General features: G+C 35.7%; 3 protein-coding genes and 2 pseudogenes across 5 annotated transcripts; 2 read left to right on the top strand and 3 right to left on the bottom strand.

Annotated features, from left to right (window-relative positions):
• The first annotated feature begins 17,402 nt into the window (after positions 1–17,402).
• On the top strand, positions 17,403–49,307 carry Pcnx4 (pecanex 4). Of its 2 annotated transcripts, XM_076850409.1 has the most exons (12): positions 17,403–17,868; positions 22,141–22,229; positions 22,776–23,519; positions 29,419–29,598; positions 29,692–30,206; positions 30,529–30,629; positions 30,745–30,867; positions 34,841–35,204; positions 36,664–36,767; positions 40,091–41,130; positions 41,511–41,697; positions 48,031–49,307. In XM_076850409.1, the coding sequence occupies exons 3-12, from the start codon at positions 22,831–22,833 to the stop codon at positions 48,280–48,282; spliced, it is 3,555 nt and encodes a 1,184-aa protein (XP_076706524.1). In that variant the 5' UTR covers positions 17,403–17,868; positions 22,141–22,229; positions 22,776–22,830; the 3' UTR covers positions 48,283–49,307. The 2 variants fall into 2 exon arrangements, with proteins under 2 accessions (XP_076706524.1, XP_076706523.1); XM_076850408.1 differs by lacking the exon at positions 22,141–22,229.
• Positions 49,308–51,647: 2,340 nt separating this feature from the next.
• On the bottom strand, positions 51,648–70,041 carry LOC143395286 (dehydrogenase/reductase SDR family member 7-like). The gene is made up of 7 exons (XM_076850407.2): positions 69,827–70,041; positions 63,117–63,269; positions 60,878–60,984; positions 60,274–60,513; positions 57,520–57,642; positions 56,562–56,777; positions 51,648–51,913 (listed from the first exon to the last, which is right to left on the bottom strand). Exons 1-7 carry the CDS (start codon positions 69,957–69,959, stop codon positions 51,866–51,868), a joined length of 1,020 nt encoding a protein of 339 aa, XP_076706522.1. The 5' UTR covers positions 69,960–70,041; the 3' UTR covers positions 51,648–51,865.
• Positions 70,042–81,591: 11,550 nt separating this feature from the next.
• LOC143394654 (solute carrier family 25 member 32 pseudogene) lies at positions 81,592–82,821 on the top strand (annotated as a pseudogene).
• Positions 82,822–89,457: 6,636 nt separating this feature from the next.
• Positions 89,458–118,654, bottom strand: LOC143393851 (dehydrogenase/reductase SDR family member 7-like). 2 transcript variants are annotated; one of them, XM_077109023.1, is made up of 7 exons: positions 118,577–118,654; positions 100,677–100,829; positions 98,733–98,839; positions 98,017–98,256; positions 95,682–95,804; positions 94,463–94,678; positions 89,458–89,737 (listed from the first exon to the last, which is right to left on the bottom strand). In XM_077109023.1, exons 2-7 carry the CDS (start codon positions 100,810–100,812, stop codon positions 89,711–89,713), a joined length of 849 nt encoding a protein of 282 aa, XP_076965138.1. In that variant the 5' UTR covers positions 100,813–100,829; positions 118,577–118,654; the 3' UTR covers positions 89,458–89,710. The 2 variants fall into 2 exon arrangements, with proteins under 2 accessions (XP_076965138.1, XP_076704458.2); XM_076848343.2 differs by lacking the exon at positions 118,577–118,654 and adding an exon at positions 106,629–106,756.
• Positions 106,928–123,822, bottom strand: LOC143394653 (dehydrogenase/reductase SDR family member 7-like; annotated as a pseudogene).
• Between the last annotated feature and the right edge of the window lie 2,127 nt (positions 123,823–125,949).

Here is a 125,949-nt window from a genome sequence, read left to right as displayed (position 1 = left end):
TTTTAATAACAAAAGTATCTTTAAATATGTAAGTGGAAAAGTAAATATAATAAGTTTTCACTGGAGAAAAGTGTTATAGAAAAGTAGGAAGCAGAAAAAAATATACCACATACACTTAACATTTTTGCACATTTTTAACCATTTTTCCTATGTATTTTAAAATTATATTTGAGATTTTTCATTTGAATTGAAAATTAGTTCACATCGCAAAATTTCAAGATATTTTGTAGTTCTTATAAATTTTTAGTTACATCTGAATTGCTTCTTGAAAATAATTTTAATATATAATTTGATAGCAACACTAATAATAAACACATGATTTAGGCATTGGTAGGTATTACACCAAATATAACTATAGTCCCAACCTTTAAGAACCTTTTAATATAAATACACAATTAAGTACTTTCATATAAAAGTACTGAATGGGTGATTGTTTACATGATTTGGCATAGCAGTTTTGAATTTTTTCTGTTACAACAGCAGATGTTATTAACATGGTATACAACTCCCCTGGAAATACCTAGAATAGGCTAAGCTATTAGTATACACATTTCATAAGGCAAAGCTATTCAACAAAACAAATGAAAATGTTATTGAATGTAAGTGATTTTTATAGGAGTGATTTTTAGATCTGCTCTAAGTGATTTTAAATAAATAATTCACAAACTGAAATTTAAGTTATAGTTACAAATTATACCAAACAACTGATTGCAAAAGTGTTATAAATTTACAAACCACTAACCCACATTTTAAGTGACTAATATTATGAAATAAGTATGACATGTACTATCTTCACTTACATAGAAACTGTGACTATAGATACATATCACACCTAGTTCTACATTTTTTTCAATTCCAAATTCATTCTTTTTTTCCATTACAAGTTTATTGGCAATTAATTATTAATAATGTGCTGTTTAATCATTTATTGTAGACCCCTAATGTATGTAAAGACTGTCAACTATTCATTTTCTTCCAGGATTTAGATAAAATGTATAATTTCTGTACCTGCAATACAGCAAAAGTATTATTTTTTTGCTTCCAGCAAATGTCTTGATAGATTTATTTTGCTTGTAATCATATGCAGGATTTTATGATTTGTTTTCAATTTCCAATTCCACAAACAACCTGGCAAGCTAGAAATTAGGACACTTTATAGATTAGAAGCCTACCAAACTGAAATGAACATAGATAATGTCATACTGATCTTCTGATTTCTATACATGAAGATTTATTATAATTAATTGTTCAATAAGATCTTTATTGCTTACTCCTATTTTTATAGCCCTAGATTTTTCTATTGGCACAAAATTAACTATGTTGGTGAACATGTTTGTTCTAGAATTTAGACTATACACTGTTATCTATGAATTTACACTGCATGTATGTATTTATAGTCATTAATGACTAGTTTTAAAATAATCCTGCCATGTCTTTTTATCATATGTTATGAGAATGTTTAATATTTTTAAAAATTAGAGCTTAGTCACTTTCTAGGCTCTTGGTTTCAATTAAATGTTACTTATAAAGTAAATTATTTATAGTTCTTTATCAGTAGAAGCAAGTATTTATGGCCAAGTTCCATTAGTTATTAAATAAATCTAACCAAATCAATTTGTTTATGGACTAGAAATTGGTTGGTTTTTCTGATGCCATAACTTTTTATTCATTTTTCTACACTTCCCTACATTACTGAAATATTTTAAAAGAAAACCCTATACTAAATTACAATTTAAATTCATAGCTGCCTTTTAGTAATAGTTTAATAAGGAATACAATGAAATGTTATTAAAGTTTAATAAAAAATACTTTGTTTTTATCTTACAAAATATTAATTATACAATTATACCATTATTCTTTTGTGAATAAAAGTGTTTTGAAAACTACTCAAAGATATTTCTCAGTCTATGCATTTTTATCTTAAAATTTTGTTTTGGTGATGATTTTTCCTTATAATTCAGATAACATTAACAATTTAATAGAAAAAATGTGAACTAAAAAGAGAATAGCATATTCAAAGAAACTTAGAAGTACTTTTTAAATATTAATAACCTTAAGATAAATTATTTATCTTTTATATTTTATTAGGTCTTAACTATATGATATTTTAGGTAAATCAAAAAATCAATTCATCAACATTGCCATGTTCCACAGAAGATAGCAATGATTCTGAAATACTAACTTTAGATTCTTCTTTGTATTGTATCATTTAGGAATAAGAATCCATCAGGATAATATACTTTAGTGAGCTTTTTAAATGAATTACATTTATCATGCTTAACAGAAATAGACATAAATTGTCTTTCACATAGTATTCTAAGTTTTTTTCTGGCATTTAATTTTATAATTCTAATTTCTAAATGTTTAAACTATTTCATTCCAGCAGAGTTAAATATTATAGGCAGAAAAAATATTAATGATGTCCTTACTACTTTGCAAACCATAAAATAACAATTATATTCTAATTAGAAAAAAGTTATATTACTCATGACTTGTGTGTTTTATATCTTATTGTAAAATTAGGTTTTTCTTTTCTAGAGAATGTTTTTGATAATTTTAGTGGTTTGGCTCTACTATTTGTTTCGTCTTTAATTATAACCTAATGCTCCCTCTCCCCTCCTTCCTAGAATGATTTACAAGTATGTCTCCCAAAAAAGAACCAAAAACAAACTAATCTATTTGAAAATATATATCAATAACATTTTTAAGTTTCCAATTATTTCTTATTCCTTCCTATCAACTTGGCTTAAAACACATATTTACAAACACTGGTAGCCTACTTTTCTATAGCCTTTCATTTTTTATGAAGTGTTTTAAAAGACTTCAATCAACCTTAATGGTACAGTTTTAGTTAAGGAAATAGAATGAGGAGAAGTCAATTTAAGCTCCCAGATGAACAAGTGTCTTCAGAAAGAATAGGCATAAATGGGTTTAGAAACCAGGAGTACAGTAAAATGCAGTGAGCAGAGCACTCAGGGAAGCCAGATACAATGGAAAGAGTAAAATACTGCAGAGCTTTTTAAGCTGCATACAATTGCAACAATGGACTTGATCTAGCCATCTATGTTAAACTGTTAAAAGATAGGTGAAAAGCAAGCTGGAATTCTATATAAAAAGTGTTGAGGAACAGTAAATGAAAAGCTTTAAATCTAAAAAGAATGAATGCAGTCATTCAATAGGATGGAAATGAAGTCCAAATTGGCATATTTCCCTGGTTAATTTTCTGCGAGAAGGACTGTGTTCTATTTTAGGCATTAAGCCACTATTTGCAACAAAATATCCTAAAACTACCACCACTGGAGTTTTTAAACAACATTATATACATGCACATACATGTTCATTGACACATGCAAATAAAATTATAGCATATAGGTCGCATGTAAGTGTAACGTTAGTTTTATAGCCTCAACAAAAATTACACTATGTCAAACTTCTTACACTACAAAAAAAGACACAGAGGCACAAGTGTACAATTATAAAAATTCGAAATAGAAAACTAAATTGATAACATGTTGTGCATAGAATAGAGAATTATTAAATGGTTTAATTTTTAATTAATAAGTCATTCAGAAAATTTTGTAAATTTTTTTCTTAAATGTATTAATATATTTTCCTGATTTAATAAATAAAATTAATTCCATATCTTTTTAAAGGGGGCCATTAAACATAAACTCTAGAATTTGAAGCTGCTAAGTATTTAGGAAGATGAAAAAAATCATACTTCTACCTATCAATCATTAGCATTTTAGAGAAAGTAATTGCACGTCAAAATAATTGCTAAAAATTAGCAGAATATATCAGTTAGGGGTTTTGGTTATGGAAAAAAATTCCATAAAGGAAAGGGATTCAAATGTTAAGCCAACAGGAACATAGGTGTTTACTGTATCTGGAATTAAAAAAGGAGTTGCTTCATTAAAAAGTAAGAAAATATTAGTTTAGTGGACAATGAGAATTGTTCCTTTTTTCCTGCCTAGTTAATTTCCCTATCCCCTTTCTGTAAATTCCTTTGGAACACCCTGCCCCAATTTTATATGTTAACTACCAGTCATAGGAGTGGGTGGGTACACAGAGCCTGATACTAAGATATGGACATCTGGAGAGAGTTCTTTGGTTTATTTACTTCATTGCAATTGTTAACTGAGAGGATGAGAGTTTGAAGTCTGGCAGCCATATATTTGTCTGCCTCTAGAAGAGTCTACTTGAAGAATAAGACAATGCAAAGAGAAACTAAGTTTTACAGCAGTATTTGAGCCTCCAGATGGAGTCTTTCTTTAAGGTGTACCCTTGGACTTCCCAATTACATGAGCCAATGAATCCTTTGAGAGTGAATTTTTGTCACTTGAACCAAGTGTTCTGACTTCATGCAGTGCATAAACTTTAGGAGATTAAACTCAGTATCACTTCTATTTTGAGTCTCACAATTACTGATGAGAATGGAATAGTAAAGATATTTAGGCTATAGTTTGTAAACTAGATTATTCTTAAAAGAAATGCAACCTCTCAAGATCAAAGAGGGAAAGTTGTAAAGTTAACAATTCTTTGAGAATATTTTTTAAATATCAGAAGTAGGAATGTAAGACAAATATTGCACAGGAACTTCACGTTTTGACATAAGATTACCCAGTAGAGAAGAAATAACCAAATGTTTCATAATATGATTTTTTAAAATTTAAGACTAGAATCTGGCCTGCTTGTGGTAGTATAAAATCTAAATAATACTGTAATAAGTCAAGGTGTCAGTTCTATTCAGATCTGTTATCTGTTAAGGTTTGGATGTGAGGTGTCCCCCAAAAACTCATGTGTGAGACAATGCAAATTTTAGAGGAGACATGACTGGGTCATGAAAGACTTAACCCAAGCAGTTAATTAATCATCTGACAAGATGAACCTCAGTGGTAACTGAAAGTGGGTAGAGTGTGGCTGGAGGAAGTGAGTCATTGGGGTAGTGATTTGGGGGTATATAATTTTTATCTGGCAAGTAGAGTCTCTCTTTTTGTCTCCTGATCATATAAACTGATTTCCTCTGCCACTCTTCTGCCATCATATTCTGCCTTATCTAGAGCCCTATGGAATGGAACCAGCAGTCTATCAACTGGAACCTCTGAAATGATGAGCCCCAAATAAACTTTTCTCTTCTAAAATTGTTCTCATTGGGTCTTTTAGTCCCAGAAGCAAAAGAGCTGACTAAAATACTATCTGTATAACTTCTCTGACCCTCCAGTTGTTGTTGTTTTTTTAAATTGTAAAGCAAATATCTCATCTCTAAAATTATAATATTCAAAGTTCATTTTAGTCTGACAATTACATTTTTACTTCTCCTACCAACATGGGCTTAGAAAAAAGCATGATAAACAGAACAGATTTTAATCACAAATTTCAGTTTAACCAGACTATAATTTGGTGACATTTATCTTTAGAATTCGCTTTCAAATTGCTTTATGAATTCCATTTCTTCACTGCACTGTACTAATACAGCCCCCTAATCTAGCCCCTTTCAGCTTCTGAAATATAACTACTGCATCTTGACCACTTTAAAAAAAAGTTATTACAGTAAAATATACAGAACATAAAATTTTACCATTTTAACCTTTGAATTTTTGTTAATTATGGTCAAATGCACATAAAATTTATCATCTTAAACTATTTTTAATTGTACAGTTTGGTGGCATTAAGTATATTCACAATGCCATCTCCATAACTCTTTATCATCTTGCAAAATTCTGTTCCTATTAAAAAATAACTCCCTACTACTCCATCCTCAAATCCCTGGTAACTATCACTATATATATAGTCTTTATTTCACTACTCTAGGTACCTCATATAACTATAATCATACAATATTTGTATAGTAATTTTGTGAATGGTTTATTATATCTAGCATAAGGTTTTCAAAGTTAATCCATGTTGTACTATGTGTCACAATTTCCTTCCTCTTAAAGTATAATAATATTCCATCATATGTATATATACCACATTTGGTTTATTCATTCCTCTGTTCATAAATACTTATTTTACTTCTACCTTTTGGCTATTGTGAATAATGTTGCTATGAACATGGTGTACAAATATTTGTTTGAATCCTTCAGTTCTTTGGGGAGACACTTAGAAATGGAAGTGATGAATCATACATTAATCCTCATTAATTTTTTAAGGAGCCATCATATTATTTTCTATAACAACTTCACCATTTTATATTCCCACCAGCAATGCACAAAGCTTCCAATTCAGAACTGTTATGCATTAAAACATTTTATTGGTTATTTTTAAAAAATATATTTGGAAAATGGATATAAAGATTATCATCTAAAACACCACCATGCTAATATAGCTATCACTTTTTAAACTTTTAATTTCTCATTTGTATATTTTCATAGAATTAAAATACATTATACATTTTTTTCACATTACATATCTAAATATTTTCCATATTATTGCAAAGCTAACATAATTATCATTTTCATTTTTGTGTTATAGTTAATCAAAAGTAACAGTATAATTTTCTTAATCATTAAATCATGAAACACTCAAGTTCCTTCAAATTTCCTAGCATTAGATATACGTAATAAACACATATGTACATTAGTCCTTTTTCTTCCTTTGAGTACTTTCTAAGTATTAATCAGTTAAAGGGCATGCAAAGTTTTAGACACTTTCTAATAAATATCATTCAATTTATTTCTGAAGCGATCTTATAGATTTGTGTTACCCCAGCACTCTCACCAGAGGAGCCCACTATAGGAGCTACTGTTATTCCTCTATGTATCACTACTCCTCTAATTTTCTATCACCTAGTAAGCAAAACATAAATGACCGTTAATTGAAATGAACCAGGCATGACAGCACACGACTATAATCCCAGCAGCTCTGGAGGTTGAGGCAGGAGGATCACAAGTTCAAGAATAGCCTCAGCAACTTCACAAGGCCCTAAGCAACTTAACAAGACCCTAAGCAACTTAGTGAGACCCTGTATCTAAATAAAATATTAAAAAGGGTTGGAGGATGTGGCTCAGTGGTTAAGTGCCCCTAGGTTCACATCCTGGTACAAAGAAAAAATATAGAATCTTTATTTAGCACTTTCATATAAACAAAATAGTATCTGCCATGCTCAATTTATCATAACTGAAATTTTATATTTATTTTGTGATTTAATGTCTATCAAACCACAGGCTCTTTATGTTAAATGATTTTTTTTTCATTTCTGTAACTGCCAAACTGATAAGCAAAAATTTTGTATTTAATAGGCATCAATAAATATTTCAGGTTAAATTTATTAAACCATGTTTTTCGTTTGACCTAATGAGAATACTTTTAAACAATCATGATAAAAGTAAATTATATATGTATTAAAAATACATACAAGTATCCCCCTTTATGTTAAAGTAGAATAAAATTAGTATGTAAAAAGGAAGCCTTAAACTATCCTGATAGTCAATGTGTAGTACTCAATTTTTCAGATTGTAAATTATAATGGAAATGTTACTAGAACTGTCAAATTCTTCTCAAAGCAATCTTCAAGGCTAATCAACATAGACAATCACCCTTTTCATTTCTACAAGAAGAAAATTTTAAGCAATATCTTTTGATTGGGGTTGTCTTGAAAATTGCTTAGTTGGAGGCCTTATTTTAAAATGCAACAAGCCTGAAATATTAGATGTAATTTGCCATGCAGCCTCCAAAGAGTGAGGCATTTGGTACATTTTTCTTAATTGTTTCTGATTGCTGCCTGGGTGGCTCCAGCACTTCATCATCTTCAAAAATCACCTTCCAGGGCTTCAACATCTTTTGACCACTACTTTTAATCAAAAAGGGGCTAAAAATAAAATAATTTGATTATTACAAGGTAGAAACCTTTACAATACTCGCTTTAACATTTTTATTTAATTGACCTTAAGGAAAGAGCTTTCAGAAGGTAAATTGTTGGTACATAATGAAAACCGATTAAATTGACACATTACCTGATGTTAATATTGGCAGAATCACTGTCCCAAGAAAAGCGGTCAATGCTGAAGTTATCAGAGTTCAGTTTTCTAATGATAAACTTGTCTTTCTAATGATAAGGTCTGCTTGTGATAAATAAGTCTACTCTTAAATGTTTAAGTATGTTATTTAGAAAATTCAAGCAAATTTTTACTCGCAAAAAAGTTAAGTTTTAGAGCCTTTATATCTACCCATAGAATGATAAATTTTATTCAAAAATACAATAACAGAAATATAGAATTATAGGGAAATTTAAAGATGTAGCCCAGTTTCTTAATATTACTGAGGAAGACAGTGGGATCTGAAAAGTCTTAAGTGACTTGCCCAATGTCAAATTATCAAGTTCCTTGCAGATACTGAATTATAATTTATATATCATTAATACTAATTAAATGTTTTCTATACTCTATAAAAATCATAATCTTTCACAGTGAAAGTACCATTTTTTAAAATTACCATTATTATAGTCTGGAATAAGGTTCTAATGTTCCTTTCTCCATGGAAGAAATCAGTTATTGAATTCATACTTTGATATAAGGAAAATACTGATCTAGAGAATAGAGAACATGCAAAGAAGACAAAATATTTCAGAGTACTCTCAAGTAAGGATGTTTTTGTACCTGAATGAAAGAACCATTCTCTTTAGGAGGAGGCAGTAATGGATAGGGTATAGGTAATAATACCAAAAGGAAGGGAAAATCAGCTTAAGGCCCTCCTCATTATTGAAGATCGTTCACTGACTCATAAGGCAAATACTATTCATTCTGTACGTAAGGGGACAAAGGAATAAAAATTCTCTCCGAAAGAGTCCATATAATATTCAGGTTAGTGTTTTTAAGACATATTTTAAAGAATGTCTATACCTCCTTTTCTCAGTATAGACAAACAAAGGAAGACATTTCCTAAGAATAAATGTAACTTAGGTTTTCATAGCTGATTATTCTACTCTGGAGCGCATTTGAGCATACCGGTGATACAGATCAAGCATCCAAAGATACTGAATTGTGGAATTAAGAGTGTATACTTCTACACTTTTTGAAACACTCACAATAAAAAAATTGATATCCTATAGTACAGAGATGAATATTTGTTTGGTTCTATTACATGTATTAGGCAAGGCATCTATACATTGAGAAGAAACCTCACCTCTAAGATTTTATTTTCATTATTATGATCCCAGGAAAAAAAGTTCACGGGAAAAATCCATAGGCTAGTTTTACATAAAAGCCACAATAAAAATGATCATTGCTTCTTAATATATGATTATTTCTACAAGTAAATGCATTTTTCTTATACATGTTATTATTTACTGGTATATACTTTTTTTTTTTTTTACCAATGACAAAGTCTCAAGGAAAAAAAATTTCTAAGTAAAAACATGAATCCAATATCTGTCTTGAAATTCATAAATAATAGACTTTTTTTTAAAGTTCAGCGAGATTAATAATTATTCTAATGTTCATTTCTATACATTTGTTTTCCTTTAAACTAATTGCCTTAAAAAGCATCTCTGGTAAAATAAAATTTTTAAAAATATTGGCATAAATTTCATTAAAATGACTATATTTAAAATTATATTGCTAAAGACAAACCACATATGAAAATTTACTCCCATAAGTCGTTGCTAGCACAACAAAATAGAATTCCCATGTATTTTGTTTTGCATGTTATATATAATACACATTTTACATATGTACAAATATTTTACATATATGCATATCTGGATATATACACTAATGTATATTTTACATGAATTCCAAAAATCTGAACTTTGTATACAACATTGGAAAAAGATCTAATAATCTTGAGAATGCATACATAAATTCAGTACATGTTCTCATGCACTATAAAATGAACTATTTTTATAGAGTTCAAAGAATGACCTATTGATCTAATACTGCAGTAGTATAGAATCTAGGCAGTCTCTGCTTATCAGAGGCCCAAATTTACCAGTATGTCAAATAACTTGCAGTAATTTTAAACAATAACACTAATTATAGTATATCTCTTCCTATATACCATAAAGTATTTCTTTATTCAGGAAAATTAATATCTTCCAATTACTTTCTGTGTAAAAGTAATATGAAAACAAAAATCCACGATGTCAATTTTTTGGGGGGTATGGGGGAAGGTGTACTAGGGATTGAACCAGGGCACTTTACCACTGAGCTACATCCCCAACCCTTTTAACTTTTTTAGAGGTTCTAAGTTGCTTAGGAACACTCACAAAGTTGCTGAGTCTGGCTTTGAAGTTATAATCCTCCTGCCTCAGCCCCCAGAGTCGCTGGAATTACAGGTGTGTGCCACAGCACTGGCCACTGTTTTTTTATTGATTACACAATGGCTTAATGATTTAATAGTTTGGTGGGGTTTTCGAAAAAGGAATATTTTTTATTAATTTTTTGTTTGAAGTTTTTATGGCTTAAAGATTATAAAACTAATAAATTACCATGAATGATGGCACCTGACTGTAACCACAGCAAATCAACAGGGTGAGAGGCAGAAAGATCACAAGTGTAAGACTGCCTTGGCAAAATAAAAAGGGATGGAGATAGCACATATGAGTTCAATCCCCAATACTGCAAAAAAAATTAACAAATAAAATTTAAAAATAATAAATATTGTTTAAAAATTTATTAGCAGCACAAAAGAGTATAAGCAAAAAGTAAAAGTTGCTCTTCCCATAAAATTCCAGTTACTCTCCTGCGGTTAAGGGCTGTCATATTTTCTTCTGTAACCTTCTTAATAAGCATATAGAAAGCATATTCATATTTATAGTGATTTTTCATACAGATAAAATAATAGAGTACAAACTAATTTTTCATTTTTTAACTTAGTATAAGTTGGGCATCTTTGCATAAAAGATATATTCTTTTGGGGCCTAATTTAATTAACTTGTTCCCTACTAAAAGAATGTTGTTTTTTGCTTACAAATAGTCTAATTACATCTTTGTACAAATCTTGGCTCACTTAACACACTTAGAAATATACCTATAAAAATAGATAAAATTTCAATGTCAAAAGAAATTGCATTTTAAGCTTTGCTCAATTCCTCTAATCTACCATCCCATTAATATTGATTTTTGTCATTTATAATTTTTGTATAAATGTTATGTGCTAAATATGGTTCATTTGTTCTTCTAAAAAATATTTAATGTAACCTCTAGTTTCCATTCAACAATAATGAATCTGGAAATATTATATAAGGATATGTAAAGGCTTTCCTCCACCGTTAGGCAAATTGTACCTAACTCCCCGCCCCCATTCTTATGTAATTATAACTTTCCTGTTAACTTGTTTATTGCACTTCCTTATATATTCTTTCTCCAGACAAATGAAAAGAGAATGTTCACAGGATTCTAAATAAAACATTTATAAAGAGAGAATTTAGAAAGCAGATACTAGGAAAAGGGCATCTATTTTACATTATAATTCTAGCTTTAGATATCAATATTAATAACAAGGAATCATATTTCTTATAACACTGTCAGTAGGAGCAACTAATTGATGGTTCCAATCTTAGTATAAGATGCTGGGATGAAGACTTTGAAATCTGCTTTATTATCCCTCAATTACGTGTACCAAAATGAAGGGAAATCTATTTAATGCAGATGTGGGTATAAATTAATTTTGTAGAATCAAATTATACCTCTGGATATTTACAGAATTTTGATCTTCTACTGACATTACATTTACAAAGTTTTACAAAATGTAATAATTTAAAAATGAGATTTTATATTTTTACATATTCTGATTATCAGTCTACCAATAATCTATGTTCTTTTTATATACCTGTGATTTTTTCCCCCCAGTACTGGGGATTGAACCCAGGGGCACTCAACCACTGTGCCACATCCCCAGCCCTATTTTGTATTTTATTTAATGCCAGGGTCTCACTGAGTTTTGCTAAGTGCCTCCCTTTTGCTGATACTGGCTTTTGAATTCTTTGTGATCCTCTTGCCTTAGCCTCCTGAGCTATTGGGATTACAGGCATGAGCCACCATACCCAGCCTGTGTGTTTTTTTTTTTTTTTTTTGAACAACTGAATGAAACCAGTTTCCTGCTGTGATAATGTTCTAAAATAATATTAACACACCTAAAATTAAACATAGGTTATTGATATAAAATGATAGTGAACTTTAAGAGCTATCCAAGAAACCCAAGAATTCTTGATCATAACCCAAATCTGATACTATCCTTTCACCCTATACTTCCCATCAGGAATTACTGTGAATGTTTCAGAACTATAATTGTATCATACAATAAAGCTTAGCACCAGCAAATGGCAAAGCATGATTATATTTTCTTTGATCTAATTATATTTGTGGTATGAAATTTTCTGTATTAAAGGAAGTTTCATATGAAACTTTGTAATTAACTGTTGGTCACTCCTGTCTTTAATATCCTCAAAACTGAGTGTCACCGAATCTACATGCCTGTGAATATGCTCATACACTCTGAAATTTCTACCCACCACATGCTCATTCACACAGTCTTTTTAAAATATCCATATTATGGGGCTGGGGATGTGGCTCAGTGGAAGAGAGCTTGCCCTGTATATGCAAGGCTCTGGGTTTAATTCTCAGCCCTACCCTACACACACACACACACACACACACACACACACAATCACATCATTATCTGTGATATAAAACAATGAGATGAATTCTAGCAATTAATAAATTGATCATCTTATAGTTCCTTTCTTTTTCTCATAGTGGTTTTCTTCTTTGATTATCATCCCATAAGACCTAAACCCTGGCATTAAAATCTGATAACTTCACTACCCTTTTTTTTTTTCTTTCCCCTAAGTACTCTCTATATCTTTAGCTTTCTTCCAAGGTCCAATGTCTATATTTCTAACTGGATATATATACCTGAATAATCCACCACCCCCTCAAATACATCTCTCAGAATGGCTTCATTATCTCATTTCAAAACTATTCTTCCTCCTTTGCTTATTTAATTTAGGGTGCCACAAACTTTGTGGTCACTGGACTTCAAGGTTGGACTCATCTTCATCTTTTCTTCTTGGGTCTCCTCACACTCCTCTGTACCTTCTCCCATCCCCACCCAACTATTTACCAAATCCTAGCAATTCTGCTTCCTTGTCCTAGAAACTCATCTTTTTAATTCCCTGAGGTAATTTTGCCCATTTTTGTTGTTGTTATTGTTCTTGCTTCTTAACTTTATTTATTTTAAATTTCACCCTTATTTATCCATTATTCCTGATGCTGCAGGATGCATAAATTTTTCTGCCCTCTGGCCCATAATCTCTGGGCAATGGTGCAAAGTAAGAGCTTCATGGTAATTTGTGTTTACTTTTTAGCAAGAGGACCAACTTCAATATGAGCTTAAAACTGAATTGACATTATACCATTACACAAAAACATGTGTCATGATTATGCCTTGCTATACATTTTTTTTGATTGAAGTAGCACCTTTTTTATCATCTTTTCATTTCATATAAGCCAGCAAGATAACAGAAAATAGATGGAGAATTGTAAAGACATATAGATATGGGCTCAACTCCCACTTTCATCGTTTCACTTTTCTGAAGCTAAGGTTCCTTATATTTGAAATAAGAATAACAATAAACTATCTCATAAGGTTAAGATTAAATGAGGCACAAAAGAACCCAATTCTATGTATGCTCTAAATATATGTCAAGTGAGTTAATAAATGTCCCTCCATTTGGAATACCTGCTCTCTCACATCTTCATCTTCTGTTTGCCCTTTAAAACTAGATTGCAGCCATCCTTAATTTCACCAGAAAGTTTTGTGTCATATTTTCCTGCAACTTCCAGTGTTTCTTGGTTTATCTCACATTCTGCTACTGGTATCCTTATTCATTTCCCAAGTTATATTTTGGCAAACCTTGAGGAAATTTTTTATTTGACTTTGTTATCTGAAGTAATTAATATGGTTCCTGGTAAGGAGGAACTATAATTTCAGTAAATGTTGAATAAATACTTTATATGCAAATAATAACTAAAAGGGCTTCATACCATAAACCACCTTTAAAAGTGGTTTAAAGTATTGAAACATATTTGAAAAAACAAATATAAACAGCAAATATTTCAACAATAAAATGTTGATTCTGGTTCAGTAATACATAAAGTCCATAAGAAAGAAGGTATTATAAACAATCAGCTCATCCTTAATAAGCACTTAAACTGCTGGTTACTATGATAAGTGATCTGCAGTAATTTAATACAATCTACATAACTGTGAATTAAATTCTCATTTAGCTTTGTTTTATAATACATGGAAACTGAGGACCAGAGAAATCAGGTGAACCCCAAGATCACATAAATAATGGGCAGTGGTGTCAGGGTTTCAATCCATGATTCCTGACTCTAGAGCCTCTACTTTTAATGCTGCTATACTTGGATATCATAGCAATTAGCTAATGCTTCAAGGTTTAATTAATGTGGTACTGTGACTAATGATAAATAAGCTTGTCTCCCCCACAAAGAAGTAGCAACATTATGGATGGCCCAAGAGCACACTTTCTCATAATCTATCAAATTGTGAAGACACTGAACTATAACAGGTTCTATCTACAAACTGTGTCCAAATATCTGCATGTCGTTGATATTACATATGGTTTCCGTTTATATACTTTCCATATACTACTTTACCTTTAGAAAGAATTATATCCTTTTAAAAATGTCTTGACTCTCTTTTAATATTGTTCCCCACCACCACCACAGGGCCTGAAACCCTAAATGTTTAAGAACAAAGCCATCACTTCCATATAGCTAAGAAAACAAGACCACATTTATAGTTCACATTTATAGTTTTGAGATAAGGCCCAAATGAGACAATTCTTAAGCCATTTAGAAGTCTCATGTGTGCAGAAACAGTCGATCAATAACAGGAAAACATGGGTACCATGACAAAATCAAATTGACTTAAATGTTCCTTTACATGGGGCTCACTGATCTCAGCAGAGACCAATTATTATTACGGCTCTCAGGAGCCACCTTGAAGACTCCTAACTGGCAATGTGAAAGGTTTCCAGAACTTGGGAGGAAACCAAATTTCATGGAGAATATGGCAGTGGGCACTGGAAATATGTTTAAGTTTGTAGCAAGAATAAGGGTCCTTATGGCCATCCATAAAGATTCCTGGATCTAAAATGAAACTAATAAATCAGGTATGGCTTTAAGGGGGGAGGGGCACAAGAACTTTGCCAAGCTTTATTAATACACTCCCAAGTGAAATAAAACACCCTTATGCAGCTACAAATCTTAGTAACATGTTGCAACAATGTGCATTTTGGTTCCTTGTAATTAAGAAGGGAGCCACCAATTCACACCTGGGGGAAAAAAATGCAATAAATGAGCCATAGTAAATATATACAAAGTAAACCTTGGAGATACTGCAGATTTGGTTCCAGACCACCTCAATAAAGCCAGAATCAAAATAAAGTGAGATACAATTTATTCGGTTTCCCAATGCATATAAGTTTTGTTTACATTATACTGAGTCTATTTAGTCTAAAAAAATGTACATACCTTTAATAAGAATTGTTAAAAAATACTAATGATCATCTGAGCCTTCAGTGAATCATAATCTTTTTGCTGGTGGAGGGTCTTGCCTTTATGTTGATAGCTGCTGATTGATCAGGGTTCTAGTTACTGAAGGCTGGGACTACTGTGTTAATTTCTTAAAATTTAAGACAATTAAGTTTCCTGCATTGACTGACTCTTCCTTTCACAAAAGATTTCCCTGTAGCATGCAATGCTGTTTTGCCTGCAGCAGAATTTCAAAATTAGTCAATCCTCTCAAACCTTGCTGCTACTTTCTGAACTAAGTTTATGTAATATTCTTAATCCTTTGTTATCATTTTAACAATATTCATAGCATCTTTATCAGGAGTAGATTCCATCTTAAGAAGCCACTTTCTTTGTTCATTTTTAAGAGGTAACTCCTCATCGGTTTTATCATAGGATGATTACTGTAACTTAGTCATATCTTCAGGCTCCATTTCTACATTTAAAATCTGTTATCTAATGTAGCCACCTTCATCAATTATCTTAACTTGATCTTCTGGATAATTTGCTGCTGCTTCTACATTAGTCCTTGATGCTTGACCTTGCATTTTTATGCTATAGAAAGGATTTCTTTCCTTAAACTTCATGAACCAAACTTTGCTAGCTTCAGACTTTTCTTCTACAGTTTCTTCACCTCTCTCGGCCTTCACAAAAAAATTGGAAGAGATTTAGGGCCTTGTTCTGGATTAGGCTTTGGTTTAAAGGGAATGTTGAGGCTGGTTTGATCATCTATCAAGACTACTAAAACTTTCTCCGTTTCAGCAATAAGGCTGTTTTGCTTTTTTCTCATTTTTGTGTTCCTTGGATACCACTTCCTCCCCCCCTCCCCCGGCAGCCCCATACCGGGGATTGAACTCTGGGACACTCAACCACTGAGCCACATCCCCAGGCCTATTTTGTATTTTATATAGAGACAGGGTCTCATTGGGTTGCCTAGCGCCTTGCTTCTGAACTCGCAATGCTCCTGCCTCAGCCTCCCTAGTCGCAGGGATTACAGGTGTGCGCCACCCCGCCCGGCCTGGGGTACCACTTCTTAATTTCCCTCAAAAGCGTGTCCTTTGCATTCACAACCTAGCTGTTCTTCTCCAGAGGTCAAACGTTTGGCCAATCTCAGCTTCGGACATCCCTTCCTCACTAAGCGTAATCATTTCTAGCTTTTGTCTTCCTTTCACTTGAAGGAAGGATTGTCGGGTTATTAACTGCCTTAATTTCAACAATGTTGTATCTCAGGAAGTGGGGAAGCCCAAGCGGGAGCAAAATGGGAACAGCACCATGGGTGGAACAGCAGAAGACACAACATTAAGTTGGCTGTTTTATATAGGTATGTTTCATAATACCCCCAAAACAATTACAATGAGTATCAAAAAGTCATCATAACATATTTAAAAAATGAAAAAGCTTGAAACATCGTGAGAATTATCGAAATGTAACAAAGTAGTCACAAATGACGCCAACAGTATTGATCTCCGTAGCGTTGCCACAAACCTTCAATTTGTTTAAAAAAAAAAAAACACGAAAACAAAACCAAAAAACCAACAATATCTGCGAAGCAAAATAAAACGAAGTATGCCCGTTATGCAGCTCCAAATCTTCCAAACTGCACATGGTTCACGAAGAAGCACTGAAAGTCCTCATTACCGTGTAAGTGTTGGGTGGTGAAGGTCAAACAGCAGGTGCCATTAATGGAGGTCCTCCGACCTTGAAAGATTGGGGCCCTACTACATTTCTGAGTCAGGGGTCAGACAACCCCTCTCGACCTCAGATAACCAGGCGCTCCCAAAATGGCGTCCATCCAACCCTGGAGCCCGCCCTGCGGAAGAACGTCACGTCATCAGGACCTCGACGCTCTTGCGTGGGGGCGCGGTCCGGGTTAAAGTTCAGAGGTTGACCTCCAGCCCTCAAATCCCTAACGCAGACGTCCGGGTCCAGAGAGGGACCAGAGTACCAACGCCTCCCCACGAGTCCGAACCTGGCATACTAGGGCCCAGGCCTGGACCGAAGGAATCGCGTCTCTTCCCTTCGGTACCTCGCTCAGCCCGCCTCGGAAGCGAGCTCAGGCTGAGGAGAGCCGGCCCCGCCCGTGAGCGCGCGAGTGCGCGCACGCGTACTGCTCCGCTCGGGTGGCGCCCGCCAGAGTTGATGTTAGCCATGGAAACCGGGAGCGGCTGCGGAGGCCTCTCTGGGATCTTGTTGTGGGACCGCTGCAGCTTCTCTGCCTCCGCCTTCCGGCCGCAGCCAGCTTCCAGGTGGGAGTGCTCACCCAGGTTTACCAGCAGAAATGCAGATTCCAGGCTGCCTTCGCGCCGCCTCTTCCCTCAAGTGATTCGAGGTACGTTTGATCCCTGACCCACCTGGCGACTTCGCTGCCTTAGTTTCCAAGCCTGTGTACGGCCACTTGTCTTCCAGATTTTATTACACAAGAAACAGGTTTTTGTCCTTTGTCATAAAAGCTTCAAGTACGATTACTGAACCTTTTAACGATATTGTTTACTGTTTGGGACATTTATTGTCTAGTTCTGAGTTTCGTAAGTAGCTGCCTGTTATAACTGCTGTAAAAAATACAAAGTAGAGAACTATTTCTTTTTCCTTTGTAAGGACTTGAAATATAATTCACATCCCATACAATTCACCCACTTAAATTGTACATTCTTTAATATACTTACAGAATTGTGCAACCATTACTACAGTCAATTTTAGAACATTTTCCTCAACCCGGAAAGAAGCCTCGCATCTTTTACCAATCACCTACCTCCATTATCCTTACCCCCATGAGCCCAAGGCAACCACGAATCTATCTTTCTATCTCCAGATTTGCTTATTCTGAACATTTCACATAAATGGAATTTTACAGTATGTGGTCTTTTGTGACTGTCTTCTTTCACTTAGCATAATGCTTTCAATGTTGTAGCATGTATGAATACTTCATTCCTGTTTATAATCTAATATTTCATTGTGTAGCAGTACTTCATTTTTTATCCATTCACCTTTTGATGGACATTTTTTTATCCATTCACCTTTTGATGTTTGGGATAGGAATAGTACTGTTGCCTGGCCCTATTGTCCATTTTGGGGCTATTAAAAAATTTCTATTATGACTGTTCCCATGTAAATTTTTGTGTAGACATATGTTTTAATGTTTTCTTGAGTGTAATACTTGGAAGTGGAATATCTCAGTCATAACGGTGATTCTATGTTTAGTCTTTGTAGGAATTGCCAGGCTTTTTCTAAAGGGCTGTACCATGTGTTTGAGGGTTTTACTTTATCCATAACCTCACCAATACTTGTTATTGTCTTTTTTTTTTTTTTAATGTTAGCCAGTCAAGGGGATTTGAAATGATATATCATGATATTTTTGACTTGTATTTCCCTAATGATTAATATTATTGAGTTTCATTTCCTGGATTTATTGGTATTTCTGTATCATCTTTGGAGAGATATCTACTTAGATCCTGGTTTTTTGGTTGTTTTGTTTTGTTTGTTTGTTTGTTTGTTTGTTTTTGTTTTTGTTTTTTGTGCTGGGGATCAAACTCAGGGCCTCATGCATGCCATACAGGCATTCTACCACCACTGAACCATGACCCCAGTGGCCCTTTGTCCATTAAAAAAAAGGGGGGGGGGTGTTTTTTCACTTTATGAGAGTTCTTTATAGATACAAATCTCTCACCGTGTATGATTTGCAAAAAACTTCTGTAGATTGTTTTCGCCTTCTTGGTGATGAGAACCTTTTCTTTTAAATATTCTTCTACTTGTCTTATCAAAGTGCTTGGTCCCAAAGCCCTCATGCTAGCTTAGCTATCAAACGCTTTTCATTTTGACATTTTTATAGATTACTCTCAGATCCACCTTTCCTTGAAGAACCCATTGTAGCCTCAAAATAAAATTCTCTTTCATTTAGCAATAGCTTGGTATGATTTAAAACTCACTCTGCCACCAACTGATATTGTAACTTGGTTAAGTCACTTGCAATCACTGTTTCTCAATAGTCTTTCTGTAAAATTTATCTCTAGTAATTCATGTGGGTAGCCAATTTCACTCACAGGACTTTGAGAGAATCACTTGATTTTGAGAGAATGGCTTGTCAACTCAATTGAATTTATAGTGGGCAAGTTGTGTGAAGTGCAGGAAGGTTGTTTGGGATAGGAATAGTACTGTTGCCTGGCCCTATTGTACATTTATGATGTTTTGATGTGGTTTTCAGCTATTTCCTATTTTAGGTTTCCATGAGTCATGGAATTCTGTGAATTCATATCTTGGTGTACAACAGGAAAGGGAAAGCATAGAACCAACTAAAACTTTGTTCCATTTGTGAGGCATTCTTAATACCTGCAATCAACTATTGAACTATGTAGTCATGCTTCCTTTACAGTCATAGACCAATTCCTATGGACTAATAGAAAACTCTTAAATTCAAAGACCCTCCAAAGTTGTGACCCTTCAAGTTGTGAATTTTAACAAACCTCATAATCTACATCCCAAAAGACCTAATAAACTTATTCCTTCTTAAGACTTTTTTTTCAGGTGTTATGGTATATTTTCCTTTCATTAATGGGTGAAGGAGAGTACTTACCACACAATTTGCAAACCAGAGCATGAAATATATTTTTCATATTTGAGCATCAAATGTTTTTAAAAGACTCTTCAAAAAATCTATAAACTGGACATGGTAGCACATACCTATAATCCCAGCTACTTGGGAGGCTGAGGCAGGAGGATCACAAGTTGAGGCCAGCCTAATGAGTCAACTTAGTGAGATCCTGTCTCAAAAATAAAATTAAATTAAATTAAAAGGGCTAGGATGCAGCTCAGTGGTAGAATTTTTTTTAAAAAAAAAAAAAGAAAAAAAATTTCATCACATGGCATTCAGTTAAGATCACATAGATTATTTTCAGAATTATAATGGTAGCTATCTTTCTATCTCTGTATTCTTCATAATATCCTCAACAGTTAGTACTTGACTATTAAAAAAACCTACATTTGCATACTTTTTAGAACTGCCCTGGTAACAAGTGATTTTTATTCAGAGCAACTGAGAATTAAGTTATTTCAAATGCTTTTTAGTACTGAGGTGTAGGTCAGTTCATTTCTTCACACATGAAGTTTTCTGTTTTCAAAATTTTAGTAAATACAGTGATGCTTAGAACAGTAAAACTTCAGTATATTTCCTTTCAATTTTTGTAAAATAAATTTTAGAAGCATGGATGCCTTCATTTTCTTCATAGAATAATGATAGATTTTTTTAAGTTAACTTTGCTAAAATCAGACAATTGTTGATGCCATTTTTATCTCTTAAGCTTCTTTTTAACAGTTTTTGTTTTCCATGTCTTGAGCCATTTTTCACTTGAACATACTGGAGATAGAAGCCATATAAGTGCATCAGTTCATCTAGGATTCATCAGTCTATCCAAATTCATCTTCCTGTCTCACGGATCTTCCTTAGGAAAATGATATAAAAATATTGACCCTCATCCACATAAGTGTGACCTCACTTACTGTATGACTTGAACAAGACAGTGTTATCAGAATAAAGTATAAGGAGCCTGGCATCACTGCAAGAGATAAGCTTATACAGTGGAAAGGGAGGCAGTCTTTTCATTTTCTGTGCTTGAACTTGGGACAGTGAAGGTTATATGTGGTCCTGTGGTTCTGTTATTTTGTGAATCCTTGCAGGGCTGTCCTATGAGTGAAAGGTGTCATTTGTTCTGGGCGGAACCAAAAAACAGTGACTGGAAGATGTAAGATAGATGCTTACAGTTTTAAAAAACTTTCTAATAGTATAATAAAGATGTGGTTTTAAGGTATTAATTCTTAAACCTGACCCAAAGCCTTTAATGCCACCCTAAAGCTCTTTTCAGTCCCAATATTGGTTTTGGTGGAACTAGTGGAAAGACTATTTCAAACTGACTGAAAGAAAGCTAGTTTACGATGACTTTAATTTTTTCTTTCTTAGCCCTACATATGATTAACTGAGGTAATACTTTTCTAGTTGATCTTGTGTCAGACAGCTGTTTTTTTTTTTTTTTTTTTTAGAATAAGCAGCTGAGGGCTAGGGTTGTGGCTCAGTGGTAGAGCGCTCGCCTAGCACGTGTGAGGCACTGGGTTCGATCCTCAGCACCACGTAAAAATGAAATAAAGATATTGGGTGTCCACCTACAACTAACTAACTAACTAACTAAATAAATAAATAAAATAGAATAAGCAGCTGAGTAAGTTAAATTGAAGAGAACCCATGTTACTTAAAATTAGATTGTTCTGGCCCTTAATGAAAATAACCTACACTAAAGAATGTATGGGTCCTATTGTATTCCATGCTTTCCAGTTCTGATAGATTCTGGAAACTGACAACAGAACAACTAAAAAAGGAAGCACAGCTAATAAAAATAAGCATCCACTCTGGTACTTAAAGCCTTTTAATTTCCAGTTTATTGTTCTACCTACTACATATTGAGCTGCCAATGACCATATGGAGTTTTATTGAAATACTACTTACTTCAACAGGATTTAACTTTTTATATTGTTGGATAGCGCTAACTTTACCATAATTGTTAAGTGATATGATTAACAGGTTTTCTATTTTCAACTTCTATTTCCATTTCAATTCAAGGGAATTGTGGAGAATCTGTATTTTACTCAGGGCTGGAAAACTGTGACCTTCAGGCTAAATCTGGCCCATACCTCATCTGGATAAATATGGTAAAGCTTTATTGCAACAATCACTCTTATCCATTTATATATAGTGTTGTATACAGCTACTTTTTTTTGCTAGTGCAACAAAATAGAGTCATCGTAACAGAGATCTAATGGTCCTCAAAGCTTAAAATATTTGTCATCTGACCATTGAGAGAAAAAAATTGAACTACCCTTGTAATAAAAGAAAAAATTAAAAACAAAAACTCAGTGAAGTGACCAAAACTACTGGCAGACTTTTTTAACTTTTCTTTGACCTCAGAATCTTAAAAATATGAGTTCAGATCTAATTCTACATATTAAGTTCTTCATAAATTAATATAGAATATTGTTTTAAAAAGTTAAAAAATAACTTATCATATTTATTTTGTTTTTTTAAAAATCCAACAACTTTGTGCCAAGGATCAGGTAATAATAAAGAGCCTGAGAACTGAAGGTATAAATCCTGCTCTTAAAGGAATGAAGAATGTGAAATAGAAATATGGGGTGATTCCCACTGTAGGTTTTGAGTTTGGCACTTTCAAATAGTGGTTTTTTTTTTCTTTTTTGTAGATACTTCTGGTTACAGAAAAGGATGTGATTTTCAGAATAATCCTGCGTGAGAAGGATGAGTCCAGATGTGCCTCTGCTGAATGATTACAAACAGGACTTCTTTCTGAAGCGCTTTCCACAGACTGTTCTAGGAGGCCCTCGACTCAAATTAGGCTTTTGTGCCCCTCCTTACGTATATGTTAATCAAATTATCCTTTTTCTGATGCCATGGGTTTTGGGTGGAATAGGAACACTTTTGTACCAGCTGGGCATCCTGAAAGACTATTATACAGCATCACTTTCAGGTGGACTAATGCTTTTCACTGCATTTGTCATCCAGTTCACAAGTTTATATGCCCAAAACAAATCAGCAACAGTACAAAGAATGCTAACCACAGATATCTTAGCAGAGGAAGATGAGCATGAATTTACAAGCTGTGCTGGTGCTGAGACTGTCAAATTTCTAATTCCTGGAAAGAAATATATAGCCAATATAGTTTTTCATTCTGTTCTTGCTGGGCTAGTATGTGCTCTTGGAACATGGTATCTGCTTCCAAATAGAATAACCTTGCTGTATGGCAGTATAGGAGGCACTGCTCCTCTATTTGTCTTTGGATGGATAACACTCTGTATAGGAGAATACTCATTAATTGTGAACACAGCTACAGAGACTGCGACTTTCCAACCTCAGGATACTTATGAAATCACTCCTCTTATGAGACCCATTTATATTTTTTTCTTTGTTTCTGTGGATCTTGCACACAGGTAAAAAACCTACCAAATATTTTTTAACTTGCTTTGTTTTTATGTATACCTGATAAGAGAGCTTTTGCTAGTATTTAAAAAAAACTGAATCTGGATTAAAAATCATGCCCAAATCATTGGGTGATGGGTTGTTTTTATGATTAAACTTAGAAGTAATCAATGTAAACATTTATGCTAAAAAGTAATAATTAAATCATACTGAAAGGGGAAAATTCCTTTTTCAAGAAAAGTAAACTATTTTTCAATCCTGTATTTCATTTTAAAGAAAGACCATTGAGAATATATAAGATAACTGGGCCAAAACCTATGAAAACAATGGAACTTTCTTGTGGAGAATAAAGAATAATTTAAAAGTTATCTGTGTAAATATTACATACAGGTTGAGTGAATTCAAGATGACTAGAAAATTCTAATTTTGTTATATAGGAGGAATATTGGTTTATAAAATAATTTGTCATAGAAGAAAAATAAAAACATTTAAAATATAATTATTTACAAAATGTTTTGATAATAATAATAACTTTTGTTTACTTTCCTTTGTTAAACCTGACTTCTTTCTGTTTCTGTAGATTACAGATTTCTCTTTCCCAGGTTAGTGTACAGGCATATTATGGACTTAATGTTTGTATTCACTTAGAATTCACAAACAAACCCCAGTATGATATTATTTGGTGATACAGCCTTTAGGAGAGAATTAGGTCATGAAAGGGAGGCCCTGGCCTGATGGATGGGATTAGTATTCTTTTAAGAGACGTAGAAGAGTTTTATCTCTTTGTGTGAGAACAGTAAGGAGGGGGCTGACTATAAGCCAGGAAGAAAGCTCTCACCAGAATGCTACATAAAACTTTAATCATGGACTTACAGCATCCTGAAATGTGAGAAAATAAGTTTCTTATGTTTAAACTACTCAAGTCTGGCATTTCATTGTGGCAGCCTACCCTAAGATTTGGGTACTAAGAAGTGGCATGCTACTATAATAAATACCTGAAAAATGTAGAAGTGGCTTTGTCATTGGGTAATGGGTAGAGGCTGTAAGAGTTTGGCATGCATGCTAGAAATAGACATAACTCTGATAAGATTTCAAAATGGAAATAAGTAATATGTTATTTAAACTGGAAAAAAACAGTAATCCTTGTTTTTAAGTGTCATAGAACTTGATTGCACAGTGTTGTAGCATTTCAAGGATGAAATGGGATGTTTAGGTAAGGAGATTTCCAAGCAAAGTATTGAAGGAGCAGCTTGATTGCCTCTGACTGCTTATAGTAAAATGCAAAAGGAGACAGAATTGAAGAGGGAATTGTTAAGCAAAACAAGGAAACAGAACCTGAAAATTTGGGAAATTCTTAACCTATTCATATATTGGAAAACATGAGAAAGCATAATCTGTGGTTAGATTATTACTTAATAAAGAGTTTTTGAGCTTGAGTTGTAGCTCAGTGGTAGAGCGCCCACCTGGCACGTGTAAGGCACTAGTTTCAATCCTCAGCACCACACAAATACATAAATACGTGCATAAATAAATGTATTTTTTTAAGATTTTTATGGGGGCTGGGGCTATAGCTTAGTGGCAGAGCACTTGCCTACTATATGTAAGGCACTGGGTTTGAACCTTAGCACCATAAATAAAATAAAGACATTCTGTCCATGTAAAACTACAAAAAAAAAATTTTTTTTTTAAGAAGAGAGTTTATGAGATTACGTGAGTAGAAACACTGCCAGTTTGAACTAAAGGAAATCAAGAAAGAATGAAATGAAGGAAGCCTGTTAAACTTCTTGGATCTTACAAGACAGTGATAGAACTATTCAACTGCAGTCTGGGAGCAGTGACACATGCCTGTAATTCCCAGAAGCAGAAGCAGAAAAATCACAAGTTTTAAGGCCAGCTTCAGCAATTTGATGAAGTCCTCAGCAATGTGGTGAGAACCTGTCTAAAAATCAAAAAATATAAAGGGCTGGAGATATAGCTCAGTGGTAAAGCATCCTGAGTTTGATCCCCAGTACCAAAAGAAAAAAATGTGCATTGTTCTATAAGAAAAGGGAAAAATTACACCCAAAGTGATTCAGAGATCATTAAGGCCATACTTTCCTTTTTTCTTATTTCTTCCTTTTGGAGTGTAAGGAATGTTTTTCCTATTTCTGTCTTACCACTGTATTTTGGAAGTACAGTACTTGTGTAGATTTACAGGTGATTTAGATGATGTTTAGATGAGACTTTAGAGTTAATGCTGAGATAAGTTAAGACTTTGGGGGCCACTGGAACAGTATGAATGTATTTTGCATGTGAGAAGGTTATAAATTTGGGAGTGAGTACAAGGGACAGAGATAGAAAGATTGGGACCAAATTGTCTTCTCAAAATTCTTATGGTGAAGCTATCACCTTCAACTTGATGGTAATTGGAGATGGGGCCTTTGGGAATTAATTAGATCATGAAGGTGGAGTCCTAGTCTCATGGTATTAATTCCCTTTATAAGGAAAGACTCAAGAGAACTTGATCTCTCAGGCACCAGGAAAAGCACCCTCACCAGAATCTAACCCTGCTAACACTCTGATCTTAGACTTCCAGCCTCCAAAACTGAGAAAATTTATTTTCATGATGTTTAAACCACCCCCTCTATGGTACTTGTTAATGCGATCTAAGCAAAGACAAGACTTAAAAATATTTCTTTTTTATACTAAAACTGACCTTCTGTAGAGTCCATTTGCTATTCCATAATTCTGAATCTCTTCTAATTGTGCTGTGTTTATGGATCACAGGACAATAGTAATTCTTCATCTAACCAAATATATAAGAGAAGAGTTAACCAATAGGAAATTTATCTAAATGGACTTCTTAATATCATTTACTCACTGTGAGATAATTACAATTAAATGCTTAATTTTGAAGAGTTAGTAGTATTGTTTTGTGTGTATATGTGTGTGTATTTTTGTTTATGTGTTTTTGTTTTTTGTTTTTGGTACTAAGGATTTAACCCAGGGGTACTTTACCACTAAGCTATATCCTCATCCTTTTTATTTTTTATTTTAAGAGGATCTTATTAAGTTGTTGAGGGTCACCTCAAACTTGTGATTCTCCTGCCTTAGCCTCCAGAATTACTGGGACTACAGACATTTGCCACTATACCCAGTTTAGCAAAAGTATTGAGTATGTATATACATAGGACCTTCTGAGCAAGGGTACAGAATTTTTAAGTTTATAAGATTATGATGATGATCTTCAGAGTTCAGATTATTGAGTTACTATCTCACTAAGCTATTTCTGAAATCATTAATTACACACTGTTAAAGTATATCTAATTTTCTGTAAGAAATTACAGGTTGAATTTTTAATTTGGTTACCTTGACTTTCTGTGCTAATTTCTAAATCAAAGTGCATAAAAGGTTTTTATATACTGTTTTAATGTTTAAAGTTAGATAATTGAAAGGGGTTTTTGTTTTGGTTTTTTTTTTTTGATTGTTTTTTTTTACTATGACTTAAAGAAAAACAAAAACCAAGGGGAATCTCCATTACTATTTTTAAAGAAGGAAGTGGCTTATGCAAGGAAATTAACTCTCATTTCATTTTTAGAAAAATTTAACTTGTGATAACAAAATAATTAAAAATTGATGATCTTTATACAGTATATGGTATGATGATAAAGCTGGGACATGAAATGCATGCACTCTTAAAATCTGGACAGTTGTCGGAAATCTAATTATTTCTTAGTTCTGTTTTAGAAGATGTGAAAGAAAGCTGAAGAGTTGCACTTCTATAGTGTAATTTTTTTCTTTTCCCATTCTTTACCTAATACAGTTGTGTGATAATAATTTTAAATTACTGTGCATTTTTGTTTTATCAAATACAAACATTTAGGGCTGGAGTTGTGGCTCAGTGGTAGAGCACTTATCTAGCATGCGTAGGGCTCTGGATTCAATCCTCAGCATCACATAAAAATAAGATAAGGATATCATGTCCTCCTAAAACTAAAAAATGGATTTTTTTTTAAAACCAAACATTTACTTTATACTGCTTTAGCTCAGACTCTCAGGAATTATTTGAAAGAATGACCCACAGTTTGCATCCTCCTAGCCACTATTACAGAACACTTTTTGCATGGCATGTGGATCCTAGTGAATATTCAGAATTCAAAGTATTTTCATAGTTGTTAAGTTCAAAATAACAATTTTTTCTTAAGGGCTGAGTTTTGTTTTTTTTTTTTTTAACTCCAGAAAATTAGTGTTAGTTAACATCATCAGAAGCATTAGATTCAAACATTTTTTCTTGTAAAAGAATTAACTAGATTACCATTTTGAAGCTGAGTCTTATATAAAATAATATTTGTTTTCTTCAATTATGTATCCTTGTTCATAATATTCTTGTATACAAGTACTGTGTCATTGCACATTATTTAAGAATAAAAGATTTAAAGGTAGAATTTAATTTTGGTAAAAATATTTCCTGAGTGTACATTATTTATATATAAATTATCCTATCTTTGAGTGTGTTTGCAAGAATATTATTATCTTGGGAAAAATGTGCTGTACAGATCTGCATTTTTTCTTGACTTTCCTGTGGCTTATCTGTGGTTTGTTTTTTGTTGGTTGATTGTTCTCAGAATGAAATGAATTTTATTTTAAAATTATACTACAGGAAGTATTGTCACATTGTTAACATAGTGTTCATTCATTCTTTGCTTATAATAATTTGAAGGACATACATTGTGAGACAGTATATCAGATGGTGTAGGTCCTGGTATTTCTGTGAGCAAATATGTTATGCTGTTATTATGTCCATAGTTGCTCTACATTTGTTTCTTGGCTGTTAACATATACTTAAATAGTTACCTTTTGTATATATTTTCTCTCTCCTTAACTAGCAGCTGAAATATTCAAGTACAATTGTAAGTTTTGAACTATAGTTTTCTGTTTCTAAAGTCTTTAGTATTCCATAAATACCCTGACTTTGTTAGTATCCAGACACAGTGTTTAGTTAGCCTTATACCAGAAAATTAGCAGTATATTGATATTGTTTGTTTTTCCTATGCTTTAAATTTTTATTAAATTATTTGAAACAATTTAATAATATTTTATTTTCACTGGAAGTACTATACCAAGTATCAGTTTCTACTCTTAAGGTAGAGGCAGCCCATACTTTGTGACAAGATTATGTTGTATGATTTTATGTTCTCAAAGCCATTTTTTGAAAATAGAATGGTATCATAAATGCTAGTTACATTCCCAGGTTAACTCACAGAGATATAGTTGTGACCATGTTGCTGACTGTTGATATTAACTATACTGCAAGCTAGTAATATATGAATGTTAGTAAGGCTTTCACTTTCCCAAAGTTACCTGCAATTTTATATTAAACTCTGAAGAAATACTGATAAAATTTCAGCCAGAGTACGTTTAGATTTAGGAGAGGCAATTGTTTCTTCTGGCCTCAGTTTTAACTAATCTCTACATCAATTTTATTACTATTCAGTGATGACTTTTAATTTCTTCTTCCTTCCTTTGCTCATTTGAATCCACTTGTGGATTTCATCATATTTTTTAGCACTTCCTACATATGGTTTGTAACCCAAGGTTAATAGATTTTTGTCTTCCTACATATGGTTTGTAACCAAAGGTTAATAGATTTTTGTCTTCCTACCAAGTGTTAGCAAAGTCCATTTCTCTAACCTGCTGGAATAGCTGCAATATCATATTATATTCCCAGCACATACACAATTGAGTAGGGGTAGTTGCTGGTTTAGAGAAGGAGCAGTGTGTTTCAGGATGTTTGGGTCATTTGTTAATTGGGGACTGGGACCTTTCTCTAAGTGTTCTTTATGTGCGCAAGGGTGTGTGGTATTATGTTTCTAGAAAGATCCTCTGCTATATCTTATTTTGTATGATTTAAATGTTTTCTTTTTCTTGTAGATTTGTGGTAAATATGCCAGTTCTAGAACAAATGAATCAGATTTTACATATCTTGTTTATATTTTTACCCTTTCTGTGGGCACTTGGGACTCTGCCCCCACCTGATGCACTTTTCTTATGGGCAATGGAGCAGATTTTAGAGTTTGGCCTTGGAGGTTCATGCATGTCAACTCACCTACGGTAATTTTTTTTTTTTTTTATTGATGTTAAATGTAACTTCACTAAGAACATTTTTCTTTTCAAGTAAATCTGTTCTCGTTTTTCCCTCTGCAGGTTATTAGTAATGTTCATCATTTCTGCTGGAACGGCTATAATATCATATTATATTCCCAGCACTATCGGTGTTCTTCTTTTTATGACTGGATTTGGGTTATTACTGAGTCTTAACCTAAGTGACATGAGTTTTGTTTTCAAACACAGTATGATGAAACACAAAGTAGGAAACAAATCTGAAGCTTTACCCAGTGGTTCAGAAAAACTGTTTATGTGGAAGGAATGTGTTTTGTACATCATTGTACTAGTCTTGGCTCTCCTGGAAACTAGTTTGCTACATCAGTTTGCTGGTTTCTCACAGATTTCCAAAAGCAGTTCCCAGGATATTGTTGGCTATATCTTGATGATGTTACTCATAATAGTGTGGATACTTAAAGAAATTCAAAGCATCTATATCTTTGGAATTTTCCGAAATCCTTTTTATCCAAAGGATGTGCAGACTGTGACTGTATTCTTAGAGAAGCAAACAAAGCTCCTGAAGATTGGTGTTGTCAGACGGATATTGCTAACTCTAGGTAAGAGAATTTATCTACTAACCTTGTGTTCCAAACTATCTGTAGGAATTGTTCAGAAATATGATGGAATATTGTCAGACGGATATTGCTAACTCTAGGTAAGAGAATTTATCTACTAACCTTGTGTTCCAAACTATCTGTAGGAATTGTTCAGAAATATGATGGAATACCCATATTTGTGTATTACACCGTATGTGTTCTTTATGTTTTGCTTTTCGTTTGTTAGGGTTTTTATTAATTGCTTGAATGTACTTATAAAAATTCATATTTGCCAAAACAAAATTTGCCTTAATTATAAACTTCTCTTTTTGTTTTGTTTAAGTGTCACCTTTTGCTATGATAGCATTTCTTTCACTGGATAGTTCCTTACAAGAGCTCCACTCTTTCTCTGTCTCCATTGGATTCACAAGAGCTTTTAGAATGGTAATCCTAATATGTACTAAGTATTTTCCTTTTGCTAAACTCATGATTTTAGTTTAACAGTTTGCTTAAATTATCAGATTCTACCCAATAAAAGTAGATAATTTGTATACTACAGGTATGGCAGAATACGGAAAATGCTTTATTGGAGACAGCCATTGTGTCAGCAGTGCACTTGCTGATCTCTAGTTCAGATTTATGGTGGAATAGAAGCCTGAATACAGGAATCAGACTTTTATTGGTAAGTATATTTTTAACAGTTTTATTGAGATATATTTCACATATCATAAAATGTATCCACTTAAAGTTTACTGTTCAGTGGCATATATATATTTTTTTATTTTTAGTTGTTGATGGACCTTTATTTTATTTATTTATGTGGTACTGAGAATTAAACCCAGAGCCTCACACATGCTAGGCAATCACTTTCTCACTGAGCTACAACCCTAGCCTGTATGTTTAATTTTATAGTCATTACCACAATCTAAATTTTAGAACATTTCAACATCTCAAAAAGAAACTTCATGTACATTAATGATCATCATTGTCCATTACCATTCTCCATCCCACCACCTACACCCATTCCAGCCCCAGTGACCACTTACCTACCTTTTTTTTTTTTTTTTCTTTTTTCTTTTTTTCTTATGGTGCTAGAGAACAAACCCAGGGCCTTTTACATGGTAGTTAAATGCTCTACCACTGCAGTACATCTCCAGTTCTACTTATCTCTTTTTGTCTCTGTAGATTTGGCCCTTTGGGAATATTTCACCTGAATGAAATTATGGAATATGTAGTCATTTGCATCTGTTTCCTTTCATTTATATGTTCTCAAGGTACATTGATGTTATAGCATATATCACTATATAATTCTTTTTTATTGCCAATTAATACTATATTATATAGAAAGACTATGTTGGTTTGATTCATTGATAGAGTGGTGGATATTTAGGTTTCCACTCTTGACTATTAATTTTGCTACAAACATTTCTGTACATGTTTTAGTATCAACGTATATTTTTATTTACTTGGTTATGTATATCTGAGACTAGAATTTCTGATGATATTGTAATTCCAAATTTAACACTTCAAGGTACTACAAAATGATTTCCAAAGTGGTTATACCATGTTACATTCCCTTTAGCAATGTATGAAGATTCTAGTTTCTCTATAGCCTTACTAGCACTTGTTATTATCTAACTTTTTCATTACAGCCACACTCATATGTGCAAACTACCATATTGTAATTTTGATTTGCATTTGTCTGATCACTAAAAATGCATCTTTTCAGGTATTCACTGGTCATTTGTACATGTTTTTTGGAGAATTGTCTAAATCCTTTGTCAATTTTTATTTGGATTATCTTTTTATTGTTGAATTATAAGAGTTTTTCATGTATTCTAGATACAAGTCCCTTGAGAGGTATATAATATGCAAAAATTTTCTCCTGTAGCTTTTGTTATTTTCTTGATAATTTCCTTTGAAGCACAAGTTTTTAATTTTAAAGGAAGTTTATTTATTTTTTCTTAAAGTTTTTAATTTTAGTGAAGTTTATTTTTCCCATGTACTCCAAGGTTATGAAGATTTACTGTTTTCTTCTAAGTGTTTATAGTTTTTAACTCTTACATAAGCATCTGTGATCTAGTTTTAAGTTACGTTTTCCATATGATGTGAAGTAGGGCTCCATATTTATTCTTTGGCATATGGATGTACATTTGTGCTAGCACCATTTATTGAAAAGACTGTTCTGCCACACTGACTTTTCTTGACATTATTGTCAAATGTCAAATTAGGATGTATTTCTAGAATATTCTGAGTTCCTATCCATTCATCTAGATGTCTAGCCTTATGCCAGTACCACACTGTCTTTGTTATAGTAGCTTTGGTAGTACATTAGGTTTTTAAATTGGGAAGTAGGAGTCTACCAATTTTGTCTTTCTTTTTCAGGATTGTCTTTATTATTCTGAGACTGTTACATTGCCATATAAATATAAATTTCATTTTGTCAGTTTATGCAAAAAAAGCTTTTTTGGAACTTTGATAAGAAATGCCTTAAATCTCCAGATCAATTTGAGGAGTACTCCCATCTTAGAAATATTGATTCTTCAACCCGTGAACATGAGATATTCATGTTCTATGAGATGAAGATACATTTATTTAGAACTTAAATTTATTTTAATAATGTTTTATGGTTTTCAGTATATGAATGGTAATACTTCTTTTATTCAGTTTATTCCTAAATGTTTTATTCTTTTTGATGATATTAGAAATGGAATTGTCTTAATTTCATTTTTTACTTATTTACTGTGAAACTATAGAATACAAAATTGATTCTTTATGTTAATCTTCTATCCTAAAATTTCACTTAACTCCTTTATTCTAATAAAATTTTAGTGAATTCTTAGAATGTTCCATATATAAGATGAGGTCATCTGCAAATAAAGATAGTGTTACTTCTTTCTTTCTGACCTGGATGCCTTTTATTTCTTCATACTTGCAATAACTAGGACTCCAGTTTAAAGAGTGAGAGTGGACATTTCATTTCTTTCTCCATTAAATATGATATCATCATTTACCATTAAATATGATAATTAAAGATTTTTACAGTTGTTCTTTATCTGTTTGAGGAAGTTCCTTTCAATTGCTAAGTATTTTTTTGTCATGAAGGATATATTAGATTTTATCAGATGTTTTCTCTGTGGCTCATGTGGTTTGGTCATTTAATATGTAAACACGGTATAGTATATTGATTAATTTTTGGTTGTTAAACCAGTCTTAAATTCCTGAGATAAATGCTTCTTGGTCAAGCTGTATAATCTATTTCATATGTTGGAGAATTCAACTTGCTAGTATTTTGTCTGTCATTTCTATTCTTACAACATAGGTCCTTGTGATCTCTTTCCTTGTAATGATGTTGTCTAGTTTAGATATCAATTAAATAAGTTAGGAAGATTCCATACTCTTCTATGGAATACTTTCTGGAAAAGTTGATGAAGTATTGATACTGATTATTCCTATATATTTTGTAGTATTCTTTACATATCTTAAATATATTATAGTATGAATATTTTATACTATTGAAGCCCTCTGAGCCTCAGCTTTTCTTCGTGGATTTATTTTTTTTTTAAGAGAGAGAGAGAGATTAATTTTTTAGTTTTCTGTGTACACAACATCTTTATTTTTATTTTATTTATTTATTTTTTTAATGTGGTGCTGAGGATCAAACCCAGCTCCCCGCGCATGCCAGGCAAGCGTGCTTCCTCTTGAGCCACATCCCCAACCTGGATGGTTTTTAAATCACTAATTTAATCCTTTTTTTTTTTTAACTTGTTTTCAATCTATTCCAATTTTTTAAAATTTCTTATTGAGCCAATTTCATCTTAGTTATCTAATATGTTGGCATATAGTTGTTCAACTTCATAGTATGGATAGTATCATGTCAATTTTCTTTAGTCTTTTTTTTTTTTTTTTTTTGGTATTGAAGATTGAACTCAGGGATACTTTACCACTGGGCTACACTCCTAGCCCTTTTTATTTTTTAGTTTTGAGACAGGGTCTTGCTTAGGATCTTGCTAATTTGCTGAAGCTGGACTCATACTTGAAATCCTCCAGCCTCAGCATCCCAAGTTTTGGGGATTAAAGGTGTGCACCACTGCACCTGGCTTTTTTTTAAAGAAAGCTCAAACTTACAAATATAACCTCATTTGTTCATTTTTATTTTATAAAAAATTATAACAAAGAGGGGCTGGGGTTGTGGCTCAGCCCTAGAGTGCTCACCTAACACGGTCGAGGCCCTGGGTTCAATCCTCAGCACCACATAAAAATAAATTAATTAAAGATATTATATTCAACTACAACTAAAAAAATAAATATTTTTTTAAAAAGAAAATTTTAACAAAGAATTACATATAAGGACTACTTCCTCAAAAATACTGGGACAATAATAAAATTATTATATTGTTTTCCTTATGTGATTCTAAAAATTCATGAAAAGTCTTTTTTTTTTTTTTTAAAGAGAGAGTGTGAGAGAGGGAGAGAGAGATAATTTTTTTTAATATTTATTTTTTAGTTATCGGCAGGCATAACATCTTTGTATGTGGTGCTGAGAATCGAACCCGGGCCGCACGCATGCCAGGCGAGCGCGCTACTGCTTGAGCCACATCCCCAGCCCGAAAAGTCTTTAAGAATAAATAAAAATCTTTTTTATGTCTCTACAGGTTGGTGTCATGCGTGATCGTCTGATTCAGTTCGTCTCTAAGTTGCAGTTCGCTACAACTGTACTTGTGACATCATGGACAGAAAAGAAGCAACGTCGAAAAACAACTACTATTTTATGTATACTCAATATTATCTTCTCTCCATTCATAATGGTCATCGTAGTTATTTCTACACTACTCTCTTCTCCCTTGCTCCCTCTCTTTACCCTGCCTGTGTTCCTGGTGGGGTTCCCTCGACCTATTCAGGTTTGGCCAGGAGCAGTAGGCACCACAGCCTGTGTTTGTGCAGATACAGTGTACTACTACCAAATGGTCCCCAGCTTAACTGCCGCATTGCAGACTGCAATGGCATCTGGAAGTTTAGGTAGGTAAATGGGTTATGCTTAAGAAAACCTCTATAATTTATTTAAAGTACAAAAAAAAAGAAGAAGAAGAAAAAGCCCAGGCAGAGAGACTAAATATGAAATAAAAAATATATATCTTGCTCCTTATTTGAAGGCATATAAGGTTATAAGACAAAATTTCTTAGGTAAATTTTCACTAAGGTAATTTTATAATTTTTAAAAAAAACTTTTCTTAAATAAATTCAGATTACAGGCCCAATAATGTAACGTGGAAACACATTTCCCCTCAGTATTTACATGAATTTATAATGAGTATATGTCAAATAAATACTCTAGCTTAGATCCATTAAGAGTGAATACTAGCTGGTCGTTTAGTCCCTCTCTGCCTAGTATATTCTGATATCAATACTCTTGAAAGCAAAAATTTCTTGTTGCATAGTTAGGCACAACAAGAAACTCTTATCAGATAGAATGGTTCCCAGATGCCAGCCAAGGCCCAAGCTGTAAGCAGACCTTCAAAGAATAGCAGTCAGTCCTGTACAATATGTTGTACAAGCACTTGCACAAAGATTATTTCCATGGCATTACTTGTGAAAAATTATAAACACCTGAAATGTTAATCAACAAGCAAAAGATTACTCAAATTCAATTATATTCATATGCTGAGCTTTTTTTTTTTTTTTTTTTTTTTGGTACCAGGACCCAACCAATGAACCATATCCCCAGCCCTATTTTGTATTTTATTTAGAGACAGAGTCTCACTGAGTTGCTTAGTACCTGACTTTTGCTGAGGCTGGCTCTGAACTTGTGCTCTTCTTGCCTCAGCCTCCCAAGCGGCTGGGATTACAGGTGTGTGCCACCATGCCCAGCTCATATGCTGAACTCTTAATAGCAGTTATAGTGAATTAATTTGGGAGCTGTTTGCATTTAACCTGAGAAAATCTCAGAGATACGATGTTGAAAGAAAAATTAAGTTTTAAAAATATTTTTAGGCTGGGTATGTAGCTCAGTGGTAGAACACTTGCCTAGCATGTGTGAGACCCTGGGTTCAATTCCCAGAATGGCAAACAAAACAAAAATAAAAATATCTGTATGTTGTAAATTGACTTTTATATAAATAAAATCATAAACATTGTTACATATTTTATGCATATAAACAAAATTGTCCAAAATCTTTTAAAGCAATGTGAAATTGACTTTTATATATTTGTACAATAGTTTCTAATCTGTTGTTTTTCTGAAAAATATATCTTTTAATTTTTATATATTACCATGTATACATTGTCTCTTCCAACTATTTGCAAAGAGCTCAGCTCAGTGACTCTTGATAAACAGTGAATAGTTATTTCTATTCTTGACCTAATGAGAAGGTAGGAATTTTGAATCAATTCTAGGTGTGTTATTAATTTTGAAGATTCATATGGCAAAACGAAACAAACTTGAAAAATTCTTTTCTTTTTTCTTTCTAATTTGTTTTAGGTCTCCTCTTACCTGGGTCTCATTATTTGGGCCGTTTCCAGGATCGTTTAATATGGATAATGATTCTAGAACGTGGCTATACTTACTGCTGTATTAACATTAAGGTCAGTGTGCATTGTTGAAACTTCTCTAATAGTTTTTATAGTACATGTATAAAATTTTACCTGTTGTTCACACATCAAACAGTAACTCAAATTGAAAGAAGAATGTCCTTTTAATTTCCAGTGAAAACACCTAGTGATTTTATTAGACATCTTTTAATAAGCACATAACGATAGCTACCTGGTGTTGATTTTAGAATAGAATATGAAAACAAAATATACTTGCTTCCTTTTCTTCCTGACCTTTTTTTATCTGTATCTAACTGGTCATATCAAAAATGTGATTCAGTAATAATTTTAAGTCATATATGATGTAAACATTCTCAGCTTAATAAAAACCATCTCCTGACCTGTGTCTACCTGCTATAGCCTTTTTCACTCTTTCCTTTAAGAACAAAATACTATATTAGATTTGCTTATTATCATATCTCCAATTTCATTTTTTTCATTCTAACTCTTATTTCATAAGTTAGTCCCAGTTAATCTCCTCTAATGGTTCTTTCTTTTTTTCCTTGTCATCTTCACATCAGAGTGTCCCAGAGCCTAGCAGTCATTTGTAACAACTTTACCCTTCTAGTTACTCAAGCCAAAAGTAATGGAGTCATGTTTTCCACTTCCATACCCCACATTTACTCTAACAAGTTCTGTTTGCTCCACCTTTAAACTTTTCACAACACTTCTGGCTGCCTTCATCCCTTCCCAGATGATTACAATAGCCTCTTAATTGCTCTCCTTGCTTCTGTGTATGCCTTCTACAGTTTAGTCAGCCAAAAGGATCTTTAAACCTAAGTCAGATTATGTCATTTTTCCACTCAAAGCCCCCAGTAGATCTCTTCTTCCATTCAAAATAAAAGCCATGGCCCCAAATAGGGTCCCTAGTCCCTGTTTGTCATTATCTTCTACTTTAATTCTCTCACTTTACTCCAGTACACTGGCTCTTCCTTCTGCCTAGAAGTCTCTTCCTCCAAATAATTACATAGCTAACTCCCTCACTACCTCCATGTCTATTCTCAAATGTCATCTTAATCTCTTACAGCCTTTTTCTTTCTTTCTTTCTTTTTTTTTTTCTTTTTTTTGAGTACTGGGGATTGAACTCAGAGGAACTTAACCACTGAGCCACATCCCCAGGCATATTTTGTATTTTATTTAGAGACAGGGTCTCACTCACTTGCTTACCACCTCGCTTTTGCTGAGGCTGGCTTTGAACTTGGGATCCTCCTGCCCCAGCCTCCCAAGCTGCTGGGATAAAGGCATGTGCCACTGCACCCAGCAACCTTCGTATTTAAATTATATTCCCACTCCTATGCCAGCAACCCCAACTCTTGGCTTGCTTTACTTTTTCTTTATTTTCCTAGTACTTATACTCTCTAAAAAGCTGATGCATTTACTTATTAATTTTATTGTTGATTGCCCTTACTCTCAAATGTGAATGTTACAGGTCAAGGATCTCTTACTCAGGAATATATCCTAAGCCCCTGGAACAGTGCCTGGCACAGAACAGGCTTTAATAAATATTTGTTAAATGAAGAGAGAATGAGTAAATTTTTAAAAAAATATTTTTTCTTTTAGTTGTAGATGGACACAATACCTTTATTTTATTTATTTGTTTTTATGTGGTGCTGAGGATCCAACACATTTGCTTCACACATGTGAGGCAAGTGCTCTTCCACTAAGCCACAATCCCAGTCCAAAAATTAGTGAACTTTTTTGTCTTAGCACAGATTAGGTAAAATTTCTGGTGAGCAAAAAGCTGTCCCTTCAGACCCATGGTTCTCAATTGTAGTCCCCAAACTAGTAGCATTAGAAATGGAAATTCTTGAACCCCACTCTGAACCTACAAAATCAGAAACTCAGGGTTGAGTCCAACAGTCCTTTTTTGTTGCTGTTGTTGGTGAACCTTTATTTTATTATTTATCCATATGCAGTGCTGAGAATCAAACCCAGTGCCTCACACATTCTAGGCAAGAGCACTACCACTGAACCACAAACATAGCCCCCACAGTCTTTTAAGAGTGTTCCATATGATTGATTCACCTAACGTTTGAGAACCTGTGTTATAATCTACATGTCCAACTTTAAAAAGGAAATTACAAAACATAAATTATCAAGGACATTTTGATTGTTTTATTTTTAAAATGTTATGATTTAATATTACCTGATATTATGGATCATTTCTTTTGATCTTTGTGCTTTAAAAATATACTTTTTAGTGACAGTTGTTTTTTGTTTCTTTGTTTTTTAAACCAGTCTGACTTAGACTATGCCATCTTCTAACACTTATATTATACTTTCACATTTACAAAACTTAATTAATCTTCAAAAACCTATGTACTAGGATTCTTTTTCTTTGAAAAAGAAGGAAAAGAAACACGGTAGGTACTGGTTGTGTGCCAGCACCTGGTAGAGCCATGATTTGAAAATGGGTTCTGAAGGCACTGGTAGTTTTGAGAATATAAATTAACACTATTAATAATGATAATAGTAAACAGCAACCTGGTATGTCCTCTTTAAGTCATTCCTTCTAAGGAAGTAATCAAAATGTGTTTAAAATTTGTGTAAGAATATATTCTTTTTTTTTTTTTTTTGTTATTGATGGACCTTAATTTATTTATTTGTTTATATGTGGTGCTGAGAATCGAACCCAGTGCCTCATACATGCTAGGCAAGTGCTCTACCACTGAGTCACAGCCACAGCCCAAGAAAATATTCTTAATTTTCATTCACCAAGTCTTTATTTGTTGCATACTCACTGTAAATGGGTTTAGGCACTGGGGATATAGTTGTAACCAAAACAAAGCTACGAGTTCATCTTGTATTTGGAGGGGATAGACAATAATCAAATAAATCTGTTGTTACTATCCTATTGTCATTTTAAAAACTGGAACAAGAGTACAATTACATAAGTTGAGGCATATTAGTATAATAATTTTCTTACTCCCATAAAGTTTGGTGGAAAATATATTAAAACTACTATATATACTTTATAATTCTAGTTTTACTTTTTTCCCCACAAAACATTCTAATTTAAGTTTTTAATGTGTAACTTGCCTTTTACAGTGTATATAGGCTTTTAAAATTATGTTTGTATTCAATAAAATTATTTATCTAATTTCTAGTGGAGTTCTATAATTTATTTTAAAATAATGGTGTCATTGTTTTTACTATCTCTGTCCAGTTTGTATTAAGGTATAGGTCTTGAGTTAAATAACTTTTTTGTCTTTTTTCCATATTTTTATGATGAGAATATACAGTCATTTACAAAACTAGTTGCTATTCTCTATGTAATAAATGATCATAAACTCAAGTATTTTATATTTCCTCTTTAGGGGTTAGAATTGCAAGAAACATCCTGTCATACTGCTGAAGCCCAGAGAGTTGATGAAGTTTTTGATAGTGCTTTTGAGCAAGAAGAATACACAAAAGTATGTTCCCTTAATGAACACTTTGGGAATGTCTTGACCCCCTGTACTGTTTTGCCTGTGAGACTATATTCTGATGCCAGGATTGTCCTATCTGGCATAATTGATTCCCATGAATACTTAAAAGAATTTAAAGGTGACCTTGTTAAAGTGCTTGTGTGGATACTCATTCAGTACTGTGCCAAAAGGCCCACCTTGCAAGAGGATATTCATAAAAGTGAAAGTAAAAGGGAAACATCTCTAGTGATCCTGCCAGCTTCGAATACTTCCCCACGTCCAAAGTCCCCAGAAGACACAGATAGTTTAGATTCCAAAACTTTTGATGACTGGTCTGATGATAATATTTTTGATGATGAACCAACTATCAAAAAAGGAAAAGAGGGAAAAAAGCAGTTGAAAGATTTTCCAGGAACAAATTTGCCTATTCCAGGATCAGTAGACTCACAGAGGGTTGGTGATCATTCTACAGGTACAGTTCCTGAAAACAGTCTTTACAAAGCCGTTATGTTGGGATACCCTGCTGTTGACAAAGGAAAACAAGAAGGCAAGGCATATGTCCCTCTTATGGACTTTAGTTGTTCCCATTCTCATTTACTGAGCTTACCTGAAGAATGGAGGTCTAACTGTATGTCTAAAGCCATAATGAAAGAGCTGAGTTCGTTATTTCCAGAAGACTGGTACCAATTTGTTTTAAGGCAGTTGAAATGTTTCTATTCAGAAGAAAAGGCCTCAACTCTACTGGAAGAAATTGCAAAGGATAAAGTTTTAAAAGACTTTTATGTTCATACAGTAATGACTTGTTATTTTGGTTTAATTGGAATAGACAATGTGACTCCTAGTCCTGGTCATATATTAAGAGTTTTCAATGGTGTTTTACCCTGGTCTGGTGCCTTGGATTGGCTCACAGAAAAACCAGAACTGTTACAACTGACTTTGAAAGCATTCAGGTAACTCATTTTGATTATAATGTGTGACATTGTCTGAAAAATGGTATTTTGTTTGTAATCACCTAGAAGACTACTTGATTTTTAATGTTTTTTAAAGCCAATTTCTTAAAAATGAAAAAAAAAATGCTTAGTATGTATTGTGATCATATTGACAATACACTTTAATTTCTACTTCCTTTGCTTTTTTTTTAATGTGAAGGACCTATTTTCAAATGACTTATTAGATTTCTTCACCTTAACTGCATCATTTCTCCTTTAATTTTTGTCTGAAATATAGATAATTTCAGTTCAAAGTCTTAAAATATTGATTGAACAAATCCATTTTCTCTATGGTTCATTTTAAAATATTCTAAAACTGTTTGATTCCCCCTTCTTTTTAGGTATACTCTGAAACTAATGGTTGATAAAGCAAGTTTAGGCTCAATAGAAGACTTTAAAGAGCTGGCCAGCTGCCTTCATGAATATGAAAGTGACTGGTACATTGGTTTAATATCAGATGAAAAATGGAAGGAATCAATTTTACAAGAAAAGCCATGCTTGTTTGCTCTGGGATATGATCCTAATATGGTAAGGTTAAAAAATGTTCTTAAATCAGTTATGAAATATTCACACTAATAATTGTGTTCTAGCTTTTGATATATACAAGCACACAAAAATCATAGTTTCAAGACATTTTTAATCTTGACTTAATGATCACAATAGTCCAACCTTAGAATAGCTGTTTCAGAGACAAAAATGTGTAGTCATTATATAACAGTGAACATATGAGATAGCAAGTATAAGTACAAGTAATATTTGACAAAATAGATCAGATTTCTATACCCAGTTCAAGAGTAAGAATTATCATTTTGGTTTTGACTCCTAGAACAGAAATTAATTTATAAATGGAAAATTATTTCTTTTGCTGATATGTATACTTTATTTGAAGCAAATCTAACCTGTGAGAATTTAGAAATACTCAAAATAGGGGTTTTTTAAATATTTAATATCTGTACTACATTTAAAATGTCATTAATTGTGCACAATACGAAAGATTCAGTATTATGAACCTATTGTGGGTTTCAAGCCTGCCTTAGCATGTGAGGAACTCTCTAAGTTCTCTTCCTAGTAAAACTGATGAATAATAAACTTTTTTTAAAAAATTCATTTGAAGCCTGAGAAATAATTCTAAGGGCATAAAGCAAATAAAAGAACATTAATTCAGAAAACAATACTAAAACTCAGTAAGAACTGTGAGATACCAGTATTTGAACAGCGACTGCCTTCCCTCTCAGCGATACAGAAACTCTATTTAGACTGGTACAACCAAGAACACAGGGCCCTCTCTCCCCTCTGCTCCCACTTGGAGGATTGTTTTCTCAGGAAAATCAGGAGTTCAGTATTTCTCATCCTGTTTCCTCCAGCCATCTGTTGCTGAGGTCAGACTCTATGTATTTATAGTTGAGGTAAGAATTACTTTCTGGCCAACTCCAGTTGTGGAAAGGAAGCTTTGTCATGTTATCACCAATAATTTTGGATCCCTGATGATCATTGCCTCCTCATAAGGTAGAGGTTCTTCACTAAAAAAAAAAAAAAAAATGGAAAGACCCCTCCAACAAGTGTCTATCTCCTTAAGCAGAAGTGTCACTCAGAACCATGTTACTGTTCTTGTCCAGAACTCTGCTTCCCCCACAGATTTTTTTTCCCTTGGGGAGAGGCAAATCATTAAAACCTAGAACTCTGAAATTCATCCTGAAAGAACTGATTCATTTGCAAGTGTGAACACATTAAAACCTAATATTCACTCCAAAGCAATGGAGGTTGTAACAATTACAAGATATATTCATTAGAGATAAAAGCTAAACTGTAAACTGGTTAGATTAAAAACTAGGGAAAGAAGTAAAGAAGAGCACTCCTGGGCTCAGAACAAATGTCAGACACTGACATCAAAAACTTTTCCTTTGTAGGAACCCAAATTTAATGGATCAGTCCATGGAGCAAGTTATGTCCCAGGTTGTTGTTGCAAACAGAGTAACTAACTGGCAATCAGTGGAGTTTAACAGCTAGGTATAACTATTTAATGAAGATAGCTCTCCCCAAACCATTGCCATTCCAAAGTAAAGGTGAGCATTCACAGGGATACACTATCAGAGGAGCAATATCTGAGATGTTAAATGGTAGGGTTAGTAAGGGGTGGGAAGGAATTTACTCACAAAAGTAATGTAGTCATTCATTAAACAAAATAGTACATAAAAATAGCAAGTTCTGGGGTAGGGAGTAAGGAGTATCAGTTACTCAAGTCAGCTTTTCGCCATTGTGACTAAAAGACCTGACAAGAACAGTTATAGGAAAAAAGTTTATTTCAGGCCTCACAATTTCATGGGTCTCAGTCCACAGATGGCTGACTCCATTCCTCAGGGCCTGAGGTGAGGCAGAATATCATGGTGGAAGGGTGCAATGGAGGAAAGCAGCTGGGGACATGGCTCTAGGAAGCAGAGAGAACTCTGCTCAATAAGAACAAAATATAAATCCCAAAGACATGCTCCTGGGGACCCACCTTCTCCAGCTACGCCCTCCCTGCCTACCAGTTACCATGCAGTTAATTCCTGTTGTGGAGGATGTTAACATACTCCCATAACCCCATCATTTCACCTCTAAATTTTCTTACATCATCTCACACACAAGTTTTGGGGAGACATCTCATATTTGAACCTTACAGAGTTTCTACAGTGTTATCTAAGCCATTCAGTTTTCAACAAAAAATTATAAATTAAATGCAGCATGTCAGTAGATACAGAAAATTTTTAAAAAGGAAAAGAAAAATTTACTAGAGAGGGCTCACTGGTAGATATGAACAGGCAGAAGAAAGAATTAATGAACTTAAAGATTTTAGGTTGATAGTTGCACTATCTAAAGAATGTTAAAAAGGAAGATAACTTCAGAGAAATGTGGAACATCATAAGTTGCACCAAAATGCACATAACGTACCAAAAGAAGGAAAAGAAATTATCCAAAGAAACAATGGCTGAACACTTGCCAAATTTATTAAAAACATTATGCCAGAAAGATAACAATTGTGAACATATATGCAGCTAACAACAGAGCAGTATAATACATGAAGAAAATATGACAGAAATGGAGAAATAGGCATCAACAATAATATTTAGAGATTTTAATACCCTACTTTTAACCATGAATAGAATTAGATAAAGAAATAGAAGATTTGAACAACACTGTAAGTCAATGATACCTAACAGACCTATAGAGCACTCCACCCAACAACAGAATATGTATTCTTTTCAAGTGCACGTAGAATGTTGTCCAGGATAAATCATACACTAGGATGTAAAACTGCTCAATAAATTTAAAAGGATTGTTATAATCCAAAGATGTCTTCTGAGCACAATAAAATGAAATTAGAAATCAGTAAAAGAAATTTAGAAAGTGCACAGATATTTGGAAATTAACACACTCCTAAGTCACCTCTGCATCAAAGAAGAAATCCAAAGAGCAATTAGAAAATACATTGAGATGAGTGAAAATGAAGACACACATGCCAGAACTTCAGGAAAAAAGAAGCAGCATCTCAAATTAACCCAACCTCCTATAACATACTGGGGGGAAAAAAGAGCAAATTAAAAGCAAACAGAAGAAAAAAATAAAGATTAGAGGAGTAGTTATGAAATAGAGAAGAGAAAAACATAAACATTTCAGTGCAACCAACAACCGATTCTTAAAAGAGATCAGCAAAATTGAAAAATCTTTAGCTACTTTGGCCAAGAAAACAAAAGAGATAGAAATTCCTAGAATAAGAAATAAAAGAGGGGACATTAGTACTAACCTAGTAGATATAAAAATGACTATGACTTATTATTGCCATTAAATTATATATCTTAGAATAAGTGAAAAAATTCATACAAACTACTAATAATTAAGAGGAAATAAACAAGAGGTTGAATTAATTAAAACTAATCACAGAAAGAAACTAAGGCCCAAAAAGACTTCATTGTCTAATTCTACTAAACGTTTAAATGATTATTAATACCAGTTCTTCACAAAGAAGAACTCCAAAACAAGGGAGGGGAGCATTTTTCCCACTCATTCTATGAAACTACTATTACCCTGATTAAAAAAACTAGACAAAGATATTATAAGGAAAAAAGACTACACATCTCTAATCTCTCATCACTATGGGTGCAGAAATTACCAACAAAATACTAGCAAACTGAATCCAGTATCCTATAAAAGAATTATATACCATGGTCAACTAGGTTGCAAGATTGATTTAATATTAAGAAAAATATTAACATAATATACTACACATAGAATAAAAAACAAAAACCACATAATCATAATTTCTGTGTAGACACAGAAAAATCATTTTAGCAAAATCCAATAATCTTTCATAATAAAATCACTTGAGCTAGGAATATAACTTGAGTATTCAACATATGAATTTGGAGGATGGGGACGTAAAGATTGTCTATAACATCTGGCTAGAACCCTTAATACAAGGTTTAACAAAAAACTGCAAGAGTAGACATCCTTGTCTTCCTGATCTTAGGAGGGAAGCATCCTTTTTTTTTTTTTTTTTTTTTTAACCAATAAGTATAATGTTAGTTGTGAGTTTTTCAATGTTAAATTTGCATGCATATCACAATATATCATATACACGATTCATTCATGCATCCCAATGTATACAACATTTATTTGTAGAACTAACAATTTATTAGTCTCTGTCATATCATGTATATTTATGTTTTCATGCATATTTTCAAATGTATATTCTTATGAACACTGGTAAACCCTAATCTTGATCTTAATTTTCTAATTTTAACCCTAGATCCATACCAAATTTGATAATAAACTTTTTTTTTAATTTGTTATATATGACAGCAGAATTTATTACAATTCATATTAGACATATAGAGAGCACAATTTTTTATATCTCTGGTTGTACACCTTAAAAGAAATTTAATGGGTAAGATTTATACCCTGAAAACTATAAAACATTGTTGGAAAAGGAAATTAAAGATCTAAATAAATAAAAAAATTGTCATGTTCCATTCAATGGAAAAGGGGTCATCTTGGTGCTGGGATAATTAGCCACATTCAAAAGAGTGGCATTGGGTTGTTAATACTAGTTTCCCAGGACTGCTAGAACAAATTATTACCGAAGACTGACTGAAAAACAAACTTAGTCTCCCACAGTTCTGAACTAGAAGTCTGAAACCAAGGTGTCAGTAGCCATGCTTCCTCTGAAGGCTCTAGAGGAGATCCTTCCTTACCTCTTCCTTCTGGTGGTTCCTAGCTTTCTTTGGCTTGTGTTAGTATAACATCCATCTGTCTCCATCTTTGCATGGCCTCCTTCCCTACATCTTGTGGCAATTCTTCTACTTCTTTTATAAGGACACCAGTCATTGACTGACTTAAGGTCCCACCTAAATGCAGGATGCTCTCATCCCAAGATCCTTAAATTATATCTGCAAAGTACCCATTACAAATAAATTCACATTCATGGGTACTGTGGGCTAGGACTGGAATATATTTTCTTTGAAGGTGCTGTTCAACCCACTCCAGATCTTACTTTATACACCATATAAAAAAAATACATCAAAGAACTAAGTGTTAGAGCTAAAACCATATATATCTTAGGAGAAAACAAAGGAGTAAATTTTCACGACCTCAAACTTGACAGTGAATTCTTAGATGTAACATTGAAAGCATGAGAAATAAAAATAGATAAGGCTTCAATGGACATCGTCAAGTAAGTGAAAAGATAACCTAGAATGGGAAAAATAATTACACATATCTGAAAAAGGACTTATTACTATGCAACGTTTCTCTAAAGAAATGGCCATAGCCAATAAACACATGAAAAAATGGTCTACAGCATTTACATCATTAGTCATCAGGGAAATGCAAATCAAAACTACAATAAAACCTCATTTCACATACACTAGGATGGCTGAAACAAAAAGATAATAACAACTAATGACAAGGAACTGTGAAGAAATTGGAAACTTCATACATTGCTGTTGGAATATAAAATGGTACAGTTGCTTTGGAAAATACACTGGCAGTTTCTCAAATGGTCTTGCAGAGTTACTGTATGAACTAGCAATCCTAAATTTATACCTAAGAAAAACAAAAACAGATCAACCTAAGAACTTGTACACAGATGTACAGCAGCATTATTTATAGTTGCTAAAAGGTACAATCATATAATTAAACAGTACTCAGCCATGTAAAGGAATTAAGTACTGATTTATGCTACAACATACATGAACCTCAAAAATATGCTAAGTGTGAAAAGCAAGTTATAAAAAGTCACATATTTCAGTGACTCATTACATTATGATTGCTTAAGGCAAGGGGGTATGAAGAGACAAGAAAGTAAGAGCCAAACAATATGGGACTCCATTTTGTTCTATAGTTAACTGGTGATTGTTGCACATATATGTGAACATACTAAAAACCATTGAATTATAGTTGTTACATGAGTAAATCATTTAGAATACAAATTATATCTCAATGAAGCTGTTTTTAATGTGGAGCCTATTGCATTATTGTCCACTGATGAGTATATATGATGTATGTTTTATTGAAGTTATGTGGCCTGAAACCAGAAAAGAAAAGTAGCTGAAATTTTACTGTTCTGGAGATTAAATGAAATAGCTATCAAGAAAATTTTTTTCTCATACTTAAAGAGCTAAGAAAGAAAATACAGGTGATTCTTAACTCTAAATATAAACAAATTGTGTGTGTACATTTTAAAACACCCGTTTGTTTTTAATTTTGAGAGAAAGATTGCCTAACTGCAACAAGATTTTCTCTAATTTTATAAGTAAAATATATGTCCTGAATGTAATCCCTTTTTCTTTTCTTTTTCACTTTTCCCTCCCCTTTTATATTTTAAAGGGAGTTTATACTGGGAGAGTACTTACCCTTCAAGAATTGTTGATACAAGTTGGGAAGTTAAATGCAGAAGCTGTTAGAGGTCAGTGGGCCAATCTTTCATGGGAATTGCTTTATGCCACAAATGATGATGAGGAGCGTTATAGTATACAAGCACATCCTCTACTCCTAAGAAACCTTACAGTTCAAGCGGCTGATCCTCCTCTGGGATATCCAATTTATTCTTCAAAACCTCTCTGTATACGTTTGTATTAGAGCCCATTTTGACTTATAAATGTAATATCATCAACGGATGGGTTACTAGAAAAGTAACAATGTAAACTTCTTGTAACTGTAATGGACTTTTTCCTGCCCCAAGGATGCCTTTTAAGCTTCATAGAATGAATTCCCTTAATCATCTAATTGTTTAGAAAAACATGAACAGCAGCATCTTTATGTCTAACATAAAGTTAGAAATTGGCCAATATTTGTGCCCTATGGATTATGGTAGGCTTTGATAAATACAATAAAACATTTTTATATAATTAGAAATTAGATTTGTATTGCTTTCTTAAGTGTTTGATAGGTGATTGACCTTAAAAAAAGTCAACAGTTATGTAATTTTTACATACATAAAAAATATACATACCAGTGTTTTTAAATCCATTTAAGGGTTAACTTAATGTATACATATATTTATTTAAAATATAATTTTTATAGTATCTTTAAATGTTGTACTGTTTCAACATTTCATGATTTCATAATGATGTATTTTTGTCATGTACCTCAACTCAGAAATCTTAACAACTTTTAATAAAATCTTTCCAATAAAATCTTCTCCCTCTTTTCCAAATACCTTTTTTTAACATATGTGAAAGAAATAGTGCTCATCCCATGCATTGTGTGAATGTACAGGAAGAGCAATTTGAGGGTAATCTGAGTGTGCCTGCTCATTGATCTGATTCCTTATGCATTTATTTTCAAATGAACTTCTTGATTCAAAAAACAAAGACCTCTCCAAAAGGACTACCAATTATTAATGTCTTAAGGTATATTACCTAAAGTTAGAAGATGGAGAAAATTTTTTCATAACATGATCGGAATTTTATTTTTATCCTCTTGCTACTTAGGAACATTTTACAAATACTTATAAAAGGGATGAACAATGAAATCTGCATCAGTTGAGACAATGAATTTCCTCTACTTCTTATTTAATTTCCAACTAGATCTATAGGAGCCTGCTAGATTGGTAATGTAGTGATGTATTCTTCTTAGAAATAATAAAAATTATTTTAAATGTACCTGTTGGAGTTTTATTATTGTTATTATCAGTCCATTTATTTACTGTGTAGACCAGTTTACTCTTAACATTAAAGGATAACTTTTGAACTAACTTTCAGTTAGATTTGTGGTTTTGTATTACACCTGAGTTAAAGTTCGGGTTTATGATTTACATAATTGAGATTTACTAACTGTACAATTTTACATATTATTTTTTTAGAAAAATTTCTTGTCATTAAAAATTAATTATGATGATCAGTTTTAATGCTGCATGACATTCTGTTGATTTATTTGACCACCTCCCATAATAGGAACTTTAATTTGTTTAAAGATTTTTATTATTATAGTGATGCCAGGCCATGTCTTCCCTTGACTTTGCTTCTCCTCATTCATCGCTGAAGGTTCCTCATTCATTTTTCTATCTGCTCCAGTCTGGAGTCTATCTCTACTACTCACCCAAAGTTTAAAAAGTTATTATTGAGGTCATTATTGACCTACATATTTTCAAATCAGCAGGCCTCTTTGTCTCATCTTACCTATCCTCTGAGTAGCATTTGGTATATTTGAACACTCATTCCTGAATCACCTTTTGTGTTTTCTTCTGGGCTTTTGTGAAACATTTGTTTTCCTCCCGCATTCCTGACTATTCCTCTCAATTACCTCTTCCACCAGAACTCTAAATTTTGGAATTTTTCAACAATTGGTTGTAGATTTTCTGTTCTGTATTCACCAATTTCATTTACTCCCAAGACTTAAAATATTACCAACAAAATGATGATATTCAAATATATATATATATATATATAACCCAACCTTTCTTCTTACACTGGACGTATATATCTAATATTTGAAATTTCCACCTGATATATTAAAACTGCTCTTACTGAATTTTCTCTAAAACCCACTTTCATACTTGTAAGTAGTAATAGTGCCTAGATTAAATCATACCAGTCACTTCATGGGGAACTAGAAAAGCTAGGGGGAAAAAAAATCTGCTTGAAATCATTAGAGAACCAAGAGACAGTGAAGAATTGCATCCAAGAGCCAAGGCAGAATGATATTTAGAGGCCTGGCTCAACATTTGGGTTGTTTTCCTTCCTGAACACCCTATCAGTTGCTAGTAGAGTTTTCTTGAGCTGAGTTTAATCCTGAACTTAGCCCTTACTACCTTAGTAACATTGGAAAGTTCTACCTACTTGTTTTGTGCAGCTCTATCATCTATAAAAGTAGATAATATCTCCTACCTTATGGCCGCTAGGAGGAATAAATGAGTTAACTAACACTAAGCACCCCAGTATAGCAAGAGGCATATTACAGATGTTGAATAAATCATAGCTGTGAATCCTACTTACTGCTTCAAACCAGTTATTTGTATCTCTTCATGCTTCTGAAGAGTATAAGCATCTTGGAGGTAGGATCATTCAAAATACTTCTTTATATCTGCTCATTACCCAGCACTCTCTTTTGTTTGAAATATTCCATACAGTTATGTTACTATGCTTTGGATATTTTTGTTCTACTCGACTTTCATGTTGAAAGTTAATCCCCAATGCAAGTAGTAAGAGCAGGACCTTTAGATAAGGGAATCATGAAAGTGAATAGGCATCCAAATAAGAAGCCCTGATGAAAGGACCTGTTCCTCTTGCCTTTCTACCCTTCACCACATAAGGAAATGGTGTCCCTCCCCTCTGCAGGACACAGCAACTAGGTACCATCTTGGATGTAGATATCAGTCCTTTCTAGATAGAGAACAGTCCTATTGGTAATGATCTCAGATTTCCCAGCCTCCAGAACTGTGAGAGACAAATTTTTGTCATGTTTATAAATTATGTAGTATATGGTATGTTATATAAGCACAAATGGACAAAGACATTCTGTTAAATAGGTGTTTATTCTCTGGTTAGATTTCTGTGATCCTAGATTTTAAGCTTATATGGCTGTTTTAGTCAGCTCTTTGACTGCTATGACTAAAAGACCTGAAAAGAACAATTAGTGAAGGAAAAGTTTATTTGGGGTCTCACAGTTTCAGAGGTCTCAGTTTATAGATGGCTGGCTCCATTCCTCAAAGCTCAAGGTGAGGCAGAGCATCATGGCAGAAGAGTATGGCAGAGGGATGTAGTTCACATGAGGATCAAGAAGTAGACTCCAAAAAGATACACCCCAAAGCTACGCCCCAAATAACCCACCTCCTTCAGCCACACCCTACCTGCCTTCAGTTACCACTCAGTTATTTCCTGTTGGGGGATTAATCCACTGATTGGGTTAAGGCTCTCACAACCCAATCATTACTCGCCTAAATCTTACATTCTTATGCATGAGCCTTTTGGGGACACCACATCCAAACCATAACAATGCCTAAGTATTTTTAAAATATTCTTTTATTCAAGAATGTAGTATGTTAATACTGTTTTGCAAGATTTATGACAGTCTTATTTTTTATTTATTGTACACTAAAAGGAAAATTGTATCAAGAAGTAAAAAAATCACAAATTAGCCTTCAGTTATTCTTCTGGGCATAAGATTGCTGTTATGTTTTCCACTTCTCCCTTCAATGGCCAGAAAATTACAAGTGCTCCTTTCACTCATGTTTTGTCTTCCAAATTTTAAAATAAGAGGAATCTGCATCCTGTAAAAGAGTAACAATAATATGTATCAGTCCTTCCTACTATTTACCCAAGTTTTTACAATTAAGTTGCTTTGAGGATCTGTTCATTATTATTCACTGCCAAGAATCCTTACAAGCCTCAGACAAATGTTTAGATTGGACTGAAAAAAAAAAAAATCAGCCAAATTTTAGATCTGTCCACAAATCTCTCTAAATAGCTTCACATCATTATCTCCTTTATCTGGTATGAATAACATTGGTTATTATCTGTTCATATCATTTCCTAAATGCTGAATTCTCATTAATACTCAGATTAGCATATCATACCCACACTGACTTGTCCTAATAAATAAAAAGAACAGATCCAATTATTAAAATGGAAATATTTTAAATATAATTCAAATTATTTATGAGCTTTTAATATATTATTTAAAGGATGATTTTTTAAAAAGCAACTTGATAATCCCTCATATGTGATTTTCATTTGGGAAGTATGCATTTACCTCTTAAAAGAATTTGTACTAAAAAAGAATAATAATAATGATATTGATAACACAAAATTCAGTGTGGCCATTGTTCTGTGGTTTTGTGTAGAGAATGAGGTATCATGCCTCAGAAATGGTAATGGGAAATTAGAGAATACCTAATTTATAATTTAAAAAGTGATAAGGATACAATCAATCAACAAGTACATGAAAAAATGCTCACCATCTCTAGCAGTCAGAGAAATGCAAATCAAAAACACCCTAAGATACCATCTCACTCCAGTAAGATTGGCAGCCATTATGAAGTCAAACAACAACAAGTGCTGGCGAGGATGTGGGGAAAAGGGTACACTTGTTCATTGTTGGTGGGACTGTAAATTGGTGCAGCCAATCTGGAAAGCAGTATGGAGATTTCTTGGAAAGCTGGGAATGGAACCACCATTTGACCCAGCTATTCCCCTTCTCGGTCTATTCCCTAAAGACCTAAAAAGAGCATGCTACAGGGACACTGCTACATCAATGTTCACAGCAGCACAATTCACAATAGCAAGACTGTGGAACCAACCTAGATGCCCTTCAATAGATGAATGGATAAAAAAAATGTGGCATTTATACACAATGGAGTATTACTCTGCATTAAAAAATGACAAAAATCATAGAATTTGGAGGGAAATGGATGGCATTAGAGCAGATTATGCTAAGTGAAGCCAGCCAATCCCTAAAAAACAAATGCCAAATGTCTTCTTTGATATAAGGAGAGTAACTAAGAACAGAGTAGGGACAAAGAGCATGAGAAGAAGATTAACATTAAACAGGGATGAGAGGTGGGAGGGAAAGGGAGGGAGAAGGGAAATTGCATGGAAACGGAAGGAGACCCTCAGGGTTATACAAAATTACATACAAGAGGTAGCGAGGGGAAAGGGAAAAATAATGCAAGGGGGAGATATGAACTGCAGTAGAGGGGGTAGAGAGAGAAGAGGGGAGGGGAGGGGGGATAGTAAAGGATAGGAAAGGCAGCAGAATACAACAGACACTAGTATGGCAATATATAAATCAATGGAAGCGTAACTGATGTGATTCTGCAATCTGTATACGGGGTAAAAATGGGAGTTCATAACCCACTTGAATCAAAGTGTGAAATATGATATATCAAGAACTATGTAATGTTTTGAACAACCAACAATAAAAAAAAACCCACAAAAAAGAGTGATAAGGCATTAAGACCATGAAACGCACAATTATTAAAGAAAGGGGGTCATGGGGGGGCTGCCATCTTTTAATAAAGGCTAATGTAATAAAATGCTATATTTTCTGAGTGATGTTTATATTTCACATTTAGATAGTATGTAAACAAAATGAAATAACCTTCACAAGGACATTTCTGAGAGAAGAATAACTCATATGACTAAAACTCTTCTAATCCCTGGTCCCTCTTTCCTCTCTGAAAAAAAAAAACAAAAAAAAACACTTCTATACTTTATGTCTCCTTTGTTACTGAGATCATTGAGAATATAAATTGGTTTAGGGGTTATGAAAAACAATATGGATATTTCTCAAAAAAATTAAAAATAGAACTACCATACCATACACAACAATAACATTTATATTACTCCACTTTAAGAAAAATGCCTGAGGTGGGGTACTAGAAAAAGCCAAGTGCAGTGGGGCACACATGTGCACACATGTAATCCCAGCAACTTGGGAGCTAAAGCAGAAGAATTATAACTTTGAGGCCAGTCTGGGCAACTTTACCTGTCTCAAAATAAAAACTGAAAAGGGCTGGGAATGTAGCGCACTAGTAGAGTGCTTACCTAGCATGCATAAGGCCCTGGATTTGATCCCCAATATGACCAAAAGAAAAAAGTTTGGGGGGATTTTTTTGTTCATTTGTTTGCTTTCCTAAGTTCACATTCTGGAAAATTGTAAAAAGTCAAAGACTGGGTGACCTCATCTGTTCAGCCTTTGCTGAAAGCCCCCTTGTCTGGGTCATTTTCTCATAAAGAAATGAAATCAGTTCTATGTAGAAGGAGCCTAGTACATGACAACTCATCCTCCTAAGAATTAACTCAAGTCCTCTGAGAAATATTTATTAATCCCTTCAGTGGTAACTGAAGGCAGGTAGGGTGTAGTGTTAATCCCTCATGGCCTAATTTCCTTGCAGTAGGCCCATCGGTTAAGGTTCCACCATTTTCAACATTACCATACTGGGACCAAGCTTTGAGGAGGAACCATATCTAAACCATACCAGGGCATATATCCACAGAAAATGAAACCAGCATCTTGAAGAGCATCTGTACCCCCATGCTCATTTTTCTATGAGCCAAGATATGGACACAACCTAAGTACCTTGTCAAAGAATGAATGAGTTAAACAAGGGTGGTGTATATCTATGCAATGGAATACTGTTTCGCCATTAAAAAAGGGAAATCCTGTGTGGTACATTCTGAATAATGGTACATTCCTATAATTTCAGCTAGATCAACTATGCTCCAAATTTAAATCTCAGATGTAATCTTTGATCAAGCTCAACTTTGGAACCATCCTATACTACCAGCACTGCCAAAACAATTGTAAATTATTTGGCTCAAAGTAAACTGCTCCACATTATAGATTAGTATAGGGAAAGACTCATTAATAATTTTGCAAGCTCTGGATGTTTTAGTGTATTATTAATCCATTTTATAATCTCTAAGCATTTTGTTATGTTCTGGTGTTTCGATCTTTTTCCCTAGTAATTCATTTGCACTTCCCTACAAAAAGTTGGAACAAATTAAATGTGTAACAAGTGGATTAGATGTTTCAGTGGGTTGTTTAAAATAGTGGTAGATTATATAGTGACATGTAGAGTATGATCCTCTTTTATAATTCTTTTTTATGTCAATCTGCATTTTCTAAGCGAAGCTAGCCAATTCTTAAAAAACAAATGCCAAATGTCTTCTTTGATATAAAGAGAGCAACTAAGAACAGAACAGGGAGGAAGAGCATGAGGAAAAGATTAACATTAAACAAAGACGATTGGGAGGAGAGAGAGGGAGAGAGAAGGGAAAACATATGGAAATGGTAGGAGACCCTCAATGTTACACAAAATACATAGAAGAGGTTGTGAGGGGAAAGGGGGGGAAACAAGGGAGAGAATTGAACAACAGCACAAGAGGTAGAGAGGGAAGATAGGAGGGGAGGGGAGGGGGATAGTAGGGGATAGGAAAGGTAGCAGAATACAAGAGTCACTAATATGGCATTATGTAAAAATGTGAATGTGTAACCGATGTGATTCTGCAATTTGTATTTGGGGTAAAAATGGGAGTTCATAACCCATTTGAGTCAAATGTATGAAAGATGATTTATCACGAGCTTTGTAATGTTTTGAACAACCAATAAAAAAAATGGGGCACTAAATCATTAAAACACACACACAAAAAAAAATATGATAGTAACAGAGTATGAAAGAAATAACTCTTTAAATAAGTAACTCAATAAAATCCTTCCATAGCACTAACCTTTCTTTGTACAATCAATCTATAATTTTGAGATTAACTCATTACATTTGCTGTGTTATTTATGCAATAAACTTTACTGGTGGTCACAATTTTATCAATCAGTTAATGATATATCCCACTAATTGCGATAACAATGAGGGTCAAAGGCAGTAATAAGCTTTTTCCATAAATGTGGCCACATTTCAGATGTGCAGGATGGAAGCAACAGTAGTGTATCCTGCACAGTGTGCATACACCTGTCTTAGCAATGCAGTCAGTGCTTTGACAGAAGAAGGTATAGGGCCTGAGGTACACCTAGTCCTGGGGAGAGGTAGGAGAGAAAGCCAGGGATCACTTCAAAGAGGTAACCCCTGCCCTGAGAGACTGGTAGGATGGATAGATCTTGCTGGGGAAAGAGCACTTTGAAGAGCACTTTGACAAAGATCCTGGTCAAACGGTTAAGGGTAGAAAAAAAAACATGGCAACCTTTGGTTTGATTTTTACCTTGTAGAAAACTCATTTCTCCCAAGACTAGTCAAAATTTACAGTAAGCCACCAGATATATATGGGGGTGGAATACTTGTTATAATTTCTGTATTTGATATGAAATTGTTGGAGGGTTAGCAAGAAAGCTTTTAAGCACTAAGATTTTTTTATTTTCCTACAAAATTGAAACATATTATTAAGAAATATATAAACTGCTCTTACCTTACCACTCTGAAAGTTATTAATCCTTTTCTTCCCTAATTTGTTCGTCATCCAAATGGCCAGGGTTGGCATATATTGCCACAAATATGCCACCAACAAGAAAGGATGCTCTGCAATCCAAACTTCTTTCAAATCGTTAGCCATGGCAATTAACATCAGCCGCACACAACGGCTAGTTGCCATCTTGTACGACTGATCTCCAGCATGGACCACAGTCTAAGAAAAGTTTAGAATTAAGTGAATGCTGAGTAATTTTTCAAGCTATTTCACAGAACATTTAAGCGAAAAAAACTTAAAGGCCAACTAACTGTGTTATTCCTTCAGGAATCCCCACAAACCCTATAGGGGTTTATAAACTTCTATAGTATTTCAAATTTAATTTTTTGTTTTTCAGCACTAGGGATCACACACAGGGCCTTGTTCATGCTCACCAAGCATTCTACACCTGAACTATATTCCCAGTGCAATTTTTGTAATTCTTCAATTAGCCTAATAGGAATGATAAATATACAAGAGAATACTGTATGGGCTAACTAAAAGATGAAAGTTTGCTTCTAGCTAGAATTGCTAGAAGCAATTATCACCTTAGAGTGATAATTTAGTTATCACTTTAGTACTGAGACTCAAATTATTATGATATGCATTTAGCAAATGAAATTTCATCAAACAAGAGGATGAAATGGAAGAAGATAAAATGGGCTTCTAAATAAGAAAAAACCTATCACATAATAGCACACACATAATGGCAGACATCTTATAAATATTATCTTAGCAACTTCTTTAGCCTTTATTTAAACTTAAGGCCAATGCAGTATCAGCGGCCAATGCACTATCAGCTGACTAACAATTTTCATAAGTTTTCTAACAAAAGTATGACATAATAACCCTGAAATATAGTAAAAACACTACAATTTAACAAGGAAAGCGTTCAAATTATATGACAATTAGAAATTTTTACCTTTGTGACTTCTTCAGCTAGTGCATTCTTCACAATATTTGAGTAAACAGGTCCTGGGTAAATGTTAGAAATGATTATACCTGGATACTTGGTAAGTTCAGATCGAAGGCAATTAAAAAAACCCTAACAGACACAAAAGGAAAAAAAAGGCAAATAAAGTTAAATGGAGACTCATAGCTCATGATTTATCAAAATATGCTCTGAAAAGCCTGAATAAAGGTCAAGTAGTGTAGTTAGGCAAACAATGTTATGCATTTTTCACTGTGAGACCAGAGGTGATCCAGGAAAGACATCCTCACCTCTTGCCAGATAGAGGCAGTTTGCCACCTTGGTAGTAATGGCTCTTGCCATCAATGGTCTTTATGGTTGGCAAACCCTGAACCAACAAGAAACTCCCAGAAGGTTCTGATACACCCTCCTCATAGCAATCCTCATCTCCCTGCTCTAAAACAAGTGCATGTTCTCCAGAAATCACTAGGGTGGACTTTCTCTTTATTCTCCAGAGTCATCTAAGTGCCAGTGTTTGGGGCAATAGGGAGTACAGAGGGATCAATGCTGCACAGAAATTCACCACAGAGAAAGAATCAAACCTTTTCAATTGATATTACTATGTAATATGTTACTAAACAGGATGATTTAGTTTGAGCAGATGAGTCTTCTGGGGGTGATAACTAGTACCTGGCCAGTTAAAATTATAATATGATCACGTATTGAATGACATTTATAAAAACAAACTATAGACCTAGACTTAAACATACAGGCCATTTCCAAATCAACAAGGAATAAACAGAAATCTGCTTCCCTTCATCTCTGATCCTAAATTAGGAATTTTCCAAGATTACACTGTTATAAAGCTAGGTTAACTACTGAAACCAAACACTTAACCCCTGGTACATTCATATTTAATCCAACATCATTAATTAGTAACCAGCCCTTAAATAACTGACCCTTAACACACTACAGGGTGCTATTTCCTCATGATTAGTCCTGGGCCTCATGAGGGTGGTGAGAGTTTATGCTGCAAGTGAAGAGTGCTGTCAGAAATGTACCAAAAAATAATTGGTAAATGAATTGAGAACTCCTGACCTTTTTAACCTTCTGTCCCTCTGCCACAAAAGCAGAAAGAAAACATAAAGTAAGCCATCTGTCAGACAATACTACCTCTCAAGATGGTTCAGACCTCTTGTTAGAAATCCCATCTACTAGCTGTGCATAGTCGTGCATGCCTATTATCCCAGTAGCTTGGGAGACTGAAGTAGAAGGATCATGAGTTCAAAGCCAGCCTCAGCAACTTAGCAAGGCCCTAAGTAACTCAGTCTCTAATAAAATATAAAAAAGAGATGGGGATGTGGCTCAGTAGTTAAGCACCCCTAGGTTCAATCACTGGTAGCCAAAGAAGTCCCATATACGTTAACATGTAAACTTTTCAACTAAACAAGTTCACTCCACAACTTGCTGGAGATCCTAGAAGAAACTGTATTCTTCACAAAAGCCTCCTGCTTAGTGCTCAACTACTGGTAAAACTAACTAGAGTCTCAACCTACCACATCCTATCAGAAAATCAAATCCAGTAATTAACAGAGAAGCTTGGAGGGAGGCCAGACAGCTCATCTGTGTTTTACTGAGAACATTCTGTAAGTCTTATGAAACTCTTGGGGCCAAAAGACAGATGGTTGTCCTCCCACATCTGCCCGCCTGTGGTTTGCCCAGATGTTCTACAGTAAGACTGACAGCCCATTGCTGAAGAGGAAGAAATCAGTGCTGCATTCTATAGCCTCATCACTTCAAACTGTCCCCTGTTCAGAGAAGAAAGAAGATGTCCTAAAGAACCAAAGCTTCACATTCTCTGAAAAGTAAGACAACCACGCAGCTATTGCATCTCATTTTCCCAAGAGTAAAATGCTGACTCAAACTAACCTTCAACAATATTAATTTTACATTTTGGATCTCCTTTCATCATTCTCCTCCTATTTGCCTTATATGTTCTTCCTATCCACACTTAAGCAAATATTAAAATTTCCCTTCAGTAAAAGTATTTACCCCTCATAAGTTATAAAATTCAAAATCAAATCATTCTCCTGGCCTTTGCCCTGGCTGAGATTTCTTCTTCCAAAACCACTGAAATGTCACATGAGGCCCAATACTAATACTTCAGTTGTCAGTACCTCTTTTCACATTCATGAGACATGGCAAAATGTACAGTGAGTACAAAGGGGAAGGAAAAAAAGTCACAGTAAGGGGAGAAAGAAAATACATCCCAAAGTTTGTGTAGAGGGAGGGGAAGACTCACAGCTCACCATGAGGACGTGATAGAAATAGGGATAAGGTGAACAAGACATGCTGACCAGACTATATATACTTCTTCTTTTTTTTTTTTTTTTTAGTTGTAGATGGACACAATTTTATTCTATTTATTTTTATATGGTTCCAAGGATGGAACCCAATATCTCACGCATGCTAGGCAAGCACTTTACCACTGAGCCACAAGCCTAGCCCCTACATACACTTCTAAAGAGCAAAATTATATTTTTATATTCCAGGATCTACTGCAGTGTATGGCACAGGATAGATGCTCAATACATATATTTTGGACAAGTTTGAAGCATGTGTGGCTCAAATTGTTTTTATCATGTACTGGGGGATATCGTCTATCAAAGTTCTATTTCTGTTTTCCCACACAATTGCCCAGTTCCAGGGATAATCATATTCCCCATTTGGGTCAGTTCTGTCAGAGTAGAGTTTCAGCAGCCTTACCCGAAGAGCATGCTTACTGGCACAATATCCACCGGATAGAGGTACAGATACAATGCCTGCAAGGCTATTCACAATAACTATCTTTCCTTGTTTCCTCTCGATCATGTGAGGTAGGACACACTTTGTCAAGGACACTGTCCCTAAATAGTTAAGCTCAATTAGCTCCTTGAAGACATCGAAGTTGGTATCCATAATCAAAGAACGCTGGGATCTTCCACCATTATTGACCAGAATGTCAATCTAGTTAAATAAAATCAGAAAAGAGATGCTTAGGGGTTGTAAAGGAAATTCTAGGCACAATTGTTTATATTGTTAACTTGAAGATTCAATAGAACAATGGTATATTTATAAAATTTAGTAATAAAAATCATGGTAAAGTAACCAGAATGTACCTATGGTACTCCCATTTTATAAAACTTTTTATGGAAAATGTCAGACTCAGTGATTAACAGGCCTAATACATAGGCCTGATTACATTGCAAGAACGCCATGTACATGCAAGTCTTAAAATAAGAGCACCATGGATGGGAATATCTTTTGTGATACTTCAAAGATGGACAAAGCAATTGCAATAAATGCTATATGAATATAAATTGCTACTTACTTTACCAAACTCCTGGAGAACAGCTTTAGTTGCCCCCTCATGGGAACTTCTGTCAGTCAGGTCAAGGGGCAAAATGAGTATATCTTTTCCTTTTAAATTGCCATTCTCTAAATAAAAATACTTTAAAATTAGTGAGAACATCATGACAAAGATCATTCATTCTCCTTGCTATTCTTCTTAACACACACCCTACAATAGGAGTTACCCACAGATTCACTTCTGGGTGGCCCTTTGAAAGTTTCTCTCAGTCACCAGGAGAACTAGAGATAATATGGAAACATCTTAGACAAAACAAAAAGGTGGCCAGCTTCACCAGACATGGAATAGCATGCTTCATTCTGAATAAAGACAGTAGAACTTTAGAAAAGACTGGCAGAAATCAAGACTAATCTATAAGCTATAAGAAGCAAAAACTGTAGAGCAGTATCTTTAGAAGTACAGTTTTGTTCACTTTGCAGTAGGCTCACAAAAGTTAGTTGCTGCCTTGCAAACACTACAAAATGATAGTTTAGGGTTGGGGATGTGGTTCCATGATTAGAATGCATGCGCATAAGCAAAGTCCTGGATTTGATTGTCCCTATACATTTTAAAAAAGAAAAAGAAAATGAAAGTTATGTTTTAATTCAGTAAGAAGCTCAGAGCCCACAGTCAAATGACATGTAGAAGCCACAGGCCAATGACATATAAGAAAACAACATGGTCCTTTCTACAAATCCCACCAAGAATCAACATGTGTTACAACTGCCATTTTCTATTTCTGATCATTAAAGCAAATTTGCCTGAACTCTAACCTTGAAACAGAATAATGCCATTAAGGAAAACAAAACAGAAAATACAGTAAGTACAAATTATTTATGGGCAAAAGAGAACATAATGAAGCATCATCTGAGAACTAATAAATATAAGGGCTTGCACTAATGATCTGACAGATAAAAGAAAAGCATTCACGCTCACACAAATGAAGAAAGGCTGACAGAGTTCAGCTTCTCTGCCTGTGCAGGACTTGCAGGTGCCAGAAGTAGAAGGGTAACTTCCATAAGAAATGACCTAGTGCCATAAGAGGCCTTTGGAAGCAATATCATCAAAGATGACCTGTGGCCTTGCAGACTGTTAATCAGGCAATGAACTCTGGGTTAGCATTAGGGTTTGGAATAGGGTTAGAGCTAGAGTGATGGTAGGGTTATGACTATTAATTGGGTTAGGGTTTTGGTTAACTTAAGGATTAGCAATAGGTCTAGGGTTACCTTTAGGGTTAGGGTTTTGCTTTGGGTAAGGGATAGCCTTAGAGCTAGGATTAGGGCTAGAGTTAGGTTTAGGGTTAGGGTTAAATCTAGGTTTAGGGCTCAGATTAGGGCTAGTTTTTATTACAGGGTGTTTAGCTCATAATCAGCAAAGTTAGAGAAAGACTGAAAAGGGAATAACAGAGAGATGACCAAAAAACAATGAGCTGGAAAATTCAACATTCTCTCAGTTTAGGTACTAAGTACCCTATGAGAAAAAACAGCTCTTCTACTTGAGGCTGCTTTCAATGTGAACATAACACCAAAACCCAAACCAACAAATAATTAACAAAGTCACCCTTTATAGGAATGTAAACAATATTAGTTCTGGTTGCATTTTTTATACCTAATTTCATTCTGTTTCTTTTATTCTCTATAACAAAAATGTTATACCATTCCATTGACTACAATATCTCACATTTTAGCAAAATGAGTAAGGATCCATCCTACCTCAGTTTCAGTGGTTACATACATGAATATCATAGATAAAAAACAAACTGAACGGGGCTGAGGCTGTAGCTCAGTGGTAAAGCACCTGCCTCGCACGTATGAGGCACTGGGTTCAATCCCCAGGACCACATAAAAATAAATAAAGATACTGTGTGTTCATCTACAACTAAATAAATATTTTTAAAAAACTATTCTTTCTCTAAGACAAAAATATAAGTCACCTGGTCACTAAAAAGTCAAAAAGGATTGGACAATCAGCACTATCTCCCTAATGCCAAGAGTCAGTGCAAAAAAGAATAGAAAGCTGACAAAAAGAGGCAGGAAAGGTGAAGGGAAGCCAACTAAAATGCAACAAGAGAAAAGGGCCGGGGGCCAGGCACTTGGAGCTTTTGGAGCCAGGGTGCACTGGCAGGAGAAGCCCATCTCCCCTCTACAATTCCCAGGCTGCACTTGAGTTTGCAGTCTGCCTCATGTCTAGGAAGCACAGCTGCTGTTTTAGGTTCACTTACCTAGGCATTTTCTTTTCACCCTCTCCAGCTCATGCACTCTTCTGGCTGACAACACAAGAGAAACTCCCAGTTTAGACAGCTGGTAAGCCAGCTCCTCGCCAATCCCACTGGATGCTCCAGTCACCCACACCACCATGTCCGTCAACTCCCATTCTATTGAGGATAGAAACAGAGGTAGAAAGGAATGAATAAGTGAGGGATCACACCTGCACATCAAAGACTGGCAACAAACATCAAAAACTTTAAACAATACCACTAAATATAAATACTAATGTGTGGAGCTTAAATTTTTTAAACTTTCTAAGAAAACTTCTCATACCTAATCTCTTAAAGCTTGAATACAAACCATATTAGTAATAGTTTAATCTAAACAGTATTGTATGCATTGCAGAATTTTCCAGACTTCAATGTTAGCCTTATCACTCCATGGTTCACTCCCTGGCTCTATTTATCTACATATGTGATAAGAAAAGTAAAGCTAAGGGACTGGGGATATAGCTCAGTTGTTAGAGTGCTTGCCTCAGATGTACAAGGCCTTGGGTTCAATCTTCAGCGCCATCAATCAATAAATAAATAAATAAAAGTGAACAGAAAGTCATTACCCAGACTCACTTTTCTTCTCCGTATAATGATGAATTCAGACTATTTTTTTCAGTCAGTCCTTCCAACTTTTTGAAATCAAGCTTTCAATGAAGAGTGCCAATATTCCAAGTGCTGCTCTATGATAAGATGTAATCATCTTGCATTTTAAAGGTAATATTTTATCCATCTGGCAATCAAATTGGATGACTTAATGTCATTTTGTAATAGTGCCCCTGAAATGCCTCAGCTCTCATTTGAGGAGAATCTTAGTAGTTTACCCAAGATGAAATATATAATGACAGGAAGAAGACATATTGTGTTCTTGCACAGTCATTTTCCTGTTGAAGACTCTGAAAATGCTGCAATACTAAAGCAATGGCAAGTGGTTTATTTGCGCTGCAGGAGATGATAGTCACTGAAGTCACTGTCTATCTGAACCTGTAGAGTCACTGTGATTCACCTCCTGTGTTTCTTCTTCATTAAGATATGTGTTATGGGGCTGGGGATGTGGCTCAAGCGGTAGCGCGCTCGCCTGGCATGCACGGGGCGCTGGGTTCGATCCTCAGCACCACATAAAGATAAAATAAAGATGTGTCCACCAAAAACTAAAAAAAAATAAATAAATATTAAAAAATTCTCTCTCTCTCTCTCTCTCTCTCTCTCTCTCTTTAAAAAAAAAAGATATGTGTTATGGATTAAAACTAGCTAGCAAGTTATTACTTAACTTTGCATTTCTGATTTTCTATCAGGACACGTGAAATCAAGAACCTTGTGTACTATTTCAGTTAAGCACTTTTAAATCCAATCTTTTCAACAATAGCATCTTTAGAGACTGCCAGGGTTCAAATTTCAGCTCTACCACACACAGCAATGAGCATGTCCCATATGCTCAGTGCCTTAATTTTCCAGATCAAGAAAAGTGATTAATATCAAATCCCTCACAGGATTGTTAAGAGTAATGAGTTAAAACATGGAAAACTCGGGCTGAGGCTGTAGCTCAGTGGTAGAGTGCTTGCTGAGCACGTGTGAGGCACTGAGTTCAATCCTCAGCATCACATAAAAATAAAGATACTGTGTGTTCATCTTACAATAAAAAAAAATAATAATAATCATACAAAAATATTTTAACAGGTGGACTTTACAGCAGCAAAACATAGAATACTAATAACTTTGTTCTAATTCTCCCACCAGGGCCAATAGGGTTAATAGTCCTAATGATTTCACTTTTCTTTATTACTTATATGCTTTGCTTTACTTATTAAAACCCTCACAAGAATCCTATTATGATCTCACTTTTTTTAGAAAAGAAAACTGAGGTTAATAAAGATTAATTTACCCTGAGTAGACTGTAAATACCATCAAGATTGAGACCCTGACTTCCTTGTTCCTGGATAGCCTCAGTGCCTGGGAGAGACTGAAACATAGAAAGGAATCCAAAACTAAATAACTATGAATCAACACCCAAAAACCTTGGCAAAGCTGGGATATGAACCCAGGTATAGCTAGCTCCAAACTCCACACAGTTGACTATCATATAGTGCACATATTTAAATAAGATCAGTTGTCTTTGCAGTGCTGGGACTGGAACCCAAGGTCACTTTCCATGGGTGTAGCTGAATTTCCCACTGAGCTATATCCCCAGTCCTTTATAATTTTAATTTTGAGACAGGGTTTCTCTAAGTTGCTTAGGCCTCATTATGTTGCTAAGGATGGCCTCAAACTAGTAATCGTCTTGCCTCAGCCTCCGGAGTCACACCTCCAGAGTGCCTGATTTTAGTCAATACTTTAAAACCCAACTGTTTCTTAGATATTCTAAACAATACAACTGCCCTTAGGAAAACAGTCTTCTATAAATATTTAAATTAAAAATGGAAATGTCCCTAAAATATGCCTGGGCTACAAAGCTTTCCTGCAAGGTAATTATACTTTTTTGGAAAAGCACAATTGGACCAGAATGTTACGGGATTAAAAATATGTATTCAGGTAATCCTTTATTTTCTCAATGTTATTCGCTTGACTTGGAATTGACTACTCATTAATCCAAATTTAAGTAAAGTGAATTCAGTTTGTTTTGGAATTCTTTACTCAGACACATAAAGTGAATCTACTTTGCTCTGAAACTGTTGACTAACTTGGCCTAGAGCTAATAAAGGTTTCTTCATTTTGTATCTATAAGCAAGCAGCTATTATATAAAGTCAACAGTGAAAGTGTCCAGGTTCAAGTTCACCTTAGCACATTCAATTCTGACACCCACCGTCCCATCCTGAAGAACGCTTTTTTGTTTAGCAGCCAGCCTTTGTTTAACATTCCACAGAATCTGACATATATAAATACTCCCTGAAAGAGCACCTGAAAGCAGACTCTTAGAGTTAGACAGAAACTAACATTCAATGCTAAACCCAGTTTGAAAATTCTCTCCTCAAACCATTGACTAGTCTCCACTTCCTTCCCTCCCAGGCTGTGGAAGCTCATCATCTGGGACTTTCACACAAGTCTAATCATTCAAGGGCTCTTTCTTCCACTGACAGAGTACAGCGTTAACTTCTACCCACTGGCAGCAGTGGGCAGCAGGCCTGCCTTCTGGCACCAGAAAGAGTAAATCAAGCCTCTTCCACATGGCCATCCTCATGTGCTTGAAGACAGCTGTTCTATCCTCCCTGAGGACTCCCATCTCTGGCTTCTCTAAGGCTAAATAAACATATTCAACTTCTGCTGCTTTCCTCATGTGTCCTGAGCACCAGGTCCTGAGCTCTGCTCAAACCCCTGCACAAGCTCCCATTGCTTGTTCAATGCTCCTGTTGAGGGAGCTGGCCAGAGAAGGATGCAGGATTCCAGTGGGGTCGGGCAATGCAGAGCAGGATGAGCTGACTCCATTACTTCCCTTGTCCTGCAGAAGGTTCCGTCTATGACCAGATGATGGCAGGTCCCTGCTGCATCCCCAGTGCCCAGCACAGAGGCATCATTGGCAATTGTTTCTTTAGACACTAAATGTCTGCAGATGTAGCCCAGACCCGCCTCAGCTTTGCTGCAAGGCACTTCACAGCTGACTCACACTGAGGTTTCTATCAACTAAAACCTGAGTTGTCCATACATGTTGTCCCTTTTCATACTCAGGAACTGTGCCATAGGATTTTCTAGATCAATATCCAATATCCAAATTTAGTTTCCTTGGAAATTCATCTTGTGAGATACATGCCTGGAAATGCAAAGAATATGTCTCTCTAGAAGGACACAAAAGAGGCAGAAAATAGTGATTGCCTGAATACTGGGATTCTGGGGGACAAGGGTGGGGTAAGCTTTGCTTTTTACCATATATGTTTTTATATTTGTAATTTTTTATTACATGAATGTGTTGTCTACTTTTTTAATTGATTTATTTATTTGTTCTAATTTGACAGCAGAATGCATTTCAGTTCATAGCACACAAATAGAGCACAACTTTTCATTTATCTGGTTGTACACAGAGTCACATCTTTCGTGTTTTTATACATGTACCTAGGGTAATGATGTCCATCTCATTCCACTATCTTTCCTACCCCCAGGCCCCATCCCTTCCCCTCTCTCCTTTGCCCTATCCAAAGTTCTTCCATGTGTTGTCTACTTTTTAAAGTAACAAAAAATAATAAATCTACAAAGTAATCAAGGAGCACAATTTTTTTCTTCATAGGGCCTGCCCATCTTTATGACTAAGTTGTTTAGGAAATCTCAGTGGATTTCAATGTTCCTTTAATTTTTTTTCTTTATCCCTCTACATCAATGTCTTTTTAGACATGTTTTTTTTCCTTAACGTGCTCCCAAATGAAGTTGCATTCAACAAATATGTTTCTATACACTGTACATATTTCTGTGTATGCTTTATAAATAGAGTTCTATAAAGCTTACTTTTTGTCAATGCAGATTAAGAATGACAAAATTTTAAAAACTATTAAACTGTTAACTGAATTTGTTAAAGAAATTTTAATGTAACTTATTAAATAAGTGATAATATATGAAATTTTTTAAAATATTTATCCTTAAGCTTTAGTTGGACACAATATCTTTATTTTACATTTATGTGGTGCTGAGGATTGAACCTGGTGCCTTGTACATGCTAGGCGAGCACTCTACCACAACCCCAGCCCTGATATAAAATTAACATGCAAATTTTCAACTTATACAACCACATTATTGACTATCATCAAATTTAAAATCCTTCAAAACTCATTTTTCCAACAAAAGTAACACAACTGAAAAAAATCATTGAATTTCTTAAACACTATTATTAGTGACCTTATCTTTTAACTTTTACTTGATAATCAAGTAAAAGCTAAACTTACTTAGCAGTTAAGCTGCTAGATATGCATTCAGATACTGTTAATATTTTTCCTTTTCCTCAACATAATTTGATGGATTGAATAACTTTTGTAGAATTTTGTGATAAAAGTAGAAAGTCCAACTTAACATAAAAGCACTTAGAATCAAACACAAACATTCAAAAGGCAGCCAATGGCAGTGAATAAGCATATGCTTTTCACCTACAATCAGGAGAAAGTTCCGCAGTTAGTAAAAATGCAGTGTATATGGAATTCCTGATTAAAAAACAACAATAAAAAAAAGTCCACCAATCACAGCCAACTATTTGCCATAGTCTTGTAGCATTGATCTTGCATACATGCTGTGTATTAATTCAGCAACAGTACTGCTCTGCACATGTTTTACCCAAGAAAGCCCAACCAGAGAAATGAAACACAATGAAATTTTATTTCATCAGGAAGGTTGAGCTCTGGAGAGACACAAAACACTGTGCCATCAGATTTTTTTTCAATCCCCAAGAACCAATTTTATCTCCACCCATCAGCCATTTAGAAAACATAGTCTATCTTCTGAGCTGGTAACTATTTCACTTCCAAGCCAACTTCATCACATACTCAGGTATTTTCATACAGGAAACTTAGTCCCGGGAAACCTCACCTTTGGGCAGGTCATTTCATTTCTCTGAACATCAATTTCCTTACGTAGAAAACAAGCGTAATGCCCAATTTGTACCAGTTTTGTAAGATCAAACGTTATGCTTGTAAAGTGCTGAGCACACTGCCTACCTAGTACACACTGTGTTCATGAATACACATACACCCCACACACACACACACACACTCATTATAGGACCATAAAATAGGAAGGCAGAGACAAAAGAAGGGTAGGCAGAATGTCCCTTAGTGTGCCAAGAATTATCTCACCTCAGCACAATACCAATTCAGCTCTTTGTGGTGTTACACTTAATATCCTAGTGAGAAGGCAGATGGAAGACACCATTACCTCAGATTTGATTCCAAAACTACAGAACAGCGAGAAGTCGAGGACAAACAACTTCAGGAAGACACACTGAGCCTCTGTACAAGGAGACTGTCTTACAATGCAGGGGGATGCTCCTTGTTTCTCAGAGTGTCCTCCCCTGACACAGCACCAGAACCCCTGGGATCCTAGCTGAGAAGTCAAAGGCCTGAGGGCGTTCCTCCAATTCTCGGGCTCTCGGGTAGTTTGGCAACCCCTGGAGGGGGTTGAATTTCTTAAACACTATTATTAGTGACCTTATCTTTTAACTTTTACTTGATAATCAAGTAAAAGCTAAACTTACTTAGCAGTTAAGCTGCTAGATATGCATTCAGATACTGTTAATATTTTTCCTTTTCCTCAACATAATTTGATGGATTGAATAACTTTTTAGAATTTTGTGATTAAAAGTAGAAAGTTGGAAAATGAGTCTGTGCCATTTTCCCATAAGGATAAAAAACAGGGTCTGGGGTAGAGCGCTCGCCTCGCACAGGCGGGACCCTGGGTTCGATCCTCAGCACCACATTAAAATAAATAAGTGAAATAAAGGTTTTTTTTAAAAAAAAAAAATGACCTCCATTAAAAATAAATAAATAAATAAATAAATAAATAATAAAAACAAAGGGACAGAACTGCCTCCTTAAGCCCGGCCTCTTCCTTCCCCAGCGGCAGCCTAGGAAGGGCGCGGCCCCGCGACCCATAAACTCCACCCAAACGCGAGGGACCCGGACCACCCGGAAGCTAGCGATCTAGACCCGCCTTGGCCGCTCTAAGCCCGATCTCCCACTTGTGTCTGGGAGTCACGGAGGGCCCTCACCTGGGCGTCGCCCCTGCCACTCAGCCCACAGCAGAGCGAGGTCGCCGTCGGCACGCAGGAAGCGCAGCAGCTGCACCAGGAGCAGGAGCAGCGCGCCCAGCGCCAGCAACCAGAGCACCAGCTCCCAGCTCATGGTGGCCTCAGGCCGGGCTCTAGCGGAAGACGACCGGCTCAAGCTCTCAATATCACACCGCCACAGCCTCCCGGCTCCTCCCAACCCACAGGAAGGAGGAGTGGCCCGGCGGGTCCAGGTCCCGGGCTGCGGCCCAGTGAGTTGATTTGAGAAGTTGGAGCCCTGGTGGCCGAAGCTGCTAGTTTCGCTTGGATGTGCGCCCAATGAAGTGCTGCGAGAGGAACAAAAGGCACAGATGACTTCATTGGCTATACCATTGTTGGGACAGTAAACAGAATTTGTAATAACAAGAACTATTATTTTCAACAATTGTCTTGCGGACTAGTATTTTTTAGGGCTCCAGTGTTTGGGGGAGAAACAAACATGCCCCCTTCCTTCCTTTTCCTTCTTCAGTTCTAGGGATAAAACTCAAGGCCTCGTGATTTCTAGGCAAGCGCTTTTCCACTGAGCTACAGCTCTAGCCGCATCCCCCATGTGTTTTTTGTTTGTTTTTGTTTTGTTTTGTTTTGTTTCCTTCTTCCTTTTCTTTTTTTAACTAGATGAAGCCAACAAAGCATAGACTGATACCACCACCGAATTAACCCAGTCGCTGAGTTGGGTTTGCTCCATGTCAACTGACATTTGCAAATCACATTGCAAATGACACTTGCTCAGAACGGAGCTGGAAAGTGAGTTCTGAGGAGCTTGTTGGTTGGTAAGTTTTAGGCCTTGGGAGCACAGGCTGGGACGTGGCCTGCATAGTGTTTAAGTTCAGTGGCTGTGTCCTCTGCGACCCCATGTAAATGATTTTGTTATCTGAACCCCCAAAGTATACAGGAGGAATTTGAAGTGAAAAAAATGCCTATGAAGGGCACAGCACCTTGTATACAATAATATCATTCATTGTTTTGTAATTAAAGATAAATTATCTTTATGAGTTATTTATTCGTTCATTTGTAATTATCATTTACTGGGCTCCAATCTGAAAGATCCGGAATCCTTTTTGTTAACGTCTATATTCTGCACCTATAAAATTCCCCTTACCAGTGAAAGCAGTAAAAAATGTTTAAACTGTGATGAATCAGAAATTGCTGTGATCTAGTTCAGGGTGACCCTAGGAATATATGAGCCCTCTAAATTCTTTTTTTGTTTGTTTTGTTTTAGTTGAACACAATACCTTTATTTTTATTTGTTTTATTTTTATGTGGTGCTAAGGATCGAACCCAACGCCTCACACATGCAAGGCGAGAGCTCTACCACTGAGCCACAGCCTCAGCCCTGAGCCCCCTAAATTCTTACGTTACTTTATTGCTTATCCCAATTGCAACTGGCAATGATATTGCTCAAGAACTGCTCTCATTGACCTGTTGCTTTCAAAAGTGTGGTTTCTTCCTCCCCGCCCCACAGGAGTTTTATTTTCTGTATGATAGAGTACTTTTATGGAGTCTACTCAAAAGTTTCCTCTGAGCCTGTTTTCTCTGCTTTAAAATAAAAGGATTAATTAGATTTAGCATCCTAAGACAGACCATACCATGAATGGAGAAACTAGATTCTCCATCACCAACTCCAGTTGTGGAGAAGAGGGAGTGGAGGATGGGACAGTGGGCTCAGGATCAGAAAAAGTGACAGGAACAATATAATCTCTACCCTCTCAAGCCCTAGAAATTAGAGGTCCCTGTGAGCTTTGTAAAAGTTCAAAAATGTGTCTTTTATTCTGAAGATTTTATCCAGTGTGAATGTCTCATTCATACCACTGTGTTTTTGTAAACTTAAATACACAATGAAGTATCCCAATTATTGATTTACAAACTGTGATGGTTAATTTTATGTATCCACTGACACAATTTTTAATGAAACAGTCTAGATATTGCTGGGAAGGTATTTTTAAGATGTGATTAAAACCTAAATCAGTAAAGCAGGTTATCTATCTATCTTGCATATTGGAACCAGGCCATGTACAATCAGTTGAAGCTTTTAAGAGAAGGAGGCAGACCCCTGGAAAAAGAGGAAATTCTGCCTTCAGACTGCCTTAGGCTTCAGCTGCAACATTCTCTCTCCCTTGAGACACTATAGTCTTTCTTTCTGGACTTCACAATCTCATGAGCCACTTCTTAAAAATAAATATCTCTCTCTCTCTCTCTCTCTCTCTCTCTCCTATTTTTTTTTTTTTTTTTAATGCTTCTGTTTCTCTGGAAAACCCTGACTAATTCACAAACTGCAATAAAACTACACAGTAGTTTTTATATTGGAAAAGAAAAGTAAAGTAAATTACAAATTTCTACTTCAAAATTTTCTTTCTACTTGAATAGAAGCATAATTCATTTTGGAGTTTAGTTACATACAAAGAATCAGTTACTATTATCAGAAACACAATAAGTACAACTAATCTATTTGTGCTGCAATTTGCCCTTCTTTGTTCTACTTAACAGTAAGAAAAAAAAAAAAGAAAAAACAGCCTTGGACTCTCATGCCTCTGGTAAAGACACTCAAAGTTCTTTTCAGCACCCACCAGGATTGCCGCTTCCCATTTGCACAGAATTTATCTCAGAACTTGGAAGCACAGATAAAGGACAGATGAAAAAAATGAAGGGTAGCCCAGCAAAGGAATGCTGACTCTCCTGAATTAACCATTCATAAGCTGACAGAACTTTAAACATTTAAATATAAAATGCCAAAAAATAACTTGGCTACTGGTGAATGCCTGTAGTCCCAGCTACTCAGGAAGCTAAGGTAGGAGGATTGCAAGTTCAAGGCCAACCTCAGCAACTTAGGGAGACCCAGACTCAAAATTAAAAAAAAATAGAAAAGGGTTGGGGTGTTGCTCAACAGTGGAACACCCCAGGTTCAATACCCAGTACTGAAAAAAAAATTCCAATAATTAAGTTAGATTTGATATTATAATTTTAGTCTTAATAATAATTGTAACTTTACTCTTATTATTTTCTTTCTCTCCTCCTTGATATGTCACTTGTTTCTCTAACTAAAAAAGGCAAACAGTAGGACACTAATTTGATCTTAATCACAAGTGCAATTTTACTCTTATTATTTCCTGTCTCTATCATAAATATTTTATTTTCTCTACATTTAAATCAGCGTGAAACTTTTATATGCTCCATCTTAAAAAAGAAATACTTCTTTGATCATAAAATCACTTCCAACTCTTGGCCCATTTTTCACTGCTCTCTTTTAAATCAAAATTCAAGAGATGGGTGCATGCTGTGTCTCCACTCATCAATTTCATTTTCTTTTCAATTTATGTCAGTCAGCATTTTATATCCACTGTTCCACGTGTATAATATGCTCCATCTTTTTTTTCCCCCAGTACTAAATATTAAACCCAGGAGTGTTCTGCCTCTCAGTTACATCTCCAGCCCTTTTCTAAAGATGTTATTTTGAGACAGGGACTATTGCCAGTATGGCCCTGAACTTGCACTCCTCCTTCCTCAGTCTCCTGAGGAGCTGGGATTACAGCATGTGCCACCATGTCTGAGCAAAATGCTCATCTAAAAAAAGAAACGACACTGCTTTGATACCCAATTCCCCTCCAGCTACCATTTCATTTGTCACTCCCTCCTTAATAAAAATTCAAATGATGGCTGCATGCACTGTCTCTATCCATCACCTTCATTCTCTCTTCAGTGTATGTCAGTCAGGCTTTCCCCTCACTATTCCACTGAACGCCCGCACTCTTCTTGTTGTCACCAGTGATCCCCATCTTGATACACTGAAAGGTAGTGATTAATCTATTTGCCTCAAGACAAAGTATTTCCTGGTTTCATTTTCCTTCTTAGGTGTTGACTCCATCTCCGTCTCCATTACTGGCTCCTCCTCCTCTTCCTAAATTTTGAATGTTGAAGGACTCTCAGGACAGCCCTTGTCCCACTTTACTAGCCCTTCTATTTGTTCATGTGTCCTAGTGAGTTCTTTGTATCATACATCTGTATCCTAATGAGTCCCATGGTTATGTTTCTGGCACTGACCTCTCCCTGGACTTCCAAACTCATAACTAGTACTAGTTGTCTAGTACTCATCTCAAACTTAAAATGTTCCAAACAGATCCTGTGGTTCCTACTTCTGAAACTTTTCTGCCCAGAATGTTCTCCCATCTCAGTAAATGACACCCCACTGAGAAGGGCCCACACCTGAGAATCATCCCTTAAGGGATATCGAATGGAAGTTTTCCCCAGCCTCAGAATTGGCATCTAGAATCCAGTACTGAGGGAAAAATTATTACATAATCCATGTTCTAAAAAGGGCCAGACACTTTGTTAGGTTTATTTATAACCAAAGAACCTGTTTTGTCACTCTCAAATATGATCCTACAAAGCCCTTTTTATTCTCCTAATCTGTCCACAAAGAAATTGTGACAGTGACTTTTTCTGTCCTCTGTGAAGCAGAAGTGAGTGCCCCCTCCTCCAGACAAGTGAGGGAAATCATAGAGATGTGATGGTTGTAGGAAAAGAACATGTCTGTTCATCTGCTGTCGACTCCCTGCTTAGACAGCAGACTTGAGCAGGAAAAAGAGAAAATGAGGTGGAACAGCAGAGTGGACAGAGGGATAACCCTGGAGCTGCAGAAAGGACCAGCATTAGGTATGATGAATCTAGAATTCCTGAAAGAGCCAAATGATGGGGGTATCAAGACTAAAATCACCAGAGAGGGTTGGTGGCAGAACCAAAGGGATCCCACAGTAAAAATGAGGGCTTTGAGCTGAGTGGTTAGAAGAAATCCGTTTGGAATTATTTGTCCCATGGCAAAGAACAAGGCCAAAAGGAGGGTCTCCAAATCCTTATGAGAGAGGGCACTGAGAGGGAGTGAGCGTTATGGGCAGATGAACATGAAGTTGAACTTGATATGAAGGGTTAAGTTGGGATACGCTAAAGCTGGCACTAAAATGCGTGCACATGGTCAGGAAATTGTGCCAAAGCTCAGAAATACAGTAAAGGGACAGGAAAAAAATTCAACTGCATTGGAGGAAAATAAGTATGTCAACACCCACCCCATGGGGTGAATAATCCTGTTATTCCCCTATTTGATCATACTGCAAAGCTGCCACTTCTTACCCCATCCATTCTTGCTATCCTGGTCTGAGCTGACATCACCTCTCCAGTGCATCTCCACTGTGACCTCCTCCTTGGGCTCCCTGCTCCCACTCTCCTTCTCCATAGCCCAAGTCTGTTTTTTACTTGACAACCAGAGTTACCTTTTAAAAGCCTAAGTCAGTTCCCTACTCAAAAGTCTTAGGATAATACCTGAACTTTGCCAAAGGGAGCAAATAATATGTCATATTTTTGTAAATTAGATTCCTAATCAAGAGTAATGAATAATTAAGGAGAAATCTAATTAAAATTTTAAAAAGTTCATTACCATTTGTTGGATGGATACAGAAAATTTCAGTACCACGTTGTAGAAAATATTCTCCTTTCTTCATCCCAGTTGACAAGACGAAAGATCATTATAACCCCTGTCTGCCATCTCACAGTCACACAAACAACTGGAGAGTTTCCATCTTCTTCCTCACCATCTACTGCCATATTTATTTATTTATTTATTCATTCATTCATTCAAAAACTATTGATTTACTGAGTGACTACTAATTGGCAGGTGTTGCCTTAGGTACTGGAAATACATCAATGAATAAAACAAAATCCCTGCTCCTATAGAGCTTACATTGTAGTGATCAGAGGTTTTATATTAATTATTGGATTAAAAGAATGTAGTAAAGTAAATTAGGAGAGGGCATTAAGATGTGGCTAGTTACACACTTATTTGACTAGTTATCCGTTATATGATAAATTAAGAAAATGAAAATTTACATTCTGCAACTTTTTTTGAGAAATCATTTGCCAGTTCAATAAAACACTTGGTTTGCACTGATGAAATGAAAATAATATCTCAAATAATAAATAAACTATTCTCATTTTCATAAATTTATCATAATAATTTTCTAAAATTTATAAAAATCGAAAAAGATCTTTGTAACAAATTAATGATGCAAAAAACATAAGGGAGGGCTGGGGTGGTGGCTCAGCGGTAGAGCACTCACCTAGCACATGGGAGGCCCTGGGTTCAATCCCCAGCACCATAAATAAATAAATAAATAAATAAATAAATAAATAAATAAAGGTATTGTGTAAAAAAAGAAAGAAAAGAAAAAAGAAACATAAGGAAAAGTAGCTGATGTCCCCCGCATGAACTCTGATCCTACCCCAGCCTGGCAAATCTAGGCAGAAGCTGCAGTATGCAGTATGTTTTAAAATGGCCAAATATCAGCAAACCCTCCCCCCATTTTTTTTTTTTTTTGGTTGAATTCATGAGGATGGGAATGTATTATATACATCATATAGAAACTTGTCTGTTTAATTTACCAATATTGTGGTCCTCCCTCAGAATAGATTCAGTAGATTTGACATCTTTTGGGACAGGAGACTACTGGGGATTCGATCCAGTGTGCTTTATCATGGAGCTACAATCCCATCCCTAATATTTATTAGAGATAGGGTCTAGCTCAGTTATTGAGGATCTCGTTAAGTTGCTGAGGCCAGCTTTGAACTTGTGACTGCTGAAATTTCAGGTAGGCACCACCTTGCCCACCTTGACATCTTCTTTAAAATAGATTTCCATTGAAGAGATATACCAAATTTATATTTTAATCATATCCTTTACACATGGGCATTAAAACTCCTTCCTGTTCTATTGAATAAATAAAGCAGTGCTTTACATTCATGTATATGTATTCCTCATATGCCACTACTATTATTTTGGAGATAGATTTCCAAGTGTAAAATTGGTTGATGTAAAAACATGTATTCTTTCAATTTTAACAGATATTGTTCAGACATGAGATATACCTAGAAAAATTCATGTGACAACGCAGAAATGTTCAGAAGTGAAATAATTAGATTATGTCAGTTGTGAACTCATCCGTGAATCAATCTACTCGGTGGATTTATAATTTAAATAGATTCTAGGTGGTAACTGTTAGCAGGTATGGCATGGCTGGAGAAAGTAGATCACTGGGGCCACCCCCTTGGGGAATACATTTTGTCATTTGCCTTCTCTGCTTCCCAGCTGTATGAGATGAGCAGCTTTCCTTCACCACACACTTCTGCCATAATGTTCTGCCTCATCTTAGTTCCAGGTAATGGAGTTGACTGACCATAATCACATAATTAAGCTTTTTTTTTCTCCAAGTTATTCTTTTCAGGTATTTTGGACACAGCAATGAAAAGCTGACTAAACAACATTCAAAAATTAGGAAAGTAACCCTCTCCTGACATATTCTGCAGCACTGGGTATTATGAATCTGGTATGTAAGAAATAGTTTCTCATTGTATTCTTAATTTCCATTTTATTGATCACTGATAAAGCTGAGCATTTGTCTGTGTATTTTTGACTATCCACAGATTTTTTTCTTCTATTAAATGCATATCATTTTCTTTCCCGACACCAATTTTTTAGTTTTTACTTTCTTTTCATTTTGATTCTCATTCAGGTTCACAGAGCTGGATTAATTATAATGCTTGGTTCTGGAGTCAGTTTTAAAATATGTCCATGGATTCCCACCTTTTATTAGATTTATTCTTATGCACCTGAGAGTCTTTAAAGTTATTTCAAATTTGGTGTTTTCTTAAATAATTTAATAACTTGTTGCTGGTGTATAAATACACAATGGATTTTTACAAATTGTTCCTATCAAAAATCACTGAGCAGCCAGGTGAAGTGGCACACACCTGTAATCCCAGAGACTCTGGAGGCTGAGGCAGGAGGATCACAAGTTCAAAGCCAGCCTCAGCAACTTAATGAAGCCCTATGCAACTTAGTGAGACCCTATCTAAAAATAAAACATAAAAGGGGCTGGGGATGTATCTCAGTGGTAAAGTGCTCCTGGGTTAAATCCCCAGATGACAGGATCTCAATAAGTTGCATAGGGCCTCACTAGAATTTAGCTCATATATATACTTTCCATATTTAATAATTTTCTGTAATATAATGATAGTCTAATTTTTTTCCATAACCCCCCCCTTTTTTTTTTTTTTGCTACTGAGGATTGAACTCAGAGGCACTCAAACACTGACCCACTGAGTCACATCCCCAGCCCTATTTTGTATTTTATTTAGAAACATGGTCTCACTGGTTTGCTTAGCACCTTGCATTATCTGAAGCTGGCTTTGAATTCACGATCCTCCTATCTCAGCCTCCCAAGCCCCTGAGATTACAGGCATGCACCACCTTGCCCAGAACAAAACCCTATCTTTATTTCTTGTTTCTTTTCCTTTTGCTGTGCTCAGAACTTCTCAAACAGTGTTGAATTGAAGTGGAAATAGTGGGAGTCAGTTCATGTGTGTTGCTAAAAACAAAACAAGAACACAAAAAATAACCTACAACTGCATAATTTATAAAAAACAGAAATGTATTTCTCACAGTTCTGGAGATTGGGATGGCCAAGGTCACATCTCTGCCATTTGATGAGGGCCCTTCTTGCTGTGTTCTCACCTGGAAGGACAGAAGGGGAAAAGGTTTTTCCCATCCACTCTTGTCTGTTTGGACAGACAAGAGTGGATGGGAAAGGCCAGAGGAGGAGATTCCTCCATCAAGACTTTTTATTTGGGCACCTATTCACTTTTATGACTGTCACCTAAAGGCCATGTACTTACTACTGTCTCATGGGGGATTAACTTTCAACATGAATGCTGAATAGAACAAAAACTTCCACCGAACAGCAGCATGACTTCATGGAATATTTCACACAAAGCAGAGTGTGTTGGGTAATGAGCAGATACATTTCTCCCTCTACGTTATCATGGTCAGAAATTACATCCTTCTACATTCTGTGTACAATAATATAGATTTATATTTTTATGCATTATAAAGTCTTACAGAAATAAACAGAAAACTACCTACCAAAAATACAATAATACTAGGTGTCTTGGTTCATTAACAATAACAACTAAATAAACCAAAACAAAAACTCCTAAGGCTTGGATTTAATAAAGTGCTAAAAGTTCACCAGAGGCAGAAAGTTCAGAATCAAGTGGCCCTATGGATTGGGCCTCTAGTGAGGGACACCTTGACTGTGTCATATGACCCAGGTGCTATTATGGTAGGAGCACCTGCTATTATGTAAGAGGAAGACATCACATGGTGAGACAGGAGGCTAATTAATGGGGAAGGACCAGTCATGCTCTTTTATAACAGCCAAATTTATGGGAACTAACTGGGGTTCCAGGAGAACTCTAACTCCTTCTCAGAGCATGTTCCAATAACCTAATCACTTTTTCCTAGAACCCACTTCTTAAAGGTCCCTCTACCTCCAAACATTGCCACACTGAGCAAAAAGCTTCCAACACTACAGCTTTGGGGACACGTTCAAATCAAAATCCCACCATACCAGCAGGTCTTCTATATACCTTTATATTCACCAGAATTCTTTTCTTCTTCATATGACTTTGAGTTGCTCCCCCACATACTTTCCTCTCTGCCTGAAAGACTTCCTTTGGCATTTCTCTCAGAGCATGTCACTAGGCACAAATTCCTTCACTCTTGTTCATCTGGCAAATATAGAATTCTTGGTTTATAGTCTCTTTGTTTCATCATTTTAAAAATATATTAGTCTCCCTTTATCTGTAGGAGATAGATTCCAAGACTCCCAGCGAATGCCTGAAACCTCAGATAGTACTGAACTTTATATACACTATGTGTTTTTCTAACCATTCATACCTATGATAAATCTTCACCTTTTCACTGAAAGGAAGAATTTTGTGGGTGTTCTTTAACATATCCTAATTATCAGTATACTCTTGCAGTTTGGGAACATTATTAAGTAAAATATGGGTTACTTGGATATAAGCACCTCAATTCAGCAACATTCAATCTAACAAAGACAGCTAGTAAGTGCCTAGTGGACAGGCAGCATATACAACATAGATGCACTGGACAGAGGGGTGATTTACATCCCAGGTCAGAAAAAGCAGTATTGTGAATTTTCTTTACTTAAAGTGGCATGCAATCTGAAATGTATAAACTGTTTACTTTTGGAATTTTCCATTTAATATTCTTAGACCTCTGTTGACTGTGGGTAACTGAAGCCATCAAAGTAAAACCACAGGGTCAAAGGAGAACTATAACATCCCTGTCCCTCTGGATTCCATGATTTCTTTTATATATATATAGATATATATAAAATAAATGGCCATTGTCAATGGCCATTTATTTTATTTACTTATATGCATTGCTGAGACTTGAACCCAGTGCCACACACATGCTAGACAAGTGCTCTACCACTGAGCTACCACCCTAGCCCTCTTTAAAAAAAAAAAAAAAAAAAAAAAATATATATATATATATATATATATATATATATATATATATATATATATATAGTAGATTGGCACAATACCTTTTCTTTTCTTTTCTTTCTTTCTTTTCTTTCTTTTTTTTTTTTTTAATATAGAGCTGAAGATTGAACCTAGTGCCTCACACATGCTAGGTGAGCACTCTACCAATGAGCCACAACCCCAGAACTGGATTCCATGTAATGAAGATTTTGCTCTTAATCTCTTATACATGAAGATTAGTCTCTCTTGCTTCTTTGAGATTTTCTCTTGTCTTTTGACAATTTGATTGTAACACGTCTTGACATGATTATTATTGCATTTATCTTTTTTTTAGTTCATTGAATTTCTTGAATATTTTAGTTCATGGAGCTTTTTAATTTTTTTTAATGAAATTCAAACCATTATTTCTTCCAATTTTTTTCTGACCCTTTCTCTCTCTCCTGTCTTGAATTCCAATTTTGTATGTGTTGGGATGCTTTAGTACAAAATAAATTTGTGTGCAGTACAAGCACACTTTTATTTTTTAAATATGTTTTTGATCCACTGCTGATTGACTCCACAGATGAAGAACCCACTGATACAGAAGGCTTGTTGTATTTACTATCTGGCTCTTTACAGAAAAAGTTCTTTGTGAGAATGAAAGCAAGGGGTATGCAGACATACTCTTCCATGACCCAGGCAGAGCCAGCAACATGATCCTCATTAATGTCTTTCACACTGGAAAGTAAACGTCATTGACATTGACATCTGAAGTACTGATGCACATCAAGTCCATCTTAAACTCTGACTGATTCTTAATATAACTTCTTTTTTAGTGAATAAAGGTGGAATTTGCAGGAGAACCAGTGGTAGGTATGTTTTCCCTCTCCACTTACAGCCTGGCCCATTTTATTTCCAGGTAAACAAACCCTGCAAGGGCTTTGGAGTAAGATTAAACTCGGTGATTCTGACCATCCGCGAGGCTTGGGAATTTCCATTTAATTTATTCTGGAAATCTCTCACAAAACAATTTATTTAACATATTCTTTCTTTCTTTCTTTCTTTCTTTTTTCTTTTTTTTTTTTTTTTGTGGCTTGAGTTTTTTATTACCATTAAAGATAAAATGAACAAATGAAATTTATTTTAGTAACATTTTACTTAACCTGATATATCTTTTTAAAATATCATTTCACAATGTAATTTATATATAACTTTTTAGAGGTGATAGACACTTTGTTTATTTTTGCATTTACTTTCAAAAAGTATTTAACAGATTCTTTCATAGAATAAATCTTCCTTAAAGCAAAAGAGAAGTTGGCCTTTTCAGGGGAGGAGGGATGTGTTATATTCTAGCGAAGAACAACAAGGCTGAGAAACTTCAAATGATTTTCTGGGGTTCCCGCTCTCGGGGGGGCGACAATCGCCAAGGTAGCGGCCACTGCATCTTGTCCCATCTCCACAGTCCTAGGTGCCATGGTGTCGAAGGGCCCCGAACCTACCTAGGGCCCGTTGGCTGCCGGTCGCCGGCGTGGAGCACGGTACTCCGCCACATTCTGTATGAGACCTGGTGGCTGGTGTGAGTGGCGGGGTCTTTCGACCTCCTGAAGATCCGCTTCACGGAGAGTGATGGACTGAACTGAGACCAAAATATAAAAGAATTTTACATTGATGGACTACCATTTGGAAACTTGATGGACTGCGGGAAGTTTATCAAGGAGTAACTCCAAATGTATGGGGTGCTGGCTTATCCTGGGGACTCTACTTTTTCTTTTACAATGCTATTACATCACATAAAACAGAAGGAAGAGCTGAACGGTGAGAGGCAACAGAATATCTCATCTCAGCTGCTGAAGCTGAAGCCGTGACCTCTGCATTACAAACCCATCATGGGTAACAAAACTCCCCTTATGTTACAGTATGAAGGTGTTGTTAACTCCTCACAGCGACAATATAAAGGAACATTTCATGCACTTGTGAAAATACACAAGTAAGAAGGTGTGCAGAGATTATATAAGGGATTTATTTGGAATATCACATGGTGCCCTTCAGTTTATGGCATATGAATTGCTAAAGCTGAAGTACAATCAGCACAATAATCAGTAGATGACCGCAAGCCCAATTGAGCACACTAGGATCCATATCTGTGGCAGCACTACCCAAAATATTTGATGTAGTAGCAACATACCCATATCAAGTTGTGAGAGCCCTTTTTCAGGATCAACACGTTTTGAAGTGGTGTAATGAATGTGATTGGGAAGTCATGGAGGAAAGAAGGCAGAGGAGGATTTTACAAAGAAATTGCCCCCAGTTTCATTAAAGTCACTCCAGCCTGCTGTATTAACTTTGTGGTGTATGAAAATGTCTTATATTTTTTACTTGGCCTTAGAGACAAGAAAGTAAGCTATAAATAAATAAATAAATAAAAAGGGGGATAATTCTGGTATATTTGTCCAAGAGAGCAACAAGCTCCTTTATGTTTGAGACATAAAACTTAGAAGAATGCTACACAACAAAATGACTCATAAACATAATTTGTTTTTAATCTCTAGAAATCCAAGAGCTGCTAACTCTTCACAGTGTTTTCTGCTTTTTGTCTTTTCCATATGTTTGAGACCTGGCTACCTCTGCCTGTCATGGCTGGCATCAACATGTTAAAACTGACACCAAATGTAGAATTTCAGACATTTCTCCAGTTCATTGTTCAAGTAGAAACTAATTTGCAACATTTGCTAAATGGATTAGAGAAATGTGCTGCTTTTTCTCAACTTGTTTGACTGGATTGACTTTAAAATCCACCTTGTGCAATAGCAAGAAAACGGCTTTTAAAATAATGTTGTTTGTTAAGGGCAAATTAAATTTTAAGAATTTACTGAATAAGTTACTAGCCAAATCCAGATCATTTTGAATGGGGATATTTTACCAGGTTCTCATACCAGATATTTTAGTGAGAAAAGTCCCCCGCAAAGCACTTTAGTTTTAATTTATTTGGAACACACTAACTGTAGAAATTTGAGGAATTATGTAATTCTCTGAGAAATATCTAACATCCTTTATCACTTCATTGCTCAATTCCCCCCCCCCCCGCCCCAGTGGCACTTCCATAATTTAAAACGTAATCTTGGACTTGGTTCTTGGTTTTGGGCATAAATACTTAATGTAGTTTAAACTTGTAAAATCTGAACTTCTAGGATCTGGCTATGACAGTCATTATTTAATATCTATATTTATGAATCACTTATGAGAGAGATGCTCAGTAAACTGCCTATTACAGATGCTGGAGTGTTTGGGATATATTTGTTAACAAACTCAATAGAAAAGAGAAATTTTAACTTTCTATTTTAATTTACAGATTTATAGATCCAGTTCACAAATAAATGATTATTCTACATTAGTTGCTCAAATTCACATTGAAATACAAATTACATTAATGGCTATTATTGATTTTACTTGTTAAAGTCATCATAAGTATCTGTAAGTAAAAAGGCCTGCCACAAAAGGTTGAAAGAATAATATAATATTTTATTTATCATAAACATCAATGTGTGCTGTTGCACTACCATCTACTTGTTGTAAATAAAACATTATGGTTTAAAAAAAATAAATGATTTTCAGAAGACCACAAAGTCAAGAGGAAAGAAAGAAGATGAATGTTGACTTTCTTACTCTCAATTCAAGGTTTTTTTTTTGTTGTTTGTTTGTTTGTTTGGTTTGCTTGTTTGATGTTTTTCCTGTTGTTTCATGAGTCCCTAGAAAATTATCACAAATTGTGATTCAATTAAATGTGAGTTAACATGTTTTTACTGCATTAAGAATTATTTGGTCATCATGTGTGTTGAACAATTTACATCAAGAATAAACCTTCACGCCCCACCAGGTGGCGCACGACTTTAATCCCAGAGGCTCCAGAGGCTGAGGCAGGAGGAGGACATTGAACTTGTTTGCCTGGATTGACTTTGAAATTGACCTTTGTACAATAGCACAGTTCAAAGCAGCCTCAGCAAAAGCAAGGCACTAAGCAACTCAGTGAGACCCTGTCTCTAAATAAAATACAAAATAGGGCTGGGGAGGGAGGAGGAGGAGGAGGAGGAAGAGGAGGAGGGGGGGGAGGGGGAGGTCGTCTTCAATACTAAATTCACATTTTCTGTTGAGGATATTAATGACTAAGTCTGCATTGCCCTCTACTGGATGACTTTTGTTTATGGCTCAATAGGTGTGGCCAAAATGGCTCAAATGGAATTTTGGATATTTGTTCTTAATTTCAACGAAGGATGAATGGAAACTAGGACATCTTCTCTGTCTTGATATTCACCCAGATCTATTCATCTTGTTGAGTAAAATGTTTCTATTCCAAGAGATGCCATGATTTTCTAGTTTTGAAAAATATAATTTGGAAAAGGAAATTCCATTGTCTTAAAACAAAAAGAAGAAGAATGTTGTGTGAGACCTATGACATTAAAACAAACCAAATAGTTTTGCCTTTACAAAATGTCAGAGTTTATTGAATAACCATAAATTCACAAGCTGCATTCTTTTCATTGGTTGTAATTCATTGAGTACTCAAGGGTCGCCTAGTAGTCACCTTTTAATCTCTTTCTTGGTAGAGGAGAAAAAAGTATGGCCTGGTGTCCCAAAGAATATTGCCTAACACCTTGGCTCCTGACACTATCAGTGGATTGTTGTACAATTCTGTACAAAGGGCATATGAAATAATAACAGAAAAGGAACCACTTGAGAAATATCCAATTGCTGACTTAATCATAAAAGTATTTAAAACCTTGATAAAATTACTTAGGTGAGTTTTCCTTTCTCATGTAAATGGCCACTTATAGAGTAGAGAATTGGGGCTTGGGTTGTTTGTGGTCAAAATTTATGAAGTAATGAATCCTTCAGATGAAAGGCTAGACAACAAGAACAAATATTATTTTCCTTATCTGTTTCCTCAATTCACAATGGAAGTGGTAGGAAAGTATCAAGATGAAGGCTGTCTATCTGGTTTTAAAACTATCATCGGAGACATTAGCATCAATTTCAGTCACATAGAGGCATACTACTCTTCTGCTTCCTAACATGACTATGTTCATGAAATGTGTACACAAATATTTGTGATTTTTGGATTCATGTTTTCTTCTCTTTTTGGAATTTCTTGAAATTTTCTGGGCAAAGAACAAAGAAGATTGCTCAGTGCTCTTGCAGCATATCATTAAGCTTAACTTTGTATTGACCAGGTCATTTTACAACTCTGTAGAGGTAGAAGTGTAGTTATAGCTTCTTATCTGATATACATACCAATAGTTTCTATTTGGTGGAAGAGATAATGTAATGTAGTAGGTTAGAGTTTTAACCCTATTCAACATTAATCACTTTTGAATAAACCCAGAAGTTTTATGATAACACCTTCAAAAATAGTTTAAGTTCTTTCAACAGCTTTTGAAACAAGCTAGATATCCATTGGTGGAAGAAGAAAAAAGTCTCCCTCTATGAAAGTCAATGTGAAAACTATGGAGAGAACAAACAGACAATCTACAAATCAGGAAAAAAAATATTTGCAAACTGTATATTCTCCAAATTAAAAATCAAATGTAATACTAAATAAAAATGCACATCCCAATTAGAAAATAGGCCATCGCTGTGGACAGGCTTCTCATAGAAAAAAAAGAAATAAGCACCTGGAAAGATATTCAACATCATCAGCTATCAGGGAAATTAAATTAGAACCTCAAGAGATGTCACTCTCAAGATGGTGAAAATGAAAAATGACACCACCAAGTGCTGGGGAGGAACACAGAGTAACTCAGTAGTCACTGGAAGTTTCTTTTACAACTGAACATGAAAACACCAAGTGACCCAGAATTGCACTCTCTCGGTCATTTATCCCAGAGAAGTGAACTTGTGTCCAACCAAGTTGTATGTCAATGTTCATAACAGTTTCATGTACAAATGAAGCAGCTCAGGTGTATGGCTGATTGGGATACAACTCAGCACTAAAAAGAAAAAAACTATTGATACATGCAGCAACCTGGATGGATCTCCAGGGAATTATGCTGTGTGGAAAAGAGCCAATCCTGCAAGGTTGCCCACTGTCTACCTATTTAACATTTCAATGTTAACATTAGACATGCCAATATTTAACATATTTTTACATCTTGACATTTTTATCCCTTTTATTTAATATTCTATATTTTCAATTACTTAATGTATTTAACATAAAGTTTCAGAAATGGAGACCAGTTAGTGGTTTCCATAGTTTGGGACCAGAGTGGGAGGGTGGGACAAGGGGGGAGAGAGATGAGTATATAAAGAAAATAGGGGGATCCTTCTAATAGGAAAAGAACTATTATGTACCTTGACAGGGAGGAGGATATGCAAACCTACAGATACAATGGGATTGCAAAGAATGAGACATACTCACACAGAGAAATGAATACAAGTAAAACTGAAGAAATCTGAATATGATCTATGCTTCAATTGAAGCATAGTCTGATTATGACTTCATATGATAGTTTTGCAATATAGAACCACTGGGGGAAACAAAGTAATAGATTTGCAGATCTCTTTTATTTTTGTGCAATTACATGTAAATTTTTAGACATCTCAATTAAATTTTCAACTAAAATGATAACACATGTTCTCTGTAGGAAATATCTAAAAGATAAAAAAGAATATGAAGAAAACTAAAATGATTACCACTGCCATCACTTAGAAAAAAGCGCTACTGCTAGACTTTGAAGTATATTCTTCCAGCCGTATAAGACTTTATATTGAAAAATATTGATATTGGACTGTTTAAATTCTTTTTCCCTGATTGAAGAAAGAATCAGCTGTGCTCCCCTTCTGCAAGGGTCTCCTTTACTCTGGTCCCCAGATACACACATATAATGATTTGGATATGAGTTGTCCCTGAAAACCTCCTGAGTTAATTCAGGGATGTTATGATCAGATTATGAGAACCCTAACTCAATCAGTGGTTTCATCCATTTATATTAATAATTTGAGTGGATTACTGGGTGGTAACTGTAAGGAAGGAAGGGTGTGGCTGGATGAAGTGGGTCACAGGTCACTTCTTTGGGAATCATGTAATTTGTCCTTGGCTCATCCTACCCTCTCTATGCTTCCTGGCTGCCAATCTGTGAGCAGCTTTCCTCCAACACAACTTTCTGCCATGATGCTCTGTCTCACTTGGGCCCACAGTAATGATGTCAGTCAATCATGAATAGAACTTCTGAAAACATGAGTTTTCAGAATAAACTTTTCTTCCTCTAAAATGACTTTGAGAAAAAGCTGCCTATTCTATTTTGGTCCACTGATTAAAGAGCCTAAGGAAGAAAGAGGGTATGCTTAGTATTTTTCAAAGGCATTTTTCTAGTTATTATGCTTATACTATTATTGTATAGTTGTATAATCATCACATTATTATTATTATTATTATTATTATTATTATTATTATTATTTCACGCCATAGAAAAATACTACACAAATGAACTTTCAAATATACTTTAACTTATATGTACCTCTTCTACGCTGCTTTGGTTGGAAAAGTTGAACAAATCAATCACATTACTTTTCCTTTCAGCTGCATCTCACTCAATCTTTGTTGTCATTCATGACATACTGAAGGCAAGGAATGTTTACCTTACAAGCTCTCAAAAAAACCCTAACCAGCAGCAGACATGATGCCAGGTACACACTGGGATTCGAGGATGCATAAAACAAAACCGATGCTATCTGAAGCTTCTCTTCAGCTGTCTTGCTTCCCTTCTTTCAAGGATCAGCTTTGAAAGAAACTCATGCCTTTCCCATGAAGGGCTTCCACATCATCCTCTCAATGTATCATGCCACATGACAAATACATTTTGTTGCATTCTGAAATTCTCTATTACCACTAAGTGTGGTGTACTCAATAAATCATAAACTCATTTTCATCACTGGTTATGCAAGACCTCTCTCTTGCTCATTATATTCTATTTCCATAGGGAATCCACATTAGCCTTCCATCCTAAGCAACTTTCATCATACCTTTATAATTCTTCTTGTGGGTATCTGTTTCACACTTTCATGCAAAATGAGCAGAGGGTTCCGTGAACATATATTCCAGTGCACGTGAACAGTTCATGCTAGAGTTTATGTGTTTGCATTTATTCCACTGTTTCTACCTGCTGTTTCTCATAGTGTACTCTTCCACATCTCACCTTCCCTCTTTCACAAGGATAGCACTGAGTTGACCACCACTGTGCCCAACAACTACTCTAGAGTTATTCTATGTATATTATTTTGGTTCAAGCTCAAATTTGAACTGCTGGTAAAAAAAAAAAAAAAAAAAAAAAAAAAAGAACCAAGTATTTCTTCCATTACTCCTGTTGATTTCTACTATGGCCTATGCATGTTTTCTGCTGCAAGGATCTAAAGATTAAAAGTAAAATTGATTCTAATAGTAGTAAGGAGTGGCCAATGAAGTCTTCTTGAGCTTAATCTAATCTTGATCTCAGCCTTTACTACCTTTGTAACCTTGGAAAGTTACAACTAGTTCCTTTGTGCATCCTGTCTACAAAGGTAAATAATACCATCTACCTTAGTGGTTGTTATGAGGAATAAATGAATTAAATAATACTGAGCACCCCACTATAGCAAACGGCATATTACAGGTGTTTAATGAATCGTGGCTGCTCTGAGTCCTGTGTACTTCTTCAAATCAGTCATTTGTACCTGTCCACACTACTAAAAGAGGTAAAGCATTTTGGAGGTAGAATCATTCAAAATACTTCTTTATATCTGTCCATTACCCAGCACTTTGCTTCGTGTGAATTAGTCCTTACAATTATTGCTATGCTTTGGATGTTTTTGTTTCACCTAGCATTCGTGTTGAAAGTTAATCCCCAATGCCATAGTAGTAAGAGCATGGCTTTTAGATGACAGTCATGACAGTGAATAGGTGCCCACATAAAAAGCCTTGATGAAGGTACCTGCTTCTCTGGCCTTTCCCACACTTCTATGTCCCCTCTGCAGGACATAGCAACTAGGCACCATCTTGGATGGACATCAGCCCTCTCCAGACAACAATTCTGCTAGTAACTTGATCCCAGACTTCCCAGCCTCCAGAACTATGAGAAATAAGTTTTATTGTTTATAAATTATGTATGTTATTACAGAAGCACAAATGGACTAAGATATCTGTTAAATGGATTACTATAATTCTTTGGTTAGATTTCTGATAACCCAGATTTTAAGCATATATGCGTAAGTATTTTTAGATGTTCTTTTATTCAAGAATGTATTGTGTGTTAGTACTATTTTGCAAGATTCATGGAAGTCTTTTATTTTTTATTCATTGTATGATGAAAGAAAAGTTGCATCAAAAAGTGAAATCACCATTTAGCCTTCAATTTTTGTTCTTAGCATAAAATGCTGTTTATATGTTTTCCACTTTGCTTTCTTCTGTCCTTCAAACTACAAGCACTCTTTTCATTTATATTTTGTCTTCGAGAAATCCTGCAAAAAAATGACAATAATATGAATCAGTTGATTCAGCCCCTCTTCCGGGGTTTGTTTTGTGTGCGTTTGTGCGTGGAGGTGTGTATGTTTTCTATTGAGTGTGTATGTTTTCTACTCCTGGGTTGAAGTCTGGGACCTTTTGTGTACTAGGCAAATATTCTGCCATTGAGCTACCACCCAGCATTTGTCCCAGTTTTAACAATTAAGTTCTTCTCTTTGCAGGTATCCAAAAGATCTAAAATCAGCATAATACAGGGATGCAATCACATCAATGTTTATAGAAGCACAATTTACAATAGCCAAGCTGTGGAACCAAGCTAAGTGCCTGTCAACAGTTGAATGGATAGAGAAGAGAAATTCGGTGTTTTACACAACTGAGTATTATTCAGCCATAAATATGCATGAAATATGGCATTTGCTGGTAAATGGATGGAACTGGAGACTATGGTGAAATAAGTCAGACCAATCAAGTCAAAGGTCAAATGTTTCCTTGATATACAGAATCTAGTCCAAAATAAGGAGAAAAGATAGAAGAAAGATCAGTGGAGTAGAGGAAGATGGAGGAGCAACCAGATAAGGGAAGAACATGGAATGAATCTGACCTAACTTTCATATATGCACATATGAATATAGCACAGTGAATCTCACAATTATGTATATCCACAAGAAACTATTTAAAACTATAAGTAAATAGCAGAAAGATCAATACAGGGAAGGGAACAGGGGGATGGATGAGGGGAGCAAAAAGGAAGTACTAGGGACAGAATTAGAGCAAATTATTCTATACTTATATCCAAATGAATTCTAATGCTATATTTAACTAAAAAGAATTAATAAAAATTTTAAAAAGAATCTTTAGAAGCCTTGGGCAAGTGCTTTAATTTGAATTTAAAGTCATAGCCAAAATTTCATATCTACATATAAATCTCTCTAATATGCTTAGCATCATTAGTTCCTCTACCTAGCATAAATGCCATTGGCTAATATGTGCTCTTGCCATTTCTTAAAACCAAATTATCTTAATAATACTTTTCTAGATTGGCATATCATACCTACACTTACTTGCCCTAATAAATACAAAGAATAGGACAGAGTATTCAGAATAAAAATGTTTCAGAGATAACTCTAAAATTATTTATGAACTTTTAATATATTGTTTAAAGAATTAAAAAAGGCAACTTGATCATTCATAAGATGTGACTTACATACATCTATCTCTTCCACAAATTTGCACTAAGAACAAAAAAAATAATGATTATGATAACACAAATTCAGTGTAGTTTTGTTCTGTGGTTTGGGGTAAAGAATGAGGTCTTTTGTCCAGGAAATGATGTTGGGAAATGAGAGAATGTCCAGTTTTCCATTTTGAAAAAAATGATTAATGAATAAGACCCAGTGATAAGCAGTATAGTCAAGATGGATAAAGAAACAAAAATCTATCTTTTAGAAAAGACTAGATGTGATCAGATGCTAGATTTATAGAGTGATATTTATATTTTGAAGGTTGCTATTCTGTAAACAAAAATTCACTTCTATAATATATTCTTCCTATGCCCTATTATTGAAAACATTAATAATGTAAGGTGGCACAGGGATTATGAAAAACAGAGTAAGGATTCCTCAAAAAACAAAAATAGATTTCAAAAACTCCACTTCTCAGTATGTATTAGTCCACTTTCTCATGTTATAAGAAAATAACTGAAGCTAGTTACAATAGAAAGAAAAATGAGTTTTTCAGCTCACAGTTTTTATCTCACTGAAAGTCCATGACTGCATAGCCTTATATGTTCAGCCTATAGTGAGGGAACCAAACAGATACAGTCACCCCCCAGTTGTGGACTTTCATTTTTGGAGTATATGTTCATATACTTATACATATATACACATGTATGTGTACCTACATACATATACCATACGTATACACAATATGCATACATACATATACAATGGAATTTTGTTCAGCCATTAAAAAGTAAATCCTCTCATTTCTGACAACAAAGATGAAGTGGAGGACATTATGCTAAGTGAAATAATCAAGATACAAAAAAACCACCATATAATCTCATGTATATTTGGAATGAAAAAAGTCACAATTGAAGGCAGGGTGGTGAGGACAGGGGATTAAAACTGAGATCATCAGGGACTGCAAGATGAAGGTAACAGGAAGATAGTGATCAAAGTATGCAAACTCTCACTTAAAAGAGAATAATTTGTATAACTTAAAAATTTTAACCTGATATACAGCATAGCAACTACAGTTAACAATACTGTACTGTATATTTTATTTGTTTGTTTGTCTGTTTGTTTGTTTGTTTGTTTCGTGCTGGGGATTGAACCAAAAGACACTTTACCACCTGACCTACATCCCCAGACCTTTTTATTTTTATTTCAAGAGAGGATCTCTCTAAGTAGCCCAAGCTGGCATTGAACTTATGATCCTCCTGTATCAGCCTTCCAGTTTGCTGGGATAACAAGTGTGTGCCACTGCACTGTAATATATGTGAAATGTGATTAAAAAAAAAAAAAGTAGGTCTTAATTGTTCTCATTAAAAACTACTGGAGGAGATAGATGTGTCAGCGTAATTGCGGTAGTTATTTTACAATATGTACATATTTCAAATCATCACATTATACATTTTCAATAAGTAAAATTTTAACTTTTCAGTTATAATTTTAAAAATTCATTGATACTTAGAGAGGAATATCTTATGGAAAAAATCAAAATTGAAAAGAATAGAAAATCATAACAGCTAACATTTATAACAATCCAGACTATATTTGAGACTATATTGTTCTGTATAATAACTTGTTTAATTTCCATAACAATATTGTGACTAGGTACTAACCACTAATCTCCATTGCCCATATGGAGAGATTGAGCTATGGAGAAGTGACTTGCTGAGGTCAAGGGTCAAGGATGGGTAAAGCTGGGATTTGAATCCAGGTAGTCCAGCACTAGGCTCTGTGCTCTAGACAGGATGTTATGCTTCCTCTCTGGAAAGGTGGCCTTTCCCTCCCAACTCTTATCTATAGCTGGGCTCAATTGTTATTAGATCAACTGTGCTCCAAATTGAAATCTCAGGTATAATTTTGATCAAGCTCTACCAGGGAACCATCCTGTACTACTGAGTCCCAGCACTGCCAAAATAGTTTTAAGTTATTTGGCCCTGATCAAACTGCACCATGTTACAAAGCAGTAGACAGTGAAAAACTCCTTTAATGACTTTTTAAACTCTAGGATTTTTGTGCATTATGAAACTATTTTATAACAATCCCTAAGCATTTTGTCAAATTTTGGTGTTTTCCCCAGTAATTCATTTTTATGGCCTACAAAACGTTGGAACAAATTAAATGTGTAACAAGTGGATTAGGTGTTTCAGTGGATTGCTTGAAATAGTGACAGATTATATAGTGACATATAGAGTATGATCCTACTTGATAATTCTGCTTTTTTATGTCAATCTGTATTCATTGAGTTCTAAATCAAGGTAATACCAAAATATCAAAAAGAAATAACAAACAATAAAATACATCTAAAACATTTACCTTTCTTTGCACAATTATAATCTTTAATTTTGAGATTGACTCCTTACATTTGCTGTTCAAATGATACATTAAACTCTTCTGATGGTCACAATTGTATCAATCAGTTAATGAATCACTCCACAAATTGCTATAGCAAAGAGGTCTAAAGAGAGTAATCAGCTTTTTCCAACGATGTGGCCATGGGCACATGTTAGATGTGCAGAGTACTCCAGTAACTAGGTAAAAGGAGCATGTCCAACATAGTGTGCATGGACCTGCCTAGTGCAATCAGTGCTTTGACAGAAGAGAGCACAGGGCCTGGGGTGCACCTACTCCTGAAGAGAGGTGGGAGGGAAGGGCAAGGGATCACTTCAAGAAGGTGACCCCTGGGCTGGGGTTGTGGCTCAATGGTAGAGCACTCACCTAACACGTGCAAGGCCCTGGGTTCGATCCTCAGCATCTCATAAAAATAAATAAATAAAAGGTATTGTGTCCAACTACAACTAAAAAAAATATATATTTTTTAAAAAAGAAGAAGGTGACCCCTGACCTGAGAAACTGGTAGAATGGGTAGGACTTGCTGGGGAAAGCCAGTGGGGAAAAAGCACTTGAACACATATATTGATCAAACAGTAAGTGTAGAAGAAAAAATGGCAAACTTGGTTTGATTTTACCAAATGGTACAAAAGTCATTTATCTAAGACTAGCCAAAATTTACAGTAAACATTCAGATATGTTTGGGGATGGAATACTTTTTAAATTTTTTATTTGTTCTTTTTAGTTATATATGAAAGTAAAATGTATTTTGATGTATCATATATTTAAGGAGTATGTGGAGCTACTGGTCATGTATTCATACATAAACAAGGGAAAGTTATATCTGATTCATTCTAGTATCTCCCATTCCCATTTCCCTCCCTTCCATGCCCCACCCCGCTTTGTCCAATCTTGTGAACACGCCCACCCCTATTGTGAGTCAGCATCCGCCTATCAAAGAGAATATTTGGTCTTGGGGTTTGGGGGATTGGCTTACTTCACTTAATGCGATAGTCTCCAATTCAAGTACTTCTTTATACACTTCATATTAATATCATGAAATAGGTGGAAAGGTAGCAAGAAGGTTTTATTCACTGTAGGATTTCATACTTTCCTATAAATTAGGTACATATTATTAAGAAATATTTAAGTTGCTCTTACCACACCATTCTTAAAGAGATCAATCCTTTTCTCCCAGAACTTGTAGATTATCCACCAGGCCAACGTTGGCACATATTGCCACAAATATACCACCAACAAGTAAGGTTGTTCTCCAATCCAAACTTCTTTCAAATTGTTAGCCATGGCAACTAACATCAGCTGTACACAACGACTAGTAGCCATTTGGCGCACCTGAGTCTTATTATGGTCGACAGTCTAAGAAAAAATTTAAAATTAAGTGAATGCTGGATAGTTTCCCAAGCTATTTCATAAAATATTTAAGTTAGAAAAAACAAGAGAACAACAAGTTTGTGTTTATCCTTTAGTGAGGTCTCATTTCCCTTAGAAGTCCCCATAGACTCTAATAGTAGTTTTAAACTTTGGCAATATTTCATATTTAAGTTTTATTTGATGCTGGGCATCAAACTTGTGGTCTTTTGCATGCTAACTCATTCACTGAGCCACATCCTGTCCTATTTTTGTAATATTTCAAAAATATTAATAGGAATCATATGTTTTATCAGATAAGAGTATATGGGCTGGTTAAAAGATAAGTTTCTTCTCTTTTAATTTAAATTACTTAATCTTAGAGGGATGATATAATTATCACCTTAGTAATAAAAATAAACTTATTGTGATATATATATATAGAAAATGAAATCACATAAAAATTTAGACCATGAGGGGAAATGCTAGGGATTAATACTAGTCAAATTACATTATTATATTGCGTGCATGTATGAACATGTAACGACAAATCCCAAAATTATGTACAACTAATGTGGAAAAAAATTGATGCCATGCAGATGAAATTAAAGAAGATAAATGGTGTTTCTAAATAGGTTTTTAAAAATCCTATTACATAATAGCAAACAAACAATGGCAGCCTACTTATGAATATTATCTTAGCAATTTCATTAGCCTTATTGAAACTGATACCAATGCTATCTTTAACAATTCCAGCTAACAATTTTCATCATGCCAGTTAAGTTTGGGGCCATAAAAAAAGTTTCTGATGGGCTGGGGATACAGCTCAGTTGGTAGAATGCTTGTCTTGCATTTACCAACTATACTAACCAGAGTCTCAAGGCCCTGGGTTCTAAACCCAGGCATCACCAAAGAAAAATGTTTCTGACATAAAAATACTAAAGAATAATAATATAACACCAGCATATAACTAGTAAATCATTAAAATTATTAAACTACTAGAAATTTTTACCTTTGTGACTTCTTCAGTTAGCATATTCTTTGTAATATTTGAATGGACAGGTCCTGGACAAATGTTAGAAGCTATTATGCCTGGATGTTTGATAAGTTCAATTTGGAGGCTATGTATGAAACCCTAATAGACACAAAGGGAAAAAGAAAAAAAGAAAAAAAATGACAAAATAATCAAAAAGGCAAACAATATTAATTATAATCTTATATCTCATGATTTCTCAAAATATGCTTTGAAATGCCTGAGTAAAGGACAAGTAGTGTAATCATGCAAACTTGTTAGGCATTTTTCACTGTGAGTCAAGGTTGATCCAGGAAAGACATTCTCAATTTTTGCTAGGTATTAGCAGTTTGCTACCCTGGTAATAGTGGCTCTTGCCATCAATGGTTTTTATAGTTAGCAAGAAACTAACCCAGTAGGTTCTGATACACCCTCCTCATAGCAATCCTCATCTCCCTGCTCCAAAACAAGTGCATGTTCTCCAGAAATCACCAGAGTGAGCTTTCTCTTTATTCCCCAGAGTCATCTAAAGTACCAGTGTTTAGGGCAATAGGGAGTACGGAGGGATCAATGCTGCACAGAAATTCATCATGGAGAAAGAATCCAATCTTCCAATTGATATTACTACCTTAACAGGATGATTTAGTTTCAGCAAACATGTACCTAGCCATTTAAAATTGTAATATGGTCATCTACTGAATGACATTTGTAGAAACAAGTTACACCTTCTAGACTTAAACAAACTGGTCATTTCTAAACCAACAGGGAATCAACAGAAATCTGTTTCTCTTCATCTCTGTTGATAAATTAGGAGTTTTCAAAGACTACATTGTTATAAAGCCAGGTTAACTATTGTTAACCATGGTACACTCACATATGATCCAATATCATTATTCAGTTACCAGTTCTTAAATGCTAACCCCTAACAAACTATGAGATGCATAATTAATCCTGGGCCTCATGAGTATTCAGAGGGTTCCTGCCATCTGAAACTCACACAGGGCCTGTGAGAAATGAATGCTTTGTAAATAAATGAAGAGTTCTCAAACCTTTAAATTCTGCCTCTCAATAGTACAAGCAGAAAAGACATCAAGCGAGCCACTTATCAAACACTGAGACATGTCTCTTAAGATGGTACAAACCTCTTGTTGGAAATACCATCTACTATAGCATGTAAACTTTTCAGTGAAACATGTTCACTTCATGACCTGCTGGAAATCTTAGAAGAAATTGAGCTCTTCACAAAGAAAGTAGTGTTCAACTAATGGTAATACTAACCAGAGCCTCAATCTACCACATTATATCAGAAGATCAAATCTAGTAATTAACAGAGAGTCTTAGAGGCAGGCCAGACAGTTCATCTGTGATTTACTGGGAGCATCCTGCACATCTTATGAGACTACCGGCACTGGCCACATCTGCCCACCTGAGGTTTGCCCAAGTTTCTCTGTAAGAGATGATTTGACAGCCCATTGCTGAACAGGAGAAAATCATAAGTACTGCCTTCCATATCATCACCCACTGAAAATTTCTGATCTCTAATGAAAAGACAAATGTCCTAATGAACCAAAGTCTCATGTTCTCATGAGAGTGAGGTGACCATGCAGCTATTGCCTTTTATTATTCCAACAGTGAAATATTTGATTCAAACTGACCTTCAACAGTATTACTTTTATATTCTGGGTCTGCTTTAATCGTTCTCCTCCGATTTGCCTTCTATGTTCTTTATATCCACACTTACACCTCATTAGTTAGGAAACTCAAATCAAGCTCTTTTCCTGGCCTTTGCCTTTGCTAAGATTTCTTTTTTCAATAGAACCCATGTGGACAGAATCTGGAATTTTTCCCAGTAAGGATATGAGGCCCAGGACTAAGCAACCAGCTGGCAGTATCTTTTTTCACTTTCATGAAAGCAAGTAAAAAAGGAAAGGAAAAGAAGTCACAGTAATGGGAGAAAAAAGCACATCCTGAAATCTGTGTAGAAGAATGGAGCAGAGGACTCACAGTCTACTACGAGGATGAGGTAGAAATAGGGATAAGGTGAAGGGTGACATGCTGACTAGATTATATATGATTTTTTAAGAGCAAAATCATTTTTATATTCCCAGGATCTGCTTCAGTGTATGGCACAGTATCGGTGTTCAATATATATTTGTTGGACAGTTTGTATCACCTGTGATTCAAGTCTTTTATTTTTATTTTTTTTTTAATCATGTACTGGGGATATCTTTTACCAAAGTTCTCCTATTTCTGTTTCCCCACATTATTGCCTAGTTCCATGGATAGTCATATTCCTCATTTGGTTCAGTTTTTATCAGAGTTTTAGCAGGCTTACCTGAAGAGCATGCTTGCTGGCACAATATCCACTGGATACTGGTATAGGTACAGAGCCCACAAGGCTATTCACAATAACTATCTTTCCTTGTTTCCTCTCAATCATGTGAGGTAGGACACATTTTGTCAAGGACACTGTTCCTAAGTAGTTAAGCTCAATTAGCTCCTTGAAGAAATCCATCTTGGTATCCACAATCAAAGAAGAGTGTGCTTTTCCAGCATTGTTGACCAGAACATCAATCTAATAAAATAAAACCAGAAAAGAGATGCTTAATGTTATCCTATGGATGGATTGAAAGAATTCCTTGTCATGGTTGCTTATGTCATTAACATGAAAAACCAATGAAACAGTTTTATATTTATAGAATTTAGTAGTAAAAACATAACAAAATATATAATAAAATAATCACAAATCAACTATGGTACTCCCATTTTATGTGAATTTTTTAGAAAATAATAAATGTCAAAAAATTATAATAGCACCTTCTTTCTGTCTACAGGGAACAATTAGTAATTGATATGATGTAAAACTTATTAATTACCTAAAGACATAGACTCAATGATTAACTGGCCCAACTCATAGGCCTGATCTCACCTCATGTGCCTTAAGTTCTTACAATGAAAGCACCATAGATGGAAATATCCTTCCTTTCTGGTTATTTCAAATCCAGACAGAGCAATGTTGTTAATGCTTTGTGAATATAAATTGCTACTTACCCTACCAAACTTCTGGAGAACAGCTTTGGTTGCCACCTCATGGGAACTTCTGTTAGCCAGGTCAAAGGGCAAAACGAATATATCTTTTTCTTTTAAATTGCCATTGCCTAAATAGAGACATTGAAAAATTAGTGGGGACAGCATGGCATAGATCCACTATGTTCCTTGCTACTCTCAGTTTAGCACATACCCTGGTGGCGAGAACCATCTGTGTGCTGCGTGTGGACCACATTGAACATGGAAGCCTAATGAATAGGAGAATTTGGTGTCTGGGAATTTCCAGTAGACATTTCCTCTGGCTGACTGCCCAGACACATTGTGAGCCTTATTTAGCTCTGTCAAAGGTCCCATGCAGCACCAGAGATGGGGTGATGTGCTGGAGAAGCACAGCTCCTCTGACATGGGTGTGACCTGCCAAGATGCCAATCAGCCTGCTGACTTCAAGAAATCACAAAGCAAGATTCCTCCCCCAAACCTTATCCTTGCATTTAATGTGCCCCCTTAAATAAACCAAAGGGGCCATTTTCTAATTGTCTAGTACTAGCTCCTGTGTGGAGTGGACCTATCAGGTGCTCCATCCCTTTAGAACTAACTCTGACATTGTCTTTTGTTCTTCACTAATTATTCTAGACTTTACTTTCTCAGGTGGCTTATATTAAAGCATGACGCAAAGATCACCGACTCCAATTTTAAATCAAATTAAAGCAAGGTGTAATTCCAACTGGCTGGGACTGTCTCTCCCAAAATCCTTGGGTTAGAGGACAGTACCCCAGCTCTCTAGAAGCATGGTTTTATAGCACAAAAAGTTGCAAAAGGGGGGTGTCTTGAAAACTTATAGATAACAGGATTTTGACAAGCATAATAAAAAGGCAGATAGTAGGTTAATGATCTAAATGATTCAAAATTTCAAGTTAGGGAGTAAATTTAGATCCCAACATCAGAATTTTTGAGGCACCACTAAGGTTTCAGAGAGGGTTGTTATCTAGTCAGGGAAAGCCAGGCATGGATGAGTTCAAGGCATGAGCAGCCATTCCAAGCAAGTTTAGAAATCGCAGTAATTTATAACAAAGCCGAAATTAACTTTTCATGCCTTTGTGATGAAATGGCTCTCAATCTTAAGAGGGAATTAGGCTGGGTTTATCAGAGGATGTGGGGAAAAAGGCACATTCATACATTGCTGGTGGGACTGCAAATTCATATAGCCAATCTGGAAAGCAGTGTGGAAATTGCTTGGAAAACTGGGAATGGAACTACCATTTGACCCAGCTATCCCATTCCTCAGTCTATATCCAAAGGACTTAAATACATCATACTACAGGGACACAGCCACATCAATGCTTATTGCAGCACAATTCACAATAGCAAAACTTCAAAACCAACCTAGATGCCCTTTAGTAGATGAATGGATAAGAAACTTTGATATATATATATATATAAATAATATGCACACACACAATAGAATATTACATGCTCCCTTATGGAAATAATATCTAATATTTTAGCAGAATGCATAAGGATCCATCCTACCCACTTTCAGTGGTTACATACATGAATGTCATGGATAAGAAACAAACTGTTATTAAAAAAAAAAAAAAGAAACAAACAAACAAACAAACCAACAAACTGTTCTTTCTGGAAGACAAAATATAAGTCACATTGTCACTAAAAAGTCACCAGCACTGGACAGAATAGACAGTCACTTCCTGATGTCAAGAGTCAGTGCAAAAAAAGAGTCGAAAGCTGACAAAATGGGGCAGGAAAGGTGAAGGGAAGCCAACTAAGATGCGACAGGAGAAAAGGGCCAGGGGCCAGCACTTGGAGCGTTTGGAGCCAGGGTGCACTGGCAGGAGAAGTCCATCTCCCCTCTACAATTCCCAGGCTGCACTTGAGTTTGCAGTCTGCCTCATGTCTAGGAAGCACAGCTGCTGTTTTAGATTCACTTACCTAGGCATTTTCTTTTCACCCTCTCCAGCTCATGCACTCTTCTGGCTGACAACACAAGAGAAACTCCCAGTTTAGACAGCTGGTAAGCCAGCTCCTCGCCAATCCCACTGGATGCTCCAGTCACCCACACCACCATGTCCGTCAGCTCCTGTTCTATTGAGGAAAGAATAGGGTTGGAAGGCAGAAAATAAGTGATGGATTATACCCATATCAAAGACTGGAAAAAAATAAACTTTAAACCATACCACTAAAATATTAAGGCCTGATAAACATGGAGCTTAAATATTTAAATTTTCTAAGAAAATTCTTGATATCTAATATTTCAAAGACATGAAAACACATCACATTAATAACTTATCTACACAGTAGTTTATGCATTTCAGTATCTTGGTGAATTTTTCCAACTTTACTTTCAGGTAAACATTGTAATTCCATAATTTATTCCAAGGTTATATTATCCACATGTGTGATAAAGAATAGTAAAGCTAAATGAACAGAGAAAGTCATTGCCCAGACTCACTTTCAACATTCATGGTGGGCTCAGATGAGGTGATCCCTAAGGTTCCCAGTTTGTTTTCAGTTCAGTTCTTTCAATTTTTTGAAATTATGTTATTGATTAGGAATGCCAATATTCCAAGTACAGTTCTATAAGATGTAATCATCCTGCATGTTTAAAGTAATATTTTCTGCATTTGCCAATCATATTGGATTTCTGCCAGCTAATGTCCTTTTGTAATAGTGATAAAGGACAGTGAACATGAGCAGTGGAAACATAGAAAGTGAGGGGTTATTTCCATAGCCTGAGCCTATGCACTATCCCTCAATATGTATTTCAAAGGAGCAACTTACAGAAAGTCACCCTGGCACTGTTCTGACATAAGATAATAGCCCAAACAACATATTATTCTCAGGGGAGAGAAGTTACTACCCAAGGCTCCTCCTCTGATATATAAGGACAGATTGCCCTGGTCTAAAACTACCATAAAATCTCTAAAAACAATTTCCAGACAAAACCAATCCACACACACCAACATAAATAGTTGTCTTTGGGTCCTTGGTATATTATTTAGTCTTGTTGTAATTATAAGTTTTCATACTTGTTGCATTCACTTAGATACATGAATGAGATCTATGCAATAATACCTATGCAATAATACCTATGCAATAATACCTATGCAATAATACCTCTTAAAGCTGGGACACCAAGAAGGGAGTTGTCATTCCCCTCTCAGAGATGACCCACTACACAGGCCTCTCTCTCCCCGCCCTCTTTCTCTTATGCTTCTTACCTTCTTTCTCTTCTAATAAACTATCTTTTCCTATTCCAATAAACTTTGTTATATTTCTACTACATCTTGTCTTACTTGAAATCCTCCCTTGCAAAAACAGAATGAAATGTCTGAGCTGTCATCTGAGCAGAATCTAGTAGTTCACCCAAGATTGTTTTTTTTTCTTCACAGTTGCATTCTATTAAACACTGTGAAAATGGTACAGTACTAAGCTGATTGAATAGTTTATTTGTGCTACAGGGGATGAAAGCCACTGTCTATCTGAACCTGTAGAGTCACCGTGGTTTACTTCCTTTGTGCCTTATTTATTGAAGTATATATTATAGATTTAAAATAGCAAAAAGGTTGTTAGTTAATTTTACATTTCTGATTTTACATCAGGATACTTGAAATCAAGAACCTAGTATACTGTTTAATTAAGCACTTTTTAAATTTAGTCTTGTTAAGTACCAGTTCTGGTGACTGCCAGGGTTCAAATTCCAGCTCCACCACATAGCTCTGAGCATATCCCATGAGTTCAGTGCCTTAATTGTCCAGAACTAGAAAAGTGTTTAGTAATTAACTCTTTCACAGGATTATTGATATCGAGAAAGATGAGTTAAAATATGTAAATCACTCACAGAAACATCTTGCATGTAGCCAGTGCTAACTAAATAAATGTCAATTATAGTTATCACAAAAATTTTTAACAGGTGGACTTTAGAGCAGAAAATATAGACTACCCACCCAATAATTTCTTTAAATTTCTGCTGCCTAGGGCAAAAGAGTTATTAGTCTGAATTACTTAACATTTTTAATGACATCTATGTGCTTCACTTTACCTTATTAAAACCCTCACAAGAACCTTATGAAATAGCATTATTATCTCACTGTTTTGAAAAATGAAATTGAGGTTAACAGAGATTAATTTATCCCAACTAGATTATAAATTCCATCAAGGTTGGGACCCTATCTTGTTTCTTTATAGGCCCCGGTGCCTGACAATGAGACTGAAACATAGAAAGGATTCCAAAACTGAATAACTAATCAATACCAAAGAACCTTGGCAGAGCTGGGATATAAGCCTAGGTATTTCCAATTCTTCTTTCTAGTACACAAATTGAAACATGATCAAATTTCTTTGCTGTTCTAGGGTTTAAACCCAGGCCTCACCCATGCTAGGTAAGCCCTTCCACTGAACTACACTAGCCCTAAGTTATAGTCAATATTTTAAAACTAATATGTTTCTTTCTTTTCCCTTCTTTATTTTTCTTTTGGGTATCAGGAATTGAACTCAGGGGCATTTGACCACTGAACAATATCCTCAACCCTATTTTGTAATTTATTTGGACACAAGGTCTCACTGAACACCTCACTTTTGCTGGGGCTGGCTTTGAACTCACCATCCTCCTGCCTCAGCCTCCTGAGCCACTGGGATTACAGTTGTGCACCACCATACTTGGATAAAAACCATGTGTTTCTTAAACATTCCAAAAATCATGTCTTTAGGAAAAGAGTCTCCTTTAAACATCTAAACCTAGAGTGGAAATAACCCTAGCATTGTGTGTGGGCTACAGATCTCTCCTTTTAGGTGATGTACATTTGCGGAAAGGCTCAACTGAGCCAGAAGGACTTCACAGGAATGACTGGTGTGTATTCAGACAAACCTTTATTAGCTATTGACTATTCATTTTTCCAAGAATTTTCAATACTCAGACTCTAAGGGGAATATAGTTTCTTTGGAATTGTTTACTCACTGACTTAGAGCTAAAAAGATTTCTTCATCTTTACACAAGAAAGCAACTATTGCATGAAGCCAATAGTGAAAGTGTCCAGGCTCAGGTTCACCTCAGTACACTCAGGTCTGACATCACCCTCCCACCCTGAAGAAGACTTTTTTTGTTTAGCACCAACTTTCATTTACATTCTACAGAATCTGGCATATATGAAGACCCCCCAACCACCCCCATAAAGAGCTCCTGAAAGTAGATTCTTAGAAACTAACATTCAATGCTAAACCCAGTTTGAAAATTCTCTCCTCAAACCATTGACTAGTCTCCACTTCCTTCCCTCCCAGGCTGTGGAAGCTCATCATCTGGGACTTTCACACAAGTCTAATCATTCAAGGGCTCTTTCTTCCACTGACAGAGTACAGCGTTAACTTCTACCCACTGGCAGCAGTGGGCAGCAGGCCTGCCTTCTGGCACCAGAAAGAGTAAATCAAGCCTCTTCCACATGGCCATCCTCATGTGCTTGAAGACAGCTGTTCTATCCTCCCTGAGGACTCCCATCTCTGGCTTCTCTAAGGCTAAATAAACATATTCAACTTCTGCTGCTTTCCTCATGTGTCCTGAGCACCAGGTCCTGAGCTCTGCTCAAACCCCTGCACAAGCTCCCATTGCTTGCTCAAATGCTCCTGTTGAAGGGAGCTGGCCAGAGAAGGATGCAGGATTCCAGTGGGGTCGGGCAATGCAGAGCAGGATGAGCTGACTCCATTACTTCCCTTGTCCTGCAGAAGGTTCCGTCTATGACCAGATGATGGCAGGTCCCTGCTGCATCCCCAGTGCCCAGCACAGAGGCATCATTGGCAATTGTTTCTTTAGACACTAAATGTCTGCAGATGTAGCCCAGACCCGCCTCAGCTTTGCTGCAAGGCACTTCACAGCTGACTCACACTGAGGTTTTCTTTCAGCTAAAACCTGACTTCTGGGCTGGGGATGTGGCTCAAGCGGGAGCGCGCTTGCCCGCCATGCATGTGGCCCGGGTTCGATCCTCAGCACCACATACAAACAAAGATGTTGTTGTCTGCTGAAAAATAAATATTTTTTTAAAAATCCTTTAAAACCTTTTTTCAAGGAAGAGTAAAACAGTTGAATGTTTTTTAATATTTATTTACTTTTTTTTTAGTTTTCGGCAGACACAACATCTTTGTATGTGGTGCTGAGGATCGAACCCGGGCCGCACGCATGCCAGGCGAGCGCGCTACCACTTGAGCCACATCCCCAGACCACAATTGAATTTCTTAAACATTAGTATTAGAGACCTTAACTTTTAACTTTTTAATATGAGAAAGTAACTGTTAACTTCTGGGTATTCATTCAGATACTGTCAACATTTTAACTTTTCAGACATAGTTTGATGAATTAAATGACTTGTAAAATTATGTAATAAAAAAGAAACTAATTTTATTTCTTTCTCCAAGTCCAAATGAACACAAAACATTAAAGACCAAACACAAACATCCACAAGGCAGTTAATGACAATAAATGGGCAGGAATATTCCACCTGTTGAAATGAAGCCATAAATCAAGATAAAGTCCTACAGCTAATAAAACTGCATTGTATGGGGATTCCTGATTCCATAAATAAATAAAAGTATGGTTTCCAACTACAAATAAAAACAAAGATGGACTGGAGGTGCAGCCCTTTCCTAGGCCATAAAACAAACAACTCACTGAGAGAACACCAACATAGCCATCTATTTACCGTAGTCAGACTAGCCACAGTAGCGCCCTATGCATTAACTCAAGAAAATCAAACTAGAGAAATTAAATATCACAGAATAAGATTTCATTCAATAGGATTGAGCTTTGGAGAGGCACAAAACACTGTACCGTCAGATTTTTTTCCAGTGCCCAAGAACCAATTTTTACCTCCACACCTAAGCCTTTCAGAAAACATCTTCTTGTGACTTACTATTTTATTTCCTCTGATATACTTCCAAATATATCCTCTGCTATTTCACTTCCAAGTCTATCTTCTGACCTACTATTTTACTTCCAAGCCAACTTCACCTCATGCTTCAGGTATTTACATACAGGAAACTTGGTCCAGGGAAACTCCAGCTTTGGGCAGATGGTTTCATTTGTCTGAACATCAATTATTCTATGTAGAAAACAAGAGTAACGCCTACTTTGTGTCAGTTTTGTGAAGTCAAACGTTATGCTTGTAAAGTGCTGAGCACACTGCCTATCTAGTACACACTGTGTTCATGAATACACACACACACACACACACACACACATACACACACACAATTAGAGAATCATCAAATAGGAAGCAAGGAAGAGACAAAAGAAAGGTAGGCAGAATGCCCCTTAGTGTGCCAAAAATTCTCTCTCCCCAGGCACAATGCCAACTCAGCTTTTTGTAGTGTTACACTTTTTTCCTGGTTGAGTAGGCAGGTGGAAGACTTCATTACCTCAAATTTGATTCTAAAACTACATAACAGCGAGAAATAGAGGATAAATGACTTGAGGAAGACACACAGAGACTCTTTACTAGGAGATTGATGTTCTTACAATGCAGGGGGATGTCCTAGTTTCTGAAGTGTCCTCCCCTGACACTGTACTGGAATCCCTGGGATCCTAGCTGAGAAATAAGAGTCCTGAGGGCATCCTCCAATTCCAGTGTTCTGTAGTTTGGCAACCTGGAGAGGTTTCTTAGGCTGGAAGCAAATCATTGACTTCTTGGACCAGGAGAGAGGACCAAAGAGTGGATTGCCTCCTTACCCTTGCTTCTTACTTCCCTCGCCACATTTCCTGGGAAAGGAACCACCCTGAGACACAGAGGCTCCATGCAATCAGAAGTCACCCAGAAGGAATATGGAGCCAGTGGAGACCTGGATGGACTTCCATTGCTCACTAGCCCAGTCTCGGGGTTGGTGGCCTTGGAAGATCCTCACCTGGTCGTCGCCCCAGCCACTCTGACCACATCAGAGTCAGGTCGCCATCAGCACACAGGAAGCACAGCAGCTTCACCAGAAGCAGGAGCAGTGCACACAGTGCCAGCAGCAAACTCCAGCTCATGGCCTTTCAGTGTAGTTCTGCCAGCAGAAGACTGCCCTGGCCCCAAGCAATGCTTCAACTCTAAAGAACCTGAGCCCTAAATGACCTTTTGCTTTTATCTCCTGGCTCCACCCAGAGAACAGGCAGGAAAGAGGAGTGACCCTGGCCTGCCCCAGGGGCACAGAGAGCTGAGGTGTTAGATGCCACCCTCAAACTGGCCACTACCATTGATGCTCTTCGGCTTGCTTGTGTACCTAATGAAGGTTCAATAAAGACAAAAGTCCCAAATGCCTTAATTAGTGATACTACTGCTGGTATAGCAGTCAACAGGATTTGTGGAAAATAAGAAAGAGTTTGGGTTTTGTTTTTGTTTTGTTTTTTAATTTTAATCCTACACATTTTTTTCTTGACTTTTATTCCAGAAATATCATTCATTCTATTGTTATAATCAAGATAATCTTATATAACTTACATTCTATTCATGGTAGTGCCAAAAATTTTGGATTACCATCTTTGATTCATTGTATTTTTAGACAGTTTAAAAAAAAAAAAAAATTTAGGGCCTGGGATTGTGGCTCAGCGGTAGACTGCTTGCCTAGCACGTGAGAGGCCCTGGGTTCAATCTTCAGCACCACGTAAACATAAATAAATAAAGGTATAAAAACGTAAAAATAAATAAATAAAGGTATTGTGTCCAAATACAAATAAAAAATAAATTAAAAAATTATTTGGGTTATGCTACAACATCAAGATACACCTTGACATAATCACAAACACGTGAGAGAAAAATAATAGTCTGTTTTTTAACAGGTGTTTTGAGGGCAAGTACTTTTCTTCAAGGCCCTCCAATTCCAGTGATTCTGATTCTGCCTTGGAAAAAAACAAACATTCTAACCTTGAACCTGCCTAAACCCTGTGATGAAAAATTACAAGTCTGCTTTAAAGGACATAGAAATAGTTTATACCAGTGACCATGGCCTAGGAACAGATTTAAGTTACCCAAATGATATGTTTCACTGTGAAAAAGGTTACATGAACTTTAATAGTCACAGGAGAAAGAAAGTCATAAATCAATACATTTATAAATTACATTTTCCCAACTGGGAAAATCTCTTCTATAGGCTATAGATAACATAGCATTCTTAGTTTTAGGATTGTTGGAGGCTGTGACACTGGAAAGGGTCCAAGGGAATTCCCTGAGGGTGGGGCACATGAACTCAAGACAAACATCAAAGAAATTCGTTTGAGAACTTGTGGGTAGAGGCACAGATTCATTTAGGATTTATTTAGGGAAGCAGATACAAATTCCAGGGAGAAATCTGGCTGTCTCAAAAATGAGACACCTTTTGGGGTGAAGCAGGAATATACATTCCAGGAAGAATGCAGGCCCTCTTCAGAGGGAGACACAGTCACCCCTTGGTTTGGCATTTTAGTGTTTATATGGGGACAGTAGATAGGGGACAGGCTAGAGGTGAAGTTGGGAAAGAGTTATGTGATTTCCTGTCTGTTTTGTCATCACTTTGGGGCATTGTCCTCTGTTACTCATTACATTTGCTTGTAAATCAGTATATTAAATTTTAATCAGTATATTAAAATCTTCTGATGGTCACAATTGTATAACCAGTTAATGAGTCACTCCACTAATCGCTATAGCAATGAGGGCTAAAAGGAGCAACCAGCTTTTTTCATAGATGTGTACACAGGCACATGTTACACATGCAGAGTAAGTCAGGAATGAGGTAACAGGAGCATGTCCTGCATAGTGTACATGAACCTGTCATAGCAATGCAGTGGGTGCTTTGACAGAAGGAAGCACAGGCCCTCCTTTGTACCTAGTCCTGGGGAGAGGTGGGAGGGAAAGCCAGGGATCACTTCAAAGAGGTGACCCCTTACCCAAGAGACTCGTAGGAAAGGTAGGACTTACTGTGGAGAGACAGTCTGAAAAGAGCACTTGGACACATAAAATGGTCAAACAGTAAGTGTAGAAAAAAACATGGCAACTTTTGGTTTGATTTTACCTTATAGAAAACTCATTTCTCCAAGACTAGTCAAAATATACAGTAAACATTCAGATAAGTTTGAGGATGGAATACTTGTTATACTTTTCATTTTAATATCATGAAATAAGTGGAGAGGTAGCAAGAATGTTTTATTCACTATAGGATTTCGTACTTTCCTGTAAGTTTGATACCTGATATTAAGAAATATTTAAATTGTTCTTACCACATCTTTTCCTTCCATAACTTGCTGGTCATCTACCAGAACAATGTTGGCATATATTGCCACAAACATGCCACCAACAAAATAAGTTGTTCTGCAATCCAAACTTCTTTTAAATCATTGCCCATGGCAATTAACATCAGCCATACACAATGACTAGTGGCCATGCTATGCCACCAAATTCCATCGTGGTCTGCAATCTAAGAAAAGTTTAAAATTACATGAATGCTGGATATTTTCCCAAGCTCTTCCATGCAATGTTGAAACTAGAAAAACCCAAATGCCAACTAGTCACATCCTTTTGGAAGGTCATATTCCCCTTAAAAATTCCCACAGCCCACCCACCAATCCCATGCCACTGTGGCCCGGAGTTCCGGGGCAGAGCCACCCCTCACCCACACTGAGAACCACCCCACACTGGGGTTCCTTATTCACCAAAGCATGGCTCCACAGCCCAACATCAGGAAACATACAGGCTTGAGGCTGCCACTGCCATGAAACTGGGACATTGCTGCTTCTATCAAGAGACAACAATAAGGACCTAGTAAGATGTCACCAAGGTCCCTGTGTCCTGGCTGTACCAGAAGTTTCTCTACTAGAGGTGATAACAGTTATCCTGTTGCCGAGGTAACAGGGAGTCTTGCATAGGGTTGCCTATCTCTTGTTTCTCCTACTAACAGCCAACTTCCTATGATTATCCTTCTCACTAGTCATATAAGCTAATACTTCCATATTCTCACATTCTACCTCATAAACATCTCAGCCAACCACCCAGTCCACCTTTGACCATCAGAAACTGTTAATCATTACACAAACCTATTGATTGTATGATTGAAGATAATCGAACTCGTCATTTCTAATTATAGTAAAAAAAAAAGTAGTGTAAATGTAAAAATGGAAGCTAACTGATATATGGCTGCACACTGGGTACATTGAGTGCTATCATATTGATCTCTCCCTTAAAAGTGAGTTCTTAGTAACCTGTAGGCACATTATAAGTCAAGGGCAGAAGCTGTAATACCTCAGATCTGTACTACAAGAGAGGAAGACACATTGACATCGTGAGAAAACAAGGGAGGAAAGTGCCTCAAACAAACCAACACACTACAACAATAGAATCCAGAGATAGTGAAGTAGGTGAAATGTCAGAGAAGGAGTTCAGAATATACATAATTAAAATGATTTGGGAATTAAAGAATGACCTAAGTGAGCAGATACAGGCAAAAATCAATCGCAACAACAAAGAAATAAGAGAGAAAATACAGGTTCAAGAGATTACTTCAAGAAAAGGATAGAGACACGGAAAAGAAACCAAACAGAAATCCTCTAAATGAAAGAAACAATAAGCCAATTTAAAAACTCAATAGATAGCATCACCAACAGACTAGACCACTTGGAAGACAGAACCTCAGACAATGAAGACAAAATATACAATCATAGTTGACCTCACAGTGAAAATGGTAAGAAACCATGAACAGAACATCCAAAAATTGTGGGATACCATCAAAAGATCAAATTTAAGATTTATTGGAATAGAGGAAGTTTCAGAGATTCAAACCAAAGGAATGCACAATCTCTTCAATGAAATAATATCAGAAAATTTCCCAAGCATGAAGAATGAATTGGAAAACCAAATACCAGAGCCTATAGAACACCAAATGTACAAAATTACAATAGATCTACACCAAGACACATTATAATGAAAATGCCAAGCATACCAAATAAGGATAGAATTTTAAAGGCTGCAAGAGAGAAAAATCAGGTTACTTATAAGGGAAGACAAATTTGTATCTCACCAGATTTTTCAACCCCGACTCTCAAAGCCAGGCGATCCTGGAACAACATATATCAAGCTCTAAAAGATAATGGATGCCAACCAAGAAGCTTATATTCAGCAAAATTAGGCTTCAAATTTGAAAATTAGATAAAAACTTTCTGTGATAAACAAAAGCTAAAAAAGTTTATAGCAAGAAAGCCTGCACTACAGAACATTTTTAGCAAAATATTCCACAAGGAGGAAATGAAAATCTACAAAGGGAAGACCTACAATAAAAGAAGAGTCAACAAAAGGAGAAACCAAGTCAAGATAAATATCAAAAATAAATTAAAATGACTGGTAATACAAATCATATCTCAATAATAACCCTAAATATTAATGGCTTAAACTCACCAATCAAAAGACATAGGATGGTAGATTGGATTAAAAATAAAAAAAGACCCAACTATATGCTGCCTCCAAGAGACTCATCTCCATAGGAAAAGATGTCCACAGAACGAAGGTAAAAGGTTGAGATAAAATATACTATTCACATGGCTACGTAAGCAAGCAGACGTTTCCATCCTCATATCAAATAAAGTAGACTTCAAGCCAAAGTTAGTCAAAAGGGATAAATGTAGACATTTCATACTGCTTAACAGAACCATACATCAACAATACATAATAGTTATAAATATATATGCCCCAAATAATGGAACATCTACGTTCATCAATCTTCTCAAGTTCAAGAGTCAAATAGATAAAAACACAATAATTCTGGATGACTTTAACACATCTCTTTTGCCAATAGATAGATCTACCAAACAAAAGCTAAACAAAGAAACTATAGAACTCAATAATATAACCAATAACTTAGACTTAACTGACATATATAGAGTATATTATCCATCAATGAGAAAATACACTTTCTTCTCGGCAGCACATGGATCTTTCTCTAAAATAGACCATATAATATGCTGCAAAGCAAATCTTAGTAAATATAGAAAGTAGAGATTCTACCCTGCATTCTATCAGACTACAATGGAATGAAGTTAGAAATTAATGATAAAATAAAAAATAAAAGCTACTCCAACTCATGGAGACTGAATAATACACTATTGAATGAACAATGGGTTGCAAAAGATATCAAGGAGGAAATTAAGAAATTCTTAGAAGTAAATGAGAACACCAATACAACATATTGAAATTTCTGGAACACTATGAAGGCAGTACTCAGAGGAAAGTTCATTGCATGGAGTTCATTCCTTAAAAGAAGAAAAGGTCAAAAATAAATGACCTAACATTACATCTCAAAGCCCTAGAAAGAAAAAGAACAAATCAACCCCAAAGCAGTAAGAGACAGGAAATAATTAAAATTAGAGCTGAAATAAATGAAATTGAAACAAAAGAAACAATTGAAAAAAATTGACAAAAAAAAAGTTGGTTCTTTGAAAGAGTAAAACCATTAGCCATGCTAGCAAAGAGAAGGGGAGAAAAAACCCAAATTACTAACATCTGTGATGAAAAAGGAAATATTACAATGGACACTAAAGAAATATAGAAACAATTTGAAATTATTTTGAAAATTTTTACTCCAGTAAAATAGAAAATATCAAAGACATCAACAAATTTCTAGAGGCATATGATATGCCTAAACCAAATCAGAATGAAATACACAATTTAAACAGATCAATTTCAAGAAAGGAAATAGAGGACACCATCAGAAGTCTACCAACCAAGAAAAGCCCAGGACTGGATGGATACACAACTGAGTTCTACAAGACATTTAAAGAAGAAATAGCACAATACTTCTCAAACTATTTCATGAAATGAAAAAAGAGATAACATTACCAAACTCATTCTATGAGGCCAATATCACCCTGATTCCAAAACCAGACAAAGAAACATCAAAGAAAGAAAACTTCAGACCAACATATCTAATGAACATAGATGCAAAAACTCTCAATAAAATTCTGGTAAATCAAATACAAAAACATATCAAAAAGATAGCATCATGACCAAGTAGGATTCATCCCAGGAATGCAATGTTGGTTCAACATACGGAAATCAATAAATGTAATTCATCACAACAAAAGACTCAAAGATAAAAATCATATGATCATCTAGAAAGCATTTGATAAAATACAGCATCCCTTCATGTTCAAAACGCTTGAAAAACTAGGCATAACAGGAACATACCTGAACATTGTAAAGGCTATCTCTGCTAAGCCCCAGGCCAACATCATTCTAAATGAAGAAAATTTGAAAGGATTCCCTCTAAAAACTGGAACTAGACAAGGATACCCTCTCTCACTACTTCTACTTAACATAGTTCTTGAAACTCTAGCCAGAGCAATCAGACAGACAAAAGAAATTAAAAAGATATGGATAGGAAAAGAAGAACTCAAATTAGCACTATTTGAAGATGATATGATTCTATACCTAGAAGACCCAAAACATTCCACCAGAAATCTCCTAGAACTAATAAATAAATTCAGTGAAGAATCTGGATATAAAATCGACACCCATAAATCAAAGGCATTTCTGTACATCAGTGCAAATCCACTCAAAGTGAAGTTAGGAAAACCACCTTATTTACAATAGCCTCAAAAATAAAATAAAATACTTGGGAATCAGCCTAACAAAAAGAGATGAAAGACCTCTACAATGAAAACTACAACACCCTAAAGAATGAAAGAAGATCTTAGAAGATGGAAAGATCTTCCTTGTTCTTAGATAGGCAGAATTAATATTGTCAAAATGACCATACTACCAAAGCACTATACAGATTCAATTCAATCCCAATCATAATCCCAATGGCATTCCTTATATAAATAGAAAAAGCAATCATGAAATTCATCTGGAAAAATAAGAGACCAGGAATAGCCAAAGCAATCCTTAGCAAGAAGAATGAAGCTGGTGAAATTACTATTCCAGACTTAAAACTATACTACAGAGCAATAGTAAGTAAAACGGCATGATATTGACACCAAAATAAACCTGTAGACCAACGGTACACAATAGAGGACACAAAGTCTAACCCAGATAACTTCAGTTATCTTATATTAGACAAAGGCACCAACAACTTATATTGGAGAAAAGGTAGCCTCTTCAACAAATGGTGCTGGGAAAACTGTAAATCCACATGTAACAAAATGAAATTAAACCTCTATCTCTCACTGTGCCCAAAACTCAACTCAAAGTGGATCAAGGACCTAAGAATTATATCAGAGACCTTGCACCTAATGAAAGAAAAAGTAGGTCCAAATCTCCATTTTGTTGGATTAGGCCCCAACTTTCTTAATAAAACTCCTGTAGGGCAAGAATTAAAATCAAGAATTAATAAATAGAATGGATTCAAACTAAAAAGCTTCTTCTCAGCAAAAGAAACAATCAGTGAGGTGAATAGAGAGCCTACATTTTGGGAACAAATAGAGCACATCAGATAGAGCACTAATCTCTAGGACATATAAAGAACTCAAAAAACTTGACACCAATAAAACAAAAAACATAATCAATAAATGGGCCAAGGAATCGAACAGACACTTCTCACAAGAAGATATACAATCAATCAAGAAATATATGAAAAAATGTTCCACATCTCTAGCAATTAGAAAAATACAAATCAAAACTACTCTAAGATTTCATCTCTGCACTGTCAGAATGGCAGCTATCAAGTATACAAACAACAATAAGTGTTGGCGAGGATATAGAGGAAAAGGAACACTCATGCATTGCTGGTGGGACTGTAAATTGGTACAATCAATCTGGAAAGCAGTATGGAGATTCCTTGGAAAACTGGGAATGGAGCCACCATTTGACCCAGCTATCCCACTCCTTGGTTTATACCCAAAGGACTTAAAAACAGCATACCACAGGGACCCAGCCACATCCATGTTTGTAGCAGCATAATTCACAATAGCTAAATTATAGAGCCAACCTAGATGTCTTTCAGTAGATGAATAGATAGGGAAACGTGGTATATATACACAATGGAACATTACTCAGTATTGAAAGAGAATAAAATCATGGCATTTGCAGGTAAATGGATGAAGTTGGAGATTATAATGCTAAGTGAAGCAAGCCAACCCCCAAAAACCAAAGGCTGAATGTTTTCTTTGATAAGATGATGCAGATTCATAATGGCTATTAGTGGAGAACATGGGAGGAATGAAGGAACTTCAGATAGGGCAAAGGGGAGGGAGGGAAAGGAAGAGGGCAAGGGGTTAGGAATGATAGTGTAATGAGTTTGACATCATTACCCTATCCATGTATAAGACACGAATTGTGTGAAAATACTTGTGTACAACCAGTATCTTGAAAAATTATGCTTTATATGTGTAATATGAAATGAATTGCATTCTGTCATCATTAACAAATCAGAATTTTAAAAAAAAACATTATTGTGACATATATTTGGCAAATGAAATTCAATGAATCATGGAAACATGGGGATAAAAGACAAAGCACATTTATTAACAGGGAAAAAACCCTGTTACACAATAGTGGATACATAATGGCAGACTACTTATTAGTGGTATTTTATTAATTTCATTAGCCTTAATTTAAATTGGATGTCAGGAAACAATCATCGAGGTGAACAGAATGCAATCCCAATCATAACAAATTATGAGGTGCCGTGAGCTGCACTTTCAGCTAACTTTAGCAATTTTCATAATTCTATGAGTTAAATTTTCTGACATAAAAGCAGTTCTGACATTAAAAACCCTGAAACGAAGTAATACAACATGAAGATATAACTAATAAAGCATTCCAATTATTTCCAAACTAGAAATTTTTACTTTTGTGAATTCTTCAGCTAGGGCATTCTTCATAATATTTGTCTGGTCAGATCCTGGGCAAATATTAGAAATTGTTATGCTTGCATATTTGGTAAGTTCAGGTCAAAGACTATTAAAAAAATTCCTAACAGATACAAAAGAAAAAAAGATGAGAAAAACAAAGGGAAAAAAAGGAACAAAATAAAATACACACTCATATCTTGTGATTTATCAAAATATGCTTTGAAATGCCTGAGCAAAAGACAGGTAGTATAGTCATGCAAACTTGTTAGGCATTTTCCACTATGAGTCCCGGGGTGATCCATGAAAGACATTCTCAGCTCTTGCCAGATATAAGCAGTCAGCCACCTTGTTTGTAGTGGCTCTTGCCATCAATGAATTTTATAGTTGGCAAACCGTGAACCAGCAAGAAACTATCACAGAAGGTTCTGATACACCCTCTTCATAGCAATCCTCATCTCCCTGCTCCAAAACAAGTGCATGTTCTCCAGAAATCACTAGGGTGGGCTTTCTCTTTATTCCTCAGAGTCATCTAAAATGCCAGTGTTTGGGGTTATAGGAAATACAGAGAGATGAGTGCTGCACAGAAATTCATTACAGAGAAAGAATTCAACCTTTTCAAGTTACATTACTATATTAACAGGAAGATTTTGTTTCAGCAGACATACACCTGGCCACTTAAAATTTTAATATGATCACCTACTGAATGACATTTGTAGAAACAAGCTAGACCTTCTAGACTTAAGCATACTGATCAACAGGGAGTCAACAGAAATCTACTTCCCTTCATCTCTGATCCTAAATTAGGAATTTTCCAAGACAACATTGTTATGAAGCCAGATTAACTATTAAAAAGCCTAAACACCTGCCAGGTGCAATGGTGCATGCCTGTAATCCTAGCAGCTCCAGAGGCTGAGGCAGGAGGATCATGAATTCAAAGCCAGCCTCAGCAAAAGTGATGAGCTAAGCAACTTAGTTAGACCCTGTCTCTAAATAAAATACAAAATAGGGATAGGCATGTGGCTCAGTGGCCAAGTGCCCCTGAGTTCAATCCCCCGGTACCAAAACAAAAGTAAAAACCTAAACACCTTACCCATGGTACACTCATATATGATCCAAAATCATTATTCAGTTACCAGCCCTCAAATGTTGACCCCCTAACAAATTATGAGGGGCCATAAGCTACATGATTAATCCTGGGCCTCATGAGGGTTAGGAGGGTTCCTGCCATCTGAGACTGACAGAGTGCCTGTGAGAAATGGATGCTTTGTAAACAAATGATGAGCTCTCAAACCTTTAAATTCTACCTCTCAATAGCAAAAGCAGAAAAGACATCAAGCGAGCCACTCATCAAACACTGAGACCTCTCTTAAGATGGTGCAAACAACTTATTGGAAATACCATCAACTACAACATGTAAACCTTTCAATGAAACAAGTTCATTCTGTGACTTGTTGGGAATCTGAGACGCAGTGTGTTCTTCACAAAGAGCTTCCTCTCCTCAATGTTCAACTACCCTTATAACTAACTAGCATCATAACCTACCACATCATATCAGAAGATCAAATGCAGTAAATAAACAGAGAGCCTTGGAGGCAGGCCAGATGTTTTATTGAGAGCATCCTGCAAATCTTCTGAGACTCTTGGTGCCAACAGACAGGTGGCCACCCTCCCACATCTGCCCACTTGAGGTTTGCCCAACTGCTCTACAGGAAGTGACTGACAGCCCATCTCTAAATAGTAGGAAATCAGTGCTGCATTCTTCATCTTCATCACTTCAACTGTCTGTTTTTCAGAGCAGAGAGAAGATTAATCCTAAAGAACCAAAGCTCATGAGAGTAAGACAACCGTGCAACTATTGCATCTCACTATTCCAAAGGTGAAACATTGACTCAAACCGACCTTTAGAAGTATCAAGCATAAATTTTCATCTCATTTATTTATTCTCCTACTGGCCTAATGAGTTCATCTAATGAGTTCTATGCACTCTAAAGTCATCATTAAAATTTAAATCAATTCCCATATTTACACCTTATAATTCTTGAAACTCAAAATCAAGCTCTTCTCCCGGCCTCTGCCTTAACTAGGTCTTCTTCCAATCAAACCAGAATGAACAGAATCAAGGTTTTTAAAAAGGGATATCAGGCCCAGGACTAATTATCCAGATGGGATATATAATGAGACCACGTAAAATAGACAGCAAGTAAAAAAATGGAAGGAAAAGAAGCCACAGAAAAGGGAGGAAGAAAACACATCCTGAAGTCTACATAGAAGAAAGGAGAGGAGGATCCCCAGTTTTCTAGAGGATGGACAAGAATGGGGATAAGGTAAAGAGTGACATGCTGAGTAGACTTATATACTTCTTGGACATAATACCTTTATTTTATTTATTTATTTTTATGTGGATCTGAGGATCGAACCCAGTGCCTCGCACATACTAGGTGAGTACTCTACCTCTGAGCCACAAACCCAGTCCCTAGACTTTTACACTTCTTAAAAACACAAATCACGGGCTGGGGATGCGGCTCAAGCGGTAGCGTGCTCGGCTGGCATGCGGGTGGCCCAGGTTCGATCCTCAGCACCACATACAAATAAAGATGTTGTGTCCACCAAGAACTAAAAAATTAAAAAAAAAAAAAAAAAACACAAATCCTATCTTTATAGGTTGCATTGGAAAGCACAGGCAGGTACTCAATATACATATGCTGGATAGGTCTGAAATATGTGTGGCTCAAGTCTTTTATATCAAGGCAAAACAAGTATGTCTTATATCATAAACTGGGGATATTCTATACTAAAGTTCTATTTCTATTTCCCCATGTTACTGTCCAGTTCTAATGATGGTCACATTCCCCACAAACACATTTGAGTTAGTTCTATTGGAGTTGATTTCAAGGAATGATACCCAGAGAGCATGCTTGCTGGCACAATATCCACTGTAGGCTGATGAAGGTACGATATCCAAAAGGCTATTCACAGTAACTATCTTTCCCTGTTTCCTCACAATCATGTGAGGTAGAACACACTTTGTCAAGGACACTGTTTCTAAGTAGTAAAGCTCAATTACCTCCTTGAACACATCCAAGTTGCTATCCACAATCAAAGGGTGCTGTGATTTTTCAGCATTGTTGACCAGAACATCAATCTAGTAAAATAAAATCAGAAAAAAAAAAGTGCTTTTGGGTTGCTCTATGGATGGAATTACTAGTCTTATTGTTTATATAATTAACTTGAAAAAAAAACTCAAGGAAGCAATGGTATAGTTTTAGAAGGTAATTATAGAAACATAATAAAATAACCAGAATTCAACTATGGTACTCCCATTTTATGTGACTTTTAATGGAAAATAATATATGTCAAAAAAAATAGCAGTGAATTTTTACCTTTAGTTTTATAGGGAACAATTAGTAATTGTTAAAGTGTGAAAAGTATTAATTACCTAAAGACAAAAAACACAATGATTAGCTTAACTCATAGGCCTGACCTCAGATCATAGATCCCATGTCTCCAAGAGCACCTTAAATTCAAAATATCCTTTCTGGTTATTTCAAAGCCAGACACAGTGATGCTGTTAATGCTGTATGACTATAAATTGCTACTTACCCTACCAAACTCCTGGAGAACGGCTTTAGTTGCCACTCCTGGGAACTTCTGTCGGTCAGGTCAAAAGGCAAAACAAGTATATCTTTTCCTTTTAAATTGCCATTCTCTAGCTAAAACAATCCTTAGCAGAAAGAGTGAAGCAGGTGACATCACTATACCAGACCTTAAACTATACTACAGAGCAACAGTGACAAAAACAGCATGGTATTGGCACCAAAGCAGATTAGTAGACAATGGTACAGACTAGAAGACACAGAGACTAACCCACAAATTTGCAATTATCTTATATTAGATTAAAAAAAAAGCAACTCTTGTTGCTTTTTTTTTTTCTCCAAAAAACAAAGTATTGGAGAAAAGATATCCTATTCAACAAATGGTGCTGGGAAAACTGGAAATCCCTATGAAACAAAATGAAATTAAACCCCTATCTCTCACCATGCACAAAACTTAACTCAAAATGGATCAAAGATCTAGGAATAAAACCAGAGACCTTGTGTTTAATAGAAGAAAAAGTAGGCCCTAATCTGCACCAATTTGAAGCCCCACCAGCAGAGTATGAGTGTACCTTTTCCCCCACATCCTTGCCAAAACTTATTGTTTTTGTCTTCATAATAGCTGCCGTTCTGACTGGAGTGAGATGAAATCTTAGAATAGTTTTGGTTTGCATTTCTCTAATTGCTAGCAATGATGAACATTTGTTGATTGATTGTATATCATCTTCTCAGAAGTGTCTTTTCAGGTCCTTGGCCCATTTATTGATTGGATTATTTGATTTTTTGGTACTTAGCTTTTTGAGTTCTTTATATATCATAGAGATTAGTGCTCTATCTGATGTGCGAATGGTAAATATGTGCTCCCAAGATGTAGGCTTTCTATTTACCTCACAGATTCTTTTCCTGAGAAGAAACTTTTTAGTTTGGGCCCATCTCATCTTGATTTTAATTCCTGTGCCAAGGAGTCTTATTAAGGAAGTTGGCTGATTCATGGTGGGGTAGGAAGGGAGAGCGTGAGCGGAATTGAGGAACTCTAGATAGGGAGAGATGGGAGGGAAAAGGAGGGTGTATGGGGTTAGAAATGATGGTGGAATGTGACGGACATTATTATCCAAAGTACTTGTATAAAGACATGAATTGGTGTGAATATACTTTGCATACAACCAGAGATATGAAAAATTGTGCTCTATAGTGGAATAAAAATTGTAATGCATTCTGTCATATATAAATAAAAACTTATTTAAAAAATAAATAAATTGCCATTCTCTACATAAAGCACTTAAAAACTTAGTAGGGACAGCATGACATAGATCCACTATGCTCCTTGCTACTCTCAGTTTAACACACACCCTAGAACAGGAGTTGCAAACAGACTCACTTCTGGGTGGCTCTTTGAAATTTTCTCTCACGCAACAGGAAGAGAACCACTGGTCATATGGCAACATCTTAGACAAAAAGCTGGCTGGTTTCACCAGACATGGATGGGTTGCTTCAACTCGAATATAGACAGTTGTACTTTAGAACGGACTCTGACAGAAATCAAGATTAATGTAGAAGCTATAAGGAACAAAAATTATAGAGCAATTTCTTTAGAAGTACAGTTTTGTTTGTTCTGCAGTAGGCTCACAAAGGTTAGCTGCTGCTTTACACACATTAGAAAATTGTAGTTTAAGCTTTGAATCAGGAAGAAGCTCAGCATCTACAGTAAATAGCACATAGAAGCCGGAAGCCAGTGATTGCAGGTGACATATGAGAAAACGCCCTTTCTACAAATCCCACCAAGAATCAACAATTGAGCTTCAACTGTTGCTTTCCATTTCTGTTCATCAAAAGAACAATCAAAACAAATTTACCTGAACTTTAACCTTGAAATACAACACATAATGTCAATAAGAAAAATGAAATTTAAAAACATAAGTTAGATAAATGCCTTAAGGGCAAAATAGGACATAGTAAAGCATCGTCTGCATAATAATAAATGTAAGAGTTTGCACTAATGATCTTACAGATAAAAGGAAAGCAATCCTGCTCACACCAATGAGGAGAGGCTGACAGGGTTTAGCTTCTCTGCCAGTGCAGGATTTGCAGGTCCCAGAAGTAGAGGGGTAACTACCATAAGAAATGACCAGTGCCCCCAGCTATCCCACTCCTCGGTCTATACCCAAAGGATTTTAAAACAGCATACTACAGGGACACAGCCACATCAATGGTTATAGCAACACAATTCACAGTAGCTAAACTGTAGAATCAACCTAGATGCCCTTCGGTAGATGAATGGATAAAGAAAATGTGGCATATACACAAATGGAATATTATTCAGCATTAAAGAGAACAAAATCATGGCATTTGCAGATGAAAGGATGGTGTTGGATAATGTAATGCTAAATGAAGTTAGCCAATCCCAAGAAACTGGATGCTGAATGTTTTCTCTGATTTAAGGAGGTTGATTCATAATGGAGTTGGGGGTGGGAAGCATGGAAGGATTAGATGAACTCTAAATAGGGCAAAGGGGTGGCAGGGGAAGGGAGGGGACAAAGGGGTAGGAAAGACGGTGGAATGAGATGGACATCATTACCCTAAGTACATGTATGAAGACACAAATGGTATGACTCTACTTTGTGCTCTATATGTGTAATATGAATTGTAATACTTTCTGCTGTCATATATAACAATTTTAAAAAACATAAAAAATGTAAATCTCTTATATGCTGATCCATGAGATTATAGTTATTCTAAAGAACAATGGATTCTGAATTTTATCTCAAAAGGAAAATATATATGCATTATACACACACACACACACACACACACACATACATATGACTTCGGTAGTTGTGATGCTGATTTTTACTGTCTTCTTTGTATGTTGAACATATTTATGTTCCCCACACATGCAAGACTTCTAAAATGCCAAGCTTGGGGAAAGACTTCACCAAGGTGTTCTCAAAGAGCCTAAAACTGTTAGGCCATCTTTTTCAGCTTTTTATTCGTGGGTTACTAGTTTTATCATGATATCATCGTTGAGCAAAGATAATTAGATATGTCCAAACATTGGTATTTCAAATTGTGCTTCTCTAATGATTAAGAAGATTGGGCATTGGTTACCCAGGGACTACATATATAAATAAATAAATACAGTCTTTTTGTTTTTAAAACACTTTATTTGTTCTTAAAAAAAAAATTGAATGCAGATTTATCTATGTATTTAATAGTTTGTAGTTGGGTGGAAGTAACCTGTTATGGATAAGGTATATGTAGAATTATGCTATCCTTCACACTGGGATGAGAATTTAAATGTATTTTTGGATAGATAACGAGAGACTGATCAATATGTAGGCGAACAATATAAAATATAAAAATATTTTGCCACTTCTTCCTCAGAGAAAGGAAATTAAGAGCCTTTCAGTTCGGTTCAGATTTCAGATGTGATGTTATTCTGTTAGCTGATCTTTCCAAGCCCAGGAAATGTAGGGTTTCTTCAGGTTTCTACGGGAACTTTGTTTTCTCCTACTTCCAAATAGAATGATATTTAGGAAGGGGGCAAAGATTAGCTTCAAATATATGAAGTTCAAATATATGAATATTTTTCAAATGGTCTACCTCACCTAGGGTTTGGATTTTCTTGGGTATAAAGAATGTAGCACTGACATGGAATTTATATAAAACCTTCATGGAAGATCAGTACTCAAAATTATGGCTGTGGTTGGTGAATTTTTTGGTTTTCTTTTTTTGTTGTTGTTGTTGTTTTTGTTTGGTTGTGTTCGGATGGAACCCAAGGCCTGGAGCATTCTAAGAAAGTGCTCTCCAACTGAGCTACACCCCAAGTTCTACACATTTCTTCTCAACTAGGTTCTTGTATGAGTTTTTTCAATGGCTATTGTGGAAAAATCACCAGCCACCTGGTATCCCAAAACAACCCAGGGTTTCCTAACTTACAGTTCTGGAGGACAGAAGTCTGGCGTGGATCTCTCTGGGTTAAGATTGAAGAGCTGACAGGGCCACATGCCCTTCTTGGGGTTCTCTGGGTCTGGGATGGTCCCTTTCTGTGACTGAGGCAGAGTGCCAAGTGTTTCACAAGCAATTGAGGACTGCGCCGCTCACGCTTCTGAGGCTGGGAGTCCTTCCAAGGAGGGGCAGGTCTTGGGGACTTCCTTGCTGAGAGAGACCCTCTCAGAGCCCAAAGGTAGTATAAGGTTGTCACATGGCAAAAGGGTCACATGATTCACAAGGTGAATTTTAAGGGAAACTGAATTGGGATATTGCGTTGATCCAGAAAAATCTATAGCACAAGACAAGATTATGAAAAGGGAAATCAACCTACATATAAGGAAAACTCAGGTTTCAGTTGACAGAAACCTCAGCATGAATCAGCTGTGATGTGGCACTCAGCAAAGATGAGGCAAGTCTAGGCTGTGTCTGTTGAAACTTAGTGTCTGAAGAAACAACTGGAATAAGTCTAGATGCTTATTCGGCCCCCCCCACACACCCCATCCAGACCTGGGTGCAGCCAATAAACCTGCTTCCAGATAATTCCTCAGGGCCAGCCTCATGTGTCCTACAACTCAACTACAATGATGCCTCTGTACTGGGCATGGGGGCACAGCAGTGGCCTGCCATAGCCTGGGTCTTCATAGACCCTACTCTCCTCAGGATAAGGGATGTGATGGCATCAGCTCACCCTGCTCTGCACTGCACCGATCCCACTGGAATCCTGCATCCTGTATGACTGGCTCCCTTCAATAGGAGAATTGACCAAGGAACCCGAGCTGGTAAACAGATGTTATGAGAAGAGCCAACGACCTTGTGCTCATGAGGTGGGGTTAGCAGTAGAAGTTGAATATGGAGCCTTAGCGAAGCCAGAGATGGGAGCGCTTAGGGAGGACAGAACAGCTGTCTTCAAACACACAAGGATGGCCATGTGGAAGAGGCTTGATTTACTCTTTCTGGTACCAGAAGGCAGGCCTGCTGCCCATTGCTGCCAATGGGTAGAATTTAAAGCTATATCCCGTCAGTGAAAGAAAGAGCCCTTGAATGATTCAACTTGTGTGAAAGTCCCAGATGATGAGCTTCCACAGCCTGGGAGGGAAGGAAGTGGAGACTAGTCAATGGTTTGAGGACAGATTTTCAAACTGGGTTTAGCATTGATTGTAAGTTTCTGTCTAAGAATCTACTTTCAGGGGCTCTTTATATATGCCAGATTCTGTGAAATGTAAATGAAAGTTGGTGCTAAACAAAAAAGTCCTCTTCAGGGTGGGAGGGTGATGTCAGACCTGAGTGTACTGAGGTGAACTTGAGCCTAGACATTTTCACTATTGGCTTTATGCAATAGTTGCTTACTTACGTAAAGATGAAGAAATCTTTATCAGCTGTAGGTCAGTTAGTAAACAATTCCAAAGAAACTGTATTCCCCTTAGAGTCTGAGTATTGAAAATACATGGAAAAATGAGTAGCCAATAGCTATGTCTGAATACATACCTGTCACTCTTGTGAAGTCCTTCTGGCTCAGTTGAGCCTTTCCACAAATGAACATCACCTAAAAGGAGAGATTTGTAGCCCAGACATAATGCTAGGGCTATTTCCACTCCAGGTTTAGATATTTACAGGAGACTCTTTTCCTAAGGACATTTGTACTTTTGTGATGTTTAAGAAACATATTGGTTTTAAAATATTGCCTGGGCATAGGGCTCTGACCTACAACACTACTACAATGATGCCTCTGTAATTCAGTGGAAGAGCACTTGCCTAGCATGGGTGAGGCCCCAGGGTTCAAACTCAAGCATAGCAAAGAAAATGGATCAAGTTTCAATGTGTGTATCATATGACAGTGGGCAGTGTGGACTTTGGAGCTACATATTCTTAGGCTTCTATCCCAGCTCTGCCAAGGTTCTCGGAAAATGATTAAATATTTATTTAGTTTTGAAGTATTTTTTGTGTTTCAGTCTCTTTGTTAGGCACCAAGGCTTACCAAGAAACATTACAGACAGGGTCCCAGGCTTGATGGAATTTACAATTTAGTTAGGGTAAATTAATCTCTGTTAACCTTAGTTTTCCTTTTCTAAAACGGTGAGAGAATAATACCTATTTCACAAGGTTCTCATGATGGCTTTAAGAAGTAGATCAAAGCACATAGAAGTAATAAAGAAGTTAAGCCATTAGGACTATTAACCCCTTGTCCCAGGCAGGAGAAATTAGAGCAAAGTTATTGAGTGAGCATTTTATGTAGTAAAAATAGAGCAAAGATTATTAAAAGAGAAAGAGAAAGTTTACTAGAAAAATAAAGAAGGTAGGAAGCATCCTCAAGGGACAAAGAGGGGAATGACAACTCACTTATTTGTGTCCCAACTTTTATATGTGTTAAGGGGTATTTCTCAGGGGGTCCTGACAGAGTACATCTCCTAGCTCTTGATGACAGTTGGATTGTATCAGATTTTTAAAGCCTTACTGCATATGTTTTACTCGTAAGTGTCTAAATGAAACCCCTAGGTATGAAAATTTATACTTAAAACAAGGTTAAATAATATGACAAGGACTCCGAAGAAAATTTATTCATCTTGGTGTGTGCTGACCAGGTTTATCTAGAACTTATATTTTGTAGATTTTTATGGTAGTTTTAAGACAGGGCAAACTGTCCTCTTATCAGAAGAAGAGTCTTGGGTAGACACTTCTCTCCCCTGAGAAAAATATGCTGTTTGTTATGGGCTATTATCTTAAGTCAGCAGGGCCATGAAGATTTTGTATAAGTTGCTTCTTTAAAATACATGTTGAGGGGCTGGGATTGTGGCTCAGAGGAAGAGCGCTTGCCTTGCATGTGTGAGGCACTGGATTGGATCCTCAGCACCACATA

Source organism: Callospermophilus lateralis, chromosome 3 (assembly GCF_048772815.1).
Source record: "Callospermophilus lateralis isolate mCalLat2 chromosome 3, mCalLat2.hap1, whole genome shotgun sequence".
Classification (NCBI taxonomy): domain Eukaryota; kingdom Metazoa; phylum Chordata; class Mammalia; order Rodentia; family Sciuridae; genus Callospermophilus; species Callospermophilus lateralis.
This window is presented reverse-complemented; position numbering and strand designations above follow the sequence as displayed.

What these genes read in the sequence shown, in the direction of transcription:
- Pcnx4 (XM_076850408.1), top strand. Translation starts at nt 22,831, where the DNA reads ATGAGTCCAGATGTGCCTCTGCTGAATGATTACAAACAGGACTTCTTT. An exon ending in CAGGAATCAGACTTTTATTG is followed by an intron (nt 30,868 to 34,840) that starts GTAAGTATATTT and finishes ATGTCTCTACAG; the next exon opens with GTTGGTGTCATGCGTGATCG. An exon ending in ACTGCTGTATTAACATTAAG is followed by an intron (nt 36,768 to 40,090) that starts GTCAGTGTGCAT and finishes TTTCCTCTTTAG; the next exon opens with GGGTTAGAATTGCAAGAAAC.
- LOC143395286 (XM_076850407.2), bottom strand. Translation starts at nt 69,959, where the DNA reads ATGAGCTGGGAGCTGGTGCTCTGGTTGCTGGCGCTGGGCGCGCTGCTC. An exon ending in TTCTCCAGGAGTTTGGTAAA is followed by an intron (nt 60,514 to 60,877) that starts GTAAGTAGCAAT and finishes TTATTTAACTAG; the next exon opens with ATTGACATTCTGGTCAATAA. An exon ending in TAGCTGAAGAAGTCACAAAG is followed by an intron (nt 56,778 to 57,519) that starts GTAAAAATTTCT and finishes AACTTTTCTTAG; the next exon opens with ACTGTGGTCCATGCTGGAGA.
- LOC143393851 (XM_076848343.2), bottom strand. Translation starts at nt 106,752, where the DNA reads ATGAGCTGGAGTTTGCTGCTGGCACTGTGTGCACTGCTCCTGCTTCTG. An exon ending in GGTGAAAAGAAAATGCCTAG is followed by an intron (nt 98,840 to 100,676) that starts GTAAGTGAATCT and finishes GTCTCTATTTAG; the next exon opens with GCAATGGCAATTTAAAAGAA. An exon ending in TTCTCCAGAAGTTTGGTAGG is followed by an intron (nt 98,257 to 98,732) that starts GTAAGTAGCAAT and finishes TTATTTTATTAG; the next exon opens with ATTGATGTTCTGGTCAACAA.